General features: G+C 37.7%; 2 long non-coding RNA genes across 3 annotated transcripts; both read right to left on the bottom strand.

Moving 5' to 3' along the window:
- Positions 1-46,845: 46,845 nt before the first annotated feature.
- Positions 46,846-93,751, bottom strand: LOC121137616. Its single transcript, XR_005874907.1, has 4 exons — positions 93,552-93,751; positions 54,289-54,435; positions 52,685-52,808; positions 46,846-48,232 (listed from the first exon to the last, which is right to left on the bottom strand). It is a non-coding gene; the product is annotated as an uncharacterized LOC121137616 (long non-coding RNA).
- Positions 93,752-102,819: 9,068 nt separating this feature from the next.
- On the bottom strand, positions 102,820-120,015 carry LOC121137571. Of its 2 annotated transcripts, none has more exons than XR_005874862.1 (3): positions 119,948-120,015; positions 114,901-114,978; positions 102,820-102,902 (listed from the first exon to the last, which is right to left on the bottom strand). It is a non-coding gene; the product is annotated as an uncharacterized LOC121137571 (long non-coding RNA). The 2 variants fall into 2 exon arrangements; XR_005874863.1 differs by lacking the exon at positions 102,820-102,902 and adding an exon at positions 114,286-114,430.
- Between the last annotated feature and the right edge of the window lie 24,164 nt (positions 120,016-144,179).

Here is a 144,179-nt window from a genome sequence, read left to right as displayed (position 1 = left end):
GGGGACAGTTGAAGAAATGGATACCAGTAAAAAATAAAAGAGAGAGCATCTTAGTTGTGATAAAATAAACCAATCATAAGTAGAGAAGAGGGAAAACTATATTTAAGTCAGCAGACCTGAGGTCAATGTAGATCTGTCATTCATCATACAGTTATTTGCAAAAAGCCTCTTAACCTCTTTAAGCTCCCTTTCATCACTCATAAAATTAGGTTGGAAAATGTCACACAAGTTCTTTAAAGTTCATGATAAAAATTCTTCATGATTTTTACAACCTAAATAAATTCACGGTGTCTGTCTTGACTTCCATTTTATTCATTTCTTCATTGCTTTCCTATAGGGCATTTCAGGTTCTCAAATTCTGACTTGAAGGGTTTTCTTGGTAAACATGTAAGATAAGATCTGCAAGTCTGTACTCAAAGTGGATGAATTAACTTTTGTTGCTGGCTTGCTACAAGACTCCTAATTAACAACTCCCCACTCTGACTTGAGAATGGGATATGTTATTGCCCAGTGAAATGATTAGTGAAATACTGGTTCAGACCATGTAATAATTAAGTATCAACTTATTCTTTCTTGTCTATATATGTCTTTGGCTAGGGTCAAATCACGTGCTTATTTTCAGTCAGCATGAGGCAGAAGTACTGGGATTTTAAAATAAATTGAATTAGGCACAAAGCAGATAATGAGAGACTACATGGCTCTGACTGGCCAGATGACTCCTCTCCAAGATGTACCAATAAGTTTGAGGTTGAGGAGAAAATACCTTGCTGCCCTCTGGTAACTTGTCCAAAGTAAAAACAGCAAAAATGTAACTACTTCCTTTACACTATTACATCAGTTCAATTTTGTGCACAGATGTAATTATTGTTTAGTATTGTTCGCAAGGTGGAAACTTAGTTTAGCTGCTACTGACAACATAATTGTTTTATAGGGAAAAAAAGAAAGCTCTATTTGACATAACATAGGAAATCACTTCCTACAGCCCTGGATTTTAAAGGTGTTTGTGTGTGTGTGTGTGTTTTCCATTTGTTATATATTGGTACATAAATGGGTAAATGAATATTGAAATACATTTACCAGCTGGAATGTACTGAAGGGTGCATGAAGGGAAAAATAAATGTAGAAAATTAATTCTGAGTAACGCCATTGAAAAACAGAATCACAATATGATAAAAATATAGAGCACATCTTCCCCTGAACTTTTTGTTATTTAGGTTCTCTGAATCTTATTCTCTTTTGCCATAGATGGATATAAAGGGACACACACACACACACACACACACACACACACACACACACACACACACACACACATGCAAATATAACTGTCCAGAGTTTTTTAATGGACTGGTTTAACTGCAGAGTGATATTCACATTTTCTCACAAATTCTTCTTAACGAAAGCCATATACTGTTAATCTAACTTTAAAAATGGATATATTGGACTGGAGAGATGGCCCAGCCATGAAAGTCTCTTTTATGCAAACCTGAGAACCTTAGTTTGATGCTCAGAACTGCAGGTGTAGTGAGGGGCTGAGTCCAAAATTTTCCTCTGACAGCTAGCTCTACATATGCACTGTGACACACACCTCTGCTCTCTCACACACACACACACGCACACACACATTCACATGTACTCAATATAATAATAAAACAGTACTTTTTAAATAGATATCGTTTATTAGTCTATGTCCTTTATACTTTTTGTTATAAGCTAATAACTAGTGATTATTCGCTACTCAATATAATTTTCAATACTTTACAAATACAAAGATATTTTATCATAACAAGCAATACTCATTCATTTTACTTCAATATAATTTTAAAAATTACTTTTATCTGGGGCTGGAGAAACAGCTCAGTAGTTTAGAGTACTGGTTGTTCTTCCAGAGAACCTGGGATCAATTCCCACATAGCATCTCATAACTGTGTGTAACTTCTATTCCAGGGAATCCAACACCCTCACACAGTCATATGTACAAGCAAAACACCAATGTACATAAAATTCAAATAAATTATTTTTTAATTTTTAAATTACTTTTAACTGATTTATCATTAAAATGGAATTTTTAATATTCCATTCTTGTAAAAGAAAATATGTATAATGGCTTGAATGAGAAGAGCTACCATAGGCTCATATATTTGGTTCCCAGTTGTTAGAACTGCTTGTGACAAATTAAGAAGTATTGCTTTCCTAGGGGAAGTGTGTCACTGGGGGGTGGGCTTTGAGGTTTCAAAAGCTTATGCCTTTCCCTAGTTAGTTTCTTTCTCTCTGTCTCTGTCTCTGTCTCTGTCTCTGTCTCTCTGTCTCTCTGTCTCTGTCTCTGTCTGTCTGTCTGTCTGTCTGTCTCTCTCTCTCTCTCTCTCTCTCTCTCTCTCTCTCTCTCTTCATACCTGTGGAACAAGAAACTCACAGCTACTTGCTACTCTAGAGCTACTCCTGCCTGATTACTGTCATTTTACCTACCACAATGGTCATGGACTCTCTCTCTCTGCAACTGTAAATCTTAATAAAATTTCTTCTATAAATTGCTTAGTCCATCCAATACTGTAAACCTAGAGACAGAGTATTCATAAGGAACATCACCACAAATACTATGAAACACAGCACCCTTTGCACATACTCTGGGATGAATTAAACCAGTGTAAAAACATATCAGATTCTCAAATTGTCTGTGATATTCAATATAAAGACTTCAGTTTTATAAAGTTAAATATATGCACCATAAAGCCTTTATCCAGTAGCTTGTGGAAGCAGAAGCATAGATCCACAGCTAAGCACTGAGCCATTCCAGTTTCAGAGAGGGAAGAATGATGAACAAAGTGGTCAGGACCACTCTGAGAAAACCCACAGAAACACCTGACCTGAGCAAGTGGGAACTCACGGACCCCAGTCTGAGAGCTGGGGAACCAATATAGGACCAAACCAGGCCCCCTGAATATGGGTGTCAGTTAGGAGCACTGGGCAGTCTATGAGGCCTCTGCCAGTGGAACCAGGATATATCCCTAGTGCATGAATGGACTTCCGGAGCCCATTTCCATGGAAGGATACTCCCTTAGCCTAGATACACAGGGGAGGGCCTAGGCTCTGCTCCAAATGATTTGACAGATTATGATGGTGCCTCATGGAAACCCTCACCCTCTCTAGGGAATGGATGGGAGATGGGTTGGTGGGGTCTGTATGGTGCATGGGAAAATGGGAGGGAGATGGAACTGGATTGATACATAAAATAAGATTGTTTCTAGTTTAAATAAAATTTATTTAACAACTTAATAATTTTCAACTTGTGACAAAAATGATTGACAAATTCACTAGTCCAAAGGATATGTTATTATTGACTACCAACAACTTACAACATAGTAACTAGAAATCTAACATTTTTTCCTGTCTACTGTAAAGCTTGTCTTTAACAATGATCTAATTCACCATGCAGTAACAGCAGCCCTACAGCATAAATAAGATGTGATTGACCTGCGATAACTAAAGTTGATTCTTGAACCATGTTACAGAAAGTTCTGGTTTGGAAAACACCAAGTGTGTGGAGGGAGATTCTGATGCTCTCCACCCTTTTGTTTACACCTGTTCCATCCTAAGATTTTTGGACAACTGTACTTGCTCCAATTTACATTTTTATCCTCCCAAGCATCAAATTGCTTGGTTTTTAATCACAGACATTTAGGACAAATTCACCAAAGCACCCCGTTTTCATGGCTAATTACTATATGTAAAAGAAGCACCAACCAAGGCTTAAAAGACTGACTTTCTTAATCCCTTTGGTCATCAGTCCTCCCTCTCTGTTACTGGCTTTCTTGATTTCAGCTCAGTACTAACCAGTGGGGTTCTGCCTCTTCTTCCATCAGCCACTGAATGAAGTTTCTGTTTCCCAGACTCTCTGGCCATGGGATTCTAGGCTGACACTCCCCAGATCTATGTCTAAAATTCATATATGAGAGAGTACATGCCATGTTTCTCTTTTTGTGACTGTGTTACATCACTCAGGATGGTTTCTTCTAGTGTCATCCATTTGCCTGCAAATCTCAGGATTCCATTGTTTTTTTCTGCTGAATAGTACTCCATTGTGTAAATGTACCACATTTTCTCTATCCACTCTTGGGGAGGGATTAAGACTGGGCTGGTTTAACCCCCAGAAACAGCTGACCTGACAAAGGTTAACTCTTGAATCCCAGGCATTAGCCTGGGAATCCAGCATGGGACTGATCAAGACCCCCTTGTTAAGAGAAGCTTTTTCCTTAAGAGGAGCCTTCCCGCCCGCCTGGTTCCAGATCCGCATCAGTCCCAAATAAACACATAGGAGGCTGTATTCATTATGAAGCTGTTGGCCTTGCTTGTCTCTTACTGGCTAGCTCTGCTTTAAGTAATTACCCCATAATTGTTAATCTAAGTATGTCTCTTACCGGAGAATAGTTCCGGGCTTCCTACCCTTGCGGTTACATCTCGAACTCTCTTGTGTTTCTCCTTCCCAGAATCCTCCTGGACTCCTAGCCCCACCTATCTAGATTCCTATAGGCTCAACAGTACTTTATTGACAAATAACAGGCAAATAACAGGACTTCCCCAACATCTCCTCTTTTCTGTTTAAACAAAAGAAAGGTCTTAACTTTAACATAGTCAAATTATATACAACAGAACAGTTATCTAGTAAGAATACAGTTACAATATTTTGTCTATCAACATTCAGCAAGATTTAAAGAAAATATCATCTATCTCATTCTTGTGAGTCCAAAGTCCTATATGTAGCTTATCTTTTATCATAACTAAGGAAAACTATAACTATCTGTCTTCAACTCCATCAAAGACCACAGAAGGATAATATGTAAACACTAGGATTGACAGAGACATCTTACTGCCTGGACAGTCACCCGAAGTTCCTCTGTAACGTTGGGGCATCCATCTTCAGCCCATAGGCCACAATGTGTCCAGAAGATTTCTCAGCAAAGCAGGAAATTTCAAACTGTCCATCTGCATTGGCAGTCTGTCAGTATTTCTCTGTGTCCTGCAGAACGTCTCCTAGATTCTTCCATGAAGCAGGAACCCTGTAAGACTGAGTTCAGCAGTCACTTTCCTGTGGGTCCTGCATGTCCAGATTATACAACAACAGTCAAGCAGTACAGGCAAGAGTAGTTTCTTGCCTAAATGGCTAATCTTGCCATGTTGAAAGCAAACTCCATAACGAGTTTCTTCGATGCCCATCTTCCTCTCAGATGTAATTGGTGCTGCCAGGAGCAGACATTTCTCATTGTCAAAAAAAACCCTAAACCATTTAAAATGCCATTTTCTGAAGGTCTTTGAGAGGTTTGAAGACTGTTTATCTATCTCAAATATATTTCTGTATATCTAGAAAACCTAACTTACCTAACTATAAATTCTATTATAAGTAACTATCTATAGCTTGTATTCAATTATGTATTATGTTTTAAAAGAACAGTATAGGCACAATACTTAATCAAGAGGAGAAATATACATATCACAAAATTGACCTTGAATTTGTATCAATAAATGAAAAACAATACCCATACCATAATTCCCTTTTTTACCATTAAAAAGATTGGCTGTGATCATTAGCCAATTATAAACAATCCCATTTAAATGAAAACAAAGATTTATAAACAAGATGGGAATTAGGACGTCGCTCATTCCAAACTGCTTCCTGCTGGAAGGGGGCGCTGTTTATACCATGGGGATCATGACAAAACTCAGAAACCTGTATAAGTCCGTATTTTCGGGGTCTATAAAGCTCCATCATCTTAGCTGTCTCAATTGTTGAAACATCTGGTCCACTGCTTCCGGGGTTCTTGGTTCGTCAAACCACAGAAGCCTGGAAAAAATCCTCAGCTTTTTATGTTCTGTGGAAACATAAATTAAAACTCCTTTTCCGAGTAACATATCCTTATACTTAAATTTTGAGGTCAAGGCATTTTCGAAAGATATAAGTTGAATTAATTCAGCAGCATTTATAATCAAGTGTACTTCAGTAGCTGTTCCTTCCTTAGCAATGAAAAAACTGAAAAACATAATAGCGTACAGTATCCAGACTCTCTGTGTATTTTCCATCTTTACGTGGCTTATTTATTAATCTATTATTATTATTACTCAATTTTTTCACTTTTATTTATTTTTCTCTGAGACAGGGTTTCTCTTTGGAAATCTGCTTGCCTCTGCCTCTGGAGCAATTCCTACCGGCGTGTGCCACCATAGCCGGCTTTTGTATTTATATACCACTTTGCCGTTTCATTTTCTCTCTCAATCTCACATATATTTTTAAACACACTGTAAACCTTTAGAGGTTTTGTTCATCCAAGTCTGACTTTACTGTAAATCTTTACGGTTTTCTGGCCATGTGTCTTATCTGTTAAAACCGCTGCTGTTTTAAACTGCAGTTTCAAGATGGTGGGCGTAAGCGTGACTCCAGCTTACCGCCTCAGTCCATGCTGACATCCAGCAAAAGCTGCCACTTCCAGCTGTTCGTACACACCTTTTAATTGTTAGCAGAGTCTCTTAAAACAACCTTGCTGGTTTTTTTTTTTCTTTTTATGCCGAGTCAGGAAGACTCCGGTAAGCGCGCCACGTGAATCTCGGCTTGTTACTAGCAAAACAGAGCCCACCTGAGAAAATGCTGCTACCAAAATCTGTGCTTCTCTCCGTTCTTCTGTTTCTAAAATTCCTTTAAAGCTTTTGTTATTTTACGTGGAAATTCATCATCCCACTCCTGATCACCATTTTGTTAAGAGAAGCTTTTTCCTTAAGAGGAGCCTTCCCGCCCGCCTGGTTCCAGATCTGCATCAGTCCCAAATAAACACACAGGAGGCTGTATTCATTATGAAGCTGTTGGCCTTGCTTGTCTCTTACTGGCTAGCTCTGCTTTAAGTAATTACCCCATAATTGTTAATCTAAGTATGTCTCTTACCGGAGAATAGTTCCCGGCTTCCTACCCTTGCGGTTACATCTCGAACTCTCTTGTGTTTCTCCTTCCCAGAATCCTCCTGGACTCCTAGCCCCACCTATCTAGATTCCTATAGGCTCAACAGTACTTTATTGACAAATAACAGGCAAATAACAGGACTTCCCCAACACCCCCTGAATATGGGTGTCAGTGAGGAGGCCTAGGTAATCTATTGAGCCTTGGGCAGTAGATCAGTACTCATCCCAAGTATACACACGGACTTTGGACTCCCATAGAATAATGTGAGGTGCACTCTCACCCTGAACTCTTGGGGGAGGGTCGAGGCCCTGCCCTATATGAAATGACAGACTATGGACACCCCCATGGAGGGCCTCACCCTCCCTGGCGAAATGAAGTAAAATGGGTGGTGGTTGCGGGGAGGGCACGGGAGGAGGTGAGGGAAATGGAGAGGGACCTGGAACTGACTTGTGAAGCAACATTGTTTCTAATCTAAATTTAAACTGAAAAATAAATAAATAAATAAATAAATAAATAAATAAATAAATAAAAAGACTGACTCTCGAGTTTAATTACTCAGGATCAGGCCCCATATTTCACCTACCTCTATATGTGGTACTTTTCTGAACTGGTGTTGCTAATAGCATTGAAGTAATATCCAGGTATATCTCCATTTCATGTATTTACATGCATGAAAGCTTTAGCCTGACAAAAATATTACTCAGCAGGCAATAGGAGAGATATGTTACCTCAAATAAGTACAACATGATAGTAATATAATAGAATATAGTAGAACTGTAAATCAAATGTACAACTTACTATACTAGGAAAACTCAAATTATCTAAGGTCTGTCTTTAATCGCAACCCTTTAATATTACAGACAAAAATTTGATTATAGGATTGCAATCTCTCTATGCATCATAAAATGTAGTTGTACTAAATATTAGAAACTTTATTTGCAGTTAAGACCTTTCCAACACTTTTGAAGAGCTCTGAGTTTCTTTTCTTGTTTGTATCAACTGCCAAAGCCCTCTGGTGGTTTAGTATCTGGCAAAAGCACCTTGAGAGTCTAGTTACTTGGAGTTATCCAGGTCTTTCAGAGAAGGAGGTATCTAAAAATGCAAATTGCATGAGCTTTGAGTTACAGATCAAATAGAAAGTTTTGCATATCTGAGATCCTTTTTCTTTGGCAAAACAATTCTTCCTATTCTAAAAGGGGATAATTTACTGAAATATACCTTTTTGAAAGCTGGTCCTACATCAAAAGGATGTAAAACTAATATTTAAAAACGCAAATGAATTAAAGCCACATGGATCAAAATTCTCGTAAATAAATGAAGTTATAGGAACTATGTATTGGGCTTTTTCTTTGTCTGGCATAGTATAAAATTAATTTAAGAAGATTGAAGCATAAAATGTGGCTAACCCCAGTGGTTTGGGGACATATTCTAGGAAAATTTTTATTTCAAAGAATTCCTGTGGTAAAGGAACATCTATTTTTTTGTTTTTATGGACACCTAGTTGTAAAGATCTTATGGGAGAACAAAACTCATACAAGAGGAATGAGGATCCAAGGAATATTGGCTTCAGCTGAGAAATACTTTAAAGTCATTTACTTCTGGGTGCTCCGTGCCAAGTTGCCATATAGATCTCTGCTTACAATTCATTACACTCATAAAATCATTTCCATAATTCATAAATCACTAGCTAACAACATTCACAGTGACTTTATTTATAACATCCCTATTTCTAAAATAAAATAAATTTGTTGTGATTTCTGCATGGTGCACATTAATTAGTGTTGAGAAAAGGAACTTTCGCCGGGCGGTGGTGGCGCATGCCTTTAATCCCAGCACTCGGGAGGCAGAAGCAGGAGGATCTCTGTGAGTTCTAGACCAGCCTGGTCTACCGAGCAAGATTCAGAACAGGCTTCAAAACAATACAGAGAAACCCTGTCTCGAAAAAACAAAACACACAAAGAAAAGGAATTTTCAGCTCCTAAGAACCTTACATTTGTACATAAGCCTTTCACTTAAGATATTCTGCTATTAGTAGAATTCACTCTATATGAAGCTATTAAATTATTCTAAAATGAGAATGGTGGATTTAAAAATGAACCTGAAGGCCCATAGGTTAACGGTTTGGTCCCCAGGTTATGGCATATTGGGATATATAAATTTTAAGAGATGGGACCACCTAGAGCTCTGGTCATTGAGAATGTCCCATAAAAGAGGTGTGCAGACTACCGTTCCTTCTTCTAGTCTTTAAATTCTGAAAATGTAGTGAGCGTATTTGATCCACTATGCCTTCTTCACCAAGATAGACCAACTCATCTCAAGTCCAAATTGATAGGGTCAGTAGACTATGGAATAAAATCTCTAAATACAGGAGTCAAAACAAATCTTATTTCTTTGTAATGTGATTATTGTAGGTATTATCACAGTAATAAAAGTTGACTCGTACAAAATAAATTTTATATATGTGTACACACTCAATCATTAACACACATGCACATACAAACACACTCAATCCTTAACACACATGCACACACAAACACATACACATGCGCAGGGCAAATAACTGCAGTCAGGATTTTCTAAGATTTGGGCAGTAAGATGGCTTAGTAAGGTAAAGGTACTTGCTGCCAAGGCTGATGACCTGAGTTTCATCCCCAGGACCCACACAGTAGAAGGAAAGAAATAGCTCCAACAAATTGTCTTCTGCCCTCAACACTTGTAACATGGCATGTACACATCTGCACGCAGACACACACACGCACACACACACACAAATACACACACACAATAAATAAATTGAAATGCAAGAATATCCTGTAAAGATTTGATATGGATCACTGGCTTTGCTCACAACCTACCTTGTGGATTAACTGGTCACACCCGCTGGACATCAGCACCCTGTTCTCTGTGCCCTTCGTTCCTTGAGGATTAACTGGTCACACCCCCTGGACATCAGCACCCTGTTCTCTGTGCCCTTCGTTCCTTGAGGATTAACTGGTCACACCCCCTGGACATCAGCACCCTGTTCTCTGTGCCCTTCGTTCCTTGAGGATTAACTGGTCACACCCCCTGGACATCAGCACCCTGTTCTCTGTGCCCTTCGTTCCTTGAGGATTAACTGGTCACACCCCCTGGACATCAGCACCCTGTTCTCTGTGCCCTTCGTTCCTTGTGTGTCCTTTCCTGAATGTGGTTCCTCTTGTTTCCTACCCTCTTTGGCAAATCAAGATCTTCCCGCCCCCCATGAATACATTTCAAGTATTCTGTCTCCATGAAGATATTCTAAAGACAGACCTATACTAAGAATTTCCTTTGGAAACTGATACTGGTATCTTACATTTTTTATTTCTTGTTTTTTTTTATATAGGTGTGCAACTAGCCTCAACAATAAAACTATGAACCATGAAGAGTATAGAACAGTGTATTTTCGTCTTCCTCTCATGTGGTAGACTGAGGTCTGGGATGAGATTTCTGTAATCAGAAAGTACTTTATTACTGGATGTGGTGGTGCAGCACTGTAATCCCGGCAAATAATAAAGTGGGGACAAGAAGATTACAAGCTAGAGAATAGGTGTGGCCACAAAGGGAAACTGCAGCTAAATAAATAAGTAAAAGAATGGAGAGAAGGGGAACAAAAGGAGGGAGAAAAGGAAAACTAGTGAGAGATAGGATTCCTTTATCAGCAGCCATGATGGTTATTAGGGTTATTAGGCTATTAGGGTAGAAGTTCCACCCTCTGCCTACTCCCCAGTGAATAAAAATGCTATATCTTATGTATCTTATACACATGCTAAGCACAAGGTTTTGGATATGAAAAGGAGAAGGAAGTCTTCCACAGTGCATGACTTTCTACCTAAACTCTCTCAATATAAGAAAAAATTCTGCACTGGAGGGATTTCTTTATTTTAGAATGTCAGACTGAAGGTTCACTAGAACCCGAGCCCTGATTGCTTTCTTGCTCCTGCTTTTTCCTCCCTTCTCATCATTGTCTCTTAATTTTGTATAAAAATAATATCTGTTTACCACTAAGAATCATCAAATCTGAAGAATTAATAGATCAGCTATCACTGCTTCATCTAGAGTGTTCATTCTTTTTGTTGTTCTTTTTTCTTTTTCAGGTGTATGTATGTATGTATTATTTATTTTAAGAGTGTTGGCTGAGCCAGGCGGTGGAAGCAGATACAGGAGATTCTCTGTGAGTTCAAGACCAGCCTGGTCTACACAGTGAGTTCCAGGACAGGCTACAAAGCTACACAGAGTAATCCTGTCTTGAGAAAATATAATAGTGTTGCCTGCTCATATATATGTACACTGCATGCGTGTCTGGTGTTACAGTGGTCAGAAAAGGGCACTGTATCCCCTGGAACTGCCGCCCACATGGAGGTATTGGAAAGCAAAACTGTCTCTGCCACTCTTAACTGCTGCACCATCTCTCCAGCTCCTCATGGGCTTATTCTTCCAAACTTCATCTTAATATATCTCTCTTCTCTGTGTGCTTCTGTATTTCCTCCTTATCTGACCTTTTCTATTCCCATTATGATATATTTGACTTTCTTTTCTTCAGAGTTCTGGGTGAGCTGTAGACCTTATTTCTGCTTCCATTTTAAATATAAGAGTATTTTTTAAATCTTGAGAGGCATGACCTGACATTCCACGCCCTTTTTGGTCAGTCCAGCTTTTACACCATCCAGTTTCTTCAACTTTTACATCCTCTAATGCATGTGGAGTATTGTCATTCTGAACTATTGAAATATTTACAGCCTTGATGTAATACACTAATATCATTTTCTAAACTCAAATGTATGTGAATGGCATTAGTGGTAAAAGCTAGATATATCATGCATTCATCTTGCTTTTTATTTCATAGTAGCTTCTCAAGTTCTACGTGCAAAAAAGAATTTTTATAGAGAAACAGTTTAATGTTATCTTACAGGCTTCCATACCAAATACATATTTAAACAGTCCTGGATCTTGTAGTTTACATTTGGGGAAATTAAAAACTTAATTTTCTTTTCTCAGCAATAAGAGGGTTTCTTCAGATAACTTATCTCAGGAAAACAAACTGTGTGCTATATTTTTTAAGTCTAGATTTATTAGAAGAACTTCTCACAAAATATTTAACTCTAGATCTGTGTCAGACATAGATGACATTTTAAAACATTCTCAGTAATTTTTGTTGGGCAAAATTTACCTAAAGTAATACAGACCCATATTAACCTAATGAAGTTTGACAAAATTCAAAACATGGCCCATCACCATCAGGATGTTATCCCAAAATTTTGCAGTCATCCCCACCTGCTTCCTTTGGCTCCAGTCAACCTACCAATGCTTAGTTTCCAAATCTGGAGACTAGTTCTGCCTGCTAAGGAACAACATAGTGGTATGTCTGCTCTCATTCCAGACCTCCTTTATTGGCATGTTTTTGAGACTGACAGCTTGTTCTCTGTGTTATGACTTCCTGCTGTTTGCCAAAGAGTAGCTCATTGTGTTCATCACCCAAAATTAGTTTCAACAACTACCTTCTGATGAAGACAAGATACTTCGAAGACAAGTTCCAGGCAATAATAACTAGAACTGCTATCCACTCATATGGGGATTTTTACTGACACATATTTTCACTTAGTGATAAATACACAGAGTAAGAATTGCAAAGTTATAGTAACTGAAGACTTAGCTGAACAAGTGACTTTCAAATTGTTTTCCAAAAGGCCTGTGCCATCCCCCATTGCTTCCATCAGCTCAGAAGCCTGCTAGTTCTTCCACTTATTCAACAGTAACAGTTGTGCTTTGTAGTTTCTAACCATCCCTGTGGTGACATATCAATTATGATTTATTAAAGCTTGGCCTAAGCATTCAGAAAGCAAAGTCAACCTCAGGCAATGGCGTTACACACCTTTAATCCCACCACTTGGGAGGTAGAGTAGATGGATCTCTGCTAGTTCAAGGCTACACGAAATTGACCTCATTCTGAAGAGAAACAGCCCACATAAAGATGATCTCAGCACTTGGGATCACACACTTTTAATCCCACGACTCATGAGAGGAGTTTAAGACAGGAACAGGGTCTCAGAGCTGGCATTCACTTTCAATTTTTTTCTATAATCCTTTAAATATATTGAAGATAACATTTATTAAATACTTGTAAAGCAACTGGGCATTCATATGTAAATTATCTTGCACAAATTTCAAAACAACGTGACTTAAACATTGTCTCCTTAGCTTTTATATTTCCTACATTTGTTCTATCTTTAGTTAGATTTATCTTTACAGCTGTACCTGAATTTTGGTACATTATAGTCATTGAAAGTTTCAAGAAGTTGTCTGAAACTTTATTTTTTTATTCCATAGTACACATTTCAAATAAATATTATTTCTCCTTCAACATGACAAAATAGATTCACCATTTTGTCAGTGCATAGTTTATTATGTCCTCATCAGATTACAACATACCTCTTCACCACATGTATTGATCCATTTTATTTTTTCATAGCATAATACCTGATGTTGGCTACCTTATTAACAAAACAGCTGTGGCTACTCATATCTTTGAGGACTTTGAATATTTTAAAGCCCCAGTCACACTACTCATCCATTTGGCATTTACCAATGGTTCCTTGGATAATTCACTTGATGGTTCAGCAGCAGGGAAGAAAACAGTTCTGTGCAGAATACACACACACACACGCATATATGTTCATAATAATTTTACAAGCTCACTTCATTCTTTGGATTATATACCCTGTAGCAGAATTACTGCATCATCTTGTGGTTACTTCCATATTAAATTTGGATGAGTCTCCATATTTTTGCCATAATGGCTCTACTTTTTTACACTGTGTGTAAGCTACATTTCCAAAGATCCTTACTATTTCTTCCATTTGACTAATGGCCACTCAAACATATAGGAAGTAATATTTCATTGTTTGTTTTCCAATCTTCTAGTACTCAGGATAACCATCACTGTTTAATGCACCATTGCTATTGTTATATATTATTTTAAAATATTAATTCATGATTTACTAATTCCTTATCAGACTATGGTTCACAAACATTTTCACTCATTCTGAGGAGTATCTCTTCACCCTGAATTTATTTATTTATTGTACAGAAGCTTCATATTTTGACTTAATCCCAATTTTTAATTTTCGAAATTGTGTTGACTGTGCTTTTGGTGTTGCATGAAAAAACAAAGCAACAATGAAATAATCCACTACCTCCACTAGTGATGCAATAGAAATTTCCCCTAACTTCTGTCTACTACTTTCTCTGTTCCCTAACATACATTTGAGTCCTATCGAATTGTTTTTAGGTATGGTATCAGACATGGATTCAAAATATTTTTGTATATAAATCAATTTTAGTGCATAACACCATTTAGACATACTGTTCTTCTCCAATGGTGACCTCAGCCTCTTTGACAGATCTGTAAAGCATGCCATTGAAGTATCACTGAATATTGTGTTGAACCTGCTGTCAAATAGGGTGCTATGGCTATTTGAAAAATGCATTTGCTTTTATATCTTCCACTTTTCTTCATCACTGTTCCATAGTTTTAAATGCATGATTCTTTTGTTCTTTAAAGTTAGCCACAGGTGTTTTGTTTTTGTAGTGATAGTAAATTGAGATTGTTTCTTGATTTCTTTTGTTGATGGTTCACTCTTACTGTATAGAAATGCTACTGGCATTTTGTCTGCTGATTTAGGATGCTGAAAATTTGCCAGTTTTGTTCATTAATTTTCACAGGGTTTTGGCGCACTCATTATAATTTTCTTTGTATAAAATCAGGTTGTATACCAACAGAGATTTTTTTAGCTTAGTCTTTTCCTATTTGGAAGCCTTTTCATTTTTTTTCTTGCCTTGATGCTCCAATTGGGACTTTAATACAATGCCAATGTCTTCTGAAATCTGATGCTGACAATGAGTTTGTCATATGCGTCTTTTACTAGGTAGAAGTCACTACTGTACTTAATATTGCTTAGAAGTTTGCTATGAAAATTTTATTATTTGCCACCTTTTTTATATTCATCAATGACAATGATAACAACAATGTGGTAACAGTGGTAATATGATGATGATTGGATGATGATGATATGATGCTGATGTAATGATGCTGGCCTGATGAAGATTTTGCCATGATATGATAATGATGTGATGATGAGTGGTGATTTGACCATGATAATAATGATGACAACGACAAAGATAATAATGAGGATGACGTGATTATTCTGTGATGATGACGTGATTATGTGTTGACATCATGATGATGTAATGTTACTGTGATAATAATGGCATGATGATGATGTCATGATGTTCTAATGATTATGATTATGTCCTTCTCCTTACTAATGTGGTTTAGGTCTTCTTCATAAACGGGTGTTTCTTTACTGAATTGCATTTGTTAAATATATCTTTCCACCTCAGGAAAGTCTGAAATGTTCCCTGTGAACAGTAACTTCAACATACTGTCAAATATAGTTTCATGTTTGTATTTAATTTTTTTGTAACAAAGTTTTTCATGAATACTTTTTCTTGTATTTTTCTGGTTTTGGTATCTGTGCCATGTTGGCATGAAAATTAGTTGGGGTGTATATCTGTTCTTTACTTGTGCTATTTAAAGGGGTAGAAGTCAGAAGTAAGGTGAACAAATCCAGATGTGTTCTTCTGTGGGACACAATTTAGTACTGATTCAATACCCTTACTCATTATTGGTCTGTTAAGATGGTTTTTATCCATTCATCTCTTAATAAATTCTACACCTGTTTCAGTATTTTGGTTATTAACTGTGACTACTAAGACATATGACAAGATACCTTCAATACAGGAATTCATTTCCTAAAAGGTGACATGACCGGTGCTTAGAATATAGACTAATTTTGTAGGCCATATAAAGTCTAGCAGATAGCCTTATTATATTTGTACTACCGTGACAGCCAAATCATTCTTGGCCTTAGATTATTATTTTTAGTAAGAGATGTACAAAGGAAACTAAAACAGGAAACACTTCTGAGTTGTGATTTTAAATATGTGTCATATCTTACAGTACATAACAGTGGATTAGCCCTACCCACAGCTTGTGCACACATTTTTCATTAATTTCTCAAATCTGAGTCCTTTGTCGTGATGACCCTTCCCTGTGACAATCATTCTCAAGCACATAGCCCTACTAATGATTCGAAAGTACATCTACCCCAATTCAAAACGGCATCTTCTACTTATATTCCACTCTTGTAACAAATGGCTAAATTTTTATTGATCGTACTTTAAAGAGTATCATGAGCTTTAAAAATTAAAATTTTCTCACTTCCTGTGAAATGTATACTCTTTAATTTCAATTTACAACATTTTCTCTCCAAAGTAACATTCAATGATGATAATTAATAACCACAAGAAAATATTAGAAATAAGAAATTTAATTATTCTTAAATTGATAAAAATGTGAAATATACTTTATAATTTAATGTTCTTTAAATTAACATTTAATTTTGAGTTAACATTCAATATATTAGTACTAAATTAATAATGCAATTCAATAATTTAAAATTAAATTAACTTCTAAAACTAGAGAGCTTTTTGTTTTTAAATAGCACTTTCCTTTTCAAATAACAATTATTGTTAACACACTGTAACTATAAAGTGACAGATTATACTTTCACATTTTATCCATACATATATTGTATATTGATCAGGTCCACATTCTCTCTGCTCTCTCCCCTTTAATAAATTTTTTCAATGGTCTGTGTTTCTAGATTTAAGAACAAGTGTACTATAAATTTTATTTTAAGTTTAATTGAAACTCAACATGTACCTAATATTTTTTTTCATTTTCTATAGAGTTATGACCCCTTTGGGAATGCCTTAAAGTGCTAGATGGAACAGTTCATTCCAGGAAAGAAATATCAGTACCTAAGCCACCAATTACCTGAAATTACAAAGTTTATGAAATAAGAATATATATCGATTCACACATGAGGAATTGAGTTCAGATCCTCAGAAACCCCTTAAAAAGCCATGAGTGGACATGTACACTTGCAAGCAATAGAGTCTGGAAAAGGAGGCAGGATGATTGCTTGCCTTTGCTAACAAGACCTAGATGATCTTGTTCATTTGAGGTTCAACCAAAGGCCTTGTTTCATGGGAATAAGGTAAAGAATGGAGGAGAAAAACACCTGCTACCTTGCTCTGGTGCACCTGCACACACTTGATCACACACCACTCACATGTAAAGTGCACACACACACACACACACACTTTTTAAAAAAGATTCAGAGAGTAAATGATTATTAATGAATGGACCTCTGAATTTTCACAGTGAATACATGAGTAACCAGAATTGTGCAGTATTTCATCTCTTTGTTTTTACTTAACTGTGTTTTCAGTTAGTACACAAAACACAAATATTATGTATATATATATTATATATATAAAAGTTGTCATATTATGTCGTGATGCATGCACACATTGTATATGGTTTGAATTAGACTAAAAAGATATATCTTCAAACAATTTTTATTTCTGCACCATTAAAACTCTTTCCTCTAACTTTTTAATATGTACAGCTTAATATCATCATGTATAATCTTCCCTATTGTGCGATGGCATCTCATAACTTCTCACTTTTGGCTATAGCTTAGAATCTCTTTGTACTAAATAATTTTCATGCTGTTATAGAAAAAAATCTGATAAAACAAGGATTTATTTGAACTGGCTGAGAATATAGTCCATCTTGGAAGGAAGATGTAGGAGAAGGGGCATGAGACAGCTGCTCATGTAGTACCCATAGTCAAAATGCAGCCAAAGATGAATGGTGGGGCTCAAGCTGTGTCTTTGTTTACCTTCTGTTCAGCCCAGGACTCTAGCACATAGAATTTTATCACCAACATTTGGAAAGGGTTTTTTGTGACTCATTTACATCTCTCTGGAAACACTCCAAAAAACACATCTTCTGGCACATTCTAAATTTAGTCAAGTCGACAGTAAAAGTTAAGTATCACAAGCCCACCCCTTGTCAACCAGGCACCCAAACACATTACTCAAACCATAATAATATTGGTCAAATTTCCTCCTTTCTGACCACTTCCTACTCACACCATCCTCTGCTAATCACCTTTCTATTCTCTCTATTCTCAGAGATAGAACAACTTTTCAGAGTCCACTTTGATTGACTAAATGAAAACAATGCTATAACACATGTAGGGAGTTAATAAATAGTTATTCCCACCACTTCAGCATTAAATTTTAGTGTGTTGTACCAGAAGCAACCATAAGGAGTAGTGTGACTCTTTAAGTAAAGTAAAATAAAACTCAATATAAATTTATTCAGAATGGTAAAAACTACTTGTCAGTTATAGAAACTTTAAAAGATGGAAAAACCTTCACACAACAAACTGTACCTGTTAACTCTCATATCTGCAGTATGATTTTTTCCTTCATCTCTACTATAAGCCGCAGATATTATCTGATAGCATTCTTAGTTTGAGGGTTGGGAGAGACAAGAGGTCAATTATATAGCCTGAAATTCTCACATGAAAGTTGTAAGGATGGTATGTCAGACAATAAACTGGAAAATGAATAGATATTAGAGGAACTACAGATTAATCATACTTCCAGAATCATTACAGCTTTTTGGGGTGAACTTAAATTCATTAAATAATTTATTCCTCAGGTTTTCTCTTTTCATTTCTTTGCTTGAGCTGCCAACCATCTTATTTTTCATGTTCTGAATTTCTAATTAGTTCTTTATAATTGCATTCTGCTTCATATTACTTCTCATGCCCGTTTTAAGTGATTGATTCATCTATGTCATTAAATTTTATTTGCTGGTTAATATTCTTTTATTCTTACTATATTCTTTTTATCTCCAAGTTCTAGTGAATTGTCCTATAATCATTTAGTCTGAGACATCTGCACAGTGCCTGCACTCAATTTTACTGTCATTAAAAAAAAGTTCATAGGAGTTCATAAACAAGAAATAGACCAAAGTTAAAACAGATGACCTGGGCTGAGGAACTGTTTCCTATTCATGAAGTAATTAGCATTGTCTGCCTTTGACTTTAAGGAATAATCTCAATCAGACACCTGGGGCCTTGTTGATGTCCAAGTGCCACACTGCCATTGGAGCCTTAGTGATGAGAATGTGGCCTGCACTGTCACCTGGGGCCAAAGTGACATCCAAACCCTGGTAAGGTTATCACCCATGGGCCATGCCGCCAACAGGACCACCTATTTGAGGGGCCTGTGCTGCCACCTAGAGCATGGTGTCATCCAGGCCAGGACCGCTGCTGAGGACCATGTTTATGTTCATGACCCTGCCACAACCAGGGTCTGAGTTAATGTCCATGACTCCTATTACCATGAAAGACCATGCTGATGTCAGGGATCTGAGCTATCATCTGGAGCCATGCACACGTCGGAACCTGGGCTGCTGCAGAGGACCATGTCTGGGTTTGTGGTCTTATCATCCATATTTAAAGTCTGTGAAGTTCATGGCCTGTGGTGCCACCTAAGGTCTCACAGATGCCCAGGGTCTAGGCAGCATCCTGTGGTGGTGTTTGTATAAAAGGGCTGTGCTGTTGCTGGGGCCATGGTGCTGTTTGGGCCGGAGCTGCTGCCCAGGGACGTGTCTAGGTCCTTGACCCATGCCTTGGGTTAACACAGCAGGTCATTAGAACTATGCACGTTGAAATCAGAGTCAGCCCTGTTGCTTTAGTCAGGCCTGTTGCTCACTGACATTGGCATAGCTGGCCCTACCCCTCAATGAACACTGCAGCAAGAGAGCTGCCTCCCACCACCCGTGAGAGAGCTGAACCTAGCACTTGAAAGAGATGGCCCTACCCCTCAACACAGGTTTGGGAGAGCTGAATGACATGGGCCTAAAGGAGCTGGCTCTGTGCCTCAATGAAGAGTTGGTCCCAATGGACCAGACAGATCAGCTCAGCTACCACACAGACCCAAATCCTGGGCCTTGGTTTGGCTCATACTAACTAGTTGCTCCATCTAAGACCTGCTGGAATGTACAAAGAGACTGGTCCTACTGAACAATAACTCCATGACTCAGAACAACAAGATATCTGAAGGGAGTTCCAATGAGGGCCCAGTGATGATGGTGTACCAAAAACCAGAGGCCTTGAACCAGACCAATGGCTCATTGCAATGAGAATTTTGCAGGTAGAGCTGATTGAACAATAAGGGTACTGAATGACACGCTGCAGTTACTGATGCCATTAGAATGAATGCAGAGGTATCAGAAAGATGGAGGAGTGAAATAGGCCCTTTGTTTATTTTGTTTTGTTTTTAATTAATTTTAGGGGCATACTGCAGATTGAGGGGTAGATATGAAGGAACTTGGAGGTGAATGGGATTGGAATGAATGATATGAAATTTCCAAAGAACCAATAAAGAATTATGTTTAAAACTAAAAACAGAAAAAAACCTCAAACATACTTTGTTAAGGTTACTTAAGGTTACTGTGTCCTGACTGGAGACACAGCCTGCTTAGTAGGAATGAGGATGTCCTTCTGATTACACCAGAGTACCACACACAGCTAATAATAATAGACAAGCAAATCTTAAATAGAAAACACTCATTTTCTATTTAAACAATAGAAAGGACTCATTTAGTGAAAACAAGACAGAAGTATTGCAGCAAGTACAATGAAGCCTTCGTGCTTTTGTGAGGATGTGCTCTGAGCAATGATTTTAGGACCTTCCCTTGAGCCACAGAACACAAACAGCATAGAAGAACTGTCAGGCCTAATGCTCTGTCTCACCCAGGAATAAACATGGTGAAATCCAGCTGCCTAATCTGAAACAGTTTGGCTGGGGTCCCTCAGTGCAGTAAACCCATGCTAAGCAGCCATAGAAGCTTTTTCTTAGGTTTGTTAACAGAGACAAGTGCTCATGGCTGGAGATCAGTATTAGGATGATGTGAGTCTGGTGATCTTCCAGAAAATGTGAAGTTGGAGAAGTTTGTCTTAGTAATAAACTAAGCCAGAAGGATACTGGCAAAGGAAAATCAGAGATAAGGAAGGAAAAAGAGAAAGGGTGGTAGCACTGTAACAGCATCTAGACTGTCCCTTCTGGAGCCCTTAGGCTTGTTGGTTGGCTGGTTAGGGTTTGTTTAAGTCGATTGAAGCCAAAAGAATCGGATAACCATGAGTAAAGCAAAATTGATATCAGTAGCGAAGCACACAAAATAATGAACAGAATCATCTTAAACATGTCTGAATATTGCACAAAATGTAGCTATACTTACTTATGAATCATATACTTAAAATGTCTCACATGGTAAATTTTATATTATATGTAATTTACCACATTTCTTATTTTTAATTTTAAGAATAGAGAAGAGAATGTTGATATTGGCCTACCGAGAGGAAAGTTTGTTGAAAATTCTCCTTGCTTTTAAGTTCAATAGTGCTTTTTCCAGTTCTTCTGTTTGGAGAATTTCCCATGTTCTGAGATCATGCAAGAAACTCGTTTTTCCAGCACCTTTCACAGTCAGGGCACAAGCATGTATATGACTTTACTCTGACACACAGATGAACTCTTACAAATCTTCAGTCCCAGTGCAAAATGAAGAAGCCAAGTATCTCCTAGGATGTGTTCTGTTGAAGACAAGGACACAAAACTTATCACACCTTAGCACACACAGAACATCAGCCATATGCTTCATGCTGCTAGGCTGGGGTCACCTTGGAATCTCTCAAAGAGTAGTGCAGTGCTGTGATCTGATAGCTGTTCCTTTCTGCACAGCACCCACATCTACATCTCTGACTTTCTTAAGGCTTATTTCACATAATTCACCAAGATTCATCTTCTTAAAATTATCAGTATATAATTCTGTTATCTTTATTGATAGTTTCTCTTGTGGAAGATGGTCATTTTGCTTGCTAATGGTGACTTCCTGTGAGCCAAGAGTATCTGATAAAATAGTTATTCAAAAAATACATTGAACTAAATTGCCTAGAACGTAAATAAATTATATCTGCATTTGGATTCTTTATCACTACAAGGAACTGATTTTTATATTTCTGTTTGCATTGTTTATAGGTTAGTCATTTGTGTAGTGTGTGTGTGTGTGTGTGTGTGTGTGTGTGTGTGTGTGTCTGCATATGTACCATAATGTATATGTTAGAAAACAACTTGAGAGAGTTGGTTTTCTCCTCCCACTGTGTGGGTTCTGAAAATCAACCCCGGGTCATCAGCCTCAGAATTAAGTACCTTTATGTGCTGAGTTATCTCATCAGCCCTGGATCTGATTTTTTTTATTAATTCACATTGCAAGTTGGCATTAACTATATCTTGTCAATTGTTAGATTTTAGTTTCTATAAGTATGTTTGTTAGATAGTATTTTCCTCCTTGTACAGATAAGGAAAAATGAAATTCAGTGCTTAAGAATCATGCTTCATATCACATTTTAATGCATCATAAAGAGCCAGGAGTAGCCGCTCAAGCCTTTAATACCAATAATCCATAGTCAGAGGCAGCCTAGTCTAAATATTGAGCTCTGGGCCAAGCAGGGCTATATAATGAGACCATGACTCAGAAGCATGGTAATAACTATGTCTGATGCCGAATCTTATCTTTTTGGGTTTTTTTTTGGTTTTATGAGACAGGGTTTCTCTGTATTGTTTTGGAGGCTGTCGGTCCAGCCTGGCCTCAAACTCATAGAGATCTGCCTGCCTCTGCCTCCCGAGTGGCCAAATCTTACCTTGGCAAATCATTTTGCATTTAACGTGTATGTATATAAACACAAAATACAGAAATGGTAATTTCACTACTTATCTCAGTCTTCCTCACATTAATGTGTTTTCAATTTAATAAATTCCCACTATCTCTTGGCACAAGATTGTATATGCAGAAAGCCCTGAATTCAAGGCTCAATACTGTATAAATCAGGTGTGGTGGCACATGCCTGTGCTCCCAGAATTTAAGAGATGGGACAAAAAGATTCAAAGTTCAGGGTCATCCTTGGCTACCTGAGAAGTTCCTTATGATAATAGTTATAATATCATTCAAGTAAGTTCATGGTAATTATTGCTAATTTTTGACAAATATGATAATGACTTCTCTTCTCAAATACGTATTTATTGTCTTCACTCAGCTAATTCCACTAAAGGAAAAACATAATCTATACAAAGAAGTGGGTCTAATTTTCAGTAGAGAGAATCATAGATTTGCTTATAATACATTTAATTTTGTTTTATGATGAATAAATATTGTGATTTCAACAGAAAGTATGCAATTGAAATTGCTATCAGAAATTTTTACGAAGCAGAGCTTGCTTTTTTAAAGAATATTTTTGTTTCATTTCATTATATTTATTGTGTGTGTGTGTGTGTGTGTGTGTGTGTGTGCATGATGCACACATGCCACATGTCTGTGACTGCTTGTGAAGGCGGAAGACAGCATCTAATACGACCCAATGCTCATCATTGGTGCTGAGAACTCACCCTCTGAAAAAGTAACAAGCACTCTTAATCACTCAAAAATCCTCTCAGCCTCCAAAGAAATTTTAAGAAAGAATTTACACACAAAGTTTAAGAGAATGAAAGGCACTCTGAAAGGTAATAAAATATACTGGGGAGTTTGAGTGCAGATTTTGGTCACCTTATCAAGACTAAAATTATTTTGTTTGTTTGTTTTCCACAAAAGTGTTCCATAAGGTTCCAGCTGTGCTTTTCAGAGTCAGATCAAACAATGGCTAGACACAGTGCCATCAGACTCAGAAAGGACTCTTGTAGCCAGCAGTTCCTAACATAGGGTTTGTCTACAGAGGCAAGATTTTCACAGAGAATACTATCTATCTTTCCTTTATATTTAGTTTCTTAACCACAAAAGCACTTGTTCACATCATGTTTAGGCAAGACCTGTTATTCCAAGACTTCTTAACTAATAGTTCCAATGACAACAAGAGGAAGGAAAGCAATGTATGGTTAAGCCCTGCCGGAGGTGTCCCCATTGCAAATAAGGAAGTGACTTTTCCTTTGAAGACTTCTAAGGTTTTCTTTCTTCTCTTTAACTCTAATTTATAGACAAGTAGATTATATTTTGTTAAAAAGCAAAAGACTCTTGGAGGTTGAATAGTCACCTTGCTTCTCTACAAAACTCTTCTTTGGTCTCCCACACAGTGTATTTTCTCTTCCTTGTTTAGATATAAATGGTAAATGACTCCATCTGGGAGCACTGGAGGAAAATCAGCAGTGGGCTGCTTTTAAAAGCTATGCATTAGGATCTCTGACTCTCTTGTCTACATGAACACATTTCATTCCATTCCATCACACCCCCTCCCCTACCCCATCAACTTTCTCTGCTTGGTTCCTGGGCTCAAACTCACAACCAGTGAGAGGTAAAGACAGTGATATTCACAATGTAATTCACAGTTCATATTTTGAAACAACTATAGATTCACCTAGTTTCACGATTATATTTATAACAGTAGTTTACAAAATCCCAAAGTCCCTTGAATAAATATTTCTGTAAAATACTGCTTTCAGGTGAGTAACACCATGTATTACCTACATGACTTGGGCAGACAGCTCTGTCTGAACTATCTTAATTCGTTTGACTAATACTTGTGGAGCCTTAACTCAATTCTAGTACTCTTTTTCAAGAAAATATTCCTTGGTGACTCTTCACAGTACTTCCTAACTCAGAATTTATTCCAAATGGCTCCTATAGTAACATCTATTAGAATACCTAACAGATGACATTTTAATTACTAGTTCCCGTCATAAGAGCATGAGCTCATTGAAGCACTAACTAGTGCCTAATACACTATGGAGTTGAAAATTGTTGCTGTATGAGTACATTAGCCAGAAAATATTAATGTGTGAGTACATTAATGGATGAAGTTACTTCTGGCATTGTGCATATTACAGTAATCATTCATGGCTCCCTTTCCTAGTGTGAATAAAAATGCCTAGAAAAAAAATGGTTCCTTCAATGTTAAAGATTCTATAAAGTTGATTGATTTTCTTAAACTTGATGTCTGTTGATAGTTGGAATGTTTCCAATTCAGAGGCAAATTTTCTTGGGCCATCTGTATCTCTTCACTGCCCATCTACATGTTTGATAAACACACTTGACGCTATCATGTGAAAATATTTAGAATGTAATAACTTAGCAGGTTGTAAACTTTCAACAAGCCCCAAGAATAAGAATGTCATCAGAAGACATATGAAAACAATAGCAGAAACATTTTGCTGTAACTTGCTTTCTTCATGTCTCTACCCATACATTTGGACAGTGATTTGATGAATGAATTTTTTGCTCTATAACTATAAAAACTTGTTTAGTTCTGCTTATATTTTTGGTTGTGAACATAGCCTTTAATGACTGAGCCATTAAGCTGAAGCAGATACCCACAGCTAAAAACTGAGCCGAACTCCTGGAATCCAGTTGCAGAGAGGGAGGAGTGACGAACAAAGGGGTCAAGACCAGGCTGGAGAAACCCACAGAAACAGCTGACCTGAGCAAGTGGGAGCTCATGGACACCAAAGTGAAAGCTGGGAAACCAGCATAGGACTGATCCAGACCCCCTGAATGCGGGTGTCAGTGAGGAGGCCTGGCAATCTATGGGGCCTCTGGTAGCAGATCAGTATTTATCCCTAGTATATGAATGGACTTTGGGAACCCATTCCACATAGAGGGATAGTCTCTCAGTCTGGACATGGCAGGGAGGGCCTAGGCCCTGCTCCAAATGATATGGCAGACTCTGTAGATCCTCCATGGATGATGGCCTCACCCACCCTGGGGAGCAGAAAGGTGATAGGATGGGGGTGGGTGTGGTGCAGGGGAGGAGGCAATGGAGAGGGAACTGGGAATGACGTGTAAAACAAGCTTGTTTCTAATTTAAATTTTAAAAATCACAAGAAAAGTTTTGTTTAAGCTATTACCATAATGGAACATGTTATTTGGAACATCAGCTTGAATTGATGTTTCTGTGTCACTCATTTAGTTACAGAATAAAATCTCTCTTATTCTAATTAAAGTGAGAACTCTTTATTCTAGATAACTCATAAATATAAAAAAAATTCATACAACTGCTTTAAGGAAGCCATTCAAAAGCTATTCCAGTCCCAAACACAGTACCTCTCAGTTAACATCTATCCAATTAGAGTGCCCTTTCCACAGGGATTTGCAGAAGATGAATGCCTTCTTCCTGAAGTATGTCTCCCTCACTGTAGATTTGGGAAAGTGTTATTATTTTTCCTTCAAGGAAAGTTATAGCCCAGTGGTTCTCAACCTCCCTAATGCTGCAACTGCCTAAAACAGTTCTTCATGTTATGTGACCTCCAACGGAAAATTATTTCATTGCTACGACATAACTATAATTTTGCTACTATTATGGATCATAATGTAAATATCTGATATTCAGGATATCTGAAATGTGACCCCCCGATGGGTTCCAACCCACAGGTTGTGAACCACTCTTATAGTCCATCCCATTGCTTTGTCTTTAGGCTAAGAAGCATTTTTAGGTATATATCCAAAAGATGCCCATTCATACAACAACGAGAGATTCACTCTCACCCTGAATTCTTGGGGTGGGGTCTAGGCCCTGCCCTGGATGAAATTACAGACTACGAACACCCCCATGGAGGGCCTCACCCTCCCTGGGGAAATGAGGGGATATTGGGGGGGTTGGTGAGAGGGCATGGGAGGAGGGGAGGGAAAAGGAGAGGGACCTGGAATTGACATGTGAAGCAACCTTGTTTCTAATTTAAATTTAAAAATAAAATATGCATGCAACCAAATCATAGCTAGTGAGAAGAAGGCACCTCACAAAGAAGAGGTTCTCCTGGATGCCCTACAGAGAGGGACAGTCTCTGTTCTGATCATATGGAGCATAGCTCCCAAGCCTGCTGGAGGTCATGTTGTTGAAAGAAAAAGGTACTTGGAGAAAATAGCATTTAGGATTGGCGAGAAAGCTTCTGCCCCACTCATATTGGCTAATACCAGGTAAGGCGGCCTTGGCTTTGTACTTGGGTTGATACAATTAGGGAAGCCAAAATTATTTTTATGTAATTTGGATTGTTTCTGTTTGTGGACCTTTGTTGTTGTTAAATGGCTCACCTTTCCACCTTCACTTCAGTCTAATTGGAACTTCTGCTTGATTTGATATTTCATCACCTGCTTCAGACACCTTACTGGCACATGGTAGAAACAGCATGTGTTCTCAGTCTGAATCAAGAGTACTCTTCGTTTAAGAAATACATTTTATAATCTGCACACAGAGCAAATTGTTTTGACAATTCTGATCCTCATCTCCTCAATTATATCTATTTTAGAAGTTGGTGGGAGTTTATAAGCTGGTTTCCAACGTTTGGTGCTTTTGAATACAGGTAAATGTGTGAAGGTTATCTAGAATGAAAACCTACAATAATGTATATTATTAATAATGGAAATATTATTTTCTCTCCATAATTTTCACTATTTAACAGTGAAAGTTATTTCTTTATATAAGAAAGACTGCTGAAAATTTTAACGAAACATTTGTTACTTGCACATAGATTGTGTTGGTGCAAAAGACAAATGGATGATGACTAATCTAAAATTTTATACCTTTCAAGATCTTTAAATAACTCCAGATTGATGCTGCTCCCTGAAGCAAATAGGTTCCATATTCTTCGGGTCTCCTCATCTATACCAGATCCCCTGTCCTAACCCTTGTTAAGCCCAGTTTCCTGGGATCAATTTGGAAAGGATTGCATTATTCCTTGAACAAATCCAGAATACCTATCATTTGGCACTATGACAGCATCCTCAGATTTCTGTTCTATACTGAGAAGTGATCTCACTGAAGGCCCTGAGAGATGTCTGAGCTCTTCTGTCGCTCTTATTTATAAAGTCCTTCTTTGCCCTCATCACCTGGTTACCAGGAAATGATTCCATGTTACTTTAGACCTCTAGTGGGAGAGTGTTTTATCTTTGTCACAGAGGTTGAGCCTTAATCTACTGCTATTCCAGCCAGCAAGTCCAACTTGTCATTGTCTGCCTGATTCTCTGGCAGTGGCCTGGCCTCTCAAGTCACAGCCTAGCACGGAATTCTGTTCTCTCAGGCACCATCTCTGTTGCTGCCACTAAAGGTAGATTTAACTAAAACTCTATCATTCTGTTTATAAATAAGGATGAAGACTCAAAACATGGGGTGAAAATCTGCTAGCTCAGAGAGGTTGAGTAGCAACTAGCTAATCTTCTCTCCTTGTTGGCATCTCCCAAAAAGAGTCTCCCTCTACTCTATCAAAACAAAAAAATCTAGGCCACTAGAAATCCCTCACTACTCCTTCTGATGCATCTTCTCATCTCTTCCATAAGCCCTCTGAGGTCCTTTGATTACTTTCTGTCAACTAGTTGCTAACTCAGCATCCTGATCCTATTTTAATTTTAGTTAACACAAATGCAAGCGCATGTTTCACAGTATAATCAGATATTCCCAAACAGGAGAGAGGAAGAATCAATCCAAGATTGTGTGCCTGAGCAATAGAAAAACTAGTCATTATTTGAGATTAACAAGGAACCCCTTCACATCATCTAGGATAAACAGATTCACAAATCTGAAGATTTTTTGAGCCCCATAGCTTAACATTCACACATCCTCCTGTATACTTTGTCATCTCTATATTACTTATATAATACTTAAAACAGTGAAAGTATTATTACTGTATATTATTTATGAAATAATAGCAACAAAATGTATGGGCATGCTCCATACAAGATTCCACACTACCCTTTAATATTTCAGCTAATCCAATAGATGTGTAAAGACAGTTGTAGAAATCTTAGAGAGACTATATCTTGAAAGTCATTGAAATACACACAGAAATAAAACCCATGGGATTACATGAGTTCAATGGGAAAAGAAACAAAAGTTGTGACAGTGACCCCTGGAGACAAGTCATGGGAAAGGTCAACCCAATAAAATACCAGCAAAAAGACAGCTGACCAATAGGAGGATGGAAAATGGCAAAGTAGGGTGTGTCATTATTACTGTTATCAATATCATCACACAACATTGATCAAGTGATACTATTCACCAGGAATTGAACTGGTATTATCCATGAGTAGCCCCAATGACCTACTATAAAAGAAGAAATAATTATTGTATTCTACATAGCAGTTAAACAACCTTCAATAGATCAAAACAGACAATAGAAAAATCAAAATGTGATCATGTGCTTGCATAATGCGGCTTCTTCACTCCTCTAAGAAGGAATCAAAATGTAGAGAAGGGTCTATAATACAACCGGAGTACTATCAGAAACACACCTGTCATACATTTTAGTCCTTTGCAGTACTACATACCCAAGCACCATAATTAATCATAACAAGAACTTACAGGGGTGTTTAGCAATGTGTTTGCTCTCCTGCCAGTACTCCATGCTGAGAGGAGGAAACACACTTGTTCTTACTGCAAACCACCCAATCTGGGTGCCATATGTGATACACATGGCCTTGTGAAAATCATACAGAAATTTGAATAAATTCATGAAGACCAGATTTCTGTCTCAGCACAGAAGCCACTGATATGACCTTGGTCAAGTCATGGGCCTATTTAGGAAGCCTTCTTTCATAAATCTGTAGGAGGATGTTGCACTGGGATGTTACCTCTAAAATGTTGTCTATTTGTATCTGATCTAAAAAATCTATGTATTTTGGATACAACAATTCATGTTTCATACTAATATAGTTTTATTAAGTTGCAATGTGAAATGTTTCTTAAGTAATAATTTCTTCATAGCTATGTATAAGACCATGAACCCAATGTATACCATTATATAAAATATGATTTCAAAGCTTTCATGTATAAAGGTACAATTGTCTTTGTAAAACATTATTAAAATATGTAATTTTATGAATATAATGTTAAAGAAAGCACTGTTACTTTGTTTTCTTCATATCTGTTTTAACTTAATCAGATAAACAATGTCTAATAATACCAGCATACTTTGTTATCATTAAAATTTACATAATAAAATAAATAATCTGTAACTAGGACCTCCAAATCTAAGATGCTGTCATAGTATTTAATAATAATTAGTGAGGTTACTTTTATTCATATAATTATTTTATGAAAATTTAGTAAATATGACAGAAAGAATGTACATCATTATCAGTTACTCATTTCATTATTATTAAACCACATGTACATGTTTAAATGTAGTTTTTAAAAACAGATCTTTGCTTGCCATGGAAAGTATAAACCTTTGTAATTTATCCCAGAAATAAAATTATTGAGTCAAGCTTCCAGGAGATGGCATTTGTTATGGAGTCTCCAAGGATTGATACAGTAGCTAGAACTCAATATTTTTTCATTAACTTCATACTATTAGAATAATTTTATAATTTCTTTTAAACCAATAGTTATTCACAAAAGAATTAAATGAATTCCTACAGTTACCCAACCCCTTATCTCAAACAATAATGTAGTAATACTCTAAAAGATGCAGTTGGATGATTTCAGGTCTACTAAGCTTTGTCATCCGCACTGGAGTCACCAAATGCATTCCAGTTCAAGTGACAAGCATCCTGTTCCATGCCAGACCTCCTGCATTCACAAATATGAAGAATGTTTTCTGAAATCCTTCCTTATGCCAATATGTGATCTATTTTAAGAGGCTCTAAGTACTTCTTGTAAGCATTCCTTCACCAGTTTTTCACACTCTACCAAGTGACTCACATTTGAAATGGTAGTTCCCACAGGGAAGGATCATAAGGTAGTGACAGGAGGTAAGGAAACTAGATGCTGGCAGCCTATCCAGGGACTGTGCCAAAGTGGTCTGCTGGAATCAACATGGTATGGCTGGCAACACACAGACATGAACTTGATAGGAATGGATTAGACGCTAAGGACACACGATAAGAAACCATGTGGATAAAAGAGAAAAATACTTAGAATCAAGAACCAGACTTGCACCCTATCAGACCATAGGAAATGTAAATTATCAAATTAACCTACGTTATATGTTCTGTTACCAAAACTATCAGGAAACCTCTCTTTGGCAGCCACAAAATTATCAACAGATAATGAAAAGCATACACAGATTTTCTCCCTTCTGTGTGACTAAAGACAGTGACATTCAGGAAGAAAAAGTATATCAAAAGAGACAAAAAGAATGTAGAATTGCCTGTCACATTTTTAGAATAAATTATCAAAATAATGATCACTCAAAAAGTGAAGGAATGTTAAATTATGATACATGGGAAAGTGATGCTTTCACTTTATAAAAATTTAAAGTGTTCGGTGGAAGAGCAAGTAAGTAGAAACCCCTCACATGTGGCAAAGTATTTGCACTAAGTGAGATGATACAGACCACTAAGAAAAAAAAAAGGAAAAGGAAAACCACGTGTTCTCTTTCACACAAATCTTAACTTTTAATGTCTCCATGTACTTCTTAGAGAGTATGAAAGTGACTATAGCTTGTGAACTAAAATGGAGGCAACGGAAAAGTGGTTCAGAGAAGCAGTGCCTAATGAAAGCTGGTAAGAGCTACTGAAAGTAGAAGGTTACAAAAGGGTGAAAGGCAGCAGGGAGAACAGAGAGAGAAGGATTTGCAAATACAAAGTTGTTTGAAATGATTTTAATGAAACCTGTGATTTTGCATACTAACACAAAATAAAAATGAATGATAAAAATAGTTGCTTCAAAGTGTGCAAAGAAATCTTAAAATTGGACTCTAAGCAAACGACCTACTAAAAATAAATGAGAGACTCCACATCTGAAAACACTACCAATAGCCTAACTCCAGATGCCTAGGTTATATGGCAAAAGTTCAAACAGGAAAAACCAAGACAGTAGACATATGCAAAATGTTCCCTGGACAAGACAATAGTTTCAAAATAGCAATAATAAACATGATCAAGAAGTCCAAAGAGGATTTGAATAAATGCCAGAATGAAGAGCACAAGAACACGGACAGTTGAATGAAACAGCAAAAAACAATTTAAGGTATTAAAACAGGATTTAATAAGGAGAGAATCTTGGAAGAAAAGGTCAAATAAAATGAAACCCAAGGCATCCAGAAGACCCGCCCACACAGGAAAGACATCGGCCCCTCCAAGACCCCAACCCCAGCGAGTCCAGCTTCAGAACACCTGCCCACACAGGAAAGACATCACCCCTCCAAGACCCCAACCCCAGCGAGTCTAGCTTCAGGTGAGATTGGGTCTCTGGCGGGGACCGCCTGCCCATCCCCCATCCCCCTTGATGTTCCAGGCTGCTCCTGGCATCCAGAAGACCTGCCCACACAGGAAAGACATCAGCCCCTCCAAGACCCTAACCCCAGCGAGTCCAGCTTCAGGAAAGACATCAGCCCTTCCAAGACCCCAACCCCAGCGAGTCCAGCTTCAGGAAAGACATCAGCCCTTCCAAGACCCCAACCCCAGCGAATCCAGCTTCAGGAAAGACATCAGCCCTTCCAAGACCCCAACCCCAGCGAGTCCAGCTTCAGGAAAGACATCAGCCCTTCCAAGACCCCAACCCCAGCGAGTCCAGCTTCAGGAAAGACATCAGCCCTTCCAAGACCCCAACCCCAGCGAATCCAGCTTCAGGAAAGACATCAGCCCTTCCAAGACCCCAACCCCAGCGAGTCCAGCTTCAGGAAAGACATCAGCCCTTCCAAGACCCCAACCCCAGCGAGTCCAGCTTCAGGAAAGACATCAGCCCTTCCAAGACCTCAACCCCAGCGAGTACAGCTTCAGCAGACCTGCCCACACAGCAAAGAAGTCAACAATTCCAAGACCCCAACCCCAGCAAGTCCAGCTTCAGGAAAGACATCAGCCCTACCAGGACCCAAACTCTGTGTCAGCATCCCCAGCTTCAGCTGCAGGAAGGAAGGAGACCAGTGGAGACGGAAAGACCCACCAGCACCCACTGAAAGAAGAGATGGGAAGAAGACAGAATAAGAGATCACTCAGCAAGAGAAACACCAACATGACCCCACCAGAATCCAGGGATCCAACACCAGCAAGACCCGAAAAGCACTACATAAACGAAGAAGAGGAGACAGACCATAAAAATTATTTCATGAAGATGATGGAGATCCTCAAAGAAGAAACGGGGAAATCCCTTAAAGAAATAGAAGAAAAAACAAACAAAAAAATCCATGAAATGGGGGAAAAATTCAAGAAATAAACAAATCTCTCAAAGAATCTAAAGAGCACCAAGAAAGAACAACCAAAAAAATTAAGGAAACAACTCAAACAGTTGAAGGATTGAAAGCTGAAATAGAAACGATAAAGAAAACACAGAATGAAGGGATGCTGGAAATAGAAAAGCTGGGTAAACGATCAGGAACTACAGATGCAAGTATCACCAATAGAATACAAGAGAGAGAAGAGAGAATCTCAGGTGTTGAAGACTCATTAGAGGATATAGAGTCGTCAACCAAAGAAAATCTCAAAACCAACAAATCCTTAACACAAAATATCCAGGAAATATGGGACACCGTGAAGAAGCCAAACCTGAGAATAATAGGTATAGAAGAAGGTGAAGAAATTCAACTTAAAGGTACAGAAAGCATATTCAACAAAATCATAGAAGAAAACTTCCCTAACCTAAAGAAAGATATGCCTATGAAAGTACAAGAATCTTACACAACACCAAATAGGCTCAACCAGAAAAAGAAGTCACCTCGCCATATAATAATCAAAACATCAAACCTACAGAGTAAAGAGAAAATATTAAGAGCAGCTAAAGGAAAAGGCCAAGTAACATACAAAGGCAGACCGATCCGAATTACACCTGACTTCTCAATCGAAATGATGAAAGCCAGAAGATCCTGGACAGATGTCCTACAAATGCTAAGAGAACAAGGATGCCAGCCCAGACTACTATATCCAGCAAAGCTCTCAATTACCATAGATGGAGAAAAAAAATATTCCATGACAAAGCCAGATTTAAATAATACGTATCCAGGAATCCAGCTCTACAGAAAATGCTAGAAGGAAAACCTAGAGCCAAGGAAGATAACTACATTCACAAAGACACAGGCAATATATAATCACATTTTACAAAACACCAAAAGAAAAAGGGAGGAGAAACTACACAAAATAACTTCACTAACAATAAATCAAGCACAAACAAGGATCACCAATCAATGGTCATTAATATCCCTCAATGTCAACGGCCTCAACTTGCCTATAAAAAGACACAGACTAGCAGAATGGATACAAAGACAGAACCCTTCCTTCTGCTGCATACAAGAAACATCAAAGACAGATGTTATCTCAGAGTAAAGGGTTGGGAAAAGATCTTCCAATCAAATGGTCCCAAGAAACAAGCGGGTGTGGCAATCCTAATATCTAACAAATTAGACTTCAAATTAAAATCAATCAAAAGAGATGAAGAAGGACACTTCATATTCATCAAAGTAAAAATACATCAAGACGAAGTCTCAATTTGAAACATCTACGCCCCAAATACAAAGGCACCTACATTCGTGAAAGAAACATTACTAAAGCTCAAAATGCACATAAAATCTCACACACTAATAGTAGGAGACTTCAACACTCCGCTCTCACCGCTAGACAGGACCTCCAGACAGAAACCTAACAAAGAAACAAAAGAACTAATAGAAGTTATGACCCAACTGGGTTTAACAGACATCTATAGAACATTCCCCCCAAATACAAAGGGATATACCTTCTTCTCGGCACCACATGGAACCTTCTCTAAAACTGACCACATAATAGGAAACATAGCAAATCTCCACAGATACAAAAAAAAATTGGAATAACCCCCCTGCATCTTATCAGACCACCATGCATTAACATTAGAATTCAAAAATAACACAAATCGCAGAAACCCAACAAACTCATGGAGATTGAACAATGCACAATTGCACCATCCCTGGGTAAAAGAACAAATAAAAAAAGAAATTAAAGACTTCCTCGATTTCAATGAGAATGAAGACACAACATACACAAACTTATGGGACACTTTGAAAGCAGTGCTGAGAGGAAAGTTTATAGCACTAAGTGCCCACATGAAAAAACTGGAGAACAGTCATACTAGAGAATTAATAGCACAGCTGAATGTTCTAGAACAAAAAGAAGCAAATTCCCCCAGGAGGAGCAGACGCCAGGAAATAATCAAATTGAGGGCTGAAATCAATCAAGTAGAAACCAGAAAAACACTGAGAAGAATCAATGAAACAAAGAGTTGGTTCTTTGAGAAAATCAACAAAATAGATAAACCTCTGTCCAAACTAACCAAAAGACAGAGGGAGAGCATGCTAATTAACAAAATCAGGGATGAAAAAGGAGACATAACAACAGTCTCTGAGGAAATCCAGAGAATCATCAGGGCATACTTTGAAAATCTGTACTCCACAAAATTTGAAAATTTAAAGGAAATGGACAATTTCCTGGATAGATATCACTTGCCAAAACTAAATCAAGAACAGACAAACAATCTAAACAGACCTATAACCCTTAATGAAATAGAAGCCATCATCAAAAGTCTCCCAAATAAGAAAAGCCCAGGCCCAGATGGCTTCAGTGCAAAATTCTACCAGAAATTCAAAGAGCTAATTCCAATACTCCTCAAAGTATTCCACACAATAGAAGCAGGAGGCTCACTGCCAAACTCTTTCTACGAGGCTACAATTACCTTGATACCCAAGCCACACAAAGACACAACTAAGAAAGAGAACTATAGACCAATTTCCCTCATGAACATTGATGCAAAAATACTCAATAAAATACTCGCAAACCGGATTCAAGAACACATCAGAAAAATCATCCACCATGATCAAGTAGGCTTCATCCCAGGAATGCAGTGATGGTTCAACATTAGAAAATCTATCAATGTAATCCACCATATTAACAATCTGCGAAAGAAAAACCACATGATCATCTCACTAGATGCTGAAAAAGCCTTTGACAAAATCCAGCACCCCTTCATGATAAAGGTCCTAGAGAGATCAGGGATAACAGGAATGTACCTGAATATAATAAAAGCAATATACAGTAAACCAACAGCTAACATCAAACTAAATGGAGAGAAACTCAAAGCAATTCCTCTAAAATCAGGAACAAGACAAGGCTGTCCACTCTCTCCATATCTCTTCAATATTGTACTTGAAGTTCTAGCTACAGCAATAAGACAACAAAAGGAGATAAAGGGGATACAAATAGGAAAAGAAGAAGTCAAACTTTCACTATTTGCAGATGATATGATAGTTTACATAAGTGACCCAAAAAACTCTGCAAGGTTACTCCTAGAGCTGATAAACACCTTCAGTAATGTGGGAGGATACAAGGTAAACTCAAAAAAATCAGTGGCCCTATTATATACAGATGATGAAGTGACTGAGAAAGAAATCAGAGAAACATCACCCTTTACAATAGCCAAAAACAGCATCAAATATCTGGGGATAATGTTAACCAAGGAAATTAAAGACCTGTATATCAAGAACTTTGTGTCTTTAAAGAAAGAAATCAAAGAAGATACCAGAAAATGGAAAGATCTCCCATGCTCATGGATTGGTAGGATCAACATAATAAAAATGGCAATCTTGCCAAAAGCAGTCTACAGATTCAATGCAATCCCTATCAAAATTACATCACAATTCTTCAAGGACCTGGAAAGAACATTAATCAACTTTATATGGAAAAACAAAAGGCCCAGGATAGCTAAAACATCCCTATACAATAAAAGAACTTCAGGAGGCATCACCATACCTGACTTCAAGCTCTATTATAGAGCTATAGTCCTGAAAACAGCTTGGTATTGACACAAAAATAGGCAGGTAGACCAATGGAACCGAATCTAAAGCTCTAATTTTAACCCACACACCTATTAACACTTGATTTTTGACAAAGAAGCTAAAACTGTACAATGGAAAAAAGAAAGCATCTTCAACAAATGGTGCTGGCATAACTGGGTACTGGTATGCAGAAGACTGCAGATAGATCCATGTTTATCGCCTTGTACAAAACTTAAGTCCAAATGGATCAAAGATCTCAACATAAATCCAGCCACACTGAAACTTTTAGAAGAGAAAGTGAGAGATACTCTTCAAGAGTTGGTACAGGAGACCACTTCCTAAACATAACACCAGTGGCACAGGCACTGAGATCGACAATTAACAAATGGAACCTTCTGAAACTAAAAAGCTTCTGTAAGGCAAAGGACACAGTCAAAAAGACAAAAAGGCAGGCCACAGAATGGGAAAAGATATTCACTAACCCTACATCTGACAGAGGGCTAATCTCCAAAATTTACAAAGAACTCAAGAAACAAGTCTCCAAAACACCAAAGGATCCAATTAAAAGGTGGGGTAGAGAGCTAAATAGAGAATTCTCAGTAGAGGAGGCTAAAATGGCCAAGAGACACTTAAGAAAGTGCTCAACATCCTTAGCCATCAGGGAAATTCAAATCAAAACAACTCTGAGATACCATCTTACTCCTGTCAGAATGGCTAAAATCAAAAACACCAAAGACAATTTATGCTGGAGAGGATGTGGAGAGAGGGGAACACTCCTCCACTGCTGGTGGGAGTGCCGACTCATACAGCCACTTTGGAAATCAGTATGGAGATTCCTCAGGAAAATGGGAATTAATATACCACTAGACCCAGCAATTCCACTCTTAGGCATATATCCAAAGGCAAGTTCATACAACAAGGGCATCTGCTCCACTATGTTCATAGCAGCATTATTTGTAATAGCCAGAACCTGGAATCAACATAGATGCCCCTCAACTGAAGAGTGGATAGAGAAAATGTGGTACATTTACACAATGGAGTATTACTCAGCAGAAAAAAACAATGGAATCTTGAAATTCGTAGGGAAATGGATAGCACTGGAGGAAACCATCCTGAGTGAGGTAACCCAGTCGCAAAAAGACAAACATGGTATGTACTCACTCATATATGGATTTTAGACATGGATCAGGATAGTGCTAGTCTGTACTTCCACTGATAGAGAGTCTGGGAAACAGTAAAGAACCTAAAAGATATGCATATATGCATAGTACCCAAGAGAAGAGGATGGAGACAAGATCCCCTGAATGGACGGGGAACACGGCGAGGGGTGGGGGGGAGTGGGACCTGGGAAGAAGAGAGGGGGTGAAGAGGAAGAGAGTTTGTCATGGGGGAACAGGAAGTTGAGGAGGTGGGGGTAGAATAGGGGGAAGAGGGAATCATAGGATCAAATACAGATCAGGCACCAGAGCGATCTCGAGTGATCTAAAGGGATAACACCAATTGGCAAGCTAAGCAATAGTGGAGAGACCACCTCGAATGCCCATTCCTGATAATGAACTTGATGTCTATAACCATCTGGGAGCCTTCATCCTGTGACTGATGGAAGCAGAGGCAAACACACAATTAATCACTGAACTGAACCCAAGGAACCCAGTGACAGAGAGAGAGGAGTGATGAGCAAATTGGCAAAGAATGGGCTGGCAAAACCAGCAGAGACAGCTGATCTGAACAGGGGAGAGCTCTTGGACTCCAGACTGACAGTGGGGAGGCCAGCATGGGACTGATCTGTACCCCTCAAATGTGAGTGTCAGCGAGAAGGCCTGGGCAACCTATGGGGCCCTGAGCTGTGGATCAGTGTCTATCCCTGGTATACAAACAGTCTTTATGTGCCTATAGCACAAAGAGGGATGCTCTCTCATCCTGGACTCTTAGGGGAGTGCCTGGACCCTACCCAGAGTAAAATGACAGACTCTAGATATCCCCTATGTGGAAGTATTTGGCGATAGGGTGGGAGGGTGGGGAGGAAGGGGAGTGCGGGAGGAGGGGAGGGAGAGGGAACTGGGATTGACATGTAAAACAAGCTATTTAAAATTAAAATAAAAAATGATAAATAAATAAATAAAAAATGAAACCCAAAATGCAACAATGAATCAACAATTTAATTAAAAATAACTCAGAGGAAAGACTCATGAACAGATTGGATCACATCAAAGAGAGAATCTCAGGTCTCAAAGCCAAGGTATAGGACTCAAATAACTCAGTATAAGAAAATGTCAAATGTGGTTATATGTTGTTTATGATTTAATAAATCTTGCCTAGGGAGCAGCATGCAAGGCTAGCCACACTAGTCAGACAAAAGTGCCAGGCAGTGGTGGTATGCACCTTTAATCCCAGGTCTTGGGAGACAGAGGCAGATGGATTCCTGTGAGTCAAAGACCCACCTGGGCTACATGAATGAATGAGTCTAAAAGAGTAACAGAGCTTACACCTTTTATGCCAGCACTAGAGATGTATATAAGGAAGAAGCAAACTTTGAACAGTGTTCTTGGTTTTGCTTTTCCTTTGAACGATACATAATTACAAAGTTGGTAACAAACAGATTGCAGGAAGAAGTACACCAAGAGAGTCCTTTACAGCAAAAATAAAAATGTGACTAGGCATGTCATATGATATTTTACCAAAAGGTTTACACAACAGAGAAGGATATGAATAGACAAGTGGATGAGTCACCTGTTCTGTGTACACCAGTCAGCCTTTGTGCCTGGGATGCTATTATCACTCAATAAGATTATAATCAGCAAGGTATCCCACAATAGGGAATGAACTTCAAAAAGTCAGTTCATGCCCCTGGGATAGGTCTTGGTGCCACTGCCAGAGCCTCCCTAACAGATTAATCCTGCCTCAACTTGGTATGTCAGACTTCGTTGACTCTCCAAGGAAGGCCTTACCCCCTATGAGGAATGGATGGGGGCAATGGCCTCTATGGTTAGCTAGTGGCAAGCTCTACCCTCTGATCTTCAGACATACTTTATTTTAAAAACAAGATATCACAACAGCCATGATGACAGGGTAGAGGCTAAGCCTTGTTTCAGCAGCACAGACTCTCAATAGCAACAACTAACTGTCCAATATTTCAGTAACAATAATCAATGCTAAACCTGCAATGTGGCATTATCCCAAGGGAGATGAGCCAACTACTTGGTGGTAGGTTGATTGTATCTGACAGCTACAATCACATACAAGAAAAATTCTTACTGAGTAGACATATGGATTTGAACTTTCTTTCTTTGCATGTACTGCTTCTGCCAAAACTTTCAGCCATTAACTTACACCAGTATCATATTCCATACAGCTTTGCCTCTGATCAAGGAACTCAGGAAATGTGACAATAGTCACATGTTCAAAGTATTCACTTTTCTTATTATGTTTCCTAAATCCCAAACCAAAAGGACTGATAGATCAATGGAATTACTTGTTGAAGATTAATTGCAGAGTACCACCTGAGTAGAATTACTTTGTTCACCTACTGTAAATTCCTACAAAGATTGTTCCTATGTTGTGTGTATTATGAATCCAATATGTAGCATACATTACATAGCACTATTTCTCCAACTGCAGGATTCAGTCACAGGAATCAATTGGAAATGAGAGCAGCACCACTCTACAACACCTAGAGGAATCCAAATCAAACTTGCTGCTTATTGTCCTCACAAGTCCATGCTCTGCTCTGTTATGGTTCTTATCTTCATGGAGGAATGCTCCTTTTAGAAGCACGATGAGTCTATTGAACTGGAAGTTAAAGCTGCCACCTATTTAAGGCAGAACACCATCTAGAGAATGATGGTTCTGAGTGTCATGGCAGTTTTCTGTCCTGGCTGGTCCCATGGCCCTTGAGTCCCAAATGAACAAACAGATGTTCTTTTAGATACAAAACTATTGGCCGTTGGCTAGGGCTTGCTTCTTATTGGCTAGCTCTATCTTGATTAATATCCAATTTCTATCAAACTATGTATTGCCACAAGGCTGTGGCTTACCTGTTAATTCCCGCATGGTGTTACTCCGCTGGCAGCATCATGACTCTGTCAGGTGGGCTCACTCTGCCTACCTTTCCCAAAATCCTCCTCCTCTCCTATTCCCACCTATGTTTTGCCTGGCCAATCAATAGTTTATTCATCAACCAATAAGAGAAACATATACAGAGTAACATCTACCATCAGTTGAGTGCAATGATTGATTCTGACTACCAAGGGGAGATTGGAGTATACCTCAATGAAAGCAAGGAAAAGAAAGCCTTGAATATGGAATATCTATCTGTGGCAGTGTCTCTTAGCAACTCCCTGTCTTGTGATTAAGATAGGCTGTCAAAACTTTGGATTGCTCTGCTGGGAACAAGAGAATCATGAACATGTAAGGTGTTCACTGAAGGCAAGAAGAATTCAAAAATGTATAAAACTATTTATACATGCAAGTTATCACCACATTACTAATTGCAGAATTGAGTAAAATCATTATCAAATGTATCATTTATTTAGTTAAGTATGTTCATATGTATATACAAGTTCACTGTAAAAAAATTGCCTGTATTACCTCCATCCTCATTGTGCTATGTAACACAAGCTGTATTTACCATACACAAGCATCAAAGCATTAATCTCCATTAAAACATTTATGTTACAGGCTATTAGAACAGCAAATGTTACTTGAGTTCTCCTCTTCTGACAAACATGCTGGTGTGTTTTCAGTTCTGTTGTTTCATATGTTAAGCAGAATCACAACTCTTATCTTTATTTAGAGACTGCATTTCACATGGTCAAGACGAATATTTTGAGGCTTAATATTATATGTCAAGTTGGTAGACTAAAGGATGCCCAGATGGTGTGTAAAACTATTTTCTGAGAGATTAATATTTAAGTTGTTAAGATACAGAAAATCAGATCCATCCTGTATTAGAAGTAAATTCCACAAGATAGCAAAAGTTATAAAGAACTTTATTTAGGAAAATATTTTGGAAACTGAAAGTCCAAAGGGTATGACACAGGTTCTCAAAGAGCTAGGTGGGGCCAAGCTCAGTCCTTTGAACAAACCCTTCTGAGAATTAACTATGTATCACATTAGAACTACAGTAATCTCTGAGAGTGTGATCCCAATGGGGACTATACCATTAGATCTGCATAATCAAAATTAAACTAGAGACTGAATCCTACCATCAACACTTTCATTCTCATCTTACAGAAAGTGTATTTTGTGTTTCTCAGATTCCAGAATGATGGAATTCAACTACCATACTAAAGTCTTTTAGATAGACAGATACATAGATAGATAGACAGATAGATAGATAGATAGATAGATAGATAGATAGATAGATAGACAGATAGATAGATAGATATGGAATGATATAGTAATATGATTGTAAGCAGATATTAATATAATTCACTATTCTGAAAGAAAAAGTAATCAAGTGACATCATCCAAAATGATTTGCCTGTTTTCAAGCTAAAGCCTCATCTCTTCAGTGCTTCAAAACTGAGGAATGGCCCCAAAAGTGACCTTCCTCCTTAGGCGATTATATACAGGCCTGTCCAACTTGTGGCCTGTGAGCTGCCTGTGTACCAGAATCGATATAAATGCAGCCGAACAACTCACCAGAATGTCAACAGGGCAGACTCTTCTTATCTAAAACTTACTCACTTTCAACCATTTGGAGCAAACTTGGTTTCTTCTCATTGACATTGAGATGAGTGTGGGAATAAATTTCTTACCTTTATTTTGCCTTTTCTTCCATGCTATTACTACTACTAAGTTTGTTTCACCCAACATGGAAAATTATTGAAAAACACCTTGCCTCATTCTCTTTATCATGAAGGCAAAGTTGGGACTCTTTTAGGATATTTTAAATCACATATACTGCGCCGCAGTAAACTGCTCAAAATGTGTTCCTAAGAGTTCAAATAACAAATATTCTATATTTCCGTTCAGTGTGTACTCATAAAACTTCAGTGCCTGAGTCACCCACACGGCTGGCAGGCTCTGAGCCAGCTGCACTGCATCCAAGCTGTGTTTGCTCCACTTTACATAAGGGAGTATTTGGAAAACCAAACCAGAAAACACATGTGGTTCCTGTCAATCAAAACAAAACAAACAACAACAAAAAGGATAATCACAAAGTACAAATAAGAAACAAGGAATTAATTAGTTAGCTGAAGTCTGAAGTTCAGGTCAGGTTAGGAGCAGCCATGCGGTGCCTCAGGGACAAGGTCCACCAAGGGCGATTGGCATGTCAAGACCTTGGTTCCTGTAAGTGCCAATCATTGGATGTGCCACACAGCTCCTTAGAAACAAGACCAGAGCCAGAAAATAGCTGTCTTTTATATCAGAAAATTGATACCTAACACACAGGACTTGGAAGAAGGGAAAACAAAAAGACTGTGAGAATGTCAGACATGCAAATATCAGAAACAGTGTGTGAATACCAGGAGCTGCCTGCTCCCAGGGGTCCCTTCTCATCTGCCCAGGCTGGCCTCAGGGCCTCTGGTCTCAGCAGGTCACCAGAGGTTACTGGCACATTAAGACTTGAGTTCTTGTAACTGCCACTCCATGTGACCAGAGTTAGTTTTATACCTTAGGGTAATAAAATAAAGCTGGGGATAGGGAGGGAAGAGAACAAAAAAAGAAAATTACAAAAAAAGAGAACAGAACAAATAAATCAAAATCTGAGGCTGTTTTTGAATTTATTGTCACTCCAAGCAATAACAGCATGTCAAGCATGTAATGTATTCCTCATACTGTGGATCAGTAATGACATCAGAATTAAACCAGATCTACCCCAAATGCTCCTTTGACAAAATATGGCTAAAGGAACAGTATAATATTGAATTACAAAGCAACAGACCAGTTTTCATTAGAGTTCAGTTATATGTATATAATACTGTGTCAAATATGATAATAGAAAAAAGGAAGAGGAGCAATAGATGATGAATGGAGAAGGAATGAGTTAATTAGATAATTAGTTTGAGTTAATTAGATAATCCTACACCTATACATAATAAGAGACAATCAGTTGAATTTGTTTATTTGTGTATAATGCTTTCATTTAGTTTTTGATGATTTCAGATGTTTTTTAAATAATGTGATTTATTTTTTGAGATTATTATATAATTACTTTATTTCTTCCTTCCATTTTATCTCTAAGACTTTCCATCCTCCCGGCTGTCTTACAAATCCGTGACCTCTTTTGTCCTTAATTATCAGTACATACATATGAATGTGCATGTATATAAAATGAATATTATATATACATTCCTAAATAGATAAATATAACTTGGTCAATCTGTGTTACTTTTGTTTATGTTTTCAGATTTTGCTTTACCAGTCAGCATGTTCTTCCTTACAGAAGACTATTTCCCCCAATCTCAGCATTCCTTTGTTGCCTGTCGATCTTTTTAAACAGCTTTGAAAAGTGCTGCTTACTTAGCCTTACAGAGTCTGGAGAGATGGCTTTGGTGACTGAAGGCACTAGCTGCTATTCCAGAGGACCTGAATTCAGTTACCAGCACTCACATTAGATGACTGTAACTCCAGCTCAAAATAACCTCTTCTGGACTCTGAGGACACTTGTGCGTGCGTGTGCACGCGCGCGCACACACACACAAACACACACACACACAAACGCACACAATGAAAATAAGAACAAATTGACCTTATAACACCATGTTTTCTGAAACTACTCTATTTTCAGATAATTCATAGCAATCTATGTATTTAGAATATTTACAAAAGTTAACTTGAAGGAAGCTTCAGGTTATGTTGTTCTCAAAATTGCTTACACATGCACCCATGTATGTGCTCATACACACACACACAGAGAGAGAGAGAGAGAGAGAGAGAGAAAGAGAGAGAGAGAGACAGATTTTTCCAAAGGAAGAAGAGTAAATGTTTCACCCTTAGTGTAGATATGTGAAAATCCTAAGTCACAGTGTCAAGCAGGTAAAATTCAAGATATTAAATGACCAAGGAAGGTACAAAATGTAGTTGGAAATGATGGCAGGAGTCACAGAGACTAGGCATCTTGCCTGCACAGCTCTTATTCTCAGTACAGAGCCAGTACCATTAGCCTCGTTGTTTTCTTTTCACAAGAAGCAAAAATAAAATTTGAATTCCCAAATACCTTCAAATTTACATGTTAGTTCAACTTATTAAAAAATACTGGGTGGGCTTTACCAAACACAAATAGTGTGTGACCTCACCAAATAATTGATATAGATTGAAGCATTTTATTGTGCCTTTACATATGAATATTTTAAATAAAACCATTTGCTTAGTATAAAATTCAAAGAAAGAATATAAAGTTATATCAAAATTACTAGTTTCGACTTTCTATTATAGAACCAATAGGAATAGGATTAGATGGGGTTTTAATTCCTCATTGAAAACAGCCAATTTAATTTTTATTTCATTTTATTTTAATATATTTTATACAGAATAAGCAAAGAGAAAAGACCTAGCAAGTGTACCCATACCCAAATTCATAAAATCCCAACCCTTGGCATTCTTACCTCTGTGTGCCTTAGGAAATTAGACATTGCATTAAATGGCAATTTTCGGGATGCCCTTTAATTCTTATTTCTCCAGAAGTAATGACTATGTAAAGATGGCATCTACCCTTTTAATACAGAGGTGTGTGTGTGTGTGTGTGAGAGAGAGAGAGAGAGAGAGAGAGAGAGTGTGTGTGTGTGTGTGTGTGTGTGTGTGTGTAAGACACTAGAATTTAAATTTTTTTCTTGGTTCATCCTACAAGCTGGTTGGGCTACCCGATAATTTATTTCAGCATACAACTACAATGATACATATAGCCTGTGTATATTTTTGGTAATACAATATATTCTAGTCTATTCTCAAAATTTTCATGTAAGTATGCAGTGAAATATGATCATTCCTATTTCCTAACTCTCTATCCAGCAGGCACATTCACATTTTTTGTTTGTATAAGCCTTTATAATCCCTTTAATAAATTCTTGTGTTAAGAAATTCTAGATGAACAGAAAACTAAAAAAAATAAAGAAATTTCAAATACATCTTTTATCTGGCTTTCTCAATATTAATAATGTGTGGACACATTATAAAATAGTCAAACCAGACAATTTTATTTACTTCTCCAATCTGTTCCTGAATTCTTTGATATTTTGTGACCTAAACTCATTAAATAAATAGTAAACAATTATTTTGAAGAAAGTTTTTCAATCTGCATTCATCCAATAACTTTATAAACATTTATTTATTGGGAGTTTTGTGTGTAAACACTTTTATATGTCACAATTCGTACATGGAGATCAGAGGACAGTCTGTAGAAATTGATTATCCCTATCTACCAAGTGGGTTCCAGGGAATGAATTCAGGTAAATAGCCAGGCTGAAACACCTTTGCTCACTTAGCTATCTTGCTAGCCCTCATCAAATGGTTTTTGTTTGTTTGGTTGGTTGGTTGGTTTTTGTTTTGATTTGACTTGGTTTGTGGTTTTTGTTTTTTGTTTGTTTTTAAAATTAAATTTTCTCCTGGTTTGTCACATCTTTTGATTCCTTTATGAGTACATTTTATGTAGTCAAATTTTTCAGCCTTTTAATAATGGATTTAATATTTTGAGTCACATATAGAAAGTCTTTGTATAGTGAATAGAGAAATTCCCCTGTGTTTCCATCTCATACTTCTATGACTTATTCTTATACATGATTTATATTTTTGAATATAATATGAGAAGTGGCTCTAATTTTACCTTCTTATGAATGGATCGCCAGGTGTCGAGCACATTCAATGGAAGATTTTCAATTTCCAGATCTATGTTGTATGGGATTTCAATTTCAGTTTCTAACATGCTTGCATGTTAATATTCCAGAACCATGCTGCTCATTTTTGAAAACTTTATGATCCATTTTACAGTCTGCAGCCATAGGGTCTCCTAAACTGATTTCTTTAGCTGCTTCCCTGGCTATCAGTTTTTTTTTATTTATACATAGTTAGTATAAATTTGTTTAGCCTCATCTAGTAACTCGCTTGTATTTGATTAAAATTATAATTTAACCTTGGAAGAACTATCATGTATAAGTTACCATTAATTAACATACCAAATATAAAGCAAAGAGAGACTTTCTCATTACTAAAATATAATTTGTACTTATTAGAAATGTTCTAAACTTTTCCTTTGATAATTTTTATACATTTATATTATTTTATATATTATTAACACTTCCAATCATAGAGTCAAAACTGGTAAAGCAAAGAGCAACCAAATAATGCCAAGCTCAAGAAATTTAAATCCTGTTGTTAGGCATTACTAGCAAAATGAACTCAATAATTTGGGCTGATTACAGCTGCTAAGTAATGTGAAATGTGTTAAAAATGAATGTGGTATAATTGCCCTCTTCTGCAACATTGTAAATGGAATACACAACCAAAGTCAAAGGTGATTGTGATTCTGGGTTAGTTCAGGATCCTTGATGTGATGAAAACATAGAAAGGGAGTACGTGAGGGAGCTGGCATGAAAGGGTGTGAAGGGCATGCACTGAATGCAAGAGGGTTCTCCTTGCAGGGAAAACCATGTGGGAAGAAACTGAAAAGGAGCTCAAACAAACACCAAACTGTGCACTGGTCACAATCCCTTGCCTGCCTACTAAACCCAAAGAAATGCCACACTGGGACATGGCATTCTCCCTCAAACGAACACCAAACTGTGCACTGGTCACAATTCCTTGCCTGCCTACTAAACCCAAAGAAATGCCACACTGGGACATGGCATTTTTCCATTCATCTCTGACAATGATACCAGCAGGACATTTTCTGTTCTATAACGGGACACAGCATGGGCTTTTCTCATTATTGAATTATTCCTGGAAAAGCCCCACCTCTATTTTAACCACTGTGTATAGAATATATAAATCTTAGACATGTTCTAATGTAGTGTGTATCATAAACTCTGTAAAAGAGGTTGGGGAGAGGGAATAGGAAGTGAAAGACAGAAGGCCCAGACAGAAACCCAAATATCCATGAAGCATCTGTTAGAAGGGCTTCAGTCGACTGACCTGGCTGGCTCTAATTGCTCAGCCCTCATAAAGACCATGTGTGCTAATATAGTGACCATTAAGGCTCAGCAATTTTAGGGGACACAGTCAAACAATTACTGACTTCCAAAGCAAAGAACAGTAACATTTTATGTTTCTTATGTAAGCTATTCTATGAATATGCATCTTCTACACACATGGTTGTTCTCCACACCATATACTAGGATTTCTGTTAATTTACCTCTACTCCTATTCCTAACCTAATAAGGACAAATCCTTCCTATTGCTGATAATTTGCAATGTTTCAATGAAGAAATGGGTTCATAAATACCTTCGAAACAAGATAAAGGATTTTGTGGAAATTCACTGAAATCCCATTTTAATCATATTTCGTAATGTGAATTATTATTAGATGCTTTCTTTAAGTTGGAATAGTTGAAGAAACTTCCAAATGCCTACTTGAATTTTTTTCCTATAACACCTTTTCAGACAATGTACAATTCTTGATTGTAGTCTCCCAAGGTTCTCCTCCTTCTGGAAAAAACAAAACAAAAACCTAAGTGATGGCACACACTGGCTTCATGAATTCATATTAGACATGTATTCAGTTTTCCTGAAAACAAGGATGCACTTAACATTGTTTCTCTGGCAACATAAGAACATCCTTTGTCATTTTTCTTTGCATGCTTCAAACTGTGTACTTTATATTTCTTTACATTTACTATTGCATGAATAATGTTTTTCATAGTTATGGTGTGCCGCCCAATCATCAAGAGGCAAAATTTAAGTTTATTTTTCATTCCTCAAGGTTAATTCTGCTGTTTTGAGTCCACACAGCCTGTCAGACTGAAGTAATTAAAGTTCTCTTCACTGTGTTTATAATCAGCATCTGTCATTTATACAAACATTTATTTTTGGTTTTACGAGACAGAGTTTCTCTGTATTGTTTTGGAGGCTGTCGGTCCAGCCCAGCCTTGAACTCACAGAGATCCGCCTGCCTCTGCCTCCCGAGTGCTGGGATTAAAGGCGTGCGCCACCACTGCCCGGCTCCACAAACATTTTAACATGAGAATGTGCACCACTGACAGATTGGGCATTGTACCAATGACAGAAGTTAGCAGTTCTTGAATCACTGGAACTCAGTAAGGAACATAGCAAGCACTGAATTCCTTTTATGCTGGAAGCCTTCTGTGACATTTTTTGCAATTCATGCTGAAGTCAAAGCATTAATAATAGTTATGTACTTACTTCAAACATAACTATCATTCACGTTTCACATAGTTATGTATATGAACTTTATATATACATGTATACACACATGTATGGATGTATATTTCAGGTATATATAATACATATCATGCATCAAAAAGGAAACATGAATGACAGGAATTGTTTAAAATCAGGGATAATAAACTATTTCTTTAAGGACATAGAAAGTAAATATTTTATGATTTTCTGACCCTATCAGAAAATAAAACACATAGTTGTTGCCGAGAGTTGGTGGCACACACCTTTAATCCCAGCACTCAGGAGGCAGAGGCAGGAGGATCTCCGTGAGTTCGAGATCATCCTGGTCTACAGAGCGAGTGCCAGGACAGTCTCGAAAACAGTACAGAGAAACCCTGTCTTGAGAAAAACAAACAAACAAACAAAAAATTTTGCAATTGTTATTAATAAGATAAGATAAAATACCTCATATAATGTTAAAATGTATTTACATTATGTTATAATTTGGATGTAAGTCATGCACCAAAGTTTGTCAGGTTACCTGACTTGAAATTTGACAAAGTAGAGGGTTTTGGGAAGGCAGTTGACCTAAACAAGGGGGAACACGTAGACCCCAGATTTATGCCTGAGAGGCCAGCATGGGACTGGTCCAGACACTGCCCCCACCCCTGAATCTGGGTGTCAGAGAAGAGGCCTAGGCAATCTGTTGGACCTTGGAGAATGGATCAGTATTTATTCCTAGCATGCAAATAGACTCTGGGATCCCATTCCACATGGAGGGATGCTCTCTCAGCCTGGACACACGGGGGAGGACCTAGGCTCTGCCTGAGATGATATGACAAACTCTGAAAATCCCTAATGGAAGCCCTTACCCTCCCTGGGGAGCAGAGGGGGATGGAGTGGGGTGGGGGGTTTGGAGGGTTGAGGGGCTAGGGAAGGAGGGAAGGGAGAGGGAACTGAGAGTACCATGTGTAAAAAGTTAAATAAAAATAAAAAAGGGGGTCTGGATCAGTCCCATGCTGGCCTCTCAGCTGTCAGTCTGGGGTCCAAGAGCTCCCCCTTGTTCAGATTGGCTGTCTCTGCTGGTTTTGCCAGTGCATTCTTTGCCAATTTGCTCATCACTCGTCTCTTTCTGTCACTGGGTTCTGTGGGTTCAGTTCAGTGTTTAACTGTGGATGTTTGCCTCTGCTTCCATCAGTCACTGGATGAAGGTTCTAGGATGGCTATAGACATCAAGTTCATTATCAGGAATGGAGATTTAAGGTGGTCTCTCCACTATTGCTTTCCTTGCCAGTTGGTGTCATCCCTTTAGATCACTAGAGGTCTCACTGATGCCAGATCTGTCTTCTAACATATGACTGGGCAACCTATGGGGCCCTGAGCAGTAGATCAGTGTTTATCGTTGGCATACAAATGGACTTTGTGTGTCCATAACACAAAGAGGGATGCTCTCTCAGCCTGGACTCTTAGGGGAGTGCCTGGACCCTTCCCTAAGTGAAACGACAGATTCTAGATATCCCCTATGTGGAAGGAACTGGGGATAGGATGGGAGGCTGGGGGATTCTAGGGGGTGCAGGAGGAGGAGAGGGAAAGGGAACTGGGAAACAAGCTATTTAAAATTAAATTAATAAGAAAGAAAGAAAAGAAAAACACGCAAAAAAGAAGTATAATAATCCTCTGCCTAACTAACAAATCTAAGTTTAAAAAGGATAAATGCATAGTGACAAAAGTGAAAGTGTAAAGGATTATATTCTGTGTCATATAATCCTTATAAATATAATGTGTCTGCAGTATATGCATTAAATGTAAAAGTGTTATTTCTGTTCTGGTGCCCTTTGATCTAAATTCTGATTTGTCTGCCTTTCTCTATGCTTCCTTCCAATCCAGTGCATACTATTCTAAGAAGCAAGTTCCCCACCAAAGTCTCAAACCCAATTCTCTATCCTAAATTCTTGGCTCCTCAGTAAAATTTGTTATGATACAGTTTCAAAGTTTTCCATTCCCTACAACATTGGGAATTTCCTAAATCTGAAGTTCCCTCTGTGGTGAATCATAGTAATAATAAGCTTTGAATAATTTGTTTGCTGTAGTATAGCAATGTGGTAGCCAGGGTCTAAACTGTTCCAACCAGTTGAGAAAATATAACCCAAGTCTGAGAGTACCCAGAGGGATAGATACACTAGCTGCAGCTGTCTTGAAAACAATTGAGAGATATAATTTTGGTTTTATAAGGTAAGCAAATATGACTAATGCATCTTAGTCCATTGCGTAAGATCCTACTTTATGCTCCCAAGCACTCTCCAGGGGTGCCTAGAGGTGAAACCCTGCCAGACCTGTAGGACATTAAGAAACTTTACTCATAACGTATTTGCTATCCTCATCTGCTCTGGCTTCCATCAAAAGCATTTGCCACTAGTTGAGAATTCAGATGGGATTTCTTCTTGTCCATGTGTGGGACTAGATTTGGCACAGGACCTGAAGAAGCTAGGTTAAGAGGCAGATGTGGTTCCCCAGTTTTAGATTCTATGGCTGGAATAAGGTAAGTAACTGGAAAGCTGGGGCCTCTAGAGTAATGCCAAAACAATCTCTTTTTTTCTTTTGGTTTGGTTTTGTGAGACAGGGTTTTTCTGTATTGCTTTAGAGGCTGTCCTGGAACTCATTCTGTAGACCAGGCTGGCCTCAAGCTCACATAGATCTCCCGCCTCTGCCTCCCAAGAGTTAGGATTAAAGTCAACAGCCACCAGTGCCCAGCAATAATCAATTCTTTGCTCAATGTCCTAAATGTATTGGGTCAAATAAATCACAACCATCAACAAAAATACTCCAAGACAGAATGTGACCTGTTTTACAGGATGGGTGTCATACTAATTATCTAGCTCAATTGAACCCTAACAGTTAACATTATCCATTGAAATTATAACAGAACTGTTAACACTAAATTGAATCATGATTCCATAAGGACCAATAGTCATTTCTTTGTGTTTACCAAGGCACCACAGTTTAAGCCATGAATGAAATTACCATGGGCTTTAATAACCACATGCTCTTCTGTATAAGTTTTCTACTATGTTCACTTACCACATTTTCTTTCTTTCTTGATACCTAGTTTGAATTACCTTTAAAGAAGAGCTAGGAAGCCTTACCAATATGACACATAATTCTTTTAATATCCATTTAAGCAAACCATGTATATATATATATATTCTTTAAATATAATTGTTTAATATAAAACTTACATTGTAAAATATCTCAGCAATATATTGTCAGCATTACATTTGATATGATGACCATTGAAAGGATACACAATAATCTAGAAATTACTCATGTTTTCCAAGATTTTCTATGTCAACAATATTATGAAGACAATCAATCCTTATTGCTTTAGGCAAAATATATATGAATACAAATTTTCTATTATGATTCATGTGGAGAATTCCTTATGTTTAGACAGGGTAATCTAATAAATCATACTACCCAGTTGTCTCCTGGTAAGATTGTGCCAGTCTTCCATCCTTTTCAGACAACATTCATGAAAGGTGGACATGGAAGGTGCAGGCAACCACTATTACAATGGCCTTGTACTAAAAGAACACACCCAATTCAAATTCTTCTGCTTAAAATGGTGAGATTGACTTTCAAACAGAGAGAAATCAATTGCAATGCAAAACTGAACAAAATATCTCAAGTATCCACTTGACTAAAAGCAGAAGGGAAGGTGCCTCACTTTTTCTTGGTTACCACCCCCTCTTACTTTCTTACATGTTTCTTGCAAAGATACACATTGACAAGTGTCCAGAGTTCCTCCAGTTGTTCATAGAGACCTGAGCCCAAAGTAGAGTCTGCGTTTCCCATCTGTCCGTGGTCCTTTAACCCGCAACGGAATCTGAGGAGAAATAGACACAGGTATGTGTTTCTTCTTTTTGCAATACTGGAGACAGACCTTGTGATCTCACACATGTTCAACAAGCACTGGAACACTGAGTAAAAGCCCATCCATTGTTTGCTTTGAGACATGGCCTCACTAAATTGCTTTGTCAGTTCTTGAACTTGCAATCCTCTTTCTTCAGTAGCTGAGAGTATAAGCCTGTGCAAACAGGTTCAGTCCTAAGCTAATATCTTGACCTTGGAGGTAACTGGTGTGTATTTCTTCTTTAGCTATAGCTAAGTATGAGAGGGTGTATTAACTGACTCCAAAGTCTCTTCCCTTTATAGTTTGAATTTCTGTTATTGTTTCAGAAAAGCAATGGGAAAAATTCAAAGTGTACAACACATTGTACTTTGGGTAGCTATGTGGTCTACTTTCAGATCAGCATATGACTGCTTCTCCAACAGGTCTCAATAAGGCAAGACCACAGAGATTGTCTCTCACTCAGCAAAGTATGCAGGACCCTTTTGTAGGACAAGGAAAAAGTTAGAGAAATACAAGGTAAATATATGCTAGCAATTTATGGCAAATAACTTCTATCTCTGCAAATATGCTTTGTTAAATTTTGATGGTAGTTCTTGAGAATGTGTTCCTATATTTATCAACTTTTAGCTTTGTAAAGACAGGATGTACCTGGCTTGATATTTAGCCAACCTAGCAAAATAATGAACAGTTGATTTTGCTTTAAAGGTTGTTTTAATGTAAGGGTTTGGGAAAAACATTTGACATATTTGTTTCTATCAGAAGCTAATTCTGAAGAGTGGGGGAAACATGCTTGTTTTTGAAGTATAAGTAAAGTCGGATCAAGATATTCAGGACCAGTCACATGTGTGAAACTCATTTGGTGGTTGGACAATTCCTCCACCGATAACCCTTTCCTGTCTCAGGACCTGACCCCAGGCTGTGGTAAGTCTGCAGCATTGCAATATCCTACAAATTATCTGAATTATTTTTCTTGTATCAGAGTTTCTAGTAAAATTAGAAATTATTAAAACTCTAGAATACAAAATTTTAAATGTTCCATAAAAGTTAGAAGCCTGAATTTCCTTTAGATTTGTCTTATGAGACAGTCTATTTTGTCTTTTTTATCTATTTTCATTGGATGTAGATTTTTTAAAAATGTATTCTCATACAATATATCCTGATTATAGATATCCTTCCCTTTACTTTTCCAAGTACTTCATCACCTCCCATTTCCTCCAGTTCCACTACTTTTTTTGTCTCACATTAGAGAAGAACAGGCATTTAAGAGATAACAAAAAAACTTGATAAAATAAAGTATAATAAGAGAAAGAAAAGGCTATCATATAGACATTAAGTGCTGTAAATAAATAAAAGGAAAAGAGTCCTAAGAGCAAGCAAAAGATTCAGCAACCCATTCATTTTCACAATCAGGAGTCCTATAAAAATTTTAAGGTATAATAAATATACAGAGGACCTGGTTCAGACTGGTGTAGGGCCTGTGCTTGCTGCTTCCATCTCCCTGAGCTCATGTGTGCCTTGCTCAGCTAATTAAGAAGGCCTTGTTCTCCTGGTGTCTTCCATCCCCTTTCTTACAATCTTTTCACCTGTTCTTCCTTGGTACCTATAGGTTTGTGAAGATAAAATGGAATGAGATTAAAACACTTTGAAAGTGAATACAGCATAAGCAAATAAGAGCTCAGGTTTTGCAGCATTTGAGAAATAAAAGTTGTTTTCCCAAGAATGAAAGTCTAAATTCTGAATGAAGGAATTTTGACTAACGACCTTATAATTAACCAACACAGCATGAATCATAAACATAATGAATAGATAAAACAAAGACTATATGACTTGAAAAATTTATCAGTTAATAACATATAAACACACTCTAATTCTAACTATTCAAAAATCTTGCCTGAAAATTTAGTTAATTAAGTACTAAAGATAAAAAACCAAAAGTGGTCGGACGTTGGTGGTGCATGCCTTTAATCCCAGCACTTGGGAGGCAAAGGCAGGTGGATCTCTGTGAGGTTGAGGCCAGCCTGGTCTACAGAGCCAATTCCAGGACAGCCTCTGAAACAATACAGAGAAACCCTGCCTCGAAAAAAACAAAACAAAACAAAACAAAAAACAAAAAAATCAAAAGTGAAAGCCTCATAGAATAACTGAATAAATTATAGAAAGATTCAAATATGCAAATGAACAACTATGGAGTTTATTGCTATAAAAACAATGTAAATTCCATATATCTTGACAAGTTTAACTGTCAATACAAATTAGAATACTGAGGGAATGTGGTCACAGACATGTATTGATTTTGTGAATGAATCAATAAATCACTAAATATGTTTTTTTATAAGATACAGAATGTCTACTCCAGTTTTTTTTTTTTTTGGTTTTTTCAGACAGGGTTTCTCTGTATTGTTTTGGAGCCTGTCCTAGAACTCACTCGGTAGACCAGGCTTGGTCTTGAACTCACAGAGATACACCTGCCTCTGCCTCCGGAGTGCAATGTCTACTCTTAGTAAGGAAGAAATATGGTTCACAAAAGAAAGGGCCAGGGCTAGCCCTTCCAGGCCCCAAATTCCAGAGATCTCAGCCAGGTGAGCTTGGGTCTCCTGGGGGACACTCCCCATCCTCTGCCCAAGACCCATCCCCTTGATCTTCCAGGGCCACTCCTGGCATCCAGAAGACCCGCCCACACAGGAAAGACATCAGCCCTTCCAGGCCCCAAACTCCAGGGAGCCCAGCCAGCCAGGAAAGACACCAGCACTTCCAGGCCCAAATTCCGGTGACCCCAGCCAGCTTCAGCTTCAGGAAGGAAGGAGACCAGTGGAGACAGAAAGACCCCACCAGCACCCACTAGAAGAAGAGATGGGAAGAAGACAGAGCAAGTGCTCACTCAGCAATCAAAAGACCAACATGACTCCACCACAATCTAGGGAACCAACACCAGCAAGACCTGAAATGCACTACATAGATGAAGCAGAGGAGACAGACCTTAAAAATCATTTTATGAAGATGATAGAAACCCTCAAAAAAGAAACGAGGAAATCCTTTAAATAAATAGAGGAAAAAATAAACAAAAAATTCCATGAAATGAGGGGAAAAAATTCAAGAAATAAACAAATCCCTCAAATAATCTAAAGAGTACCAAGAAAAAAACAACCAAAAAATGAAGGAAACAACTCAAACAGTTGAAGGATTGAAAGCTGAAATAGAAACAATAAAGAAAACACAGAACGAGGGGATGCTGGAAATGGAAAAGCTGGGTAAACGATCAGGAAATACAGATGGAAGTATCACCAATAGAATACAAGAGATAGAAGAGAGAATCTCAGGTGTTGAAGATTCATTAGAGGATATATAGTCGTCAACCAAAGAAAACCTCAAAACCAACAAATCCCTAACACAAAATATCCAGGAAATATGGGACACCGTGAAGAAGCCAAACCTGAGAATAATAGGTATAGAAGAAGGCAAAGAAATACAACTTAAAGGTACAGAAAACATATGCAACAAAATCATAGAAGAAAACTTCCCTAACCTAAAGAAGGATATGCCTATGAAAATACAAGAATCTTACAGAACCCCAAACCAGAAAAAAGGCACCTTGCCATATAATAATCAAAACATAAAACCTACAGAATAAAGAGAAAATATTAAGTGCAGCCAAAGAAAAAGGCCAAGTAATAGATAAAGGCAGATATATCAGAATTACACATGACTTCTCAATTGAAACGATGAAAGCCAGAAGATCCTGGACAAATGTCCTATAAACGCTAAGGGAACAAGAATGCCAGCCCAGACTACTATATCCAGCAAAGCTTTCAATTATCATAGATGGAGAAAACAATATTCCATGACAAAGCCAGATTTAAACAATATGTATTCATGAATCCTGCTCTACAGAAAGTGCTAGAAGGATAACCTAGATCCAAGGAAGATAAATACACTCACAAAGACACAGGCAATATATAATCCCACTTTACAAAACAGCAAAAGAAAAAGGGAGGAGAAACTACACAAAATAACTTCACTACCAATAAATCAAGCACAAACAAGAATCATCAATCAATGGTCACTGATATCCCTCAATGTCAATGGCCTCAACTTGCCTATAAAAAGACACAGACTAGAAGAATGGATACGAAGAGAGAACCCATCCTTCTGCTGCCTACAAGAAACACATCTCAACATCAAAGACAGACATATCTCAAAGTAAAGGGTTGGGAAAAGATTTTCCAATCAAACGGACCCAAGAAACAAGTGGGTGGAGCAATCCTAATATCTAACAAACTAGGCTTCAAATTAAAATCAATCAAAGAGATGAATAAGGACATTTCATCTTCATCAAAGGAAAAGACCATCAAGATGAAGTCTCAATTTTAAACATCTATGCCCCAAATACAAAGGCACCTACATTTGTGAAAGAAACATTATTAAAGTTCAAATGGCACATAAAATTTCACACACTAATAGTAGGAGACTTCAACACTCTGCTCTCACCACTAGACAGGACCCCCAGACAGAAACTTAACAAAGAAACAAAAGAACTAATAGAAATTATGACCCAAATGGGTTTAACAGACATCTATAGAACATTCCACCCAAACGCAAAGGGATATACCTTCTTCTCGGCACCACATGGAAGCTTCTCTAAAATTGAACTCATAATAGGAATCATAGCAAATCTCCACAGATACAAAAAAATTGGAATAACCCCCTGTATCTTATCAGACCACCATGCATGAAAATTAGAATTCAACAATAACACAAATCGCAGAAACCCTACAAACTCATGGAGATTGAACAATGCACAATTGCACCATCCCTGGGTAAAGGAAGAAATAAAAAAAGAAATTAAAGACTTCCTGGAATTCAATGAGAATGAAGACACAACATATGCAAACTTATGGGACACATTGAAAGCAGTGCTGAGAGCAAAGTTCATAGCACTAAGTGCCCACAAGAAGAAACTGGAGAACTGTCATACTAGAGAATTAATAACACAGCTGAACGTTCTAGAACAAAAAGAAGCAAACTCACCCAGGAGGAGCAGACGCCAGGAAATAATCAAATTGAGGGCTGAAACAAATCAAGTAGAAATCAGGAAAACATTGAGAAGAATCAATGAAACAAAGACTTGGTTCTTTGAGAAAATCAACAAAATAGACAAACCTCTGTCCAAACTAACCAAAAGACAGAGAGAGAGAGCATGCTAATTAACAAAATCAGAAATGAAAGGGGGGACAAAACAACAGTCTCTGAGGAAATCCAGAGAATCATCAGGGCATACTTTGAAAATCTGTACTCCACAAAATTCGAAAATTTAAAGGAAATGGACAATTTCCTGGATAGATATCACTTGCCAAAACTAAATGAAGAGCAGATAAACAATTTAAACAGACCTATAACCCTTAATGAAATAGAAGCCATCATCAAAAGTCTCCCAAACAAAAAAAGCCGAGGCCCAGATGGCTTCAGTGCAGAATTCTACCAGAAATTCAAAGAAGAGCTAATTCCAATGCTCCTCAAAGTATTCCACACAATACAAGCAGGAGGCTCACTGCCAAACTCTTTTTACGAGGCTGCAATTACCTTGATGCCCAAGCCACACAAAGACACAACTAAGAAAGAGAACTATAGACCAATTTCCCTCATGAACATCGATGCAAAAATACTCAATAAAATACTAGCAAAGCAGATTCAAGAACACATCAGAAAAATCATCCACCATGATCACATAGGCTTCATCCCGGGAATGCAGGGATGGTTCAACATTAGAAAATCTATCAATGTAGTCTACCATATAAACAAACTGTGAAAGAAAACCACATGATCATCTTACTAGATGCTGAAAGAGCCTTTGACAAAATCCAGCACCCCTTCATGATAAACGTCCTAGAGAGATCAGGGATAACAGGAACATACCCGAATGTAATAAGGGCAATATACAGTAAACCAACAGCTAACATCAAACTAAATGGAGAGAAACTCAAAGCAATTCCTCTAAAATCAGGAACAAGACAAGGCTCTCCACTCTCTCCATATCTCTTCAATATTGTACTGGAAGTTCTAGCTACAGCAATAAGACAACAAAAGGAGATAAAGGGGATTAAAAATAGGAAAAGAAGAAGTCAAGCTTTCACTATTTGCAGATTATATGATAGTTTACATAAGTGACCCAAAAAACTCTGCAAGGGAACACCTAGAGCTGATAAACACCTTCAGCAAAGTGGCAGGATACAAGGTTAACTCAAAAAAATCAGTGGCCCTATTATATACAGATGATGAAGTGACTGAGAAAGAGATTAGAGAAATCTCACCCTTTACAATAGCCATAAACAGCATCAAATATCTGGGGATAATGTTAACCAAGGAAGTGAAAAACTGTATATCAAGAACTTTGTGTCTTTAAAGAAAGAAATCAAAGAGGATACCAGAAAATGGAAAAATCTCCCATGCTCTTGGATTGGTAGGATCAACATAATAAAAATGACAATCTTGCCAAAAGCAGTCAACAGATTCAATGCAATCCCTATCAAAATTCCGGCACAATTCTTCACAGACCTGGAAAGAACATTAACCAACTTTATATGGAAAAACAAAAGGCCCAGGATAGCCAAAACAACCCTATACAATAAAGGAACTTCAGGAGGCACACCATACCTGACTTCAACCTCTATTATAGAGCTATAGTCCTGAGAACAGCTTGGTATTGGCACAAAAATAGGCAGGTAGACCAATGGAACCGAATCGAAAGCCCTAATTTTAACCCACACACCTATTAACACTTGATTTTTGACAAAGAAGCTAAAACTGTACAATGGAAAAAAGAAAGCATCTTCAACAAATGGTGCTAGCATAACTGTGTACTGGTATGCAGAAGACTGCAGATAGACCCATGTTTATTGCCTTGTACAAAACTTAAGTCCAAATGGATCAAAGATCTCAACATAAATCCAGCCACACTGAAACTTGTAGAGGAGAAAGTGGGAAATACTCTTCAATGAGTTGGTACAGGAGACCACTTCCTGAACATAACACCAGTGGCACAGACACTGAGATCAACAATAAACAAATGGGACCTCATGAAATTTAAAAGCTTTGTAAGTCAAAGGACACAGTCAACAAGACAAAAAGGCAGGCCACAGAATGGGAAAAGATATTCACTAACCCCACATCCGACAGAGGGCTAATCTCCAAAATATACAAAGAACTCAAGAAGCAAGTCTCCAAAACACCAAAGGATCCAATTAAAAGGTGGGGTACAGAACTAAACAGAGAATTCTCAATAGAGGAGGCTAAAATGGCCAAGAGGCACTTAAGAAAGTGCTGAACATCCTTAGCCATCAGGGAAATGCAAATCAAAACAATGCTGAGATACCATCTTACTCCTGTCAGAATGGCTAAAATAAAAAACACCAAAGACAATTTATGCTGGAGAAGATGTGGACTATATGCAGATGATAAAAGGGCTGAAAGAGAAATCAGAGAAACATTACCCTTTACAATTGCCACGAACAACGTAAAATACCTTGGGGTAACACTAACCAAACAAGTGAAAGACCTGTATCGTATGAACTTTGAATCTTTAAAGAAAGAAATTAAAGAAGCCCTCAGAAAATGGAAAGATCTCCCATGCTCTTGGATAGGTAGGATCAATGTAGTAAAAATGGCAATCCTGCCAAAAGCAATCTACAGATTCAATGCAATCCCCATTAAAATCCCAGCACAATTCTTCACAGACCTTGAAAGAACAATAATCAATTTTGTATGGAAAAACAAAAGACCCAGGATAGCCAAAACAACCCTGTTCAACAAGGCAACGTCCGGAGGCATCACCATCCCTGACCTCAAGCTCTATTATAGAGCTATAGTCCTGAAAACAGCTGGGTATTGGCACAAAAATAGACTGGTAGACCAATGGAATCGAATTGAAAATCCGGGTACTAACCCACACACGTACGAACATCTGATCTTTGACAAAGAAGCTAAAAATATACAATGGAATAAAGAAAGCATCTTCAACAAATGGTGCTGGCATAATTGGAGACTGGCATGTAGAAGAATGTGGGTCGATCCATGTTTATCGCCATGCACAAAACTTTAGTCCAAATGGATCAAAGACCTCAACATAAATCCAGCCACACTGAACCTCTTAGAAGAGAAAGTGGGTGGTACCCTTGAACGAATTGGTACAGGAGACAGCTTCCTGAACATAACACCAGTAGCACAGACAGTGAGATCAACAATAAAGAAATGGGACCTACTGAAACTGAGAAGCTTCTATAAAGCAAAGGACACAGTCAGCAAGACAAAAAGGCAGCCCACAGAATGGGAAAAAATATTCACTAATCCCACATCTGACAGAGGGTTGATCTCCAAAATTTACAAAGAACTCAAGAAGCAAGTCTCCAAAACACCAAAGGACCCTATTAAAAAGTGGGCTGCAGAACTAAATAGAGAGTTTTCAATAGAGGAGTCTAAAATGGCTGAGAGGCACTTGAGAAAGTGCTCAACATCCTTAGCCATCCGGGAAATGCAAATCAAAACAACACTCAGATACCATCTCACTCCTGTCAGAATGGCTAAAATCAAAAACACCAATGACAATTTATGCTGGAGAGGATGTGGTGAAAGGGGGACACTCCTCCATTGCTGGTGGGAGTGCCAACTGGTTCAGCCACTTTGGAAATCAGTATGGAGATTCCTCAGAAAAATGGGAATAAACCTACCACAAGACCCAGCAACTCCACTCTTAGGCATATATCCAAAAGATGCCCATTCATACAACAAAGATGTCTGTTCCACTATGTTCATAGCAGCTTTATTTGTAATTGCCAGAACTTGGAAGCAACCTAGATGGCCCTCACCTGAAGAGTGGATAGAGAAAATGTGGTACATCTACACAATGGAGTACTATTCAGCAGAAAAAAATAATGGAATCATGAGATTCGCAGGCAAATGGATGACACTAGAAGAAACCATCCTGAGTGAGGTAACACAGTCACAAAAAGAGAAACATGGCATGTACTCTCTCATATATGGATTTTAGACATAGATCTCGGGAGTGCCAGCCTACAATCCTATGGCCAGAGAGTCTGGGAAACAGAAACTTTATTTAGTGGCTGATCGAAGAAGAGGCAGACTCCCTTGGTTAAGTACTGAGCTGAACTCAAGAAAGCCAGTAACAGAGAGGGAGGACTGATGATCAAAGGGATTAAGACTGGACTGGTTTAACCCCCAGAAACAGCTGACCAGACAAAGGTTAACTCTTGAATCCCAGGCATCAGCCTGGGAATCCAGCATGGGACTGATCAAGACCCCCTGAATCTGGGTGTCAGTGAGGAGGCCTAGGGAATCTATTGAGCCTTGGGTAGCAGATCAGTACCCATCCCAAGTATACACACGGACTTTGGACTCCCATAGAACAATGTGAGGTGCACTCTCACCCCGAACTCTTGGGGAAGGGTCTAGGCCCTGCCCTATATGAAATGACAGACTATGTACACCCCCATGGAGGGCCTCACCCTCCCTGGGGAAATGAGGGGATAACGGGGGGGGGGGGAGGGCTCGGGAGGAAGGGAGGGAATGGGAGAGGGACCTGGAACTGACTTGAGAAGCAACCTTGTTTCTTATCTAAATTTAAACTGGAAAATAAAATTAAAAAAAATTTTTTTAAATTAAAAAAAAAAAGATGTGGAGAGAGGGGAACACTCCTCCACTGCTGGTGGGAGTGCCGACTCATACAGCCACTTTGGAAATCAGTATGGAGATTCCTCAGGAAAATGGGAATCAATCTACCACATGACCCAACAATTCCACTCTTAGACATATATCCAAAAGAGGCAATTCATACAACAAGGGCATCTGCTCCACTATATTCATAGCAGCATTATTTGTAAAAGCCAGAACCTGGAAGCAACATAGATGCCCCTCAACTGAACAGTGGATAGAGAAAATGTGGTACGTTTACACAATGGAGTATTACTCAGCAAAAAAAAAAAAAAAAAAAAAAAAAAAAAACAATGGAATCTTGAAATTCGCAGGTAAATGGATAGCACTGTTAGAAACCATCCTGAGTGAGGTAACCCAGTCACAAAAAGACAAACATGGTATGCACTCACTCATATATGGATTTTAGACATGGATCAGGAGAGTGCCAGTCTGCACTTCCACTGACAGAGAGTCTGGAAACAGTAAAGAACATAAACCATATGCATTCTACCCTAGAGAAGAGAAAAGAGGCAAGATCCTCTGAACAGATGGGGAACACTGTGAGGGGTGGGGTGAGGGGAGGTAGGAAATAGAGAGGGGGAGAAGAGGAAGAGAGAGTAGGTCATGGGGGAACAGGAAAGATGACTGGGGGGGTAGGATAGGGGGAAGAGGGAATCATAGGTTAGAAGACAGATCAGGCACCATTGTGACCTCTAGTGATCTAAAGGGATGACACCAATTGGCAAGCTAAACAATAGTGTAGAGACCACCCCGAATGCCCATTCCTGATAATGGACTTGATATCTATAACCATCCTGGAGCCTTCATCCAGTGACTGATGGAAGCAGAGGCAAATACCCACAGTTAAACACTGAACTGAACCCAAGGAACCCAGCGACAGAGAGAGAAGAGCGAAGAGCAAATTGGCAAAGAATGGACTGGCAAAACCAGCAGAGACAGCTGATCTGAACAGGGGAGAGCTCTTGGACCCCAGACCCCCTGAATGTGAGAGTCAGTGAGGAGGCCTGGGCAACCGATGGGGTCCTGAGCAGTGGATCAGTGTTTATCCCTCAAATACTAACAGACATCGTGTGTCCATAACACAAAGAGGGTTGCTATCTCAGCCTGAATTCTTATGGGAGTGCCTGGACCCTACCCTGAGTGAAATGACAGACTCTAAATATCCCCTATGTGGAAGGAATTGGCATAGGGTGGGAGGATGGGAAGGATGGAGGGGGTGCAGGAGGTGGGGAGGGAGAGGGAACTGGGATTGACATGTAAAACAAGCTATTTAAAATTAAAATAATAAAAAAAGAAAGTGCCAGGGCATATTACTATATACATACAAATAAATCATATTTACTCTTGAAATTTTTCAACAAATACCAATGAATATTTCTAATATCACAAGTATTTTTACAAAATAAGAGCTATTTTGTGAGAACCTACTAATTCAATATTTCCTTGAAATTTACCTTTTTCTGTAAAACAAATTTTAAATGTTTATTGGAAAATTTCAAGATTAAATATGATCGTGGTTTATGTCTATGGATATTTTAATATATGTAACCACCTTTGCTAGTAAATTCCATTTCTTAGGTCTGGGGCTCCCGAGATGTAGAAAAGTAATGCTGTGGCTACTGAACTATTTACTGAAAACCACCAGAGATGAGAATTCCCCAGGAAACACGTATTCTCAATGACAAAATACAAGTCCATTGCACGATTGCACTTCCATTTGCTTCCTGCTTATAATGCAGATGACTGCATCTAAGGCTACCATTTTTGTCACCATGGGACCCAAATTGGGCATGGAGAAAATAACACTACAAACCAATATGGATCATTGGATTCTATCACTGAGTTTCAATACTTTGCCTAAGGGAAAAAGAAGTTATCTATCATTTTTGATTTACAACTAAATCACTGCTTATTTAATAATGGGTAACTTGTTATTGAAAGTGTTCTTATTTTACAAATTATCTACACACATAGAACAACAAATATGCACACATAAAGCTATTTGGATGAAATTTCATTAATTCTATATTATATCTGGGTAATGGAATTCTGAGTATATATTTCTGTTTTTATGCTTTGGAATTTTTTATAACCAGAATATGTCAGGTTTTCAAAGAAAAAGATGATAAATGATTTTTCAAAAAGTTTGAGTGGTTTTGATGTTTGATAAAGTCATTAATTCAGAACACAAAGATTTATTTCTGAATTTTGGTGGAAGATTACAATCTTGAAAACATTAATTTGTTGTAAGAAAATTCCAAGAAATTTTGGACTGCAAAGATTTGCTCATGCTGAGTCTAATTTACTGAGTGAAATAAATTTATTAATTTTCTAATGGCTATTGTTGTTTCTTTCACATACAGTATCTATTATTTTGAATTGTAATTTGAAAGTGTGATAACATGTCATAGTGTTTCACTCATTTTTATACCTTAAGTTAGATAGCTAATAATTTAGTCACAGATATGAACACCTTTATGTGTTTTACATGAATCATATACTAAAATACCTTTATGGCATAATACCCCATGCAAGTATTTATTTTTCTTATTTAAAAGTACTTTAATAGTGTAAGAAGTGTGTATTTATTTGAATAATAATTTATTATGTATTGCTTATCACAGTTATATCAAATGTATTTTAATCTACAATAGTCAATAATGGGGAATGTTATTCTGTGTATATGATCCTAGGAAGTGATGATGCTGGGCAGAAACTGCCACTAACCAAAGAGATCTGGAGGTCTATATAGACAGGCTGCAAGTGACATAGCTGGGCATAATGAGAATACAAGCAGAGACAAACAGGAAATCACTCTCTTCTCTTCTCTTCTCTGTGGACACGCTGAGTCAGTCACCATATAGGATAAGAGGAGTAACAGGTCTGGACCCTTTCTGCAGTAAGAGAAGACCATGTGGAAACAGATTGATAGAAATGGGTTAATAATTAAGTCAAAACTAGCTAATAAGAAACCATAGCTAATGGCCAACAGCTTTATAATTTATACAAGTCTTGTGTGTTCATTTGGGATTGATGCTGCTATGGGACCAGGCTGGTGGGAAGAGTTCACATTACACTACAGTATAACTTTTTCCATATTAATTTGTCCCTTTTTCCTTAATTCAATAGAGTCGGCACTCTTTATTATTGAAAACTCACAAAGGCCTCCTACTATATGCCATCATACATTAAACTGAGTATTTTTAGATTAATAATTTAATTAATGTACACTTGAATAGTTCATGTTGATTCTTGGTTGGTTCATGTTTTTGTCTCATAATTAAATGTATTATATGCTACTCCATTTTTAACAGTTTAAATCTATCTTGTATAAAGCAGATTATAAAGGAGCTTTAAAAAGTGTAACAATGCAGGTTCATGTGCCTTCATTGAAAGAGTTAGTGCTGTTAGCACATTAGTCAGGTAGGTCTATGTTCTAGTTCAAGAATTAAGTGAAAAAAGGCAAATTTGTTTTATTAGTATCCTTGCTCAATTGTAGTTACTCCCAAACTAAGTAGATATATTAGACTACTTAAAATACATGACATTTTTCTTTATTTATTTCTCCTAACATGCTGTCTCATGAGATTCTTGGTCTGTTTTTTTTCTTCCCCAATTTCAGAAATATTTCATAGAATTCCTTCCAAAATAAGATAAACAATGATGCAAAAAAAGTCAGTAGGATTATAGAAGGAAAAAAAGCCTCTGCGGGACAGCACACATCTGGTTCAGCAGTGACCTTCATAAAGTGAAGGCCTAGAGTCTAGATACCACTGAAAGCCCCTCCTTGTTTCTGTATCTAGACAGAACAAAGTAAGAGAAACAAAAAGTATATAAGATGGAACAATTATTGTGTACACATGAAGTAAAGGAGATAACATTTCCTTGAATGACAAATAAGGCAGAGTGACATATTTTTTCTTATTGTTCTAAATTATCAATGAACATTGGGAGGAGTTCATTTTTAAATCAACAATGTGAAGATCAGAATGTGATCTATCTATTGCCTGATGTTTGTAAAGGGTAATAGATTTTGCAGCAAATGCATGATTATACAGTATCCTTGGTTGAGCAGCAGAGCAAAGTACAAAAGAAACCAATTATACCCCATGCTGTGAAATAGCTTTAAATTTCTACTCTTAATCCCTGTTAGTTAAACTCCTGATTAACTCTTCAAAATATGTTATTACAAGACTCAGAGAGCTCCTGGGGTCACTAAATCTCTACTGCATACTTTTGTAGGCAAAACACCATGTGTCTGCTGAGGGCAGAAGGTTGGTGAGGAAGAGAATAAAGGAGAGCACTCCATGACCATGCTAGACTGCATGCCTCTGGGCCATTCCGCTGCAGGTGCTTTCAGGTAATATCATGTAAGCACTGAAAATGAGTGTTTAAATACATAGAAGGGAAAGACAACTTCTAGATAGCTGGAATTCTCTGGAATAAAGACCCAATGAGGCCATGAGTTTAAATCAGGAAGATGGACTCTCAGGAACTATCCAAGGTACTAACCAGTCCCTGTTTAAAACCTGCCCTTCTGATTGGTCTTGGGACCTGGAGAAGAGCTAGTAGAGAAGAGAGGAGAGATGTTCTTCTGTCTTTTTAGTGAAACTGCAGAGGGAAATGAACCCGAAAGAAGTATAGATTATAGGTAGGTTAACACAATAATCTCAACTTCACGAGACTCCAAAGCAACAAAGCAAGTTTGAAGGGTATGAAATTCACATGATCTATTTTTAACTATTTCCTGAGAGCCATCTAGATTGTACATAACTCTGTCAATCTCACTGTGTTGGAAATACCATATCTTAGAGAACAATGAAATTTACAAACACCAAAGAAGGCCCTGTGACTATTTATTTTTAACCAACAAGTTTCTTATTCTATGTAATGAGCCCCCAAATAAAACTGGGAAGGGGTAATCAGTATAAAACTAGGTAAATTGAATAGAGAGTAACGCTATATTATTAGAATGATGGTCAGAATGGTTTCTTCACTAAGTTTCCCTGTGGGTTTGGGGCTGGTGAGATATTTCATAATCCACATGCATAATTACCCCTCTCTTGCTAATTTTATTTCTTCTTTCTGTAGGTTGCCATCCAAGACAGACCATAGCTCACCTTCCATAATCAAAAGAATTCAATGACAAATAAACATATTGAAGTTTAACTGATTTTGTCATCTTGTATAGGCTATATACAATATTCTTATTAATGATGCTTAATTATGTAGATTCAGAATAAATGAGCTAGTAAACTATACTTATGCACAAATTTATTGTATAATGGTGACAATTTACATTTTAGAAGCATTGAAATGGAATTTAAGCTTTCAAATGTGTGTTTTAAAGTCAGTTGGGCTAGTTACCAGAGCCAATCAAAAGGAAGTAAGGATTTTATAACTTGTCATCAAAGTTTTACATAATAACTTAAAATGGGTTTATCCAAATAGAAATGTAGTGAAATTATAAGATAGTATCATAGACTACATTTATGTATTGTTCATTATCTGTGTTTCATCTGCCTATTATTATAATCATATGAAAAGAAATGGCCCCTTTAATAGATTTCTTTAGACTTATGTTCCATTCATTGAAATCGTGTTTATTTTTGTAGTGCTAGGAATTAAAACTCTACCTTGTGGGTTTTAGGCAGGCCCTCTACCAAAGAACAGGATCTTCAGCCTATGAATAAAATTTCAGGACAGAGAATGCATGCAGAACAGCCAGCCTATGTCAGCTGGTATTTTTTTGTTGTTGTTGTTGTTGTTGTTGTTAGTCTCCACAATGGCCTTTACTTGGGAAGCAGAAAGAGCCACAGATATAGCAGAGACTCTGTACTGCATAAACAGAGGGAATGCACAGAAGATACATTTTTGTGTTTTTATTGTTTCCTAAAGTTTAAGGGAAACACGTCCTCAAAATATCTCAAGTGATAGTTTGTAATTTTTTAAATCAGTTTTGATAGAACATCTATAGAAGTTATGCCATTCCCTTCTGACCTCCACTGGTTGTAAATGAATCACTCAAACAAATCCAGATTCATTTTCCCCTGTTTTCTCCATACTACATATTTTCTTATTATTTAATTGTTTATTATATGCTTTCCTGTTCTAAAATATAAGCTTTTGTGTGGGCAGAAATTTTGTATTACTGTTCATCTGTAGACACATGCTCAGCACTAAGCATCACTCTGACACACACTGGCACAAATAGATCTTTCCCAGATGGGCCAATGAATGTGCATGTTTTCATATTTCCTATAAAAAGCATGATGAAACCAGAGTTGTAGTAAGACACAGAGATGCTGAGTGTCCAAAAGTGAAAATTGTACTCAAAACCTATTGAGCAAAATATGTCTTCCAGAATATGTAATCTATCATACATGGTACAAAATGAGTCCCATGTCTCTGTACTTGATATATTCTGAGTGTTTGTTAACTCCCCCACCATGTATATTTAATATGTTAAACATATTAACATCTTCTTGAAAAGCAAAACCAAACTTTATTCATTGAATTCACTTTCCCCAATTTAATGAAAAAGTAGTTGTGAGCCTCCTATGAACAAATCTGCAGTTAGCTCTCCCATTCTGCTGTAGACGCAGGTTTCTTAATATGTACGTGTTCCAAGTCTACAGAGAAACAGGCCCACTCTTTGGTCAGATAACAACATGGCAAAAAGAAACTGTGAACATCAATCAATTTGCTGAAATCACAAGAAAAGATTTACTGGAAAGATGAAAGATGACATTTGTTCTCTTTTGGTTATGAAATGTCCCTTTCACAATACCACTTGCCTTTTAGACTCACAGACACAGCCCTACCTCAGACTCATCCTGTACAGATGGCTCTTCTTCTAAAAACCCGAGAGACAGAATTTGTAATCTCTCTCAGTAGCCTTCCCGCATTATTTATCAAATAAAATTCTGCCTGCCATGCAGTGTCATTCCATCCCATGGGGGGAGCACTTTCTTTGTCAAGCTTAAAATGCTCTATTAAATAATAATAATTTATGATAAACTCACAAGTACAATTTGCACTTGTGCCTTGGCCAGTAGGATGGTGGGGCTTGGAGCATGCACTCAGTCCTTGGCTCCAGGCCCCAGTTTAATGACAGTCTGAGTCCTCACACTCAGGCCTCGCCCAGCGAGGCTGCCAAGTGTTTGTCATAGTCATGCATGTCAGTCAGTCACAGGAACGGAATGTGAAATGGTTCCGAGTGCAGCAGACCCTAAGGCAAAGTGTATTCATCTAAAAAATGCATTTTCCTGGAAATGTAATCTTTACATGAGCCGGTGAAATATTAAAGCATGGACATCATCCTATCATTAAATCATCAAATTCTGCTTTTACATATCCTCAAAGATTTTTATAAATCTACTTGCATTCAGCTCTAATGACATTTATAAAGCATTTTCTATAAGTGAGGAGTCATCCAGTTGTTTCACTGTGTGGTGTAATAATCATAAGCAGAGGTTCTGGGGATCTGCCAGTTTGAAGGTGAGTAGGGATAGAGTATATTTGACCTGAGTTACAATTACATAGAATGTGCACACATATCAAACTACTCCATGACAGTGCTCTACTGTGTACAACTGTGTGTTCCATATGTTATTTTTAAAATAAGTTAAGTTTGATTTACACTCTTTACAAAGCAAAATGATATTTTATGCACTTCACCCATACTATGTTAGTCTTTGCAGATTTCTTCACAAAGGTAAAATTCCCACATCTGAGACAGAAAAAGGAGGTACATCCTCATTCAATTCCATGAAAGTTAAATAAACATACTTACTGAAAAAAATCACTATCCATGGTGGAAAACAGAATACATTTTCAATAAGTATTCTTTCCTGTCTCATACAAAAATTAAAAATTTAAATTCAATAGTTACCTTAATAACCAAAAAAGTCTGACTTATTTATTTACCATAATGATCTCCATGCAAATGATAGCAGTTCATTCTTGCATGTAGCAAGAATTTCACATACATATCAAATTTTTATGCACTTGTCAGTTAATAGACACAGGTTGCTTCCACTTTTTGTCTGTTATAATAGTGTTTGGCATCATGATTTCATGTCCTTTGATAATAATATATCCATTAAAGGCATATTCCTGCTTCATGTATCAGTTCCAAATTAGCCAGGCATAGAAAAACAAATACCACATTACCTCACTCATTTGTGGAATCTAACAAGTCTGGCCCCATGGAAGCTGAGACTGCAGTAGTGGTTACCAGAGTCTGTGGAAAGGAACTAAAAGAAACCTTCCATCGATGAACTAGATCGATAGATCTAAGTGCTTAGACGGGAGTAAGAAGTTCAGGTGTGTTGGCATGTAGTAACTGAGATGAGAATATATTTAATACGAGGCAAAGCTTACTTAATATGAAGACATGTAGCCAAGTTACCTTCTAAATATTTGTGTTTATTCCACCAATTAGTGGTGTGGCTCTCAGCCCTCATCACAGCAGCTTCTCTTTCAGTGCATGGCAGTTAATGCAGAGACTCACAAAGTGGTCACAGTGCTAAGAATAAGTGACGGTTGAATGTTCAGCCTCTTATGAGCCATCTAAACAACCCCTCAATGGCTAAAGACACAGCCAGAAAAAAAGTGATTTTAAAAAAGGCCAAAAACTGGAGGATGCAGAGGAGTATCATCAAATGTCATCTTCAGGATATGACATCATCATTGCAATCATGGAAACACATGAAGTGTAGTGATCTGACCATGACTACACAAAAAGAGGCATGAAAGTAGGAGGGGAGCTAGCTGGGAACACCTAGAAATGGGAGGAGTCAAGAATAAAGTGGGTAGAGGAAACTAGAGAAGGCTGGGAGCACAGGGAAGTAGCTGTCCCTCTGGCATCATCAGGTAAACAGGCCAGCTTCCCGGCCTGTGTTCCAGAGCCTGCAGATCACCTGGGAACTGCACAGAGCTCCCAATCCCTGTGGGAGCATCAGGTAAACAGGCCAGCTTCCCGGCCTGTGTTCCAGAGCCTGCAGATCTCCTGGGAACTGCACAGAGCTCCCAATCCCGGCGGGAGCCAAGCACCCCAGACTCCAGATCTTCTCTCCCACCAACGATTCCAGGAAGGAGAGGAGGCTGGGAGTACAGGGAAGTAGCTGTCCCTCTGGCATCATCAGGTAAACAGGCCAGCTTCCCGGCCTGTGTTCCAGAGCCTGCAGATCGCCTGGGAACTGCACAGAGCTCCCAATCCCGGCGGGAGCATCAGGTTAACAGGCCAGCTTCCCGGGCCTGTGTTCCAGAGCCTGCAGATCGCCTGGGAACTGCACAGAGCTCCCAATCCCGGCGGGAGCCAAGCACCCCAGACTCCAGATCTTCTCTCCCACCAAAGAGAACAGGAAACTACAGGAGTCAGGGAGACCAGAAGAGTAGCAGTTCCGGATCAGGTACAACAGGACCCAGCATAGGGTCCAGGGGACCAGGTAGGAGGCTAAGCGCCCCAGACTCCTGTTCTTCTTCTCTACCCACGGACCAGCATTTGGACAAGGCATAGAAGAACCACCAGATTACTGGACTTACTAGCACCCACCAAAAGGGAACTCTGGTCCCCAGACCAGGAAGGGGCTCTTTCTGCACCCACTAGAAGAAGAGATGGGAAAGAGACAATACAAAAACACAGTCAGCAACAGAAAAACAAATATGACACCGCCAGATTCTAGAGACTCCACACCAGCAAGACCCCAATATTCCAACGCGAAGGAAGCAGAAGAGAACGACCTTAAAAGCACTTTCATGAAAATGATAGAGGCCCTAAAAGAGGATATTGGAAAATCCCTCAAAGAAATGGAAGAAAAAACAAACCAAAAAATGCAAGAAATGGAAGAAAAAACAAACCAAAAAATGCAAGAATTGGAAGAAAAAACAAACCAAAAAAGGCACGAAATGGAAGAAGAAATGAAGCAAAAAATGCAAGAAATGGAAGAAAAAGCAAAGCAAAAAATGCAAGAATTAGAAGAAGAAACATACCAAATAAGGCAGGAAATGGAAGAAGAAACAAAGCAAAAAATGCAAGAAATGGTAGAAAAAACAAAGCAAAAAATGAAAAAAATGGAGGAATAAACAAACCAAAAAAGGCAGGAAATGAAAGAAGAAACAAAGCACAAAATCCAAGAAATGGAACAAAAGGCAAACCAAAAAATGCAAGAAATGGAAGAAAGAACAAACCAAAAAATTCATAAAAGGCAACAAACAGACGAACAGATAAACAGAAAATTGCAAGAAGCAATGCAAACGCTGCAAGGGTTGAAAACTGAAATAGAGACACTAAAAAAAAACACAATCTGAAGAAAGGCAGAAAATAGAAAAGCTGGACAAACAGTCAGGCACTACCAATACAAGCATTACCAACAGAATAGAAGAGATGGAAGAGAGAATCTCAAGTGTTGAAGATACATTAGGAGAAATGGATTTATCAACCAAAGAAAACCTTAAATCCAACAAATCCTTAACACAAAACATCCAGGAATTATGGGACACCATGAAAAGACCAAACCTAAGAATAATAGGTATAGAAGAAGGAGAAGAAATCCACCTCAAAGGGGCAGAAGGCATATTCAACAAAATCATAGAAGAAAACTTTCCCAACCTTAATAAAGACATGCCAATGAAGGTACAAGAAGCCTACAGAACACCAAATAGAGTGGACCACAAAAAAAATCCCCTCGCCACATAATAATCAAGACCCCAAACATACAGAATAAAGAAAGAATATTAAGAGCAGCTAAGGAAAAAGGTCAAGTAACATATAAAGGCAGACCTATCAGAATTACACCTGATTTCTCCATGGAAACTCTGAAAGCCAGAAGGTCCTGGATAGATATTCTACCTACACTAAGAGACCATGGATGCCAGCCAAGACTACTATACCCGGCAAAGCTCTCAATCACTATAGACGGAGAAAACACGATATTCCATGACAAAACTAGATTCAAGCAATATGTGTCCACTAACCCAGGCCTACAGAAAATTTTGGAAGGAAAACTCCAACCCAAGGAAGCTAACTACAACCAGAAAAACATAAGCATTAGAGAATCCCTCTCTACCAACAGCCAAAAGAACAAAGGGGTGAAATTCCACCCATAATTCCACCAACAACAACCATCGCAAATCGAAGAAGGATGAGCAATCAATGGCCATTAATATCCCTCAATATTAACGGCCTTAACTCACCCATAAAAAGACACAGACTAGCAGAATGGATTCGAAGACAGAACCCTTCCTTCTGCTGCATACAAGAAACACACCTCACCCTCAAAGACAGACATTACTTGAGAGTTAAAGGTTGGGAAAAAATTTTCAATCAAATGGACCCAAGAAACAAGCAGGGGTAGCAATCCTAATATCTAACAATCTAGACTTTAAAATAAAATCAATCAAAAGAGATGAAGGAGGTCATTACATACTCATCACAGGTGAAACCCACCAAGATGAAGTGTCTATCCTGAACATCTATGCCCCCAATACAAAGGCATCCATATTCGTTAAAGAAACATTATTAGAACTTAAATCTCATCTAAAGCCCCACACAGTTATAGTGGGAGATTTCAACACACCACTCTCACCACTAGACAAGAATACCAGACAGAAACTCAACAAAGAAGCAAAGGGTCTAAGAGAAGTAATGACCCAACTGGGATTAACAGATATCTATAGAACATTTCATCCACATAAAAAAGAATATACCTTCTTCTCACCACCACATGGAACCTTCTCAAAAATCGACCACATACTTGGCAACATATCAAACCTCAGCAGCTACAAAAAAATTGGAATAACTCCATGCATCTTATCAGACCACCATGCCTTAAAATTAGAATTCAACAACAACACAAATTGCAGAAAACCTACAAACTCATGGAAATTGAATAATGCTCAACTGCACCATCCCTGGGTCAAAGAGGAAATAAACAAAGAAATTAAAGACTTCCTCGAATTCAATGAGAATGAAGACACAACATACCCAAACCTATGGGACACTTTGAAAGCAGTGCTACGGGGGAAGTTCATAACACTAAGTGCTCACATGAAGAAACAGGAAAACAGTTATGCCAGAGAATTAACATCACAGCTAAAAGCTCTAGAACACAAAGAAGCAAACTCCCCCAGGAGGAGTAGACGCCAGGAAATAATCAAATTGAGGGCTGAAATCAACAAAGTAGAAACCAGGAAAACAATACAAAGAATCAATGCAACGAAGAGTTGGTTCTTTGAGAAAATCAACAAGATAGACAAACCTTTGTCCAAACTTACCAAACAGCAGAGAGTGAACACGCAAATTAACAAAATCAGAAATGAAAAGGGGGACATAACAACAGACTCTGAGGAAATCCAGAGAATCATTAGGTCATACTTTGAAAACCTGTACTCCACAAAATTCGAAAATTTAAAGGAAATGGATGACTTCCTGGACAGCTATCATTTGCCAAAACTAAATCAAGAACAGATAAGCAATTTAAATAGACCTATAACACCTATGGAAATAGAAGCTGTCATCAAAAGTCTCCCAACCAAAAAAAGTCCAGGTCCAGATGGCCTCAGTGCAGAATTCTACCACAAATTCAAAGAACAGCTTATACCAATTCTTCTCAAAGTGTTCCACACAATAGAAGCAGAAGGGTCTTTGCCAAACTCTTTCTATGAGGCTTCAATAACCTTGATCCCCAAACCACACAAAGATACAACCAAGAAAGAGAACTTCAGACCAATATCCCTCATGAACATTGATGCAAAAATACTCAATAAAATACTGGCAAATCGGATCCAAGAACACATCAAAACAATCATTCACCATGATCATGTAGGTTTCATCCCAGGGATGCAGGGATGGTTCAACATACGAAAATCCAACAACGTAATCCACCATATAAACAAGCTGAAAAACAAAAATCACATGATCATCTCACTAGATGCTGAAAAAGCCTTTGACAAAATCCAACACCCCTTCATGATAAAGGTCTTGGAGAGATCTGGGATAACAGGGACATACTTAAACATAATAAAAGCCATATACAGTAAACCAACAGCCAACATCAAACTAAATGGACAGAAACCCAACGCAATTCCTCTAAAATCAGGAACAAAACAAGGCTGTCCACTCTCTCCATACCTTTTCAACATGGTACTTGAAGTTCTAGCTATAGCCATACGACAACAAAGGGGGATCAAGGGGATACAAATTGGGAAGGAAGAAGTCAAACTTTCACTGTTTGCAGACGATATGATAGTTTACATCAATGACCCAAAGAACTCTACCAGGGAACTCTTACAGCTGATTAACACCTTCAGCAAAGTGGCAGGTTACAAGATCAACTCAAGAAAGTCAGTAGCCCTACTATATACAGATGATAAAAGGGCTGAAAGAGAAATCAGAGAAACATCACCCTTTACAATTGCCACGAACAACATAAAATACCTTGGGGTAACACTAACCAAACAAGTGAAAGACCTGTATCGTAAGAACTTTGAATCTTTAAAGAAAGAAATTAAAGAAGCCCTCAGAAAATGGAAAGATCTCCCATGCTCTTGGATAGGCAGGATCAATGTAGTAAAAATGGCAATCCTGCCAAAAGCAATCTACAGATTCAATGCTATCCCCATTAAAATCCCAGCACAATTCTTCACAGACCTTGAAAGAACAATAATCAATTTTGTATGGAAAAACAAAAGACCCAGGATAGCCAAAACAACCCTGTTCAACAAGGCAACGTCCGGAGGCATCACTATCCCTGACCTCAAGCTCTATTATAGAGCTATAGTCCTGAAAACAGCTTGGTATTGGCACAAAAATAGACAGGCAGACCAATGGAATCGAATTGAAAATCCGGGTATTAACCCACACACATACGAACATCTGATCTTTGACAAAGAAGCTAAAAATATACAATGGAATAAAGAAAGCATCTTCAACAAATGGTGCTGGCATAATTGGAGACTGGCATGTAGAAAAATGCGGATCGATCCATGTTTATCGCCATGCACAAAACTTAAGTCCAAATGGATCAAAGACCTCAACATAAATCCAGCCACACTGAACCTCTTAGAAGAGAAAGTGGGTGGTACCCTTGAACGAATTGGTACAGGAGACAGCTTCCTGAACATAACACCAGTAGCACAGACAGTGAGATCAACAATTAATAAATGGGACCTACTGAAACTGAGAAGCTTCTGTAAGGCAAAGGACACAGTCAGCAAGACAAAAAGGCAGCCCACAGAATGGGAAAAAATATTCACTAATCTCATATCTGACAGAGGGTTGATCTCCAAAATTTACAAAGAACACAAGAAGCAAGTCTCCAAAACAGCAAAGGACCCAATTAAGAAGTGGGCTGCAGAACTAAATAGAGAGTTTTCAATAGAGGAGTCTAAAATGGCTGAGAGGCACTTGAGAAAGTGCTCAACATCCTTAGCCATCCGGGAAATGCAAATCAAAACAACTCTGAGATACCATCTCACTCCTGTCAGAATGGCTAAAATCAAAAACACCAATGACAATTTATGCTGGAGAGGATGTGGTGAAAGGGGGACACTCCTCCATTGCTGGTGGGAGTGCCAACTGGTTCAGCCACTTTGGGAATCAGTATGGAGATTCCTCAGAAAAATGGGAATAAACCTACCACAAGACCCAGCAACTGCACTCTTAGGCATATATCCAAAAGATGCCCATTCATATAACAAAGATGTCTGTTCCACTATGTTCATAGCAGCTTTATTTGTAATAGCCAGAACTTGAAAGCAACCTAGATGTCCCTCACCCGAAGAATGGATAGAGAAAATGTGGTACATCTACACAATGGAGTACTATTCAGCAGAAAAAAATAATGGAATCATGAGATTTGCAGGCAAATGGATGACACTAGAAGAAACCATCCTGAGTGAGGTAACCCAGTCACAAAAAGAGAAACATGGCATGTACTCTCTCATATATGGATTTTAGACATAGATCTGGGGAGTGCCAGCCTACAATCCTATTGCCAGAGAGTCTGGGAAACAGAAACTTCATTTACTGGCTGGTTAAGTACTGAGCTGAACTCAAGAAAGCCAGTATCAGAGAGGGAGGACTGATGATCAAAGGGATTAAGACTGGGCTGGTTGAACCCCAGAAACAGCTGACCAGACAAAGGTTAACTCTTGAATCCCAGGCATCAGCCTGGGAATCCAGCATGGGACTTATCAATACCCCCTGAATCTGGGTGTCAGTGAGGAGGCCTAGGTAATCTATTGAGCCTTGGACAGCAGATCAGTACCCATCCCAAGTATACACACGGTCTCTGGACTCCCATAGAACAATGTGAGGTGCACTCTCACCCTGAACTCTTGGGGAAGGGTCTAGGCCCTGCCCTATATGAAATGACAGACTATGGACACCCCCATGGAGGGCCTCACCCTCCCTGGGGGAATGAGGGGATAACGGGGGGGATGGGGGGAGGGCACGGGAGGAGGGGAGGGAAAGGGAGAGGGACTTGTGAAGCAACCTTGTTTCTTATCTAAATTTAAAATGGAAAATAAAAAAAATTAATAAAAAAAAATAAAAAAAAGAATAAAGTGGGTAAAGGAGTTACAGGGAGTAAATAAGTCATAATACATTGTATACAAGCATGAAACTGTCAAAAATGGGAAATGTTATATAATGAATACAGGAACCAACCAATAAATACATGCATGCACAGACAAGTAAAAATTGCATCACCGGGTGACAGTTTTAAATTTCTTCTACAGTTCCAGTGTGATTCTATTTCCCTTATTCACCATTAAAACTTTAGTATCTCAACCACAAGCTATCACCTAAGGAATGAGAAACTATCTTCTAAATAAAAGCAGACTCGAGAGCTAGCTAAATTCCATCTCTAAAAGCAAGCATTTGTTTGCCCCCATTAGGCCATTTTTCTCTCCTTTTGTGATGAGTGTCATCCCAGTCTTTTTGACTCAAGACTAGGGTTTATTTTTAAGCTACTTGAGTTAGGATCCAAAAACATACCACTAGGCTTTCCCAAGTGTTTTACGCGCATATAAGTAGTCGTTAACCAGCACTGGCCTTTCATTTACGGTTATTATCCTGGATCAGTATGAGGCTTATCTGTGGCAAGAAAGGCTGCATTTTTACTCTTCGCCCCCTTCTTTCCTGTGCCAGTCCTGATCACTGAGGAGGACTTTTCTATGTTCCTGATATTTCACTGTTGTTGTTTAAGAAGACACAGGCTCAGCCCATGCAATGATGATGTTTTCAATAGGCAATCGGATAACAATGCGCCGTTTACATTATATTTAACCTCAGTAACCTAAAGGCATGGAAATTTCTCTAAGTAAAATAGCATTTAGACCTAGTAAAGAATATAAAATGCAGACAATGGTTGCAGTTTTACATTTCAACTCATTTTTCCATAAACACATATAAGCCTTACAAGACTAAACGTGAAGCTCATTTGTGCCTCAGAGTGTAGAATCATTTTATATCAAGTGTCAACCAAATCTGCAAGATGCTTGCATATACAGAAATAAAACACAGTTCAGCACCTAAAGGTCACTTTTTGACATGTCAAAATAAAATTAATTGCCAGAACAATTTAATCTGAAAGTAAATGAATATAGTTATAAGCCAATTTTAAGAGAGCAAATTAAAACAAAAATATTCAAGTTGGTGGGACACTTAACCTATACTAAGAAAATAATTGGAAACACACCCAGTCTTTATATTATCCTATTGAAATGAAGTTGGACCTCAACAGTAACTGGATTATTTCAGGAAAATGATAGTTATTGTTGTATAGTTGCCCAAATGCAACTCCTCCTATTGTATGAATCCATTGACTCCTATTGGTCTGATATTTTCCACTACATCATGATCCAGCTGAACTAACCAGCTTAAAGGGAGTGACTATCAAATGTATTTACTATGAAGGTATGGGGAATATTGTTCAGAGGTGAGATGGCTCTAGGTCCAGGAAGTGGTTGATAAAGAGGCATGTGTATATATGTGATTAGGAAACACTGAAAAAGTTCAAATGAATAAGGTGGACATAGTGACTGGCACAGGCCTAAATGTCAGTATTAAGGAGGATGAGAGAAGAGGAACCTAAGTACCTAAGTTTGGGGGAGTCCTGAGCTACGTATCTAGGTCCATTCTCTCAAAATAAGTAAATAAATAAAAATAAACTTCATTTCCAATTGGTGTTTAATTCTGTACATATTTGTAAAAATTATCTTTTTTAAAACAGATTCTTCTCTTGTATAATTCATCCCCAACTACAGTTTTCCCCCTCCTTCCACTCCCCCTAGCTCCTTCCACTTCTCTTCTTCCCCAGATCCACTCCCCAGCTAAAATTTATGAGGCAGCTCACAAGCAAAGCTCAGAGGTCCCATAGAAGCATAAAGTCTCAAGACCCATCATGTTCTTTGCTTATTCTTAATCCAAATTATGACTATTAGAAATAACCAAATGAAAACTGTGTTTCAGGGACTAGTGTGTGGAATGCTTTCAACACAGAGAGAATGGTTTTTTCTGTTGAATATTCCCAGGAAGTGCAGGGAAATGGAGATAGAGAAGAGTCTTTGGATTTGACAACATGGCAAACAGGTGTTTGTAAAATAACTCTTTTAGAGGGCGATGAAATCTTAGACCAGACCTCTGGAAAGTGTAAGGGAAACTTGACAGTGAAGATTGGAGATGTAAGAAAGTCCTGCGGAATTGGAATCTTTGTTCTTTGTTTTACTTCCTAAAGAAAAAGTTGGAATATGAGGGAATATGGTAGCCGACTTGAGAGAGGAGGGTCTCAGCCATTATCATAGATACTGAGTGTTTTTTGTATCATTGAAAGAAGAGTCGTACAAAAAGAGAAAAGAGAATAGGTGTAAAGTTATGAAAGGTAAATTAGTGAACTCTGGTTTTCAAATGAAGACCATAAATGGTAGGAATAAAGAAACTAAGCAGAACTGTTCATCCCTAGGTGAAAGAATTTCCTCCTGCTCTGAGGGCTCGGAGATTCTCTTCTGTAGTCCACCCACTCAGTGCCTTTCCCCAGAAATGGCTCTCCAGTTAGTAGGGAACACCATCCCAACTTCTCTTTGTGGAAGTAGCCTTACCAAATTTCTAATCTACTCCTCTAATTCTAGATGTCAAAGTTAGTGTCAAATGCTTAGACTTGAGTCATCCAACAACTATAAGTTCCCTTTCTGCTAAAATGTAGGTCAAAACTCTTACTTTGAGTGTTTGTCTTTTGTTTACTTGAAGAGCATCTGCCTTTGGAATCATGGCCTTTAGTCTCTATGTATGTACTGAAAATATTGTCCTTCTACTGTGTGAATACCCTTTGCTTACCAACCCCTCCCTAACAGCCATCATAAATTACATTACAGAGTCTCTTAACCAGATGTTTTAAAAACAAAGATGTGAGAAAATTTTATGCTAAACTATACAGATTTCGAAAGCATAATCAAATTGAAGAAAGCAATGAAAGTAATTATAGAGAAAATTATTAGGAATTTGTCATAAAGTCCTACCACATGGTCTTGCAATACAGAAGTGAGTCTATCCTGTGAATGTGTATCAGAACGGAATGTGAGGTAAAGCAACATTTCCAGATGTTTTTAAAAATAATTATTAGCTGGTTCTATAGAAAGTGGTCCTGATGATCTTCAGAAGCAATCACCACATATGATAGTAAATATTTGTGTGTCAAATCAATCTAATCAAATGATAGAAATACACGATTTTTTATAAAGTGTCCTCTCTGCCCAGAAATTTTATAATTCTTCTTAGAACATCCTCAACTCCATAGAGTCCTGAATAAAATCACGCACATCTGTTCATGAAATGTAAATATTACAGTCCTACCTCATACTTCAGACTGAATAATATAAAGAATTGTTAAGAATAATATAAAGCAACAGAGAGAGTCTATTTCTAAAGCTTGCCTTTATGCAATCAGTATGTTCCATACAGAGAGCATTGGTTAATCTGATGATTCACAATTCAATGAAGGTATTTAAATGTGCTTCTGGTGTCATTTATCTTCCTAAGATATACAGCCCAGCTAGCCCCATAGCAGTCATGCTAATAATACAATGTTGCAACTCAATCTATTCGCGGGACATGTTTATATGGACATTTGATTCAAATCTTAAATCAAATAGCACTGCTCTGAAATCAAAATCACAAGGTCTTAGTAGTTTACTTGTAAAATTTTTAAGATCCACTTTTATAATGTGTAAATAAAAGAAACCAGACACTTCCCCATAGGGAATGAAGAGGTTGGGTGTATATATCATTCATGAATAGCCCAGTTACTTGCCTGTACTAGATTAGCAGCAAATTTTGCTTCCTTCCCTTCCATCTTAGGAAAGCAGAGATCAGAATAATTCAGATAAGCACAAGAATCCCACAAATAATTTCATGAAGCAAAGGATTCCAAACCAGGCACCTTTGATCTCACTCCCAGTAACAGCCAATCAGTTGAAACATGAAAGGTCTATTCTGTGTCTAAACATTAGCAGGGTTGGTTACGTACAATAACAGATCCTTGTTATTAAAGACTTCACACTATCTCAAAACCCCAGTTAGTCCTTCAGAAATAGAAACTATCTGGGTACCAGACAGACACAGACCAGTGTTCATCCATGGCCTTTGACAGTTTAGGAGGCTACTCAGGGATGATGGGTCAGTAGCGCCATCTATGTGTGAGAGAACCATGTGCACCTCTCTTTAACATCCCCAGGTAAGGGTTTCTGCCTGGAAGATTTAAAGAGACACAGTAAGAACATTACAGAGATTGTTAAGAAGCATGCAGGGAGAGTGACCAGCTTCTAACTTCAATGTCATAATCCATTCACTTGGGGCGTCACTCTCTTTGGACTTCCTCTGCTCCCTACAGTTGGCAATACTTGTCTACCATCATAATAATCACCTGCCAGGCAGCCACTGATAATGTCATTTTTGTCTGCATTTCCCTGATGATTGAGTGTGTTGAATATGATTTTTGTATTCCTCTTGAATGCTTGCATGTCCTCTTTTTGAAAGCTCCTTATTGTCTGTTGAGGCTCAAAATATCAAGAATGGCATTTCTTTCTTTTTTGGCAAAACATTTTTTAATTTATTTTTTTGCGTTTTACATACTGGCTCTAGTTCCCGTCTCTCCCTTTCTCCCCACCCCCTAATCTCCCACATCCCATACCACCCATTTCTCCAAGGGAGTAAGGCCTTTCTTGGAGAGTCAACAAAGTCTGGTATACCAAGTTTAGGCAGGACGAGGCCCCACTCCTCCCTGTATCAAGGCATAGCAAGATATCACACCACAGGGAATTGGCTCTAAAAATCCAGTTCATGCACTCAGGTTAAGTCCTGGTCCCACTCCCAGGGCTCCTCCTCAACAGGTCAAGCCACATAATTGTGATCCACATACAGAGGGGTTACTTAAGTATCATTCAGGATCCCAACCTGACAGGTCATAGTCCATGAGCTCCAACTAGCTCAGATCAGCTGGAGTTTGCCAATCATGCTGTTGACCCCTCCCCATCCCCCTTGTTCATATGATCCCTCCTCCCTTTCTTCAGTATCTCAGTCCAGTGCTTGGCTGTGGATTGCTTCATCTGCTACCATCAGTTACTGATTGTAGGTTCTATGATGACAATTAGGGTGGTCACTAATCTGGGAAGGCCCATTCAGGCACCCTCTCCAGTATTGCTAGCAGTGTTAGCTGGTGTCATCCTTGTAGATTCCTGGTTTCTCTCTGACCGCATAATGGCTCCCTCTCTTAAGAAATGTCATTTTCATTGTTCACCCTCTCCACCCCTCCTCCAACTCCACCATCTCGAGCCCCCAAGTTTCCATCCCTCATCCCCCTGCATTTTACACCCCTTCCCAGTTTACCCAGGAGATATTAACTATTTCCCTTTCCTGGGGCAATCCATGTGTGTTCTTCTTAGGGTCCTCCTTTTTACCTAGCTTCTCTGGGGCTATGGATTGTAGCCTAGTTATCCTTTGTTTAAGTCTAATACCCATTTCTTATTGCCAAGATAAAAACTTGCCTTAGATTGCAATTTTAACATTAAAATAGACCAAAATAAATATAATGTCCATACAGTGGTGGATAGAATTAAATACCATTAACAATTATGCTATATAATCAGTGGTGCTTCCCATCTTACATTTGTATTTTCATTTATAGGCAATTGCTACTTTGGATTCTGCTGAAGTTTTGTCTTTCTTGTTTTCTTTATGTCATTGATTTCAGTGTCTTTCTATAAAAAATATTTTTTCAAGTACCTATAGCAAAGGAATAAAATCCATTGAAATTTTGAATTAGTTGAATTTGTCTTTCATTTAATTGTTTTCAGGCATTATTTTTCTTCATAATAATAATTAGCATAGGTGTGTACCAATAAATCATCTACATTGAATATTATTGCATTTTTATTTTCAAACATTAATATAACCATGGAAACCACTGTTCCATTAAATCTAAGTCTAAAACGGTGTCTAAGAATCCCTCCTTAGTCAATTGCAAAACATGGAGAAGAACACATTGGGGAGACCTGATGACATAGTAAGCCTCTGGCAGTACTGAATGTCAGGTGTCCCCTGACATTTCCTTTGATGTTTTATAAAATCCAGTCTTCCTAACATTGTATTAGTGAATTTACAACATGGTGAATTTTTCAGATTGTAAGGGAAAAAATAAAATTGAGTTTCTTTAAATACTCTAAAAAGACTATTTTGTTCATTTGCACAATACATGGATCTCCCTTGACAAAATATTTTAGATTGCATTGGGAATAACTTTTCTCTAGCTATCCTACTTACTTGCAAAGGTTGAATTTAAAAGATGTTGGGGCAGGAGACTGACAATTCCTAAGTTTCAACTTAGCAATTTGTTCAACTCAGTTAAATAATTTAAAAATTCCAATAACATTAATGAATGACAGAGTCAAGATCTGTGTTCCAATTACCTCAGCTTCAGTACATACATTTGATTCATTTGTCTCTGTAACACACATAAAGAAATCATATGACCCAAGCATGGTAATGCTCATTACTAATCCTGGTACTATTGAGATGGGGATGAAGGCTGTGAGCTTAAGGCCAGCTTGAGTTACACAGTAATACTTCATATCAACAAAGATAAAAATTAAAGAAAAAATATTTAAAATTTTATGCTGGTTTTCAAAATCCAAGCACAAAATAATGATTTTTTTCTTTCTTCTAATAAAGCAATAAGGACAACTAACTGTATTAGAAACTAGGATGGTGCTTTCATAGGCTGTGCTGATGACTGGAAAGGATCCAAAACACAGATTATGCTGTTTCTAAGTCTAATGCTGATAATTCAGAATTGTATACTTTGTGACAATTCATCAAAGTATGCACTGATGGTTTCTATGCTTTGTATTTTGTTCTTATAAAAATATTCATTTTTGAGATAAATGAGGCGTGTTACATGGTATTTAGGCTTGAATTCGTTCCACAAAGTTCTTCTCTGAGCTTTTATAAAGCCTAACGTCTGGGATTTGAAAAGCTAAGGAGAATATCTTTCCAAATCAACTTTCATTTAAGACATTTGTAATTCTATTTCTGAGACCATCAAATCCTCAGAGGTCAGAGGTGAATATTAAAAAAAAAGTATGAGCCATTTGTACATTGCTAGTCACACAGATGACTTGGATCAAGAATTGGCTTCTGTTACCAATGATGTGTTTTTGACTCTTAGTATATCAGGTTGTTTGGCCCAGTGCTGCCTAGAGAACACAGCACAGTCCTGATTTATACTTACCCCTTAATGCAGAAGTAGAGCTACAACAAAAGAAAGAAATTTGGAGCATATATTTGGAGTCAGGAAATACCCCTGCTTCTTCCCTTCTTCCTCAATTCAGCGGCACTTTTATCCTGCAGCCTTTAACAGAAAGCTTACTTTGAGGTAGCAAACAACTTATAAGATCCAAACTGGAAACAGTATAGAAGAAAAGAAACAAAGAAGAAAACAATGGAACAAGAGGGGAGTTTTGGCTTTAGAACTAGATATTGGCATTTCTTGATAAACTATTGGAATAATTTTATTTGGCCCATGTTTAGAGATGATAGCTGAGAACTATCAAGTTATTATAGCTTAAATCAGAAAATACTATAGTGTGTTTTGTAATGTTAACTTAGTATATAATTGCAAAATGAAATGCAAAGTAGGAAATGTTATGAAATCTCATCAAAAATACTTAATGTGCATCCTATTGAGCAATTGCAAATCATTTCCAAGGCAAGGTAGACCAGAATGCCTCCCCAACTCTATCAATTGCTCATTCCCAATCTCAGAGATCCCACGTACTGGTCCTAGGAAATCCTAAGAGGCAAGCAAAATGAATGGGGAGAGCACTCTGGACAAAGGATCAACTTGAATAGTTCTTTGAAATGGTGTCTATCTATCACCCATATAACAGCATCTTAAGCACCAGCAGTCAGGAACATGCCTAATTTCAGTCTTGACAAATAGACCCTTCAGAGCCCCTCTCTGAATTGTGGAAAGGTTCTTCAGGAAGCTTACATATTATGTGATGTCTCAAAATAGCAATCTGTGAAAACCAATACTTCATAAACTAAGCTGAAAGGATATTTTATCAATATCCAAAGTAATTTGTTAGTACTCAACAATGGTGAGCTTGATTGACATGGGTTATAAAAGAAGATAGAGTTAACATTGACTGTGGCTTTAGCAAAAGGCTTCTTTAGGGTGTGAAAGCATAAATTGAGTGTATTTGTACTACATTTCTGCATATATTTAATGTAAACACCCATTGCAAGAAATCTTAAATCTTAAAACAAATATTTTGGAGTCTAGGAAAATCATTACCATTTTTATTGATTTTTGAAAGACAGAAAATGTGGAAATGGCATCATTGGACAGTAGAGTTCGTCAGTCACACTCAGAACATAGAAGCAAATAGACTGAGCTTATCCAATGGCAAGAATGAGAGTCCACATGGAAAACAATGGTCTTCCACCCTTCCCTGAGGAAAAAGGTACCAGTTCAAAGAAATTATCTGAGAGGGGCTAAATCAGCTAGATTTTGTAGATGTAGAAGACAAGACTTGGTTCCATACACATGAAATATACCACAAAACTTATCCAAGTCCTAAAAGTAAATTTTGCTCCTCTTTTAGTCATGGACAGAAACCACCTACCACATGACACATAGAAGATGTCTCCCTAGCATACATTTGCTCCAAATAGATTTTCAAAGCTAATGGAAGCAAACTAATGCAACTGAAAATGTATTGTCCAACCAGCATCACTGAAAAAACCTTTACTTGAGCACAACCTCAAAAATCACTTTTCACCACCATACACAGCTTCACTTAAGACTAACCTATGGTAACTTTTAGTAAATACAATAAAGACTGTTAAAATTTACAGTATACTTCACATGTGAGAGCTTAAAACTCATTAGGAAAAAAGTTCTCCTTTTACTGTATTGCACTTTTCAAACCAGGAGTGGTTTGGGCAACTTTTGTTCAGGTTCTACCATGAAATGTATTGACCCACAGTAAGTTCTTCAGAGTAAATGTCAAGGTGTGGCTTTCTGAAATTATAGTATTTGCTAATAATCAAAGTTTGCCATTTCAGACACCAAACTCAAACATAAGTATGAGCCAAAAGACATAAACAAAGTTCAAAGAAGACATTAGAGGAAAAACAATGTGTGCCCTGTGTGCAGCACAGGTGGTATTTGCATCTTATTGATTCGCAAAGGTTAAAGAAACAGAACTTCCTTGTCCAGAATTGATCTTTCTTTGCTGGTAAAGCTTCTTTGATAGGAGGAGGAAAATGACAGACCAGCTTTACCTGCTCTTGGGAAATATCCACGTATTTAATAGACATCTGCTCATCTCCATATTCATTTGGGAATTCTCCATAAGTTTAGTGCAGTACAAATCTATTCATATCTACCTTCACTTGAGATCTTTATTGCTATCATTTGAACTATTTTTTGTTTGTTTGTTTAAGAAAATAGTCATCATTATTGCTAAATTAATAAGGAAACAAACTGTCAAAATTTTGTCAAAAACTTACATTAAATCATTAAATAAAATAGCGCAAAGTGCATCTAATAGGTCATTTATAGTATTAATATGATTTCTAGTATTCACTGAGGAATAGAGTAATTAGTGTAATAGAACATTTTTCTTCATTCTCTTCATTCTTTATTCACATTTAATTCACAAAAAGCAGGATCAAGTTTATTTCACAAGGAGTTAATTTTATGGAAGTGGTTTTATATTAAAGTAAAATATCTTCACACAACTTTGTGGCCTTCAAACCTAAATCTCCCAGGATTGCGTGAATGGACATCCTCCTTTCATTCCTCCGGTCACCACAATTCACCAATACTACACAGAACACCCCTGGACAACATTGATGGCATCAGCATTCGTTCTCCTTAGTCAATATTTTCCTTAGCGTGCACGTACACACACACACACACACACACACACACACACACACACACGTGTATACACATAACTAAATACACATGAATTCTTATGTACACACACAGGCATATGCCCATTCAAATAACAATAAAAACATTAATGCGGTTTGGAGAGATGGCTCATCAGCTAATAGAGCTCCCTGCTTTTCTGGAGAACTGGAGTTCCATTTCCACCAGCAGTTCACAGCTGCCTATGGCTCAAGCTTCTGGGATGTGACACCATTTCCTAGCCTTTACAACCACTGAGCATACCTTCATAGACATACATGGGGAGACACATATGCACATATTTAAAAAATTAAATCATGCCAGGCAGTGGTGGCACATGCCTTTAATCACAGGGCCCAGGAGGTAGAGGCAGACAGACCTCTGTGAGTTCGAGGCCAGCTTGGTCTACCAAGAGAGTTCCAGGACAGCCTCCAAAACAATACAGAGAAACCCTGTCTCGAAAAAAAAAAGAAAAAAGAAAAAAGTAAATCTTTTTTAAGAACCATGGAAGGTCCAATTGAGTAGAGAATTAAGGACCAACTTAACTCCTAATCACTATTATCTCCAGAAACCCCAGAATGTTTCTCCAGACTCACCTGCCATCCTATACAGAAACCATTGCAAGCTAATGCCCTCAGTTATGTCATTCATTCCATCTTTAAAGTTTCATGGCTACCTCTTTCCCTGATGTCCTCTAACACAGTCAGCCCTCACTACCATCATACACCTTAAGTACCCCAGACAGAGAGTACTGCATGCCTTTTCCAATAGAGCCTGGTACTTCTCCAAATATGAAGAGTACCCAGCAAAACACTTGCTTATTTCTTTGTTAATCTTAAATGAGCATGGATCTACAAAAGAAATGTTATGGTAGTCTAAATGAGTGCGACATCTTGGTTGGTTTACATTTCAAACTTTATTTCTCCCTTTAAATTATATGTGTTCAATAAGTCATACAATCCTGAATTTTAGTGCTGATAGTATTTTTCAAATCCTTAAGCCATGGGATGCAAAATTTGAAAACAAAAATATAACAACCATATTCTTATTTCTGTCTTATTTTGTTTTGTGTTATTTGTATCCACAAAATTCTCTCAAGTAAGCTATTAAAAATGATTAGAAACATGTTTTAAAATTACAGCTTAAACTAATTTTAAAACTGATACCAAATGTCAGCATACCGTAGGACTGACATAGAAATCACTTCACAAAAGTCAATAAAAATTCCTGAAGATGTTAGGAGATTCTTGTACAATTAAATCAATGAACTCGGAAGGAATTTTTTCCCTCAAGCCCATATGGTATGAGAGAGATTTGTTTCTCAAAAAGTAATAATAAGCATTTTCTTCATGAACATAAAATAGACTTTCTGCATTTTAAAAATGTACCAGAAATCTACTCTGGCTTTTGTTCTTAATCTTGCTACATGTGACATAAAAGTAATCCCATGAATAATCATGGAGATTCCTTGACAACATTTGGGAAAATAAAGTCAGCTGACACTTCACACTATTTTTTCTTGTTCTCAAATGTAGTATATCAAAACAGCAATGAGGGGACCCAGACAACTTCCATTAATTTTGTGGCTGTCAGATTCTTCTAAACCTTACTTTATGGTATATGAGAATGGCGTTTTTAGAGTTTTAGAATTTTTTTTTTTTTTTTGCAATCAGTACCCATGGTGCAGCCTCACAAAATGCTACCTGTAATTTGCTAAAATACCTATTACCCTGGACGTTTTGGTTAACCATTATAGTCATTCTTTAAATTTTTGTATCTTTTTCCACAGGGAAGAAATATGGTCCTATACAAACCTAATGCCAAGAAAAACAGAAACTAGTGCTCATTAAAATAGCCACTCATTGCTAAATTCTGCTTTGGAGATGTCAGAGCAACACCCACCATGATGTCTTTGATGCCACAGTAAATCATTACAACCATCTTCCAGCTATTTGCAGTGTGGAACAGAACAGAGACGATTCTCCGTAATGCATTCATTACCTTGAATGTCTTTGACATGCTGGACACACTAAAATAAGCGTGATTGTAGCTTCGGTGGAACAAAACACTTTTGCCTCATTATGGTCTCAACACAACTTATGCTGTAATACCATTTTCTCTTACAATTGCTCTTAAAATTCTCACATGAAAGGCCTTTCCCCTGTGCAATCAGACTTAAATTTACCTTTTATATATAAAAAAATCTGAACAATACCAGCAAAAATAATACATAGGAAAAAACAGATATTTGTTACATAAGGATTACAGAAAACTGTGATTATTTCAGTTATACTCATACTTATGTGTCCTAAATGAAAATGAAATGAAAGCATTCTTATAATTTGATTGACTTGGTAGATAAGAGTAACATGAAAGAAATATATTTCCATTATATAAGGACCTGTGTTCTTAACACTGCATTGGTTGCCACAAATGAGGTCTATGTTCCTGTAAAAGCTAATGTTATCCATTAGCAAATAATATGTTTAGAAATCATTAAAATGTATGTTTGTATTAATTTTAAAAAGACATATTCAAGCTAATATTATTCAAAACTGTTGTGTTACAAATAGTTGATGAATGTTGGTGAATATTTTTACCCATGGGAAAACGCACTGATCTTTCTCCACACTATATGATGTTGTCTTCTTCCAAGTGGTGAACTTCTTGCTACAGGAAGTTCTCTTTAGCATCACACCCAGTAGCTGATGGCTAATCTTGGTTGTCGACTTCCTGGATCCTGAATCAATCAAAAGAGGGTCTGTGCCTCTTCTATAAGAATTGTGTTATGTGAAAGACACACCCTAAATGTGAGCAACACCTACTCTACACATCCATATAAAGGAAATCCAAGGGAAAATATTTTTCCCTTTTGGCTTGCTTGCCTTTGGGTTTCCCCTCTAGTCTCACTGTCAACTTCACCTAGCATGTCACTGCTGTTGTCATAGCTGCCACTGTTATTCATCGTCATCTGATGCCATATTATTAGGCTATTTAAGGGGGACTGAAGAGCAGCACCAGACTTGGACTCCCTAGACATCCAGCCTCATGAAGTCAGCAGCAGCAAGGTTCTAAGCCTATCCAGTGTGGGAAAGCCATTGTTGGACTACTCAGATAATGTTGTGCAAGCCAATCTAATAAACACCATGTTTAATAATTCCCATCCTACCAGTTCTGATCCTGTAGGTGACCCTGACCAATACACAGGCCCACCTGTCCTTCTGGGCTTACAAGCACAGTTGTTGTTGTCCACTCTCTTGCAACCTCCCTTTGCCTTCTTCACTCGTGCTAGTGCCCTGCATGGGCCCACAAACTCAGGCCAGAGCTACTGCCTTCTGTCCAGGCTTCTCTAGCACTGAGCACGCTCTGTGGTGGACTTCTATGCTTTTCACTTTGCTTCTAAGCATACTAACACATGCAATACCTCCAGAGGCAGCCCTTGTCACACTGAAGTAGTTCACCTCCAGAGCAGCCCTTGTCACACTGAAGTAGTTCACCTCCAGAGCAGCCCTTGTCACACTGAAGTAGTTCCTTCCTAACTACTCTCTCAGATTGCACATATTGTTTCTATGTACACTCAGTGTTGTATATGGATTTGTTCACTTGCTTATTGTGTCTTCTCTGGACCCTGAGGATCCATAAGGACAAGTCTCCTGCAGGACTGCATGTGTCTCTTGGTTCTCTTTCCTCCTGTCAGTTTTTAATATCTGTCAGTTTGTGTATGCTATGAAATATCTGTTTAATTCTCTAATTACTAGAGGTATTTGATTGTGGGTAAGATAAATGAGTATCTTTTTATTGTGGTTTGTACACACCATGTATAAATCTAGCTGTAGAACAGTACCTGTGTCACAGAAATCATTCAATAGGTGACCATAGAATAAATGGGTAGAATGTGTGAAGACTTATCTCTCATATTGCACATTCAGTGAAAATGAAGATACAAACATCAGTACAAAAAAAAGTCAGGACAAAGTTTAGGCCTTGGGCTGCTAGCTCTAGCATCTCATTCAATGTCCAGAGTCTTTCAGGTATTCATGTTTATTCTTCCTTATTAAAAAGTCAGAAAATGTTGGGAACTTGATATAAGTACATTACATGATTTCTGAATCTATTATACCATCAGAAATCTGGTCTTGAAAATACATTTTAAAGAAATGTATTTAATTCAGAAAACACTATTTTTAAAAAGGTGCATATTCTTTAGTTACAAAAGCTTCTAAATTGTTTTATTACCATCCAGAACAGTGAAAAGATTGCCTTTGAACCATGTTGCTGGTGACGATCTTTCAGTGTGAAGGCAGGAAAGGGTATCTTTATAAATAGTTTTTTGTTTAGATTTTTTAAAATTTAAATTAGAAACAAGGTAGTTTCACATGTCAGTCCCAGCTCCCTCTCCCTCTCCTCCTCCCACACCCCTCTTAATATTCCCTGAGCCCCCCACCCAATCCCCACTCTGTTCCCCAGCGAGGGTGAGGCCCTCCACGGTGGATCTCCAGAGTCTGTCATTTCATTCAGGGCAGGGCCTAGGCCCTCCCCCAAGAGTCCAGATTGAGAGAGCACCATCAATGTAGAATGGGCACCCAAAGTCCATTTGTATGCCAGGGATAAATACTGATCTATTACCCAAGGTCCCATAGGTTGCCTAGGCCTCCTCACTAACACCCATATTCAGGGAGTCTGGATCAGTCTGGGGTCCAAGTAAATAGTTAATTTTAAAAATACAAAAGCTATTTGGGTTAGAAGCAATCATCCTCTTGCACTTATATTTTAGAATAGAATTTTAAGAAGCATTCACTAGATTAGAACCATTACACTGCAATTAATAAGAGATCAATTTATCATAAAATAACAACAATCCTACTGTTAAAAATCACATATTCGTGGCTGGTGAAATGTTTCAGTGGATAAATGAAGTTGCTGTCAAATGTAAGGACCTGAATCCAATACCCATAACCCACACAATGGAATGAGAGAATTGACTCCTGCAAACTGTTCTCTGACTTCCATATGTTCAGGGTGGTATGCATGCACACATCCATACCTCCCTTGCATAAAGGAACAAATGCAAGAAAAATAATCAAATTACATAGCTGCCCATTAGTGTTAACCATATATATATATAAAATACTTTTAAACTTGGAATTTTAGAAAAATATAGGCATTTATTCACAAAGTTTTCAAAAATAAAAGGAACCACAAAAATCTTTAAAATCAAACTAAGTCCCTCTTAGCTCTAGGCTCATGGGAGTTGTGTATTTACATACAGGATGGAATTCTTGCAGTAGGAGATTATCTTTATGACCCAATATTATGACTGTGGTTAAATAAAATTGTCATACCACTGACCTCCCATAACTTCCCTGAGAGGAAAGCTATAATTGTAAAATTATAATCAAGAAATCTATGTCATTATATGATAGTTTGATGGGGAAATAAAGAATACAGGTGGCCACCCTGCCATTCTTGACTATACAGGAACAGGCTGGATTCCACATCCCATGCCTCCACTTACCAGGGTTGGATAAGAGGCTTGTGATGTAACATCTGGCCCACATTCACACTGATGATCAAGGGAGAAGGTGGCAGCACATGTCCATGATCCAATTACATGGAAGACTGAGTCAGGAATATTCCTGGAACCCAGGCAGCCAAATTGACCCTGAAGAAACAAAGAAACCAACCACCTTTGGGAGAGCAATCAACAGAACCAGATTCTGCTCTAATCTACTCAAGGGTAGGGCTGGGGCTGGTGGTAGCCAGCCACGGCCTGATTTTGACACCCTCTTTGTTATTGTATGATGAAATCTTCTTGAAGCCGAAAGGCACTCCTGGGATTTAACAAATATTTTCATAATACTTCATAAAAGCACTAGATTGGAGATGCCAAAGTTAACTCTGTATCATCAATTTATGATAAAATTAATGTCTAAGGCAATTAGTACCAAGAACAATATTGAAGTCTAGTTTTTACATACTCGCTAGAGAAAACAGGGATGGAATGCATTTAAAAAAAACAGCTTAGCCGAAGCATTATCAAAGCAAAGTACAACAAGTTTCATTTTATATACAAAGCTAGTGCTTGCTAAGGGAATTCTAATTTTTCAAAAGAGCTTAAAAAGAAGTTACTCCATGCTTTACTTTCAAATATGTTCAACTGGTTCACTGTTGATAAATAGAGTGATAAATGAGAATGTGTATTAGAATTTCAGGAGGAAAAAAATAAACCCCCAAATTCAGCAAAATGGGTCATTATCTTTCTTTTGGCTAAAATTGTGTAATAGAGTACTTAAAACACATAATGAAACCAGAGTTTATATTTATGTATTACTGACCTCTATTTACATGAAACGATTATCATATCCAATCAAATAAAATACCTTAACATGCACGTATTGTTAAGTTATAACCAAAGGTCTGATAAATTGAATGCTCTATTTAGATAAGGTAGAACCATTACCACAGGCATAAGTCCCCCCAAAATAAAGTTACTTTTCACTATTGTGTTTATTTGTATCTTTGCTTCTGTTTCACTATGACATTCTGTCCTTAAGAAACTTATTGTAACCTTTTCCTCCAATCCAGTCATGAATTTCCTATGACATCATGACTCATTGATATGAGAAAAAGGATTAATTCCACTGTCATTTACATTATCAAACACAACCATCTATTGGTTATTTAACAGCTTATCAAGTTTTTTAATAATTCATATTCCACAAGAGCCAATCAAATAAGTAGGATGTCAGCATCATGAGCATGGAGATCATTGCCTGTGTTTTCAATAATATATTCAAACAAAAATTTCTCAATACATTTTAAGTATTTATTCATTAAATAAGAAGCAAAATATACCAAACCAACTACATTTCTTCCTCTTTGAAAATTCTGCTTCATTTAAATACATGAAACTTTAATTTAGTTTTCAAAAGTTTGTACTACTGTATTTTTATTTTCGTGAATTTCATATATTATACCATCATATAAAATATGGAAATTAATATTTTCAAAAATTCTCTTTCAAGTACCCAAATATTTTCTTTCAATGCTAACAGTCCTATGCAGTATGAGATATAATTTTTAATAAAGTTTTTGTATCTACAGAAGTAAAATGTTTTGCTCTAAATTATGTAGTGAAAAAATTAAGCAATCATATATTTGTCATCCTGTCTATTCTGCTTTCATGGATATGGAAATCATATAATACACCCTTACTGATCTATACTTATATATGTCATATATCCTTAGACCACAAGGTTATATAACCTAAAACAGTAAGAAGAAGACTAAGAGTATGGGAAATGACCTAAAGTCCAGACATTTCCATCTCCTCCCAGTTATTTATATTGTGGATGGGGACCTCTTCCTTGAGAAATTGGCCTCACTGTGAAAGATGGTTCAAAACTGGAGAACTGGTACTGATACTGCCAATCATCTGTTTCAGATCTTTCATTTCACCAATAAGAACACTGAATTCTTACAAGAGTATGATTGAGAGGCCATAAAATAGGCTTAAGAATCCAGATTTCTAAATAAAGTAATAGTGCGGTGTATTCTCCATTTTACGGGGGAGTCTTAAAAGCCTGAGAGGGTTGACTATAGGAACAAGAGTTCGTTTTGGAGAGATGCCAGCCTACATGAAAAAAAATGTACTGGGAAAGTATTTATTCTCATGCAAAAGCTGCCCACAGAGCACTTATCTGCCAGGTTTCTGGACATGTTATTATTGTTTATCACAATTTTACATTTCATATACATGCCATCTCTGTCACCCTTGCCTTATCTCTTTTCTTCTCTTAACAAGACTTCATTTCATTTCTCATGTATGAAAAGTTAATTTGTGCTGCAACAGCAGAACCTAAGCCCATTGCAAGAATAGCAGACGATATTTCAGCTATGGACCTGGAATCCACCAACTAGCTGGCTTTGCATGTTGCCAAAGAAAGAAGACTGAAGCCATGTATCAAGTCACCTTCTCCAGAAGCTTCTGCCACATGAGCCTGGGCATCAGGAAAACTCTCTCACACACCCCACATCAGCAGTGTCAAGCACAGCATAGGGCAAAAGATGAGGGGCTATGAGCAGCACACTAGCTTAAGAATAACTTCCCGGCGGGCGTTGGTGGCGCACGCCTTTAATCCCAGCACTTGGGAGGCAGAGGCAGGCGGATCTCTGTGAGTTCGAGGCCAGCCTGGTCTACAAGGGCTAGTTCCAGGACAGCCTCCAAAGCCACAGAGAAACCCTGTCTCGAAAAACCAAAAAAAAAAAAAAAAAAAAAAAAAAAAAAAGAATAACTTCCCTGCAAACAGGTGTTGAAAAATGAGTAACCAGCATTCCCTAGCAGACTGCAGGGGAAGGATATCATACCAATGCCCACAAAAGCTCACACAATAGATTAAAGTAGTTCCATTTGTGTCATCACTTGAAGACTTCCTCATCCAGGAAAGGTTGATGCAAGTGAGATTTGGGTGCATCAATCCACTTGCCTTCTCACATCTTTTCAGTCATGTGTCAAAACGATGGGGACTCAGGCCACACACAAAATCCCATCTTCCTAACACCACCCCACAAATGCCCAAAGGAACAATTTCAGCATTGTTACTGAGACTTGGGCTCAAAACTCTTTACCCAAAATAGACACCTCATACTCCTCGCAGAACTCTTTTTGGGTGGCTGTGAGTGTGTGGTTTCACACAACCTCAAAGATATTTCTAATTTTAAAAAAGTTGTTACAGTTTGGTTGAAAAGAATTTTCATTTGATCTGGGACAGGGCAGACTTCTGGGAAGTCTATGTGGTCTGTGTCAATCATAAAACATGCTGCAATTTTGTTCTAGACAGTTCGCATCTAGCTATGAGTTACAGTGATTTTCATTGGAGTTTCGCATTAAGGGTGTAACGTAGTCACAATACAAGCACAAACAATTTGACAAGGCATGTTTGCCTCTAAGTTTTAAATCTGTCTTGAGGATGTTATTTGCTAAGATGTTCATCAAATATTACTGAAGAAATAACTTTTGTGCTTAAAAATCTGTTCAGCAACTTAGAGACACTTTTGAAATATATTCTTAAAAGCTGGACATCATCTTATTTCAAGATTAAATGAATTTAAATGAAACCATCCACCCAAAACTTTTATGTGGATTCTATATTGATGCTACTGAATTAGTTCCTGTAGTTCATGTTCAGCTTTTTCAGGGAACAAGAAATTTATTTTACAGAGATTTTCTTCCAGGAACAATTGAGAGTTAATATGGTATTATTCTATATTTTCAGTTATATATTCATTTACCCAATAGTATTTTTTAAATTTAAATGTAATGTGTAATATTTGTAGTAAATTAGAAAAGCAAGTATAGGGACATAATACAATAACATGCAATAGTTCCTCATAGAGAATTAGTATTTACATTTTATTTCATATCCTTCTGATTTTTTGATGAATATTAATGCAACTACTATTTTGAGAAAACTGCAAAACTGCTTTGGGCATAATATTTTATAATTATTTTTAGTTGAATGATTCACTGTGAACAGTATCCTGTCATTAATTATCTGCAATGCAATGTCAATGCCAAAGCAATATTCCAAAATGGAAAGTAATATTCCATTATATGGAAATATACACTATGTCCAAATAATCTGACGTAAATTAGCATTAAACTGTCCCTTATATTTGTCCTTAATGATATTGCCATGAACTCCTTTGCATAAACACCTCTCTTTTTGATCTAGAAATGTTTTATGTGTTTAAATGGATATTTCTAGGTTAGTGGATATATTTAGTCTGCTTAATCTATCAAAATGTCCTACAAAAGGCTTTCACATTTATGAAATTGTCCTTTCCCCCTATTCTTTACCTATGTCAAACAATGAAATTATACTCTGTCTTCATTGTGCTATTTTGTTGGTGGGGAAAGAATGGAAAGGGTTCTTATTAAAAACTGACTGCTGCTCTGTGAGTGTTCTGCTCTTCTAATTACAGATGTCTATCGAGTCACACTTGCATTCTATCCTCCCAGACTGACTGGGATGCAACCCAATATTGCCACCTTCTCTTTATGCTGGATATAATTCTTACTGAGCCTCAAAGGGAAGGTCCTTAATGTTTTATAATGAAGTCACCTGGTTCTCCAGACTAAGATACTTCCTACCTCCAACCCCTGATTATTTCCACTGATTCAGTAAAAACGGGAAAGGACTCTATGAGTTCAGAATTGCACAGGAGAGCATATGTGGTCCATGGTCTGTCAAGTCCTACAAAACAAGAGAATGATTCTTTTGTGAAGTGCCAATCAAATTCCTAATAACTTTTACAAGGCTGTACTTTGGAAGTGGAACTTGTATTGATGGAGAAACCCTCTAACCACCCTAGAATTAATGCAATATCAAACTACCCTGCATCTGAGTTCTCTTTCCTGCTGGCATAGCATCATCTTAGATGGCAAGAAATGAAATTTGTGATTCATCCTTTAGTCACTATTAACTCAGTTCTATGCCCAAAGTTCTTTGTATGCATTTTATACATTCTAGACCTGTCTCGGTGGCTTTATGTCAGGCTATTGCTTTAGGTTTGATTATGGGCTCTTAAACTACATGCAAGGCCACCTAAAAGGCAAAGTAATTGGACTTGCTCCAGAAAATTGCATAATAAATAAAAGACACTGCAGCTCTTCTAGCTTCACCTTGATGCAATCTGTGGGGGGTATATGTTGGGTTACTATATTAAACAAATGAAAACACAAGACACCACTCAAATTCTTACATCACTTAAACAATAAATTTTAACCAAAAGTGTATATCAAATATTCTGAGACATAGTATTTAGAAATTCAGAGTACATGCATACTCTGAGATCTCCTGACCTGGGGTCTGCAGGCAGATTGATTCACCCCTGGTGGACCAAGAAACCACAAGTCTGCTAAGATCATTGGGCTACTCCAGCTCCCATCCACCAGGAGATGGAGTGACTCAGACACACTTACACTCATCATGAGACCCATCAGAATATCGGAACCACTTGCACCCACCAGAAAATAACCTTGGACCCATACCCACGAGAAGAGGAAGAGACACTGCCTGCACCCACTGGAAGAAGGGATGGGAAGATGACAATATAAGAACATATTCAACAACAGAAAAACCGATATGACACCTCCAAAGTCTAGGGATTCTACACCAGGAAGACATGAATATGCCAACACAGATGAAGCAGAAGGGGATGACCTAAAGAACAACTTCATGAAGATGATAGAGTCCCTAAAATAGGAAATGAGAGAATCCTTAAAAGAAATGGAAGAAACACAAACCAAAAATAAAGAAAGAATTCAAACAGTTCAAGGTTTGAAAGCTGAAATAGAGATATTAGGAGAAAACACAGTCTGAGGAAACACTGGAATTAGAAAAAATGGGCAAATGATCAGGAACTACAGATGCAAGCATAACCAACAGAATAAAGAGATGGAAGAAAGAATCTCAGGAGTTGAAGATATGCTAGGAGAAGTAGATCCATCAACCAAAGAAAATCTTAAGTCCAACAAATCCCCAACACAAATTGTTCAGGAAATATGAGACACCAGGAAAAGACCAAACCTAAGAATAATAGCTATAGAAGAAGGTGAGGAAAACCAACTCAAAGGTGCAGAAAACATATTCAACAAAATCATAGAAGAAAACTTTCCTAACCTAAAGAAAGACATGCAAATGAATGTACAAGAAGCATAAAGAACACTAAATAGACTGGACTACAAAAAAAATAGTCTCCTCATCACATAATACTTAATACACCAATCATACAGAATAAAGAAAGAATATTAACAGCAGCAAAGGACAAAGGCCAAGTAACATATAAAGGCAAACTGATCAGAATCACTTCCGACTTCTCTATGGAAACTCTGAAAGTCAGGAGGTCCTGGACAGATATTTTACAAACACTAAGAGACCACAGATGGGGCTGGAGAGATGGCTCAGAGGTTAAGAGCACTGGATACTCTTACAGAGGTCCTGAGTTCAATTCACAGTAACCACATGATGGCTCACTACCATCTATAATGAAATCTGGTGCCCTCTTCTGACATGTAGGCAAACATACAAGCATACTATGCCCAGTATTTCTAACACTATAGATGGAGAAAAAAATATTCCACGACAAAACTAGATTTAAACAATACATATCAATTAATCCATTCCTACAGAAAGCACTGGAATGAAAATGCCATTGTAAGGAAGTTAACTACATTCACAAAAACATGGGTAATAGATAATTCCACTTTACCAAAAGCCAAAAGAAAAAGTGGGGTAAATCCACACATATTAATACCACCAAAAAAAACCCCACAAGAATTAACACTCAATGGTCTTTGATTTCCCTCAATATTAATGGTCTTAACTTGCCAATAAGAATACACAGGCTAACAAAATGGATACAAGGAAAGAATCCATCCTTCTGCTGCATACAAGAAACACACCTCAGCCTCAAAGACTGATGTTACCTGGAATGCAGGTATGGCTCAACATATGAAAATTCATTAATGTAATCCAGTGTATAAACAAACTGCAAAAGAAAAAAACCATATAATCATCTCAATAAATGCTGGAAAATCCACTAACCCTTCAACAAAAAGGTCTTGGGGAGATCAGGGACAACAATAACATACCTGAATTTAATAAAATACAATACACAGTAAACAAGAGCCAACATCAAAGTGAATGGAGAGAGACTCAACATGAATCCTCTAAAATCAGGAACAAGACAAGACTGTCCACTCTCTCCATATCTCTTCAATATTGTACTTGAAGTTCTAGCTAGAGCAATGAGACAACAAAAGGAGATGAAGGAGATACAAATTGGAAAGGAAGAAGTCATGATAGTCTACGTAAGTAACCCCCCAAAAATCTACCAGGGAACTCCTACAGCTGATAAACACCTTCAGCAAAGTGGCAGAATACAAGATTCACTCAAAAAAATCAGAAGCCCTAATATATACAGATGATAAATGGGCTGAGAAAGAAATTAGAGAAGCATACCCTTTACAATAACCACAAACAACAAAAAATATCTTGGGGTAACACTAACCAAACAAGTGAAAGACCTGTATATCAAGAACTTTGAGTTAGAAAAAAAATTAAAGAAGATACCAGAAAATGGAAAGATATCCCATGCTCTTGGATAAGTAAGATCAACATAGTAAAAATGGCAATCTTGCCAAAAGCAATCTACAGATTCAATGCAATCCCCATCATAATTCCAGCACAATTCTTCACAGACCTTGAAAGAATGATAATCAACTTTATATGGAAAAACAAAAGACTCAGAACACCCAGAAGAACCCGCCACAATAAAGGAGCTTCTGGAGGCATCACCATCCCTGACTTCAAGCTCTATTATAGAGCTATAGTCCTGAAAATAGCTTGGTATTGGCACAAAAACAGATAGATAGACCAATGGATATATATCCGCACACCTATGAACACCTGATTTTTGACAAGGAAGCTAAAATTATACAATGGAAAAAATGATAGACACTTACAAAAGTGCTGAACATCCTTAACTATCAGGGAAATACAAATCACAACTTTGAGATACCATCTTACTCCTGTCAGAATGGCTAAAATCAAAAACACCAATGACAGTATATGCTGGAGATGATGTGGACAAAGGGGAACACTCCTTCACTTTTGGTAGGAGTACCAACTCTACAGCCACTTTGGAAATCAGTATGGAGATTCCTCAGGAAAACGGGAATCAGTTTACCACAAGATCCAGCAATTCCACTCTTAGGCATATACCCAAAAGCACATTCATACAAAGACGTGTGTTCAACTATGTTTATAACAGCATTATTTGTAATAGTCAGAAACTGGAAGCAACCTGGATGGCCCTCAACTGAAGAATGAATAGAAAAAATGTGGTACATTTATACAATGGAGTATTACTCAGTGGAAAAACACAATGGATTCTTGAAATTTGCAGGCAAATGGATGGAACTAGAAGAAACCATCCTTAGCGAGGTAACCTAGTCACAAAAAGAGAAACATGATATGTACTTACTCATATATGGGTTTTAGACATAGAGCAAAAAAATTACCAGCCTACAATCCACATTGCCAGAGAAGCTAAGAAACAAGGAGGACCCTAAAAGAGAAATACATGGTCCCCCATAGAAGGGGAAAGGGACAAGATCTCCTGAGCTAATTTGGAACATGAGGGCAGGGGAGAGGGAGTTAGGAGACAGAAAAGGGGAGAAGAAGAGGGGAGAGGAGGAAAGGAAGGAGCAGGAAGGTTGACTCAGGGAAAGATTAGAGGAGAGCAAGATAAGAAATGCCATAATAGAGGAGGCCATTATAGGTTTAAAGAGAAATCTGGCACTAGGGAAATGTCCAGAGATCTACACGGACAACACCAGCTAACAATCTAAGCAATAGTGGAAAGGCTACCTTAAATGCCCTCCCCAAATAAAGAGATTGATGACTACCTTATATGCCCATGGAAGGCCTCACCCTCACTGGGGAGCAGAAAGGGGGTGGGATAGGGAGTTAGTTGGAGGTAGGGGAGGAGTTGAGGGAGAGGGAACTGAGATTGGCATGTAAAACAATCATGTTTCTAATTTAAATTTAAAAATAAGAAATAAATCTACTCACTGTTTATCTGGAATTCAATGTAAACTGAGATTTTGATCTGGCTGTCCTCATTATGGTTGGCAAGACATTGGACAGGTGACACTGGTACCTAAGTCAAAAATTTCATTTAAATTTAAAAATAAGAAATAAATCTACTCACTGTTTATCTGGAATTCAATGTAAACTGAGATTTTGATCTGGCTGTCCTCATTATGGTTGGCAAGACATTGGACAGGTGACACTGGTACCTAAGTCAAAAATTTCAACCTGTTTTATCTGTTTCTCCCCTACGCTGTTCTAACCCAGGGCCTGATTTCACATACCAAAGTGTAAGGCCTAAGATCTCCTAAAGATTTCAAATATTATAAGTGGTACTCCATGAGATACTGATAAATATTAAAACTATGCTCTAGGAAGGATTTAGAAAGACTGTAGATCACCCCACCTGGTTACTGGGAATGGAACAGAATTGGGCTTTGTAAGGACAGCACAGGCTGGCACCAAAGAAAGGCTTTGGTAAACAGATATTTCCATTGGACAAGTAGCAAAAGTAACTCTAATTCTTTATAGTACATGAACCATACTTATAGGGAGAATACATATATTGGACATTGTTGTCACACCTAATTTACACAAATAAGCAGAACTATACTCAGATATATAATGTTCTAATAAAAGATGAAATGGTGCCGGTCGGTGGTGGCGCACGCCTTTAATCCCAGCACTCGGGAGGCAGAGGCAGGCGGATCTCTGTAAATTCGAGGCCGGGCTGGGCCGATAGCCTCCAAAACAATACAGAGAAACCCTGTCTCGTAAAAACCAAAAAAAAAAAAAGATGAAATGGTTAATTCTACTTATTTCTGGGTGATAAGATTATAGTGGAATATTTTTGGCATTTGGGATTTTCTAGTTTTTCTCTATAATTCTCCAAAAGACTATTCCTTTCACAGACCAATATCAATAAAGAAGTTTATTCAAATAGATAGTGTAACGCTTGAAATAGTCTGTTTTCCCTAAACTCTCAAAACTGTCCAACACATTTCTCAATGTGTTTCTTTTCAAGCCATACTCAAAATACCCTTAAACTCAACTCTATTAGTCAAAACACTTTCTGTTCCAAGTCTTAGATAACCAAGTCAGAATAATTGCATTTTGGAGGGGAAAAAAAGAAAATAAAAATATATTGGTTTAAGTAACTGAAAATTCCAACTATTTTTCTAACTTCAGACATGGCTACATTGTCACTGTGAGTGTAAGTCATGCCCTAGACTGTGACTTCCCAAGCCAGAACAATTATCCATTTGAAAATCAGTGTATTAACATTTCATAGTAAAAAAAAACAAAGTGATGGCATGGAGTTACTGAGAGAGATACTTCTTGGAGTTAAATTTAAGTCTTTGTACTCCATTTATAAGTCATCTGTAACTAAGGTTTACTGTATAGTTGTACATTTATTCCCTTAAATACTTTAAGCTTTGGTTTCATGTGGAATAAATTTAATTTGCTTCTAAAATATACCCAAATGGCTAAAGAAGTCTGTTTGAACTTCAGTCATTCTCCATACAGCTGTAGACATAAATGTGAGATGAGCTTTGGGATTTCCTACTTGTTCTAATAATATTTTAAAATCTACAAAATCAAAATGAAAATTCACAAGTTTAAACAAATGATTTAATTTGTGACCGCTTATTACTCTGATGGGACACAATTGCCCATAGGCTCCTTGAAATGTTCAGACAGCTGAAATCCAGGCAGATTGCTTCATCACAAAGCCAGTAGCACCATGGCTTTTATTTATTTCATTATTCTATAATAAATCCTCAGGACCAGGGCTTTAATTCTTCTCAGAGTAGACTATATGTGATGCCAAAGAAGCAGCTGTCTTCCTAGCTACTCAGCAAAGTTTGCTTGGTAATCAAAAAATCTTGCATGCAGTATCTGAAAGTGTAGACACCTAAGGCGATATCCTAGTTATAGTTTCTATTGCTGTAATAAAACACCGTGACCAAAAGCAACTTGGGTATCAGACAATTTTTTTATTTCACCTTACAGTGCTCCAGTCATACTGGGGAAAGTCAGTGTGGGAACTCAAGGCAACTATCTGGAGGCAGGAACTAAAGCAGAACTGCGAAGGAACACTGCTTCGGCCTTGTTCCTCCTGTATTGCTCAGACTGCTTTTTAACACAACCAGGACAGTCTGCCCAAGGGAGACACCACTTGCAATGGGCTAAGTATACCAACATCATTAATTGAGGATATACTGCATAGGCTTGCCTGCACGGCAATGTTAAGGAGTCATTTTCTCAACTGAGGTTTCCTTTGTTCAGATGACTCTATTGTTTCAAGATGACAACAACAAAAACCAGCATAAGTAGTATTTTTCATGTCACAGCGTTTGCTGATAAGTTCAAACGTTCACATTTTTGGATTAAACCCTATCATTTCTACACTGTCTAACTTATCCAAGTATATAAAATCTATTCAAGGTGAGTTACAATTTGGAACACAGATAAGTGGTTGTAGATGTAGATTTTAGATATGATCTACATGTGTAGGCATGTACTATAGAAGCATATATTATATATACACATACACAAACACACTCACACACAAACCAGTTTGAATATTGAAGTAATCCTGGATGTTTCAGCTCTATGGAACATTGTGAATCATCTGTGGCAGATCTAAGGCAGGTATCATGATGCACAATCAAAATCCAGGAAGCACCATTCCCACAGACTATTCTGTGAACTGGACCTCCTGAGACTTAAAACATAGGAGGACCTCTACAAAAACACTGAGGTCAATACATGAGACTTCTTCCACTATGATTCTTATTTTACTGCCTCCTGTCTTATTTTATCTTCATCTCCTAGCTTTATTGAAAGGTAACCTCTTCAGGACCAGCACAGAGTTTAGACACATCACATTCAGAGTCAGCATTCCATTTTTCTCAATCAACATCTGTGAGATTTGGGGCAACATATTTAACTTCCCTGTGCCTTTGATTCCTTATTCATAAGTGAGGATATTAAGAATTTTCCAGCACACAAATTTGTCAGAAAGAATAGAATGTACATAAACTTTTAGCATAACAGCTATTTCCACAAAAGAATGAATGTGAGGCTCTTAAGAATCCAGACAATCTACCAGTTTCTTTCTTGCTTCCTCTCTTTCTTTCTTTGTTTCCTTCTTTCTTCCTCCCTTCATTCCTTCTTTTCTTTCTTTCTTCATTTCTTACTTTTTTTCCTTTTTCACTTTCATTGTCACATAGGAACCACTAATCTTTGATTCCTCTCTCCCTTCACCATTTGTTCTTCAGGGTTATAACTGATTCTTTGAGACTTCTTAGGCACTTTTGAACATGTTAAATGAAATTCTTATACTGCATCCTTAAAGTTTCTCCATAAAAAATACATTGTAAACGAATAAGATATAAGAAAAGCAAAGAAAAAAACAATTTAGTGAAATTTCTTAATTTCATTTTCAATGACATAACTTTTCTAAAAGTCTGGGTTTTGCTGACTTGAATGACTTGTTCTGTACCAAAATTACTGTTTTCCCTAAGTTGGTACAGTACTATCCTCTCTTCCGGTAGGCTGTATGAACACTAAGTAGGATTTGGGTACTATGATTTTTGACCCATTGTGTTTCCCTTAAGACTTAGCATAAAGCCTATCATGCACTAGTATGGGCCTTCAGCTTGCAAAATCTACAATAAAAATATGAGTAACATTTTCATCAAACTCAAACATGATGCAGAAACATGAAGGTTACTTGCCTTAATTAATTAACTAAAATGCAAAGAGGACTTTTGAGATGGTAGAGCAATAAAGAATCTAGTAAGATTAAATATGATAAAGTATTGTTATTCAGAAGAAAACAATCAAGTATAGTGTTGCCTAAAAAAAATCACAAGTCAAACACATTCTAAAGTAGGAAAACTTTCACTCACTGCCAGAATATCCTAGACATATTTGCTGCTTCCTAGGACCACTGATTCCAGAGTTGTTCACACTGAATTCCTAGACATATTTGCTGCTTTCTAGGACCATTGATTCCAGAGTTGTTCACACTGAATTCGTCCGTTCTTTCTCTTTCCTTCCATGGTCTCACACTTCGTGTCAAAGCTCAGCCTGAAGTTGTGAGCCACTGATTACAAGTGTAAAGTCATATCTCATGAGTTTTCTATCGAAGGTCTTCTTTTCCACTGAAGAAAAGAGATTTGCTACATAACATTTAATGTATTATAAAGTTGTTTATATAGCATCACTTAATTTAATCTGCTCTACATGCTTCCTTGAAATACTCAGTGGAAATACAATTGTTCTTATTTTTAGACCAGACATTTCAAAGTCAGTGAGACTGTGTTTATACAAGAGTGTGGTAGAAGAAAACCAAGGTTTAAATTGAATGACAATAAAACAAACTTGGTACTAACCACCTAATCTGAGTGTTTTCTTATAGCATGGAAGATAAGATTGAAGGCTTTCCCCTGAAAATATAGGTGGTACCTATAAACTGAAGCATAAGACAAAGATACCAAAGAAAATATTCTGGTTTGCCCAACTCTGAAATAACTATATTTTTTCCTTTGAATTGTCCCTTATAGCAGCTTCTTGACTGTCCCCAAAACTTACTAATAAGAACCTGGAGTTACATACTTGGTATATGTCAGCCAGTAACAGGAGTAATGAAAAACAAATTGTTCCCAGTGTGCTATCTTAAATATTCACCCTTTTCCAGAACTGGCATAGTGCTTGAAGACCAACCCATCTCCATAAATAATTCCATTGAATTAAAGAATATTTTATAATCGTAATAGTAATCATAAAAAGTATAAATAGCTACCATTGGATTTTAGGGAATTCCAGGGTATAATTTGAGGGTATGGTTTGGCTAGGTGGCTAGGTTGTCTCACCACAAGCATGAACTAAGGAACACACATTTATCAAATATGAAACATTCAATGACTGCCTCTACTATGTACAAACTCATTGTGGACTTCTCATGATCATGAGGTTATGACTGAATGTTCAGTTGCCTTGTTTGAAACATAAATGAATGCCTTCCTTCATAAGCCAGAATGCATTTTTCAGCTGATAGCTGAGATTTCCCCAATGCCTCTAAGAGGAGAGCATAGAGAGAGCCATGTAAATACCATATGGTTACTGATGCCAATTTGGACTCATTCTGGCAGAAATTATATTTTACAGAACTGAAGAGAAGGTTCAAAGTTATTGTGTGGTATTCTAGAGATGCTGGATCATCTTCATTCACTGTTTACTTCAGGTTATTGTTTATTTTTTTCTCGTGTTTTAAAATATCAAGTCAGGGTCTTTTGCAGATCCTTATCCTTGTCTCAATGGGGGAAGGTTTCTGCTTCAGAAATCATTGCCCCATCAATAGAGAATTCATCAAGACTGCACCCAACTCTCATGTCATTTAGCAGACTTAAGTTTGTTCTTATAGTTATTTCATTATTTCGTTAATTCCCTACTAGATCCTAAAGTGGAGTGGCATTAAATAGATGGTCAGAAATGTGGCCTATGGCAAGACTTTAGGACATTTACTGCAATCATCATATGTCTAAAACAACCCATTGAGCCAAGACAGAAATGGTGATCAGATCCACAGAGAAATACTATACAGCAAATGCAAGCCTGTGCATGTAATATTACAGCTCTCTTGGTTAAATTTTCTAACCTTTCTGTTCTGATTGCAACATGTTTATTTTATATCTTTCACATTGAGTATCTGTGTTCCTAAGAGAGGTAAGATTGAGACTTCTGGAAACTATAGCAGTGTTTATGGAAGAAAAGTAGTTTGGGAAACTGAGGGTATAGAAAAAATGAATAGGTCAACAGGGTTGTGTGGGTATAGGAAGAATAGGGTGGGGCTTTATGGGATGACTGACCTATTGTACAGAACGTAAAGGCATCCCAGGAAACACTTTTTCTGAAATCAATACAAGTGGCCTCTGGCTTATATATCTCTGCTAAAATATGCACATGCATTGCACTACAGGACTCTTCTGGTTTCCACATGCGTCTGTCCCAAAGACAACTGGAGGAGGCGTGTTGGAGACAGGCAGCCCTTTTAACCCAAATGTTTTACTCACAATTTTGAACACCTCAATATAACAGAGAATGATTTTTCCTGTGGTAGGTTGCTGTGTTAACTTAATTCACATACAACACTTTCAAACATAATAAATGAATACACAAAAGTTGGCAGGACTGTTTCTCAGGCTCATATGCAAAACTCCCCTAATTGCATACCTTTTATCTTACCCTGAATTTCTCCACCTAGAAGAAGCTCTTACCAGCACAGAATCAAAGATTCTTCTGGGACTGGCAAAACATATACTCCTACACATATACCTGTGTCCAAACTCACCAAGTGTTTTCTTTATTCCATATTGTATTGTCATTCAAGTTTTTTCATTTTTAATTTCTTCAGTAAATCATGTAACATTATATTGAATGTAAAAAGTAAAAAGAGAGCTCTGAAGGCTGGGTGGTATCATGAATCCTTTATAAAAGTTTCTGTAATAATTTTGATTAACTTTCACTAAGAAAATTGTAGAAAACATCACTGGGGAAATGTCATATATCAATCATTTATTGTTTTGCCTCTTCATCTAGCTAGTCAATTATTTGAAATATGAAGCATATACATGCAATGTTAGACTACTGGTAATTACAAATAATGGTAAAATTATGACTACAAATATTTTTATTAATACCAGTAAAAGTACATTATTTTTAAAACAAGTAGCTAGAGACAGAACTTTAAGATGTTATTTTCCATGGTTCTATTTAATTTGCATTCCAAACGTTTATGATCAGGGTCAGAAAATAATATCAGTAGTGATTAACATTAGATGATTGATACATACCAACAATGTAAATTTTTGGATTTAGTTTCCAGAGTACATGGGGATAGCCTAGATACATCAAAAATAGTAAGGAGGAAGACCCAAAGAGATACGGTCACTCATAATAAGCCAAAAATGCAGTTACCTCCCATGTTGGAACCTACTGTATCGGAGTCCAGATGTTATAACAATGAGTACGATGTCAAATGGAAATAATACTATTTATAGTCACATTTTATGGGAAGACCAATCCAAATTTCTTTGGTGCTAAAACAGAAAATTTCTGTAACTTATTTAATAAAGGTAAGTTATATTATAATGCAAAAAATATAAGTTAACTATGAATCAACTATGATAGCCATTCGGAACATGTGTATTAACAGAATTAAATATGCTCCTGTGTTGCTTCCTGTTGATCTCTATGAATGGAGAACCTGTGTCTAGAAAAACTTTAAGTGGTATGAGAAGGAAGGAAAATACTTTATAGTATATTCCTAAATGAAATAGCTGAAATAATTGTTTTAAATAAAAAATTATTGCCTACAATTTCCTTAATTAAACAGAGACTCATTCTCTTATGAAATATACAGCTGCACATTCTTAGGGAAGAGCTCTGAAAAGGCTGTGATTGACAGGAGTACCACATTGAGATAATCTGCTTATGAATGCTTAGTTACAGATTTCATGTCCAAGTTACCAAATGAGCTATTTGATTTTCAGTCAGTCATGTGTTACCTCTCTACTCATAATAAAGGAGTAACTGTCAGATAAAAACATGCTACTTGGCAGGCTATGCTGCTTTTAAAAACATTATGAAACCCAATTGCCTAAAGTGGAAGCCTAGAAGACATGCCATTCCTTTGCCTTTCCTTCATCATCCATGTCATACAGATGCTGGAAACTTCTCTACAAATCTCCCTGGCATCTCTAAAAGTCCTCTTCTCTCTCCATCAGGGTGGCATCACTGAGCCTCCACCCCACCTCCAATCTTACCCTATCCCATCTACACTTTATCTTCCCATACATAAACTGCTCTGGTGCTCTAATGTGGGTATCTTGCTCCTTCAAGTAACACATTATTATTATTTAGCTCAGCCTGGCTCATGTTCTTGTTTCTTCACTCTATGATTTAAACCCTCAGTTGAGGTGCCTCCTAGATACTGTATGTACCTTGCTTCTCAAAAGATGCTGGTCTTTGAGTAATGTCCTTCTCTTCACTGCTACTTGCCTTCTTACTACTGCTTCTCCTTCAACACTATCCTCAGAGATCTTTCTTTTACAAAACATTTCAGGTTCAGTTTTTTTTTATTATAAGTCCACTCCTTTTCTATGGAGCTCTAAAAGCCTCATACCTTAAATACATCATTTGTAACACAATTCGCTAAGGCCAAGTGAAGGCAATGTGTTGCTTGTGTATGGATTCTCATAGCCTGTCATAAGTGGTACACAGTAGACACAAAACATTGCAAAATTTAACAGAATAAACCAAGTTGAATGTCTTAGCAAGACTCATCTTAAATAGTATTTACTAAGAAAATCAAACGCTAAACAAAAGAACAGAAATGAAATAAAATGAATAGTGCCTTAAACAATTGAAATTTCAACTTCAAAGTATTTTCAAACCCATGATCTAATTAAAGTATATGTGACTGTCTATATACCATATCCATGCAATACAATTACAGCAAATACAGCCCTTTTCATGTAAGCATACCAAAAAGGCCGACTTTACTTCTGACTTTACCACTGTTCCTAGTAACAGATGGCCTGACTCTTAGACCCCAAAATAGACAGTCTGACAATAAAGTGCCTAAAAATCACAGATGTGACAGAATAGGGTATAAAAGGCCAATAAACCCTCAAACTTTAGCCCCATATTCCAAGTGCAGGTGCATCATCCCACAGGAAGGCTGGAATCCAGTCCTGGCTCCAGCCAGCCCTTCATCCAAGCATTTCTGAAACCTTTCCACCTACCCACCCTCCACTAAGTGCTTTCTAGGCTTTCTTTTAGAGTGGTACCAAAGGGAATGTCTTCCAGACCTGCTCAAGGGCAAATGTGAGGGGGTGGGGCTTACTTCTTTTTCCTCATATTTGCTCTGAGTATTGAAGGTCTATTTGGTGCTTTGGTGCTTTACCCTTACCACTGGATAGCAGATCCAGACACATCAAGTTTAAACTTTTACATAACAACCATTTTCTTCATCAGTATCCTCTACCTGAGTTACTTAGCTCTCTTGATTCAGAGGTGACAACTCCCCGAGCATACACTCCAGTTAACATACTCTGTTTCACAGAAGTACTCAAAGCTGTTTGTTGCCACTTGAGGAGCTGCTGCAAACTGGGCAGTTTTGTATAATTCAAAATACTAAGAATCCATCTTAAAACCTCAGCTGTAAACTCTTATCTTGTTTCTTCATCTAATAGACATATTCAAGTCTGCTATTTTTTTTCTTTTAAATTTATCAACATATAAGTTAATAGTTTAGAAAACAATGATTTTTTCCAGGAAAAAGAATCATGTATCCATATGTATGTGTGCACATCTTATCATCAAGTGGAAAAACCATTCATCTGTAACTCTAGTGCTGCTACAAGCCTCTGGAGCTTTACCACACAAAGTATTTTGCAAACTTCTAATGAGATTCCCTTTATGAGTTTTAATTATCACAAAATGGATCTATACTAATCTGTGATTCCTGTGGAGCACCCTAGAATCTGATCCCAAGATTATTCTAATTTGGAAATCTTGCCAACTTTAAATTTTATCAGTCAATAACTAAAAATATTGAAATACCTGTTCTTATGAATGGCCAATATTGGAATCCTAAGGTAGGTTTTTATTATCAACTTTACTGTCACATTAACATACTGTATTTTCCGTTGTCTCAAGAAAAATCAGTACTTCTTTTCTTTCAAATGTAAACCTACAAAACATAAAAAGCTGAATCATTTTGCACAGAGGTCCCTTGATTAATAATAAAGATATGTCCTATCTTCCATTATATTGAAACTAGTTAAGTTAAAATTGAGCAGCCCCAGCAGCCAGTCAGCAGGTAAAACTCCTACAGGCAGACTCCTCCACCACTCCCACCCATTCCCCTGCCAACCAAACCCCCAGGCATCAGAGCCTCCACCCTCCAGAGTCACAGGATCCACCTCCACCAAATGGAAGAGGAATCAACACCTGAACCTGTAATTACCCCAAACCCAGACCGTAGAGTAAGAATACATTTCAACAGCATAAAGAGCAACACGGCTCTTCACCTGTGAACATCCCAACACAGGTAAAGCAGAAGAAAACGACCTTTAAAATAACTATTGAAGACAATAGAGGCTCTTAAAGAGGAAATGAAAAATTCCCTTAGAGAAATTGAGGAAAACAACAACAACAAATGAAAGAAATCAATAAAACCCTTTAAGGTCAAGAAAAATCAATCAAACAGGTGAAAACATTTTAAGAAAACTGAAATATAGGCAATAAAGAAAACACAAAATGAGGGAATTCTGGAAATGGAAAATTCTGAGTAAATGAACAGGAACTACAGATGTAAGCATAACCAACAGAAACATGAGATGGAAGACAGAATCTCAGGCATTGAAGATACAATAGAGGAATTAGATTCATTAGTCAAAGAAAATGTTAAATCCAACAAAGTCTTAAAATAAACTATTCAGGAAATCTGATATATCAGGAAAAGACTGAACCTAAGGGTAAAAGGGATAGAAGCAGAAGAAATGCTAGATCAGATGCACAGAAAATACATTCAACAAAATCATAGAAGACTTTCCCAACCTAAAGAAGGAAATGCCTATGAAGATACAAGAAGATCATCAAATAGACTGAACAACTACAAAAAAGAGTTCCCTTTCCATACAATAATCAGAACATTAAACATACAGAATAAAGAGTAAATATTAAGAGCTGCAAAGGAAAAGCGCCAAGTAACATATAAAGGCAGACCAATCAAAATTACACCTGACTTCTCAAGGGAGATGCTGAAAGGCATAAGGTCCTCAACAGACATTTTGCAGATACTAAGAGACCATGGCTGCCAGCCCAGACTACTATACGGAGCAAAACTTTCAGTCACCATAGAAAAAGAAAACAGATATTCCATGAAAAACCAGTTTTAAACAACACCTATACATAAGTCCATTCCTATAGAAAGTAGTAGAAGTAAGCTAAAACTGCATTTAATATGCTCACTATACAACACATAGCTTAGCCACACAGTGCCCAGTTCCTCTTGTGACTGCTAAGGGTGCACTGCACTCCAACATTTGACAAAAGCATCATCATACCACACATCATGAGAAAGACAGAACAAAGAAATAAAATTCAAAGTGTATCTCTACTACATGCATATCACTTTTCAAATTCCATAAAATAAAATATAAATTGAACCATGATAGACTAGAGACTGCCTATAAGTTTAATCCGTTTATTTATATCATGTGTTATGCAAATTAGAGATAAATGTTTAATAAACAGACTCTGAGTAGATCCTCAATATTATTGCATTTTACCATTAATTCAATATCTGGAAGAAAAAATGTTTCTTGCTATCAGTGGCCAACCAATATATGAATCAGAGTTTAGATTCTATACCAGAAACACAGTACCTCTCAATCAATGGAAATATTTTCTTCTCTTCACATATGAGTAATGATGCTGAGAAGTATCTCTATCTACAACATGCATTTCCTAGTTATTAGAAAAAGTGTGACTTTCATTCACTGGAATGTGAATGGAAGTAATAAGTATCATTTCCATGAATGATCTAAGGAATTCCCCTAATGGGATGGCCCTGGTTGATCCATTTTTTGTTAGAGATAAAGACTCCAAATTTACCTGGATGCTGCTTGTGAGAGGATAAACACTGATCTCAGGAGCGCTGAATAAAGCAAGAAGAGTTTAGCAATTACACTGAATTTTATAGAGTGCTCAGTACAACAAAAAATGTGCTAAAATGTATGACAATGTATATTTGAGTTTATTGGTAAAGTTTCGTGTACAAATGGAAATTTTATCCCTTTCTGAATGCATAGTTCATCATACTCCTTTTGTATATTCCAGGTAGTCTCCAGAAAGAGTAGTATATTTGAAATTAGTTTTAAAAGAATTCTCTCCACTTTCAATTATGAACAAAATAAAAACTTGTGGAATATAATTCCCTTATTTAGACACCACACCTTCCAAGACATGATTCACTTTCAGTATGTTGTTTCTCTTACTTTCTCAGTATCCCCACTTGTGTCATTTCCATTACCCTACCTAAATTTTGAAATCGTGGTATTTGAAGCACTTTATTAGGATGATTTAAACAAATCACTGTGTCAGTTCATATTCCAAAAACACACTTACCCGCTATGGCACGAATCGGTGTTCTCCATAGGTCTGTGTGTTGAAGGTTTGGACACCATCCCATGGCACTCTAGTGATCTGAAAGGAATTTTAGAATTAAGGTGTGCCGTAGACAAAGATGTACCCAATCCTTGCCCTTCTCAGTCTCATTTGCTCTCTGGCCACAATGAAGTGAGCTGCTTTCTGCACTTCACATTTCCACCATGATGTGCTTGTGGTCACAGGGTTAGAGTAATGGGGCAACTGAGAACCAAAATTATATGTTCTAAGTTGATTATCTTGGGTACTTGTTACAGCCACAGAAACTAGACTAATATACTACCCAACACAGAAATATAGTCTTTGGGGAAGAGATGGTCTCAAACAATTTGAGTCTTGAAAATTTCTGTCTGCCTCAAAAGTCCAGAAAAGTGACAGCATTGGTACCAAGCAAACAGGGGTCACAACTGCTTCATCATACACCTGTCCTCCTCTTTACATCTCTCATAAATGACCTCAGCCTGACCCAGATTTAAGCTTCACATCATTGTTCTGGTGTGGCAGTGGCATTCTGTCCTGTTTCTCCTAACTGCTTCATTTCTTCTTGTTTGGTTGGAAAGATGAGGATGATGTATTTTTCCAAGACCTGATGTATTTTTCATGACTTTTCTTACAGTCTCAGTGAAGGCAAATAACCCTCAATGAATTTAGTCTATCAATAAATTTATCATTTGAAATAGATAAAGAAGTAAGGAATTTCCAGATAGGCACTACTGAGATATTTCATGGTCACTGAACCAGCACTTTAGAAGATGTTCTCAGAAAAAAAGATGGTCTTGATCATAAAAGCACAGGAAAGAATAAATGTGAGAGGAAAAGAACCACAAAGGAGTACTGGGAAACAATCCATTGTGTCTGAAACTATTACTAATACTAATACCAAATACTAATAGGTGAGAAAGCAGAGAACAAGCAATAGTCAAAACAACCAACACAACTATAAGGATTAATCAAAATCTTTCAATAATCACATTAGATGAAATGGCTTCCATGTACCATGTACCAATAAAGATGAGCACAGTAGTTGAAGGGATTAAAAAACTAAATTTAAATATCTATTGTGTTAAAGATAAAGCTACACTGTTTAAGAAAAAAATCACAAGCCCAGGTCTGGTAGTGTACACTCAGGAGACAAAGGCAGGTGGTTATATGAGTTCAAAGCCAACCTGGTCTACATTGCAAGATCCAAGTCAACTAGAGCTACAAAATGAAACCTTGTCTTGAAAGCAAAACAAAACCCAGAATGATAAAGAAAGCTGATTAACACTTCCTATACAAAAAAGAAAATGAGTTATCAAAAGACATAACAATTTAAATGCCCACAGGATGCTACTTGTATTAGCTAAGAAATAGCAGCAGCCTAGATGCCCATCAACAGATAAATAAGGAAAATGACATATGTATGAATAAAAATTAAATCATGATACTGTGTTAGGTGAGATAATTCAGATTCTGAAAAAAATTCTTCATATTTTCTTCCACATATGGACTCTAGATTTATGTGTGCATGCATGTGTGCACTCGTGCATGCATATGTGTGTGTGTGTGTGTGTTGCATTGAAAGTGGAAGGATAGCATAATATGGGAGGAAGGGATTCCAAGATGACTGAAATAGGATGAAAATAGAGTGATGGAATTATGGAATTACATGGCATAAAAACAAGGGAAGACTATTGATGTAGGTAGGAGATGAAAGAGAGGGCATGGGGTCAATGACGTACAGAAGTGGAGAAGAGGGGTGAATCAGAACAAAGTAAAATGGATTGTGTGTCTACAGATGTGAATGTGCCATAAGCATATTCATCACTTTTTATCCTAACTTAAGAAACTAAGTTTAAAAACTTTAAATTAAGAATTCTAGAGTTCTAGAGTTCAAACACATGTTCTTGTAAATCCTATTTTACTCAAGAAATACAACCAAAAGCTGGGCGTTGGTGGCGCACTCTTTTAATCCGAGCACTCAGGAGGCAGAGGCAGGCAGATCTCTGTGAGTTCAAGGGCAGCCTGGTCTACAGAGCGAGTTCCAGGACAGCCTCCAAAACAATACAGAGAAACCCTGTCTCGAAAAACCAAAAAAAAAAAATACAACTAAGGAAACCCACTGCAGTGTTATTAGATGGAATTAAGGATACCCACTGCAGAGTTATTAGATGGAATCAGTATTTTCACTAGATCACTAAATTATTCATATGCATACTAAAGCAAGGTTTAAAGACAAAACTCCTAAATTCTAAGATCAGGCTAAGAAAGAAAGATATGAGTTGGAGACCAGCCTGGGTATCATAGTGAGGCATCTAATGAAAAGACAAGAGGATGAGCAGAAGGAGGAGGAGGAGGAGGAGGAGGAGGAGAGGGAAGGCGATTATTATAAAAAATAATCCTGTGGTACCTTTCTGCCTTCATGGTTGGCCCCGTTAAGGTTCTATCAGTCTTGCAGATTTCATATTGGTGACTGTTTTTAATCCTGTATTGCCTGCTCATTTTGCCTCTACAAGTTTTATTTCATTAGAAAATTTAGATATGATAAAATGCTAGAGATCCTGGCAACTCTTGATCCATTAATGTAATTTATTACCAATTTCATAAAGCAGCTAACACATATTTAATTAGTTTAACCTTACTTAATACATTTTCTCTCTTTTGTACAATTTTATAAGCATCTACTACTATGGAGAAATAATTGCAGAAATTAATTGAAGCGTTAAATAAAAGTTTGTCCTTCAACTTATGATCCTGGATGACTGTTCTATGGCTCTGATTATAGTTATTGTTTGTTTCATGGTGGCTGTTTCCTTGGCTTCGTGGAAGTATTACTTCACATTGCTGTCCTGATTTACAGTTCTTCACAGCACACTGCACTATCATCATTTCATCCAATGTGCCTGACTTTACCAGCTTGGGTCTCAGCTGATAATGTTATTCCTAATTTTCACTCTCTTGGTAAGTGAACAATCAATTTATTACACCATCATAAATGGTGTATCAGTAAGATTTATGAACTAGTATGAACTGTTTCTCAATGTACCTGCACTAGTCATGCAGAGAATTTGTAGCATATGATGCAGCGACAAATATGGGCTTTGATAAAGTTTAGACTTTCAGTGGAATTACAAGAAATGGTGTTTCTGGCTGGGCATTAATAGTGCATGCCTTTAATCCCAGCACTTGGGAGGCATAGGTAGGCATATCTCTGTGAGTTTGAGACCAGCCTGGTCTACAGAGCAGGTCCAGGACAGCCTCCAAAACAACACAGAGAAAGAGAAACCCTGTCTGGAAAAAACAAAAAAAAATGGTGTTTCTGGAAATGTGAGTGCAGACCATTACATTTTGACTGTGGAATTAATGAGACAGTTGCATTGATGACAAATGAAAGCATAATAATTAAAATGATGGCATAATATTATGTTTATGCATACATAAGTCACCTTCCTATTTGAGAGCTAAGACTTCTAAGTATTAAACTAGATAGGTCCACATTATGTTTGTGAAGATTTCTTCTGTGGGGCAGGATGCAATGTAGCCAATATGAATTGTCTTTTTAATGCATTAAGAAACAGAAACATTTCTTGAGATATTTAACAGTGCCTCTTGTATTTTAATGCTTTTTGGAGAAAGTTTTATCAGTGAAGAAAAGCAGCTTTACTTCCTACTGTGTGTAAAATGATAGCCTTTGAAAATTTTCTTCTTTATAAAAGCAGGAGATAGAAGCATATAGTTATCACACATCATATTTCCAATTGTAGCTAATGTAGATTATGTCTATTTTGACGGGTAATATGTAAAAATATATGAGTCAAAAGTTAATCTATTGAAAAAATGTTCTTAAATCTGAGGGCAAATTAACATTTTAAGAAAAAATAGAGTCAATGACTTTAAGTCTCAATTTGAATTCTATCTGACTTTAAATTTATGAAGATACAAAGTGGCAGTGTAATCTAGTTTGAAGGCAAATCCAAAACAGTTACTGTATGTTTTGTTTTGATAAGAAATTCTTCACTCAGAAGAATTTCTTAGTCATATTTTTACAATACACAGACGGAAAACTCAGGGATCAAAGAAAGATAAAGTAGGTAACTAAACTCGCAGATAATCTTAAAGGTAGCCAGTTTGATATTTGAAGTACTGAAAAGAACATTTACCATTAGAGTAACTTAAGATTTACTTATCTTTCCAACAAATGACACAGCTCAACAGTTATTCAAATTAAGCCTATAACTCATATTCATAACCTCATAATTTAACCATCTAACTTCTAACATAATATCATTCTCCAAAATAAGAATGGCCATGATGGATGATGGTCATGAAACAGAGTTCTTGACATCTTGTTTAAAGGAGTATATATAATCAGGTAGACTAGGTGAATCCAGTCTCAGGGATAGGATAGCCTACCTTGTCTAGTGGAAGGAAACACAATCAGCACAACAAATTGAAAGTAAAATATAGAGAGGTCCAGAGAAGTGAGGAGTGTGGCAGCAACCATAACCAAACAACCCCAGATACAGGGCAGCTGTACCAAGACCAAGCTGTCAGAATGCGCCCACACATAGGTTTGCTGATATAGAACCGTGTGGGGCCTGGGACCTGGATCTTTGGTACTTATCACCAGCAAATGTAACATCCCACAATTTTCCCTAAGCTACCCTCTACACTTAACAAGAGAAAATCAAAAGGAGGCAGTAAAGAAAGTAGGAGTAGGAAGGAAACAAACAGGTGGTTGAAGAGGAACACAATTTTGCTGCAGAAGCAAAGGAATGGAAACATCTAGGGCTCTTTAAAGTTATCATTACAAACCTAGGAGCTACCAGGAGGTGTGGGCAGTACATAATTTCCCACTGCGCCTTCTGCAAGAACACTTCAACTCATGACTAGCCTTCCCTGCTGTAAGAGATTTCAAGGGCAGGCCCTATAATGTATTGAACTTTTAGACTGTCCTCACAATTTTGAATTTCTCCCCTTAGTGACTAGAATAACTAAAACATTTGAGGAACTAGAAAAATAATCTTACCTTCAGGATATCCATATGTAACTGCTATGTGGGAATCTTCTGTACATGCTCCACCTGTCACATACAATTCTACATGTAATTCCCCACATTTCCACCTAAGGATGTATGTCTTAGTATCACCTTTAAAGACTCAAGCACCTCTGCACCTCTGCACCTCTGCACCTCTGCACCTCTGCACCTCTGCACCTCTGCACCTCTGCACCTCTGCACCTCTGCACCTCTGCACCTCTGCACCTCTGCACCTCTGCACCTCTGCACCTCTGCCAGTGGGCTGACTTAAGGTGGCCTTTGCCAAGGAATCTCTGTCTTCCTCTTTCCCAACTTAATGTTCCATATATTAATTTTGTAAGGCTTCAGTAAGACCTTCTGAACCACACTTTCCACCCTATTCTGTTTCCTTTTCTCTGTCGTAACTCGATATTTGGACAGTTCAAATGCATTTCTAGAGTACTTGTCAGTTTGTGTTTGGAAAGGTGCTGAAGACTTCTGTGTGAGTGCCTCCATCTTTGCAGGCCACTCCATCTGACTTCATGATATATAAGTACCCATTAGCTTATCCTTCTAATATCTTAGTAACCAAATTAAGTTTTCTTTTAATTCACTTAAACCTGTCATTTCATCATTTTACAAGGTGAAAATATTAGTTCCAGTCCCTAACCTTCAGGTCTTAATGAGTGTTTTATATTTTCTCATTATCTTTAATATCCAGCAACAAGAAGGAGAATATAGATTTTTTTTATTCTTCCTTCCAGAGGTTTCCTGAAATGTGTTGAGCTGCTATTCACTAGTATACACTGGTAAGAAAATCCTTAGTTATGATCTTTATGTGGCATTTCTTAGCTCTTCAACTGCGTTACGGTTCTCTTCCAATTTCATTCTTTGGCTACACTCTGATGGGCAATTTGATGTTGTTTCACATTGACATGGATTCCCCATTCTGTTTCTGTGTATTCTGCTTGTATTTCAACTTCAGTAAAAATGACTGACATCAAATCCCATTTACCTTTTCCCTGCAGTTTTTATTAATAACTCTATCAGAGGCAGACAGCCACAGCTAAACACTGAGCTGAACTCAAGGAACCCAGAGACGGAGAGGGAGGACTGATGAGCATAGGAGTCAAGACTGGGCTTGTTTAACCCACAGAAATAGCTGACCTGAACAAGGGGGAGCTCTTGAATCCCAGACTGATGGCTGCGAATCCAGCATGGGACTGATAGAGACCCCCTGAATGTGGGTGTCAGTAAGGAGGCCTAGGCAATCTATGAGGCCTTGGGTAGAAGATCAGTATTTATCCCTGGAATACAAATGGACTTTGGGTACTCATCCCACATTGAGGGATGCTTCATTCTTGGGGGAGGGCTTAGGCCCTGCCCTGGATGAAATGACAGATTATGGATAACCCCCATGGAGGGCTTCACCCTCCCTGGGGAAGGGATTGGGGATTGGGGAGGGGGACTGGGAGGGCTGGTGGGAGGGAGTAGAAGGAAGGGAGGGAAAGGGAGAGGGAACTTGGATTGACATGTGAAGCAACCTAGTTTCTAATTTAAATTTAAAAATAAATAAGTCTATCATAAGAATGCTTACTTTTTATTTGTATTTTCTGAATTTTTCTAGTTATCTTTTTAAGGTTTCTACTTCACTACTGAAATTTCCATATGTTCATGAGTAATTTCTAACTTTCTGCTACATCATTAAATATAATAATTGTTGTTTAATTTCTCTGAAAATTCTAACATCTCGGTCATTTCTATAAGCAGTTGCGTCGATCATCTCTTGAGTATGTTAATTTTTGCATCCTTTTGATTATGAATTTTTATTTAATGCTTATAATTAATTGTAGGACAGAAGAGTCTGAGTCATATCCTGTTTACACATGGGTTGGCTCTTCTGATTCCTTTCTTTTGTGAGATGTTCAGTCAAATTACCCAGGAGGTTAGCTAGTACATAGTTCTGTGCTCTGACCTCCAGTGCATCACAGGCTTCATGTGTTGGCAGTGGGGATGGGGCACAGACTGCTGAGTCTTATGCTTGGGATACGGTGCACTGCTAAATGAAAGTCTGACTATGTGTGTGTCCTTTATACCTGCGGCCTCATATGGATCCCTTTTCTTTATTCTTATCGAACTCCCCGCAAGACTACACTGCTGGTTTTGGTACTTAGTACTAGAACTGCTTCATCATGACAGGGTAGTGTCAGAATCATCTTGATGCAGTTTTTCTCTAAAGATGTACCTATGATCCTGAGCTTGAAAATGGGGTTTTCTCTATACCCCTTCATCTCCTTGCTCTACATTGTGGCTGTGGTGGGTGTTTTGTGAATGTGTGTTCTCTCCTTCACTTGATGGGGATCTCTGCTTTCTGCCCCACTTAGTTCAGAATTCTCAGTGTAAGAGTCTTTCTTCTTCCCACCCACCCTGGGATGGAGGCAGTATTTGCTTCTAATCATCTATAAAACCTGTAGAACTTTAAGTGAGCTGTAGGAGGCAATAACTTGGCTTCGGTACCACTTCATTAAGGGACCTGCCCTCTGAGCTATAGATTGCTCTAAATCTTTCTTAGGAGAACCTCTTAGAGTCCAATATAAAGTATTTGCAGGTAAGAATGATCTCCATTCAGTCTAGGACCACCCAGTTAAACTATCAAGTTTGTCCACACTCTACTTTTAAGAGGTTAATGAAATCTTATCTATATTCCTATTATCCACATGGAATGCCAAGTATGCAAAAGTTTTATTTCTCATGTAATTGATTTGAAACCTTAGTTCTTTAATAGGCTGAATTGAAAATTGTACAGACATCTGTGGATTTTTCTCATTATGGAAGTTGTACACCATGTAGCTTTCTGCATATTAAGCAGAGAAGAACTTCGACATCTTAACATCTTATTCTAGAAAGCTTTTTAAAGATAAATGATAATTTTAGTAAGACATTTTATTTGAAAGGCAGATAAATATACCAGTTATGCCAATGATCTCAAAATCATTTTTGCATTAGAAAACAATACTGGAGTTATAATCTACCATATGTAATTTTGAAATATGCACTTTTAAAGTCCTATTAGCATATTTACAAATGGAATTTAATCTGAAGAATCACCTGTATCAGCCTTAGAAACATTACATCCTTCCTATTACTCTCTTTTTCTAGTCTGATTGATATTGGTACAGCTCATCGATTTTTTTATTTTAATAAATTACTTTGCATAAATTTGATTTTGGGCTTCCAAGTGAAATTAAGTCCCTGACCAAATAATTTTTATTACTATATAAGATAGAGAGAGACAGACATAGGGAGACAGATTCTATTCATATCAGAATATCCCCACCACATGCCCTCATGAACCTATACATTAGAGGTTGACAATGTTTTCTAATTAACTCATTGGTAATCTGTGCCTCACATTTGCATATCTTACTGACTTTCAGGATGCATACTCTTCCATGTTATTCTTTTTCTTAACTTTCAGTTCTTACCAGATTATTTTAATTTAATATATGCTCTGTCTATTTAAAGGCCACCAAGAATACTTCATTTGATATCAGTTAAAGTACGAGATTAAGTCCTTTTTATGTAGAAAGAAAAATCTAACTGAAAAAAAGTTCACAGAATGTTTTATTATATGTGTCATAATGCATGAATGTCTCTGAGCTAGAAATGCAACAGAAATTGCAAATACAAACTACAGAGTATGAAATGGAATGAATGGTCAAACTACTCTCATTCGCACATTATCGTAGATGTCATTAGGTCTTAAGACAAACCTTCCATGACACTTCTCCCTAATATTTTCCTTCTCTATTCATCTGAATTTTTTGAAGAGTGGTCAGCTGTGATCAAAGCCAACCACATACTGACATAGCCCAGCTAAAATCAATGCTCATGAGACTTTGTGTTAGAACAATATCAATGTGAAATAAACATAGTCTGTTAAGATATAATTAAAATAATGAAACTTTGCTATTCAAATTGTCTAGTAATTCTAAACGTGAGATCTAAACATGATTGGTTCAGATATCCTCTTTCTGTACCTGTCTGCTCCACCTACCCAGAGCTCCACCTCCCGTATTCCAGTCCCACCCCTGTGCCACTTCTTGCTCTCACTCTAATCCACTTTCATCTGCTCCTCTTCCCTTAAATACGTTTTTCATCTCCTTCCTCTTGTCATTTGCAGCATGATGCTCCCTGAAGGCATTTTTCCTTTACCCTGACCAAATGATACCTTCTTGGGAGTTGACTTACCATTCCCATCACAGATTGACTGAGATTTTTTTCTTTTATTTTCCAGTTTAAATTTAGATAAGAAACAAGGTTGCTTCACAAGTCAGTTCCAGGTCCCTCTCCCATTCCCTCCCCTCTTCCCGTGCCCTCCCCCCAACCCCCCCCCGTTATCCCCTCATTCCGCCAGGGAGGGTGAGGCCCTCCATGGGGGTGTCCATAGTCTGTCATTTCATATAGGGCAGGGCCTAGACCCTTCCCCAAGAGTTCAGGGTGAGAGTACACCTCACATTGTTCTATGGGAGTCCAAAGTCTGTGTGTATACTTGGGATGGGTACTGATCTGCTACCCAAGGCTCAATAGATTCCCTAGGCCTCCTCATTGACACCCAGATTCAGGGGGGAGATTTTTTTTATTCACTGCCTATTCCTTAAAGTCACATTGTGGATCTTCAGAGCTCAGATTTGTTTTATGAATGTGGAGGACTGACAGTCTAAGGTTCATGACTCTTAATTACTGTGTCTTATGACATTTACTGGTGCTAATAAGTATTCATCTTACTCTGCAGTGATTGAAAGAAAATAAATAACACAGAATATATAGGACACTACAAAGGAGCTGAAGACAGACATGATTCCTGTCATTTATCAACCTGCATAAATTTGCCATGAATCCCAGCTAATTACCTCAGTTGTAAAGGTGGGTTAATAATATATAATGATAATAATAGTATATTTCAAGTATTGTGTGTGAACTATAGAATATTACAAGTGGATTCATGAAGACAAGCACAGGTATGTTTATGTTGTTACTTATTTCTCTTTCCTTTGCATTCTGTCCACATGGACATTATGTTCTGTATTTAAGGTATCCAAATAAGCAGATTCAGGCAAGAATATGCCAACATACTAAGAAATGCTCTGCATGTAATGTTATCCGTGACATACCATTCCCCAACTCTTATCATTTCTCATATACATATGTTTAAAATATAAGCTGTGTAGAAAGACAGAGAGATTTAACTCCTAAATCTTCCCCATTAGAAAGCATATGCAAGGCATGAAGGAAGAATATGTAAAGTCAACCTGAATCAACTCTGGAAATTTCCCAAAAGGCTAAATGCACTTCCAAAATGATGAACATATTTATCTTAAGGAAAAAATATGTTGTTCATATGGAAAGTGGTACCCAAATGTTTACATCAATTCTATTCTTCATCAACCAAAGCTAGTGAAGGAATCCTCATGTTCTTGACAGATTTTTTTCACCTATACTTCACTCCTTGGGTCAGTCTCAAGTAGATTTTCTTAAAGGTTTATACACTTTGTAATTCTTTTGATGCAAATACAGATTGATAGTTGTCAAGATCTTATAGATGGGTGTCAGGACTTAAGGTTGAAAGAATCATGTAAGTAGAAAGTGATATCTTGAGCTCATTTAGAGGTGAAGGAATGCTTTTTCTTTTGATTTTCAATGTGTGTATGTGTGTGCTTATAAAATTTATACAGCTATATGTTAAAATGATCAGTTAGTAAATTTTAATTGTTTTTGTGTCTCATCCAATGATAGCAAAATGCTCTTTTGAACTCAGAATGTGATTTATTCTTGCCTCAGAAAATATCTGTGTGATTAGTAGCCTACCCCAAACACTTGCTATCTATCATAATGTTTTTCTTTTTTACCACAACTTACTTTAATATTATCACAAAAAGACAATAGTTTCCAGGACATTTCTGTCTTCCTACAAGTGGCAGGCAGAAACCTAAGTACCTGATACTCATTATTCTGTGTTTTGCTCAAACTTCTCATTCCAGACCTATTTGTCAGTTATGATAAATTGACTCATCTGATGCCAACATACTGAATAACTTCTCCTAAAACAGCTGTCAGGCATGACCCATATGATGTCTCCAATATTGAAAGGAAAAACTGTCTCAAGGGTGCCTGGTAGGATAAACAGAGAACGCAGCTCCTGTAGTCCCTGTGTCCCCACAGCCATGGTGATTAATGAAGGAGGGAACTAAAAATAACTGCACAACAGATGGCAAGAGTCACAGCAGCAGCACCTGGTTTTCTGCAATGCTTTTCAGAAATGCTAATCTGCACACAGCATAATGAGAAGGGATATGCTACGTCAAAAGAGGCAGTGTTCAGAACATTCTCGAAATTGAAGAGTAACAAAATAAATATGGATGATTTGTCCCTGCCTACTAAGATTTTAAATTCCAGGAGCTTTGGAAATGCAGCCAACGGATGCAGTCTTTTTCTTGGTGTTTATGACAGAAGCGTTCAGCTGCTCCAAACAGAGCACACTCCACATGACCAGTGTATAGTATCTCTTCTTGGCATGACACTATTCTATGCAGTGTTACAACTTGGACTCAGCAGCCAAAAACAGCATGAGATTAAATGAGATGTATGAAAACAATCTTGTGTGAGAATGAGAACAGCTATTGGGGAAAAAAAAAGACTTATCCCCAGGACAATCACAAATACAACTGTAAGAAGTTGGCTTGATGGAACTTACTGTAATAAATTACCCATGTGGCTTCCTCTTGAAGGCACTTGATTCCACTTACGTTTCTGTATACACGGATGTTATAGTGTCAAAATAACCTTGTATTTTTAAGAGGAAAGGATGCAATGTAGGTTTCCTCTTTTTATTAGAAGGTAGTTTGCTGCTTTAGCAAACACTGAAATAAATGGAAGCTTTATTAATTAATTAATTAATTAAATTAATTAATGTATGAGTCTAATTGCACAGATACACACATGGATCCATGGCTCCAGAGTAGGTAAAGGCTAAAATCTGGTCAATCACTATTCATTGAGACTTCTCCCGGATAACAGGCCTCCTTTTAATAATTTGTTCATCCACTGGAGATATATATTTGCTATTAGTCTTTTGAGTATGAGTGCCTTTTTCTTATATTTTTGGTGGTGAGCCTACCCTTTAATTGCTGAACCATCTCTCCAGTCCAGAATGCCTTTTCCTAATTCACAAAAAAATACAGTTTAATATAAACAGAAGCAACGATATAAATATGGCAAAGAAACTAATTAAACTGGAAGAAAATAAAGTCCAGTGAAATAAGAAATACACTAAAGTTTGACAGTAGAGTTTTTATAGGGCCTAAAGACTGGACACTAGACAGGCAAGATTAGGTAGCTAGGGAGAGGTTCTTGGGTGTCCTGGGGATTGGTGTCTAGTGGATTCTACTACTGCCAAACCAGATACTATATACAAAAATCAGTAAGGCCAATAATCAAAGGTATCAGAGAGCATGGTGGATTACTCAGCGGTTATTGCACAACTTGTTTTCACCTTCCTGTGCTTATGACACTACTGCTCTATCAATGAGACATTTGGTAACTTCCTAAAGCATCATAGAAAAATGGGTCAAAAAAACAAAAACAAAAACCCTAGCAAAAGCCAATTCTGCTGGAACATGGGAGTTTTACCTGTCATTTTTTTCATACTTTATAGAGATGCTACAAAATGAAGAGTAGGTAAAAACTCAGTTCAATCACACATTTGAATAGCCCATCAAGCAAATGTAGCTAGAGATTCTTAAATTAAATAACTACAGTATAAGGCTGAAAATTAGATACATAAAACATGTGAGCAAAAGGGATCACTAGTATTTCAATAAACTATTATTGACTAATTAAAACATACAGCACATTCTTGTGAATATCGGTCAAGATTACATTCATGGCTATGACCCCGTGTTTGAAGATGGTAAAACAAGAAAGAATAATTTGACTCTTGCTAAGGCACATAATAAAATTAAACCAGGAATACTAAGAAATAGTGAATCTAAGCTCAAAAGATAGAGTTGATAATTCATTCAAACCCTGGCTTCTTTTAACCAAGTTAAAACATTGTTTTCTCAGTAGATGAGAAGACAACAGGTGTCTTTCCTAAGGGAAAAATGTAAAATAAATCTTGGTACTCCTTTAATCCAGATAGGGGGAGAAAATTGAAAGTACAAGAAGACCACTTGATTAAATCAAGCAGGAGTGTATTTCATGGTTCCCAGAAATAAAGATAAAACAAACAAAAAACCCAGGAAATATTGGGAACCCACAGACCCTAGAGATTGTAAATGCAAGCATACTGTGTGTCACACGAGAGCACTGGGCTGAGGTCAGGCTGACACCTCTCATGAATCGTGTCCTAAAACCAGTGTCAAGTCTCCACCTACTACCAGTAATTATACCTCTCTGGAGAGATACAGCATCCTTGGTCCTGCTGCAGATGAGGCAAGTCGAAGGAACATGGCAACATGAAGATCAGAGACAATCAAGAAACTTTGATCAAACAGGAAAAAAACAACTTCATTTGTAATTCAGGGAATTGAGCTAATAGTTTAAACTATACAACAGTCTTAAAACAACTGACAAGAAAAAACCTTCAAATCTTTCAACCTTTTCTATCAAAATAACACTGGGCAGAACTGTATATTCAACACCTGGAGACCATGTGTTATATGAGAACACATTGCCATCCAGAACCCTGTGGTTACTGCTCTCCCTCTTTCCATTCTGGAGGAAAGATACCAAAAGACTATGAAAATCCCGTAGACATGCTCACATACTCAAGATGGTGACTTAATGGTGCTAAGTAACACAGACTCAGCATGGCTTGAACCTTAAAGATGAGCTCTAGAAGAATCCTTCCCACTATAGTTTCCATCTACATGAATTTCTTCTTCTGTCCTGTTTCACATTAACAAGAACTGAGCACATTGGAGATACACATAGAAGGTTCAGTGTGATGATCAGAAATCAGATCATAAACTGAAATTAAGACTATAGTCTATAGATAAATCTGATGATCAGCTGCTTGAAGTTTTTTCTAAACTTATTTTGTAACATTCCTTTATCTTGTATTCTCATTCCTACTGTTCTTTGAGATTTATATACAATGTATTTTGGTCATATTCACTCCCTCAACTCCTCTCATCCCAGCTTCACTGCTTGCTCAACTTTGTATCCTCTATTTGGTTTGTTTAAACCTGTCAAGTACAGTTTGTTCTGACTATGTACTTTGGATGTATGGCTTTCCACTTGAGTGTGGGCATCCTACCTAGAGACATGTTCCCTTAAAGAAAAGAGGTACCCCTCTCCAAGAAGCTATCAATTATCAATAACTACTTAGCTAGGAGTGGTACTTTGTGACTATCCTGCCTCAGGTTTGGATTTTGTGTAGCTTGACAAGCTTGCAAAGGTCTTATCCATGTTGTTTCAATTATTGAACATTCATATACATGACTACCCTGATATTTCTAGGAAAAAAATATTTCCTTGTGATCATTCACTGCTTCTTGCTCTTACAGTCTTTCAGCCTTCTCATCTGCAATGACCACTGAGGGTGTGATATAGACGCCCCATACACAGCTAAACATTGTCCATCTTATTTTCTGTACCTTGACTGTTGAGGGTTTCTGTGTCGATAACTGTTCCTTCATATTTTTAAACTTAATAATCTTCTTAGGGACAAAGGGGCTCCTCTAAGATCACACAATGCTGGTTTAACTGCTTAGAATGACACTCCCAAGGGTATTAAGTTTCCTGCCACTCAATTTCCACAGCTTGTTGCCAATCTGTTGGTGAAGCCTCTGGCTTCTTTTCATTTGTTGAACCCTACAATGATAGACTCCACCACTCCTTGTGGATAAGGAAGCATGTTAAACCCCTCACATTTATCTTGACAAGAACAGAAAGGAGAAATGAAGGGGAGAGGAGAGAAGAAAAAGAAAGTAAAGGAAGACAGGGGCAAGATAATGAATTCTAAAGAAGAGAAGGCTCTTCAAACAGAATGGTTTTCGCTGATCATAGCAGCGCTTGGCTATAATCCCAGCTCTCGGTAGACTGATTAAAGAGAAACATAAAAGGAGAGGTGCATAGACAAAATTATTTCAGTAAGTTCATCAAACATATTACAGAAGCCCCTGTGATGGTTAGCATTAATTGTGACCTTGACATAAACAGAATTTCCTGGGGGATGGGCTTCTAGCATGTCTGTGAGAGATTATCTCACTTACGTTTACTAAGGTGGGAAGTGAGCACTGTGAATGGCATCATCCCCAATGCAGAGGATCTGATCCTGGACTAGGTAAGCACTGAGAAAGGTAGCTGAAGACTGCATATATGCATTCATCTCTCTCTCTCTCTCTCTCTCTCTCTCTCTCTGTGTTTCCTGATCGTGGATCACATTTGACCAGTTACTTCAAGATCATTCAGCCTTGACTCTCACCAAGATAGACCAGACTGTGAGCTAAAATATCTCTCTTAAGTTGCTTTCATCCGGGTATTTTATGACAGCAACAGAAAAGTAACTAATGCATGTTCATTCTACGTGATTAAGTGAAGAAATTAGTAACTAAGGATAAGACGAGGCAGAAGGCAAAGTGCTAGCTTTTGACTCACTGTAAGAATGAACTTTGTTAAGTTATAGTCATCTGAAAGATGGGAAGGCATTTCTGTGGATCTCCATGTAAGTCTTGAAGATTTCTTTAGAGACATACTTGTGTAGGGATTAGCAGTAGACAACAGTTGAGACACATCAACACAACAACAAAGTCTCTCAACTGAGAATTTGCAGTTACTGAGTTCCGGCCCGCTCTGGAGATTCAGTACTTTGACTAAGACTATTTTTCTCTCTCTTGTTTTAATTTTTGAGCCATGAATGAGGGTAGTATTCTCAACAACAATTTATTTTCCAAATTTTCATTGGCCTTCTGAAAGGACTTCATGAGGTCCTGATGGTGAGCTATCACATTACACAAATTGACATCTGAAAAAAGTTTTAAGAGTACAAGGTAATGAGACATGCCACAAACAAATATTGTATTCCTACTGTGCATGGGAGAGGAAGAAATGAAAGATTATGAATCATGTTTCATAGAGGAGTGTCTATGTGAGACAAGTAAACAGGAAACATGAGATCACATACAAATAATTAATATAATCTCTACATAAAATCATTGCACATTTATATCATGTTTCGGTTTGTTGCATGTGGGTATATCTAAATGTTTTGTGTTGATCAAAAGTCAAAGCAGCTTTTTTGCCAATATTTGGAATTTGGCGAGAATTAAAGTGATTTTTCCATTATTTATTAATGCCATATGAATTTCAAGGCTTATTTATGAGAAAGGTTTAATTTATTGGGAAAGTTCCAACTGATGGATTTGTTTATAAAAGCATGTTAATGTCTAGAAAAACTTAGTCAATTAAGCAAATGTTTGAGGTAAATTTTTCATCAAAAAGGGCATTAATTCTGAATTCATTATAAGGATTTTGATTACAATCCCTATTTGGCTACATTTCCTTAATAGAATATCTATCAGCCTCATACCCACTCCATGCCATGTACCAAGAAGCCTTGGGTGACTTTGTTCCTTAAGAAATTTATTTTTTGATTGAGAAAAGACTAATAAGGAACAAGACTGTGTTTGATGTAGCCGCCAATGAATTAGAGAATTGATGTCCACAGATGGTCTTACTTAAGAGTAAATAACCCAAATTTCAGGAAAGGAAACTTGTGTTTGACTATGAAAACTCAGTAGATCATCTTTGAGGACACAAAATCAAACTGGGGTCTTATTAAACTAAATGTGTAGTGAAAATTTCTATTTATTTTCTACAGGTCCTAAAAGCATGTTTTTAATTAGAAAAGTGCCACAATCAAAAAGTAATGAGCAAATACTATTAACAATCCAAAGATAAGAAGCTTTGCATGAATGCTGGTTTCCACAATTGTCCAAAAACGAAGTTCTAATTCTCTTATATTAAGGAAAAAGTTAATGAAGAATTTTATGAGTAGATGAAAAAATGTTTTTTACTTTGAAAATGATATTAGTTTTCCATAAACATCATGTACTAAATCAGCAATTCAACTTCCAACAGGAGAAAATAAAAATTAAAAATTCAGAAGGATGTTCAGCCACTTTGATCCAGAATGCATCTTACTATCTCCATTCATAACAAAATTGTTTTCAAAGATGACAAATAGTGAACTATACCATTTCCAGAATCCCTGACATCCCCTTGCTCTGCCTACTACCCCTGAACATAAGTCACCTGAAGATGCAGCAAACCAAAAGAATTCATTTATTCTTGAAAGGAAATGGTAACCACTATGTAGCATGCAGAAAATATGTTAGTTAGATGAAGACCAAAAGGCTGAAAACATAAAAGCAAATAAAGAACTAGTTATGATAACAAATCTTTCTATTTCCAACATTATTTCAATTTTTCAGTTACTTTTTATTCATTTTCACCTATTTTTCTCTCTAATTTTTTCTTCTTCTAATTTTTAATGTTATAAGGTTCTCCCAGGTGCATAACCTCTGACTAATAGTAGAAGGAATTATTAAGATACATCTGATCCAGAAACCATGAGAAAAGATCTATTCTACTCATTATTCATAGCAATATGCAAGAACAAAACATAAGAAATAAGCAAATCACCACCTGCCTTTCAGCTACATACAGTAAAATAAGCATACATGCTCCTTCCATCAAGAATCAACTGTACACATTTGCTATGACCTCTCTACATATTGCAACCAAGTAGGGAACTAGTGTTCACATATATGAGTCTAAGAGGGATAGTTCTCTTTCAAACCATCCATGGTCCCTACAGGCTCATGACTGTCTTAAACAAGGATGACACCAAGGAACATGCCAAACCAAATAGGAAAAAGGCCCACAGGGACTCAACCCTACAAAAAGAACTACAGGTAGCTGAGTAAAGCTAGGAAAGGAAAGATGGTCCTTCTGAGGGACAGCCACACTAATTGGCTGTCCAATTCAAAATGTGCAGCCCTGATCATATACAAACAAGTAACATTATATGGACTCAACACGTCATATTTAGGAGCATATATATGAATATATGTATGCATATATATGTATGTATACACAAAGACATAGATACATGAAATAATAATTAATGAAATCAGAGACCATGGATTTGAAGGAGAGTGGGGAGGGGTATGACAGAGTTTAGAGGTAGGTAAGGGAAGAGAGAAGGATTGTAATTACAACCTCAAAAATAAAAATAAAAGGATGAAAAGTTCTTATAGCCTTGAATGATCTTCACATTGTTACAAGTCCAAAGTCTCTTCTGAGACTCAAGGCAATCTCTTAACTGTAACAAGCTATGAAATCAACATACAATGACACAGAATATATATAATCATTTCAAAATAGGAAGATCAAGGGAACAGTAAGAAAAAAACTGCATCAGAGAAAGACAGAAAAGTCTCAGGACACATGTCAAATTCTGTCTCTCCATGTCCAGTATCTGTGGCTTCAGGTTCAAAGGGCTAATATGGCTTCATCCCTTCAGTCTTGCTACCTGTAACATCAATGTCTCCCTTGAGCTGTCTCCACTGCTGTGTGCAGCTCTCCTCCTAGACATCTCATGGCTTTAGCACCTCCAATATCTGAGTCTCCACCATAACCAGGGCTTCACCCTCACAATAACACAGAATGACCCTTTAGGATCTCCTTACAGGGATTTTAATCTTTGCACATATTGACTGGCCTCAGTGGCTCTCTGAAACTTCAGCAGAAGAACCTATGACCCATTTAGTCTTGCCATTTTCTTGTTTTCCAAATCAGTACCACATGGATGGCAAACACAAGTTCATCTGCCAGTTTAGAATGAATTCTTGTTCCTTTGGACCACAGCTGCATCAACCTTAATGCAGTTGCTTTCTAGAAGCAGGAAATCCCTTACTCTCTTTACTTTTTTACCCCCTCACAAATTGGAGCATTAGTTGTATTGTTGTGCCCAAGTCTTGAAGACCCTCAGAGATCACCAAGGAGACAGACCTCCCCAAACTGCAAACACAAGATTTATTGGTAATCCTACTGTACTGGTAGGAACCTCGTCCACCTAGCTGACGCAGCAGCTACCTTGAGAAAGCAAAGTCCCTTGTCTATTGCCAGATTTTAAAGGAAAAAAATCAAAGAATTACATCAGTAGGTATGGGTCCGATCCTAGTTGACTGACATTAGGGAACAATTAGGGGTATTTACCAGAGTCAGGACAACTTGTTTTTTAGTATTTTTGATTGGTTGGCTACAGATGGAAGCATTGGTGGTTTCTATAGCTTTGTCTGTTACTTGGAAAAGAAAGAAGGAAAAACAGTTTGGAGAGGAAAAGAGTATCAACAATCTTAAGATTGTAGGGAAAGCCCTGAAGGCATGGAAATTAAGGATTTTCCAGACCCAGTATGAATGATTAGTGGAGTTTTATTGGTGAAAGAACTTATATAGAAAACAGGTTAAAGGGAAAGGATTGAGACTAGGAGGTGGTGAGCGAGATCACCAAGGAAGCAAGGATGAGTCCTTGGAGCAGGAATGCCATTTACTGTTTTTCCTTTTTTCTTTTCACTTGCTCTCTTTCCTCAAAGGTGTCTTTAAGAGTCTTCAGTGCCAACCACACCAGGTATGCAAGGTTATGCTGCCTTGACCTTCCATCTGCCAAATAAATTAGTTCATTTCTTCTTAATTTAGGCTTAGACACATTCTCAGGAAAGAGGCAGAATGCAGCCAGTTTCTTTGCCTAATTATCACTGACCAGCCTCTTGCCTTGTTCCTTGTTCCCCTCTAAAACTTCAGATTATTTTGAGATTGGTCCAACTTGACATAAAAACTGGTTGGCACAGTCCCTGTCAGAAATCAAATGTTCATGTTTAACTTAGCATATGGTCAAGGATTGGCCCCCCTCTGGTTAGATTTTGCATATGTAGGAGAATGAGTATGAGCAAGGAGGCAGGAAAGAGAAGTTCCTTCAACACCTTAACTTAAAATTTCCCCTTAAATTGAACATCTATTTTTGCTTCAATATATGTGCCGGTACTGCATGCTGCTAAGCAATACCTTTCTCACTCCTTCCTTCACAGACCACACCCCCTACGATAATATTAAGGTACTGGCTGTAGATTCTATTGTCTCCATGCTAGTGTAAGAACCATGAGACTGATTCCAACCAGGCCCTGTGTGGCAATTTTCTCTCCTTAATAAAACAAGGAGAAACTCTAAGCCCCAAGAGGCTACTTCTCACTCAGCATCCTCATCCTTTTACTTCTCATGGGTGTGATTGCCAAGCATTCGCAGTAATCGTATGACATGGAGCAAACATGCTGAGGATGGCATACAGCAAGCAGAGCCTGGCCAAGTGAACCTAGAGTCCAATTCAGATCACTGAAGACAGGCATTCTAAACCCCATCACTGAAGTGGCATTTGTCTGGATGTTAAGTGCTCTACTGAGTGCTGTATATGCATCACTTATTATAAGCAGCACTATGAGGATACAGCTGCAAACCATTTCAATGACTGATAAAACAGACTCAGGGGACGCAGTTCCATCCCAGTGCTTGGTGATGTAGTAGTCTAGTTTCAAAACCACATCTGTACAAACAAGAAAGTCTGTACTTCATACTCAAACACTGATTAATCAGATTCGATACATGGCTTCTTGATTTTAAAAGAAAGCATTCACAACAGTTAGGTCAATGGTGATTTTTTAAAGAATGAGCATGAGAAGGCAAGACTGAGTAAAGATCTTGGGAGTGTCTGAAAATCATGGGTCAACACAATAGAGAGTTTTCTGGATTCACACATACCAACCTAGGCAGGTAATATAATCCCCTGAGATTCATTCCTACCACAGTTCTAAGGTTTGGTGTTTCTAGCCAGCAACAACAGCAGGTACCTTTGAAGCATTCCTTGAATACCGATTTGTGAATAAGTAAAGTTGCTGACTATTGTCGTAAGTGAGGAAGCCCACATTGTGATCTGGTCAAAATAACTCTAGGTGTTACACCAAGAACGGTATAAGCAGCAAGCAGTGGGCCAAGCAATTGTTGAAGGGAGGAAGAAAGAGTGGGAGGGAAGGAGGAAAGCGAGAAGGAACCTACAGAAGCTACGTGCTAAGTTAATGCAGCTACATACGGATAGCATGGTACCCAACACATGATTTTAAACTCCAGCCTATTTTCCTGGATCCACACTTCATTCTCACTGATTCTGAAGATACTAGCTGCCATATTCCTTGTATTTAATTCATTAGGTTTCCTGAGATTGCTTTTGATAGCCATGGCTGAAAATAGGACCCCTCACATCTGAACTTCTATGATGCCATTTGGCTCCATGTACTTTTCCACATGAGGTCACTAACATGCCTACTCAAGTGTGCATTGCTTCTTTGTATCTTTGATCTCTGTTCTGAACTTAGGAAATTATTATTCTGCCCTTTTAAACCTTTCTCCATAGATTACTCATATCTGAGAGTTGCTTAGAGACCCATATCCCAAAATATTCCCAAATATTCTATGCCATTTACAGTTAGATGCTGTTTGAACCTTCCTTGGGTCCACTGTTAGAGCAGTACTTGAGACCAATGAAACAAGCATCACCTCTAAGCCTGTTAAGATGCGCGTTCTCTAGGCTCCATCCCAGTAGAAAGATCATTCTAGGAGTAAGGTCAGTCTGTTTCTAACTGTCCTACATTTGATTGACCTAAGGACTGAAGCAGTCTGTTTTTTTCTTTGTTTTTTTGTTTTATTTTTACTTTTAAATTTAAATTTAAATTAGAAACAAGGTTGCTTCACATATCAATCCCAGGTCCCTTCCCCTTTTGCTCCCCTCCTCCCATGCCTTCCCACCAAACCCCACAATACACCCTCCTTTCCCCAGGGAGGGTGAGGTCCTCCATGGGGGTGTCCATTGTCTGTCATTTCATCCAGGGCAGGGCCTAGACCCTCGCCCAAGAGTCCAGGGTGAGAGTGCATCTCTCATTGTGGGATGGGAGCCCAAAGTCCATTTGTATACATGGGATAAATACTGATCTACTACCCAAGGCCCCAGAGATTGCCTAGGCCTCTTCACTGACACCCACATTAGGGGGTCTTGATCTGTCCCATGCTGGATTCCCAGCCATCAATCTGGGATTCACTAGCTACCCCTTGCACAGGTTAGCTGTTTCTAAGGGTTAAACCAGTCCAGTCTTAAACCCTTTGCTCAACAGTCCTCACTCTCTGTCTATGGGTTCCTTGAGTTCAGCTCAGTGTTTAGTTGTGGGAGTGAGCCTCTGCTTCCATCAGTCATTGGATGAAGGTTCTGTTTCCCAGATTCTCTGGCCATGGTATTGTTAGCTGGCACTCTCCATATCTATGTCTAAAATCCATATATGAGACAGTAAATACAATGTTTGTCTTTTTGTGACTGGGTTACCACACTAGGATGGTTACTTCTAGTGCCATCCATTTCACTGGAAATTTCAGGATTCCATTTTTTCTGCTGAATAGCACTTCATTGCATAAATGTACCTCATTTTCTCTACCCACTCTTCAGTTGAGGGGTATCTAGGTTGCTTCCAAGTTCTGGTTATTACAAATAATGAGGCTATGAACATAGTGGAACATATGTCCTTGTTGTATGGATGTGCATCTTTTGGATATATGCCTAAGAATGGAATTTTTGGGTCTTGTGGTAGGCTGATTCCCATTTTTCTGAGGAATCTACATACTGATTTCCAAAGAGGGTGTACAAGTTGGCACTCCCACCAGCAGTGGAGGAGTGTTCCCCTTTCTCCACAACCACTCCAGCATGAGCTGTCTTTGGTGTTTTTGATTTTAGACATTCTGACAGAAGTAATATGGCATCTCAGAGTTGTTTTGATTTGCATTTCCCTGATGGCTAGGGATGTTGAGCACTTTCTCAAGTAAAAATCAGCCATTTTAGACTCCTCTCTTGAGAATTCTCTATGTACTGTAGCATACTTTTTAATGGATCCTTTGGGTGTTTTGGAGACTTGCTTCTTAAGTTCTTTGTAAATATTGGAGATTAGCCCTCTGTCAGATGTGGAGTTAGTGAATATCTTTTCCCATTCTGTGGGCTGACTTTTTGTGTTGACTGTGTACTTTGCCTTACAGAAGCTTCTCAGTTTCAGGAGATCCCATGTATTAATTGTTGACCTCAGTGTCTGTGCTACTGGTGTTATGTTCAGGAAGCAGTCTGCTGTAACAATTTGTTCAAGGGTACCACCCACTTTCTCTTCTAAGAGGTTCAGTGTGGCTGGATTTATGTTGAGGTCTTTCATACATTTGGACTTAAGTTATGTGCATGGCCATAGACACGAATCTATCCACATTTTTCTACAAGCCAGCATCCACTTATGCCTGCACCATTTGTTGAAGATGCTTTCATTTTTCTATGGTATATTTTTAGCTTCTTTGTCAAAGATCAGATGTTCATACATGTATGGGTTAATATCAGGGTGTTCAATTCTATTCCTTTGGTCTACCTATCTATTTTTGTGCCAATACCAAACTGTTTTCAGGACTAAAACTCTATAATAGAACTTGAAGTCAGGGATGGTGATGCCTCCAGAAGTATCTTTGTTGAATAAGGTTTTGACTATCCTGGGTCTTTTTTTCCATGATTATTATTCTTTCAAGGTCTGTGAAGAATTGTGCTGGCATTTTAATGGGGATTGCATTGAGTCTGTAGATTGCTTTTGGCAGGATTGCCATTTTTACTACATTGATTCTACCTATCCAAGAGCATGGGAGACCTTTCCATTTTTCTGGTATCCTCTTTGATTTATTTCTTTAAAGACTCAAAGTTCTTGCAATACAGGTGTTTCCGTTGTTTGGTTAGCATTACTACAACATTACCATGTTGTTTTGGCAATTGTAAATGGTGATATTTCTCTGATTTCTTTCTCAGCCCATTTATCATCTGTGTATAATAGGGCTACTGATTTTCTTGAGTTGATCTTGTATCCTGCCACTTTGCTGAAAGTATTTATCAGCTGTAGAAGTTCCCTGGTAGAGTTTTTTGGATCACTTATGAAAACTATCCTATTATCTGCAAATAGTGTAACCTCTTCCTTTCCAATTTGTATCCCCTTGATCTCCTTTTGTTGTCATATGGCTCTGGCTAGGACTTCAAGTACAATATAGAAAAGGTATGGAGAGAGTGGACAGCATTGTCTTGTTCCTGATTTTAGTGGAATCGAGTTGAGTTTCTGTCCATTTAGTTTGATGTTGGCTGTTGGTTTGCTGTATACAGCTTTTATTATGTTTAGGTGCATTCCTGTTATCCCAGATCTCTCCAAGACTTTTATCATGAAGGGGTGTTGGATTTTTCTGCATTTAGTGATATGATCACGTGATTTTTGTTTCTCAACTGGTTTATATGGTAGGTTACATTGATGGATTTTCATATGTTGAACCATCCCTGCATCCCTGGGATGAAACCTACTTGATCATGGTGAATGATTGTTTTAATGTGTTCTGGGATCCGATTTGCGACTATTTTATTGAGTATTTTTGCATCAATGTTCATGAGGGATATTGGTCTGAAGTTCTCTTTCTTAGTTGTGTCTTTGTGTAGCTTGGGGATCAAGGTTACAGAAGCCTCATAGAAAGAGTTTGGCAGAGACCCTTCTGCTTCTATTGCTTGGAATACTTTCAGAAGAATTGACACAAACTGTTCTTTGAATTTCTGGTAGAATTCTGTACTGAGGCCATCTGGCCCTGGGCTTTTTTTTGTTGGGAGACTTTTGATGACTGCTTATATTTCCATAGGGGTTATAGATTTATTTAAATTGCTTATCTGTTCTTGATTTAATTTTGGCAATTGATAGCTATTCAAAAAATTGTCCATTTCCTTTAAATTTTTGAATTTTGTGGAGTAAAGGTTTTCAAAGTATGACCTGATGATTCTCTGGATTTCCTCAGAGTCCGTTGTTATGTCCCCCTTTTCATTTCTGATTTTGTTAATTTGCATGTTCACACTCTGAGGTTTGATAAGTTTGGATATAGGTTTGTCTATCTTGTTGATTTTCTCAAAGAACCAACTCTTTGGTGCATTGATTCTTTGTATTGTTTTCCTAGTTTCTACTTTATTGATTTCAGCCCTCAGTTTGATTATTTCCTGGCATCTACTCCTCCTGGGGGAGTTTGCTTCTTTTTGTTCTAGAGCTTTCAGGTGTTCTGTTAATTCTCTAGTGTGGCAATTCTCCAGTTTCTTCATGTGGGCACTTATTGCTATGAACTTCCCTCATAGCATTGCTTTCAAAATGTCCCATAGGTTTGGGTATGTTGTGTCTGCATTCTCATTGAATTCGTGGAAGTCTTTAATTTCCTTTTTATTTCTTCTTTGAGCCAGGAATGGTGCAATTGGGCATTATTCAATTTCTATGAGTTTGTAGTTTTTCTGCAATTTGTGTTATTGTTGAATTCTAATTTTAACACAGGGTGGTCTGATAAGATGCATGGAGTTATTCCAATTGTTTGTACCTGTTGAGGTTTGATATGTTGCGAAGTATGTGGTCAATTTTTGAGAAGGTTCCATGTGGTGCTGAGAAGAAGTTATATTCTTTTTGTTTGAATGGAAAGTTCTATAGATGTCTGTTAATCCCAATTGGGTCTTAACTTCTATTAGTCCCTTTGTTTCTTTGTTAAGTTTCAGTCTGGTAATCCTGCCTAGTGGTGAGAGTGGGGTGTTGAAGTCTCCCACTATAAGTGTGTGGTGCTGTATATGTGACTTGAATTTTAGTAATATTTCTTTTACGAACATGAATGCCTTTGTATTTGGGGCATAGATGTTCAGAATTGAAACTTCATCTTGGTGGATTTCTCTTGTAATGAGTATGTAATGACCTCCTTCTTCTCTTTTGATTGATTTTATTTTAAAGTCTAATTTGTTAGATATTAGGATTGCTACCCCTGCTTGTTTCTTGGGTCCATTTGATTGGAAAATATTTTCCCTACCTTTGTCTCTGAGGTAATGTCTCTCTTTCAGGTTGAGGTATGTTTCTTTTATGCAGAAGAAGGAAAGGTTCTGTCTTCTAATCCATTCTGTTAGTCTGTATCTTTTTATGGGGCGTTAAGACCATTAATATTGAGGGATATTAGTGACCATTGATTGCTCATTCTTCTTTGATTTGGAGTGGTTGTTTGTTGTGGAATTATGTGTGGAATTCCACCCCCTTTTTCTTTTGGCTATTGGTAAGGTGGCATTATCTAATGCCTATGTTTTCCTGGTTGTAGTTCATTTCCATGGATTAGAGTTTTCCTTCCAGTACTTTCTGTAGGACTGGGTTAGTGGATATGTATTGTTTGAATCTAGTTTTGCCATGGAATATCTTCTTCTTTTCTCTATCTATATTGATTAAAAGCTTTGCTGGGTGTAGTAGTCTGGGCTGGCATCCACGGTCTCTTAGTGTTGGTAGAATATCTATCCAGGACTCTCTGGCTTTCAGAGTTTCCATGGAGAAGTCAGGTGTAATTTTGATAGGCTTGCCTTTATATGTTACTTGGCCTTTTTCCTTAGCTGCTCTTAATATTCTTTCTTTATTATTATATTTGGGATCTTGATTATGATGTGGTAAGGGGACTTTTTTGTGGTCCAATCTAACATGCCAATGAAGGTACAAGATATTGGCATGTCTTTCTTTTGTTTGGGAAAGTTTTCTTCTATGATTTTGTTGAATATATTTTCTGCTTCTTTGAGGTGGTTTTCTTTACCCTCTTCTATACCTATTATTATTAGTTTTGGTCTTTTAATGGTGACCCACATTTCCTGGTATTTGTGTTAAGGATTTGTTGGATTTAAGATTTTTCTTTGGTTGATGAATCAATTTCTCCTAGTGTATCTTCAACACCTGAGATTCTCTCTTCCATCTCTTGTATTCTGTTGTTTATGCTTGCATCTGTAGTACCTGATCATTTGCCCAGCTTTTCTATTTCCAGCCTTCCTTCAGATTGTGTTTTTTATTGTCTCTTTTTCAGTTTTCAACCCTTGCACTGTTTGAATTGCTCTTGCAATTTTTGCTTTGTCTTTTCATCCATTTGTTGCATTTTTAAAACAGTCTCTTTTAAGCCACACTACAAAACCAAGTTATGGATGGGCAGATCAAAATTCACTGGTCTAGGCTCAATATAGGTTAATATAATATTATTCCAGGAGAAGGCACTTATGTAAGAAACAGATGACAGTTGCAAGTTCCTGCTTCAAGAATCCACACAGGCTGCTCCCTGGGACTCAACCAGAACCAAGCAAGCACACACTGCTCCCAACTCCAGACCTAATCCTACACTACAGATGCAGGGGGGCATATCTCACTACAATTCCCCTTTTAGTGTAAAGAAAAAGATTTAGGCTATAAAACTATATACAAAGATAGCAAATATCTAGGAGAAGGAAATGTAAGGGCATATACACTTAAGACATATTACCAGTGAAGCTACATATCCAGTCTTAGGGTAAAGGTGTAACAGAGATTACTATAGAGTTGTCTTAGGCTGGAAAGTCTTAAGTCTTGTACCTAGTATTTCTATCTAGGAAGAGAGAACAATAATAGTGACAGTCTAACCTTCAACCTCATCAAAGACCTGAGAAGGAGGATAACAATACTAGTGTAGGCATGAAGTGCAGGTGAGCAACTTCCAAAAGGTACAGCAAAGACAGAAACAGTAGAATATCTGGACAGTCAACCAAAGTCTTACAGTAGTGTAGGGGCAACCAGCTTTGGCTAAGGCCTAGAGTATCTGACTGACCAACACAGAAGCAGGGAGGTTGAAAGACTGTTTTACCCTGACTTGGCAGTGTTCAGCCAAGTTTTATCCTGCAAGCTCAGTTAGGACAGCATGTCCAAAGTCAGTAATCAAGGTGGGGGCAGTTCTTTGCCCAAGAGGCCATAATTGAGGAGAGAATGAACTCCAGAACGAGTGTCATCAGCGTCCAACATATGCTCAGAAATAGCCTGTATGGATCCTGGGAGCGGGAACTTGTGGCTGTCATCTGTTTCTTGGGAAAGTGCCTTCTCCCCAAATTAAAATTATATTAACCTCTATTGAGCCTATTCCAGTGAATCTTCATCCGGGCGTTCATATCTGGCACCTGCAACGTGGGTAATAAGAAATTCCGCTTAGAATCTCACAGAAACTTAAAAAGGGATTTCAGAAACAAAAGAACAAAGACAAGCAAGGCTTATTGGTAGCATCATTTTTCTCGGGTGGGCTCTGTTTTGCTAGAGACAAGCAGAGATTCACATAGATCCTTTAAGGGAGGCTTCCTGACTCAGCAAGCAGTAAAAAACTGAAAGGCTCTTTTAAGGGGTCCTTCTAACAATTGAATGGTGTGTATGAGCAGCTATCAATGCCAGTGACCACATCTCCAAGCAGCATGCTGCTTGATAGCAGTATAAACCAAGGCAGTGAGCACAGCTCGCAGCGCTGGTGGTAAACATACCCACACCATCTAAAAGAGCTGGGGCTTTAATTTTAGCAATGTTGTTTAGTATATAAAAGACACATGCACAGAAAAAGGTAACGATTTACAGTAAAGACAGATTCAGATGAAGAAAAACCTCTAAAAGGTTTACGTGTGTTTAAAAATATACATAGGCTTGGAAGAGAAAAAAAAGAGAAAAAGAAAAAGAGTATCTGGTTGTGGTGGCAAACGCCTTTAATCCCAGCACTAGGGAGGCAGAAGCAAGAAGAGCTCTATGATTTCAAGGCCAGCCTGGTGTACAGAATTAGTTCAAGAGCAGCCAAAGGTACACAGAGAAACCCTGTCTCAAAAAACAAAGAAACAGAATAATAAATAAATAAATAAGACACATAAAGATGGAAAACACACAAAGAGTATGGCTACTGTATCTATTGTGTTGTCTTTGAATTGTTTGACTGCTATGGAAATAGCAACAATGGCTTAAAGAAATGCCAGCATGGGACTGATCCAGCCACCTTCCCACTGAACCTGGGTGACAGAGAGGAGGCCTTGGCAATCTGTGGGACCTGGGAGAGTGGAGCAGCATTTATTCCTGGCATACAGAAGGAATCTGGGAACCCATACCACGTGGAGGGATGGTCTCTCGGCCTGGACACATGTGGAAGAACCTGGGCCCTTCCCAGGATGATGTGACAGACCCTGAAAATCCCTCATGGAAACCTTTGCACTCCCTGGGGAGCAGAG

Source organism: Mesocricetus auratus, unplaced genomic scaffold (genome assembly GCF_017639785.1).
Source record: "Mesocricetus auratus isolate SY011 unplaced genomic scaffold, BCM_Maur_2.0 Super-Scaffold_100691, whole genome shotgun sequence".
NCBI lineage: Eukaryota > Metazoa > Chordata > Mammalia > Rodentia > Cricetidae > Mesocricetus > Mesocricetus auratus.
This window is presented reverse-complemented; position numbering and strand designations above follow the sequence as displayed.